Below are 124,156 nucleotides of genomic sequence, written 5' to 3' on the forward strand. Positions count from 1 at the left end.
TTTTAAAAAAAATTATCATTTTAAACTTATTTTGTATTGAATGATTCTTTAAATTTCACAATGTTCCACCATTTTCAAAAGTTCCGCAGACATGGTTTCAAAGAGTCTCATAATAATCCTGGGTTTTGTTGTCTCTACGCTTATATAGAGCCGTCAATGTGCATTTATTGTTGTTTCTAGTGGCTTCAAGTTCTTTTGATTTTTTTTTTAATGGCTGCACCCATGGCATATGGAAGTTCCCGGATTGAATCTGGGCCTCAGCTGCGACCTACGTAGCTTCAGCAGCACCTTTAAGCCACTGCACCAGATCAGCGATCGAACCCTCACCTCCACAGCAACCTGAGTCTCTGCAGCCAGGTTCTTCACTCACTGTGCTACAGCAGGAACTTAAATAGCTTTAACTTCTGATAGAAGTGTCCCCTCTGGCCCCATAGAGTCTGGCCGCAGACCCAGGTTACAAAAGGAGTTCCTTCTGCCCCATCTGTTTGGAGTAGGACATAAGCCTACTTCTTCTCAGCTTGCTCCCCGTCTCAGTAAGAGGCTGGGTTAATCATAGTGCGATTAATACTAAATAATAATCACTACTCACTGAGCCCTCTGCTCTGCTAGGCATACCACAAGAGCTTCCACATGGGATCTGCTTTATCCACCAACAATCGTGTAAGGTAACTTTTATCATTACCATCGATTTATAGATGGGGAAACTGAGGCATAGAGAGGTTAAGCATCTCGGAAATCAAGACCACACAGCCCAAATGGTTTGGGCTCCTGGCCTCATGCTCTTCTGCCCCAGGAGGCTTTGCCTTGGCTGGATGAGGTCGTTGGAGTCCTGGACTCACACTCCTGGGGCCCATGCACCACATTTAAAGAGCCAAACCTTTGGGGCTGAGGGTGCGGCATTCTTCCAAGTATTCAAGGTGTGCTGTGACCCTGGCTGTCAGCCTCCCTTTGGGCCTTGCGCCCTGTGTTCATTGCCTCATTTAGCCTTGACCATCTTTAGGGTGAAGTAGCACTCATTCCTTTTGCAGATAAAGATGAGGGGGGTTCAGAGAGGTTCCATAACGTGGACTAGGTCACAGGTAAGGGAAGGACTGGGAGTTGAGTCCATGATGATCCTTTTACTAGACCTGCCTCCTCTGGGCTTTAAGCAGGGAGTTAAGTGGCGCCCACAGACTTTCAGGATGCATGGTAGCCACTGGCTTCAGTGGCCCAGGAAGAATTTGGCAGGTGCTGTTTGTAGCTCATGGAGCGGAGAAGAGACTTTTCCCAGGGATGGCAGAGGAGCAGCCTGTCGACGGGGTACTGGTCCTGCCACCAGTCTCCTCCTTAGGCGGCAGCCTTTCCTGGCCACACCCAGCTGCCTGTCCCTTCTCCCCAGCGGACACTTCTCTCCCCTCGAAAGACCTGAACTGCCTCCCCCCTCGAGGTCCCCAGAGCCCTTCCTCACTCTTCCCAGCACAATCGGGTCTGTCCTGCTCAGAAGGGCGCGGAGGCATATGTCTGCGCCCTCCCTGCGCCTGGCGCAAGACTTGAAGAGCAAGGGCTTTGCCTCCTGTAACTCAGTCCCTCCTCTGTCGCCTGCGGGGGCTCAGGACGAATCTGTAGAATTCCTGACTCTTGCTCTTCCGCTTCTATTGAACACTGTCGCCGGCTCCTGCTCGGGTGGGGCCCGCTTAATCACAGTGATGGATTCCTGGTGGAGCGCGAAGAGGTGCGCTGTCAGAGGTCGCCCTGCCCTTTGAATTCATCCACAGCGCCTTCCACTCGCGCTTCGGGCCTCACGGAGGGAGAGGCTGAGGTGCAAAGAGCCTGGCGCGGGTCTGCAGGTTTGCCCGGCGTGCCGCCGCCGCCGCCGCCCTTTCCACCCGCGTGCGCGCCTGGGCCGAGAGGGAAGGCGCGATCCTAACTTCTGCCGGAGCAGGTGGGAGGGAAGAGACGGGAGGTATTCCATTGGCTGTCTGGGAAGTGAACTGCACCTTCCCCTCACTTGCGGAGGATCAACTTTTCCCACCCCTCTCGGCTGGGCACTCATAATCCGGGGTCGCAGCCAGGATCTGGGAGCCTGGTGGTCCCAGTTCAAAGGAAGCGAGGCCTGGAGGGCGGAGGACGTCCCTAGACGCTGAGGAAAGTGCTTCACAGGACCCTGAGTCCGCCCGACGGGAGCCCCGTCGAGCAGCCCGGGACACAGGGTTGAGGGTCCTCGGGAGTGCGCCCCGGCTCCGGCGGCCTCGCAAGCGTGGTCCGCGCCGGGCCGCCAAGGGTTAAGCGCAGGTCCCGCTGCGCGGTGGCAGATCCACCGCCCGGCCCGGGACGCCTGAGCGCTGGCCACCAGTGGCCGCGCGGAGCCGCGGGCGCGATGCGGCGCTGGAATGAGGAAGCGCGGCGGGGAGGGGAGGGCTGGGGCGCGCTGCGCGCGGGGGTGGCGGCGGCGCGCCCTGCGGGCCCGGCGCGGGGGAGCGGGCTGCAGCCGGCAGCGGCGCCAGCAGGTACGGCCCGCGCCCGCCGCCGTCCCGGGGGCCCGCGGGGGCCGGGGTCCAGCCCCGCGTGGCGGCAAAGTTTGTGCGCGCGGCCCCGGAGTTGCGGTCGGGACGCCGCGGCGCGAGCGGGCGACCGGCGGCGGGGGCGGCGCGCCTCGCTCTCCGTCCCTCTCCAAGCCCCGCTCCGAGTCCCCGCCCGGCCCCAGTCCCTCTCCAAGCCCCGCGCTGGTCCCGCCAGGCGCTGGGAGCGGCGAGCCCGCCGAGGGCTGGAGCGTGTGCGCCGGGCGACGCGGCGGCGGAGCAGGTGGCGCCGGGACCCGCGTGGCGCGCAGCCCCAAACTTTGCGCAGCGCGGGCGGCGGGCGCGCGCTCGGGTCCCCGGCGCTCGGGGCGGGCGGCCGCAGGTGGCGGAGCGCTGGCCGCGGGGGCGCGGCGCGGGGACCCAGGTGCGCGGCCCGTGGGCGGCGCTGTGCGCGCGGGACGGCCGCCGGCTGCGAGTGCGAAAGCGCCGGCTGGGCGCAGCGGGCGGGGGGTGGGGAGCGCGGCGGAGAAATGGGGAACAATGCGAGTGAGCAACTTCAGGAAGTCATTGTGAAAGAAAGCTGGGAAGAGCTGGGCGGCCGAGTTAGCCGGGCGCTCTAACAAGTGCCTGCGCGGCCCGCGCCCAGGGCGGCCACTGCGGCGAAGGTCCCTGGGTCCCGGCGGAGCGCAGCCGAGCCCGGGCCGGACGCTTGGCCGCGGCAAGGCGGCCGACCGGCGAGCCAGGCTCAGAGGGTGTTCTTCGCGCCCGAGGATCAATCTTGGACCCCCCCCCCCCAAAGTGCGAGGCACAAATCCACGTGAGTGTTTTCAAATTGAATTTCCATCGGAAAACTTGGATTCAAAGAAAGAGAAGGGGAAAGAAAGCAAAAGACGGGACGGTCCAATTTGTAACTCCTGATTTCGCTCGGATCAGCCTCTCCTTTCTGGGGACAGAGATAGCATGGACTTGCCAAAGCCTGGGCCACGTCGCGCTGTGCCCACAGGTGCAGGACCAGGCCGGCCGCGGGGCACTTGAGCTGTCCGGCTGCCTCTGTGCAGAGGACGTTGTAGCTGTTGGCCCTGTTTAAATCGATATGCGCTTATATAGTGAGATCACGGAAGTCAGCCTTTGTAAAGTCATTCATACAGAGCTGGCTTGTCTTACTTTTGACGTGATAGCGTTTTGCTTATACTGGAAAATAATTAGATCGAGTCCGAACTTGCTTTCTGCAAAATAGGAATTATCCCGGTTTGAGAAGTTGGTAGGACTTTTGCTGACCGCAGTTTTGGCTCTCAGGTTACGAAACCCCTCTGTGAAAAGGAGTGAGGTTACTTGCGACTGTATTTGAAATGTGTTTGAAAATTGGTCAAGGGTCTTTGGTGCTTCCTGAGAACTCTCGTGGAGGTGTGATTGTTTTTTCGTCTCTCGTATGGAGGCGCCACGACGTGTGGCATCTGGGGAGCAGAAAGGTTCCCCGCGCGCCCGGGGTCTCATCAGGCAGAGCTTTCACATGCAGTTTCCATTCTCTCTGGACTGCAGCCCTGGGAAGTGAATTTCAAAGCCATGTGCCTCCCTGAGCTCCACATTCAAAATTCCCCACCTTAATCCCCCACCGCATATGCCAGCTTTGAGGTACCTTGTTTTAAAATCCGGAAAGGGGTTTAAATTGATACTGAAGAAGAATCTCCTTACCAGTTAGATCAACTTATATTCAAAGTGAAAAAAAAAAAAAAAGCAAGTGGAAAATATTTAATATACATAATATTTAAACTTTGGTGGAAATTTAAATGATTTTAAGGATGGGTTCGCTTTGGTTATGAGTTAGGGGAAGAGTGAAACCTGCAGGAAACGGTCTGAGCCTCTTGAATTCATTTCTTTGTCTGAAGATGTTAGTTGAGTGAGGTTCTTTGGACTGATTTTATGTGGGATTTTTTATGTAACAGTTCAAGTATTATTCTTATTAGGTGTGTTGGAACTGTTTCCGTGACAAATTAGAATATTTGAGATGTGGCTTACTATTTAAACTGTCACAAATATCTCTGACAGGAAGGTCACTTGCTTTTAGCCTGGAATATACAAAATATGTTACCAATAATCTGTAGGCACAGATACAAATAATGATGTCACATGTCAAAAAATCCTGTATAATTTGGGATTGATGGTATGTCTCTGGTTTCAAAACTTACCGTGAACATATGTGTTTATACCTCTTTTACAGTGAAAAAAAAAACAGTGGCTTCCTGGTCTCAAAGTCCGCTAAAGCTTAAGACCAGAAACGTGTGACTGAGTTAGATGGTCTGGTTTTCTTCCCTCCTGTTTCAGGAAGAGAGTTGAAGGCAGTTTTAGAAACTCCTTTGGGTGTCTTTAATTCATCAGTATTTTAATTAAAATGCTACATCTTGGAAAACTACGCAGCATCGTAGCAATAATAGCACCTAATCATGATCTCAGGGAATGAGCCCACAGGTCTGTAAATAACAGTGTGTGTGTGTGTGTGTGTGTGTGTGTGTGTGTGTGTATGTGACGTTCGGGTCTTTTGAGAAGTTTGAGTTCTCCTGAGAGAAGGTACCCGTGGTGTCCTGCAGCCATTTCCCCCGTTAAGAATGAGCATCGCAGCCGATTTCCTGGCCAAGAGGCCTGCCTCCCGTCGTGCTGGGAGCCACGGCTCCTTCCTCATGGGAGACGGAGAATGGTGGGTCATTGGTGGGGAGGTCTTCCTCCCCTTGGCTTTTGCGTTTGGTGCGTTTCCCGCTTGGCCAGTGGAGTAGGTCCCGTCAGCACAGGTGTCAGACGTCTGGGGTTCGAAGGATCCTGATGTGTCTACGCAGTCTTCTACATGCCACGCCGCAACACGCTGCCACCCCACCCACACGCCGGTTCTGTGGACCCTTCAAGGTTACGTGTGTATTAATAGAGGCAGGAAAGAAGGGCGTTCTGTGGTGACCATGTGCACGCATGCAGGCACGACACACTCCGAGCACATGCAGTGTGAGGAGAGACGCGGGGGGCGGGGGGGGGGGGATTATCATCAGACACACCCCTGACCTGGGTAAGGAAGCCTCGCCTTTGGGGGTGGGTGGGTGGGTTGGCTTTTGACCTTTTACTCAAACAAGACAGATTTTCCCACTTGGAATGGTGAGTTTAAGCATAAATGATATTAGTACTTTCGGGGTCTGCCTAGGGCGCTTGCAGTTACCCCAGAATTCATCAGGGGAGCAGTGTTTAGTGGCATTTGTGTTTTCTCTTCCCTCCTCTCATCTTTGTAAGTATGGAGTAATGTCACCATGAAGTAAGTAGGGCTTCTCTTGCCTCCTGTGAATGGAGAGGCATGTCCTGGCTCCAGTTCGCAGCCCTTGCTCTTGCCACACGCATTTCTGGGCACTGGGACCCTTGCTTGCCGCTGTGAGACGCTGCCCTCCTGCCCTGATGGTTACCTGGTCCTTGTCTGGTTCAGTGCATTTGTATGTGTAGATGCCTGTGGATCACGGGCCATTTCATGGGAGAAAACGTGAGATGTACAAGCAGCGAGCGCCCCATCCTTGGAGGCTGATGAGGGGGGACCCGCAGACCGGTGTGCACCTCAGGACAGGTCCCCCTGCTTTGGCTCAGGACAGGCACTGGCACACAAGTGATCTCAACCTCGGGCAGACTGCTTCGGATCATAGGCATGACACACACACGCACACACACACACACACACTTGAAGTCCAGACCAGGGGGAGCTGGGAATGAGGTTCAGCAGGGCCGAGGGCACCCCCGACCCCCAGACCCCAGGCCAGGCAGTCGTACTGGCTTCCTAGGAGCCCCGGGCCTGCGGGTGTTCCTTGCAGCTGCCTCCATGGCGCCACAGCACTGGTTGTCTCTGCATCTCCTGCGACGTGTGGTCCCATCCTTCCATTTTCGCTGTCGCTGCTTTGCTTAGCTCGTGTTTGACAGCGTTGTGGAACCTTTGGTGCTATTCTAATAAATATTTTTAGAGTGAAATGCTGCCTTGTTACAAGGGAAACATAGCCACCGAAAGAAGCTCTGCAGAAAGTTCCAGAGTGGAGAGGAGGGCAGGGCCCCCCTGCTTTGGTGGGGCTGGTGGGGGTCGGGGCTCACCCCTGAGAAGGGCCTGCCCAGGAGGCAGCCGAGGCCTCGGCGACAAGAAATGGCCTGATCCTTCCTTCCAGGTGGTTCCCTTGCCTTCTCCTCTCACCGCCTCTAGCAGGGGGTGGATGCCTTAGGGCCTCTGTGACCCGCCTGGGGACAAGCTGTGGGATGAGCTGTGAAAAATGGTGACCACCCAAAGCCCGAGGCCCGGGACCGCTTGTCTTCCCTGTCACAGGCCTGGCCCCATGTCCCTCCTCCCGAGGCCGCTGTTTCTGCCTTTGGGGACCTCCAGGGGCCTCTCCCCCGCCACGTCCTCCTAATCTCTGAACCCATTTCGCTGAGGACAGGAAGCGCCCGCTCCCTTCCTGCCCCTGGTGTCCTGAGAGAAAACTCTCTTCCCTCCTTTTTTGCATATTTGGCAAATGGTCCCACCTTCCTCTCCGCCCCAGTGGAGTGCGAGGGCGCTGGCGAGGGCGGCAGCAGGGCCCCTTCCAGGTGGCTGAGTCCCAGGACTGTGCAGCCCAGGGTCCGAAGGCCCCAGGCCTCAGAGGTAGGATTTGATGGGAAGGGCCCACGGGTGTCCAGGGGCCTCACGCTCCGGGGGAGGGCGGTGCCACCGGTTGTTTTGCGGGGCTTGTATAGACGGAAGGCTGCCGGTGGGTCCTCTCCTCCCTCCCCGGGGGGGCCTGCACCCCGACGGCCCCTGCCCGGCGCCCCTCCCGCCGACTGTCTTGGGTGATGGAGAGCCTCATTACCGTCCCTTTGCTCTGCCTGCTTTCGGGGTCCCCTGCTCCACGCCCTGATGGCTCGTGGCGCAGGGCCACGGCCTAACGAATTGCTGAAAATGGTCCCTAATTAGGGGAAAAGCGCCGTCTTCACGGTTTCTCATCCTGCTGTGCAATGATTCATTCGTCTTCAGCAATCAGCTCACTGCTGAAGGAAATCGGACTCTCTTCCTGCCATCTTCGCGCCAAAAGTTAGCTCTCATGGCCGGGCCGAGGGGGCCGAGCTTCTGGGCGGGAGGCGAGCAGGTGCAGCGGGAAGGGGTCCCGGCTCTGGTCTTTGGTCCCTTCCTGTTCCTTCCTCGCCCTCCGGCTCTGTCTCTGCCTCCATCTCTCGGCCTCTTCCTCTGTTCTGTCTTGCACGTGTGGGGTTCTGGCCGAGACGCTTCTGAAACAGCTCAGAGCCGCGTGGAGAATTGGTAAATGACCTGACGCTGCCCGGCCTAGACTTTTATGCTCTGTTTTGGAGTTCACATGCAAACATTGGCACTCTCGGGCTTTTTTCTGGTAGTTTGAAACTGTCTAAAATTGAACGGTGTGGCTTGGATGGGTGTCCTTTTCTAAAGCTAGGGGTTCCACCATGAATACTGATGCATCGGTTGGGGTCCACTGCTGTTGTTCCATCGGATTCTCTCTGGCAAACTTGGAGCAAGGGACACAGCTCGGGAGGCAGCGCCTTAGACTGAGTGGGAAGAAATGCTTAATTTAGAATCTTCAGGAGAAATGAAAATGAGGAATCGATCTTGATAAGCTGACTTCTCAGAGGCACTCTGAAATGTCCTCCAGTGCTTTTAATGGAAACTAGAAAGAGCCAGGGACCCCCCGATGCGAGCCCCACTTTTAGCCTGAAAAAGTGATCTTTTTTTTCCTCCTCCTTCGTGCGGAGTTGTGTGCAGGGCAGCAAATTAAAGTGATATTCAAAGAGATCCAGACTGAAAACACATTGATAAATTGTGCATCCTGCTTCATTAAATTAGAATCATACTGCTAATTATCTCAGGTTGTTAGAGATAAGGCAATTAATTACCATTTTAAAAATGGTTTGGAAATTTCTAGCGCATTTCTGCGTGTGTTTTCTCGCCTCTGTCTGGAGTTGTACATGTTTAACCTGAATTTCAAGCATCTTCGGTTTAATTTAGAGCAGACAGGCTTTTGTAAAAGAAATGTAATTTGCCGAGGAAGAGAAACAGAGTAAAACACTGAAAATAAGTCACCTGCTGTTATGTAAGGGCTGCAGAAAAACCTGACTGTAGCATTTCAAATGTTTTCCTGTATTTTGCTCCCCGATGGACCCGAGCCTTTTCTGTTCAATTATAAATAAAGATGTGCGGATTTGGGGAGGCCTGCAAAGGAGGAAGTTGTAAGATTCTGCTGACAACACCCACCCGCCCCCACCCCCTGGATGTGCCCGGGGACGTCGTGGGGTAGAGGTTGTGGACTGCAGAATGGGTACCAAGAAGTCCTGGTTCGGCCCGATGCCCACTAGGACATCATCTCCACATGGGCTTTGTTATACATTTCTTCCACGTTTGAAGCTGGTTTTTTAGAAACCGGGTTTTGAGCTCTGCCAAGAGAAAGATGAGATTATAAATGATCAGGGGTAATTTCCCTGAAGTTTTATGTAATTTCTACTTTGGGGAGGGTAGTCGATGACCTCCAAGAGTGTGTAATTTGTTTCTTCTAGTTTACTGATAATCGAATGTTCTGTGAACTTCCTTTCCTATTTGAATGTGGGTCATATCAGAAAGTTTTGAACGTTTGCAGGCGTTCAAAATTATAAAAATTTGCTGCAGGTTTGTTTCATCGCTGTGATCAATGATACTCAAGCCTCAAAGGTGTTAAGACAGGCACATTTTCACTGCCTAGCTTGGAAAATAATGATGTCTGCAATTGCCTTCAGTTTCCTTCTCACCCCCTACTCTGACCTTCACCCCACAGCAGTGGTGGCTTCAACAGTTATTGTGCTTCTCTGGTGTTGGACTTTGGGCTCCGGGATCCTCTGAGGTTGGGTTACAGGACAGCTGCGTGCTTTGACCATCACAGAATGAAGTGGAAATCGAGAACTTTTCTCACTAATTTGGTCCAGCTAAGGAGCCCATGTGGAGTGTGGCGTTGTCTTCTTTTTCTGTGATTATTGCATTGGCTGCCCGAGGCAAATCATTGCGACCAAGTCGTAGATGCATTTATCCTCCCTTTGCCTTTCTCAGACACGCTTAACTTGACTTTGGCTGAACTGTTTGAGGTTGGGGTGCACCGGGTCAATTCCCAAAGTCCTGAAGCTACTAAGAAATGGAGCTATGGTTTTGGAATTTCCTGATTTTGGAATTTACATTCTGTTGTCCCCTGAACCTAGCTGTGAAACGTGAACAGAGATGATTTTTTAAAATAATTTGTATGAGAATTTAATGCATTAAAATTCATCCTTGTTGAGAAATGGGGCTGTTGTGAGCAGAACTGAGCTCAGGATGTAAGTTCTTCGGGGAGAACGTCCCATTAGCCTAGAAACCACGTGGCCTTAACGTGGACAGCCAGCCTCTCTGAAGCCAGGACAGAAGAGATATTTGGGTATCAGGGAATCCTGTGCTGCTCTAGCACACATTTCTCTCTCTGTTTGCATCTAGAGTTGTAGTTCTTGTCTCCCCACCAGGTAGGCAGGAGAGATTTTTCTAAATAAAACAACAACGGGAAGTTCCTGCCTTGGCCCAGTGGGTTAAGAATCTGACTACAGCATCTCAGGTCGACGCGGAGGCGAGGGGACAATCCCCAGCCAGGCACAGTAGCTTAAAGGATCCAATATTGTGGCAGCTGTGGTGTAGGTTGCAGCTGTGGCTCGGGTTCAATCCCTGACCCAGGAACTTCCATACGCTGCCAGTGTGGCCAAAAAAAAAAAAAAAAAAAAGTGCAGTCCCTGGGATGTGTCCTCAGTGGAAAAGTCAACAGTAGTTTTTCAGTTCTTGTTGGTAAGTTGATATGTATGTGTTGTAAACACTGGGTATGTCTGCGAGAATTAGCATAATTTTAATTTCTTGGGTCTAAATACCGTATAGCTTTTAAAAGAAGTGCAGGGGACCTTTTAGAAACCTCAGTATGCCAGGCACACTCTTTGGAGTGTTATGGTTTTACAAGTGTATTCTTCCATGTACTGTTTTAATTTTGACTTATTACATGTCCACATAAAACGATGCTGGCGTGGTGAGATAACGTCACGGCTAAGAAAGCAAGAAGAGATACTGAGTTCTTTATGACATCTTGCCCTGCTGAGGAAAAAAGTAAATAAAAAACCTGAGTTCATATGGGAATTTTGTATTCATCTTTTTTTTTTAATGAAAAAAATCTTGGAAAATAAAGGGGAGACAAAAAGGATTTCTGGGCTCCTCTGTCTCTTCACTTCATACTGATAAAAGGTCAGCACTTTGGGGAGTCGCTGCGGGGCAGTTTCTACATTTTTTAAAAAGATGGAGGTGTTGCTTCTGTCGCCCAATTGCTGGCCATGCATGAAGGCTTCTGAATTCGGGAAGAGGGTAGAAGAAATTGATTCTAAACTTAGATTTTTTTTTTTTTTTTTTTTTACTGAAGTGGTGAAGTGTAAAAGGCCATTTATGTTTGAGGAAGCGACTTAGGAAGTGGCCTGTGATGATGGCCAGAATCAGGAAAAGTCCTATAAAGGCGTATGTAAATTCTGAATGTGTCTGCCAGTCCCAGGGTTGCCGAATAAACGGCAGTTCCTGTTAGTAGTTTGCCAGCCAGCGGCCGGCAGGGCAGGAGGCTTTTCCAAAGCGCCCACAGGAGCCGGTACAGACACGTGGTGGGTGTGCAAGAGGGGACCTTCCTGGGCCACGTGCAGTCCGGCCCCGGACCCCCTGTGAGAGCCCAGGCAGCTCTCTGCAGCTCCGTTCTCTCTCGTAGTTTCTCACTGCCAGTGTCTCATCTCTTTTTTCCTGCCTCACTTCGAGACAGGTGGCTCCGTCATGGCTTTTAAAAGCAGTCTCTTGGTTCTTTTCCTTTGCTGTGACATACCTCCCCACTAAGAAGGTTTTCAGACAGCAGGGTTTTGAGCTGCATTTTGAAAAGCCTTCCTCAGTTCCCCCTGACCCTTCCTCTTTTGCATATCAGTTCCTGCCCCTAGGGAAAAAAAAAATGTGGGGGCAGAATTGCACATCTGAGCTAATTTGCCCTCAAAAAGTAGGTTCACAGGAGAACAAACCGCCGGAGGGGGAGTTCTCTGAGGCTCAGTTAAATGGGGGGGGTGTGAATGGTTCAGTTAAATCATGGGGGGGGGGTGGAAGCCAAATTGGATTCCCTGACATCCTGTTTAAAGCTTGTTTTTCATTGTAATTTGCACCCGCAATAACCTCTGTGGAATAATCGTGAAAATGTACAGATTGGCAGCTAATTTGTGAAAAATGAAAAGAATCAGAAATGAAACGAGTGCTCTGAAGTTTGGCTGTTCTCCTGTCCTGTTTTGTCAAGGTGTTATAGGAAAACCTGTGTGGGTCCCCCAGCCCAACACAAAGACCTTGAATATTGCCTTCTCTTTCTCTTTGGAATATTTCCTTTTTGAAGATACAGTGTCATTCACAGTGATACGGAGATTTGCAACAATAAAATCTACCGGTCTGCAGATGAAAAGACTTGCTCGAGGCAGGAATAATGGCTTTGGTTAAAGAGGCCTGTGACCCAAGGCATTTTACATAGATAAGACGCTGGGCCCGAGTTCCCCTTCAAAATAAGTGTCATTGAGTGTATTAGGAAATAACCCCACACTAACTCCAGGGCAGCCTCGCTCGTCAGGGAGGAAAATCATCAATAGCATCCACGTGACCCCAAACCAGAATTTTCCTGTATTGTAGAGGTTTTGTGGTGAAATTTGCCTTAATGACAGAGTATTACAAAGGACATGCTTATTTTCTACTAAGATGCAGGTAACGCCCATTCCTTGTCCATTTATACATTTAAAATTTGGGGCCGGGCAGTCATGGGCTCAGATCTCAGCTCTGCTGTCTGCTCAGATGTGCAGTGTGGTTTAACGGTAAGGATTAAAGGTGCACATTTAGCAAAGGGGGATTGGACCCTGTGCCAGGCGCCGAGGGAAAGCAGTGGGCAAGCTGGACCCTGTTCACGCCTGCGGGCCGTAGCCATTCGATGCCAGGCGCATCGCGGTTGCTTCGAGAAAGCGAACTACCGCCAGTATCCTTTCCTTTGCCCTCTTTTTCTGGCGCAGGGAAGGCACTCAAGACAACCGTGAAACACTCCTGGACAGAACTTTATCTCTGTGGTATCAGGGAGGGGAAAGGCATTTGTTTAAAAAAAGATAGTGTGCTGCTGTTGAAACCTCAGGGAACGAACTTTTAGAAGAACTGTGTGCTCCCACCGAATGGGCTGATTGTGAGCCATCGTGTGCTGTTCCCGAATTCTCTAATCACCATTAAATTGGGGGGGAAAATACTCAAGTGTGGTGCCTGCTGAGCATGTGGCTCTCTTCCTGTTGGCTTCGTTCTTCCAGACTCACCTTTTGGGGTGAAGGGAAAGCCCTCAGGTGCTGGGAGGGAAGCTTTGCATCCTAGAGCGGACGGGTGCAGAGCAGGGTCTGAAGACCCCCGCCCCAGCCCTTCCCACCCAACAGCGGCCCTCGCCCCGCTGTTCTGATCACTGCAGGGAAGGACTGGGGACCCTGGCCCTGGACACGTGGGTGCCTGGACTCCCGCCAGGACTCCTGTCTGTCTGCTTCCCCCCAGGGACAGCCAGGTTCCGGCCCTTGTGGGTGTGGGAGGAGGAAAGGAAGGCGAGGCCAGGCTTCCAGAAGGTCCCACTGTCCCCGAGGAAGCTCCAGGTCTCCCGGCCTGGCCAGGGGGAAGCGGGTGCTGTGGGCCTGCTTTGGTCTTGGGCTTGATCCGTCATCTCCCCTGTTCTCTAAGCTCATGCGGGGGCCGACTCCAGAGAGCGAGAGGGGACCAGAGGGCGCTGGGGAGGAAGAGACGGGGCCCGGCCCCGGGGGCGCGTTCAGAGCAGGAGCCATCGACAGCAGCCTCTGTCGGCTGGCACTTTATCTCTGCATCTCTCTCCCTCGTGCAAGATTCAGGACGGCTCGCTCCGGAGAGACAATAAAAAGCACTCATGTCTGTAAGCGCTGCCCAGTGGCAGTTGTTTACTGCTGGTGCTGTGTTTTCTGCCATTCTTATGTTGGCACTGGCTTAACATTATTTGGGTTTCCCAGGCAGAGCAGAAAATTGCAGTGTTTCTCTGAACCCGTCATCCCTCCGGTGTCTCCCTGTGCAGGCCTGCGGCTCTTCGCTCTGGTTTAGGGGAAGGTTTGGGAGAGGAGGTTGTTAATTCACTTTGGTGATGAACTTCCACTGACTGCAAACGCCTTTATCCAGAAATCAGATCAACCCTGAATCTCATTTTCCTTTTGAACCTGGGAGTTGCTTCATGCGGGAGGAGAGGGCTCAGCAAGCATAGTTTAACTACCATACATAAAACAGAGAACCAGCAGGGACCCACTGCAGAGCACAGGAAACTCTACGCAATTTCTTTTTTCCCCCCTTTTTAGGGCCACACCCGCAGCATATGGAGGTTCCCAGGCTAGGGGTCGAATTGGAGCTGCAGGTGCCAGCCTACACCACAGCCACAGCAATGCCATATCTGAGCCACATCTGCAGCCTCTACCACAGCCATGGCAACCCCAGATCCTTAACCCACTGAGTGGGGCCAGGGGTCGAACCCACATCCTTGTGGATACTAGTCAGATTCTTAACCTGCTGAGCCACAACGGGAACTCCCTCGACTCACTATCTTACAATAACCTGTAAGGGAAAAGAATCCGAGAAAAAATGTCTGCATGTGCATAACTGAATCGCTTTGCTGTACCCTGAAACTAACACAACATCGAAAATCGACCATACTTAAGTTTAAAATTAAAAAAAAAAAAAAAAGAAAAAGAAGAAGTACAGGAGTTCCCACTGTGACTCAATGGGTTGGGTGGCATCTCTGCAGCACCTGGACGCAGGTTCAATCCCTGGCTCGGCACAGTGGGTTAAAGGATCCAGAATTGCCATAGCTGAGGTGTAGGTCACAAGGGCAGTTCAGATCTGACCCCTGGCCCAGAACTCCATATGCCAGTGGGGTGGCCAAAAAAAAAAAAAGTGTTGCCCTACTCCCAGGGATGGGACTATTTCACTGTCTCCTTCAGGACCCTTCAGGGCCACCCCCCTGGGAGCCTGGGCCTGGAGGGAATAGAATTTCCTTAGACAGCTTTCTGTTGTCGGATGGCTCCTTTGGTCTCTGCCTGACAGCAAAGTCACTTTTACAAAAAAGTCACAACTTTTTAGTCCCAAGAGATGCAAATTTAGCGTTTGGGGAAGTACGAGGGAGCTTGTCAGGCTACACCCTCCACCGTGTGAGGTCAGGCAAGACGGCCCACGGAATCACACGGCCCTGGGCTGTGCCCCAGTTGGGACAACTAGTGTTGTTTCAGTATGGTGGTGACAACTAGTGTTAGTCCAAGCCGGGGGCCCCCCTAAGCCCAGCCCCAGTGACGGCCCTGGCCCTGGGCCCACGCCTTGGGGGTCCGTGTAGGGTTGTCGAGGGTGTGTCTGAAAGTCTTAGTGAGGCTGGTTACCTAGCAAAGTTCCATGTGGGTGTTACAGACATTGAGTGACTATGGAAATGGGCCTGTGACACAGATACTGCTCACCGTGGCCAATTTCTGAACTTACCCACTGTCCAGAGCGCAGGTGCATGCAGAGGCAGGTGGCTCCAGGAAAGAGCCCTCACCCTGCTCCCTGGGGACACCCAGGCACAGGCGCCTGCATTTTCGAGATGAGTGCCCAGAGTCGAGGCTTTCCTGCCCAGAGAGCCTGGCCTGGGCCTCAGCCATTGGCTGAGCATTGCTGGGCTGCTTTGGGACCTGCTTTCTCATCTCCCGGCCAGGACGGACGGATGCAGGAAGGGGAGCTCGGTGTGGATAGATGTTGCCCCGACAGTAAACCCAGAGGGTGCGTGGTGGCCAGCTGGAAGGGGGCCCCCGGCTTTGCTCAAGTGGGGATCCGCCAGCGGGGTCGGAGGAAAGACTTTTGCTTTTTAATTGGAAATTACTTGAACATACCGTAGGGGCATTGACGAAATCAGTCCCTGCCCCTGAGTAGGCCTAGTCCTTAGAACAACAGTGTTATTGCATAATTGTCACGTAAAAGATAGGTGTCGTATTAAATGGAAAAAAAAAGTATTTTTCAACAGTTTATTTGGGATATGTTTAGTGTCCTGTTTTTCTGAAAAATTCCACGTGTGCATACACCGAGACACACACACAGAAATACCGTGGTAGAGGCCTAAGCAGCAGAAATTACAGGTATTAAACTGCCTCTGTTAAAAAAAAAGTTATAGCAAATGTATCACCTGCATAACAAAAAAAATTCAAAGTCAGCAGAGTAAAAATCGGGGGCTAGGTATTTGTGGCAGCCAGATTGAGTCTCCTGTCCGTCTCATCCGTCAGCACGGGGACAGGCCAGGAACGGTTTGTGATGCGCCACCGTAAAGTACGGTATTTGTCTTCAGTAAACTGGATCCCCCTGCCGAGGGCGGGGTGAGGACCAAGGTTTTTCTCGTTTGAGTCTGTCTCGTTTCTTTAAAATTGTTTTGACAGTTTCAGGGGAATCATCGAGGTTTTTTGCTTTATTTATTTTTATTTTTTTGCCTTTTTTACTGAAAGGATGTGAGATTTTGGACATATTGCTTCTTGGTGACACGGTGCTGGTTTTGTGTTTGCTTCTGGGCTTGGCGTGTCTGGCTTTGGCGGGTTTGTGCCGCCCCCCCCCCCGCCCCCCCAGTCTTGGGGCTGAAACACAGGTGGGCTCTGGGGCCTTTTTCCCTTCTGGGGTCACGGGTTATACCCCCTAAGGCACACACTTGCGTTGGAAATGGTTGTCACAACTCAGATGGGCACAGTGGCTTTCGGAAATAGGTGCAGACCCTTCCCCAGCCAGAAAAAAGTGCAGGTCGTTAGGTCTTCATGACCAGCACAGACGTGACGGAAACTGAAAGTCGGAATCCCAGACGCGCCACGCCGTGGCTGGTACCTGCACACCCAGACCTGGCCTCTGTCCGCGCCGTGCTTTCAGCCTCACGGCAGACGCTAAGGCCCATCATTGTCCAAGCAGCTGCTGAAAACAGGTCGGCAAGCTCAGACCCACACACCTGCGCCAGAGAGGCAGAGGTGGTCCCCCCTGAAAGAGGTGACCTGATTCGACTGAGCAGACAGGCCGGTGTGCAGGTTGAAGGTGGCTCTTCTGAAAGGTGTCCAGCATAAATGAGCAGGCTTGGTTGAGGTCGCCTTCGGCTGGGCCCCAGATTTCTCATCCACAGAGCTGCCAGATGTCACCTGCCAGGGCACCTGTGACCCGTGAGGTGCCGACCGGGCCCCTGAGTGCTGGGGGCAGCCCAGCCCTCCCTCCTGCCCCGGTGATGGTGGCGGCCGGCCTGCAGCAGGCACAGCGGTCCCCATCGCCAACCGAGAGAAGCTCTCCCAGGCTGGTTTCTGTCTTTACCCTGTGATCCGAGGGGCCAGCCGTCTGTCAGCAGAACGGGAAGGTCGGAGCACCCTCGGGCCTGGTTTTGCTGCCGCCCTGGGCTTTCCTCCTTCCTGTGTCAGAGCCTGGCGGAGTCAGAGGCAAGGGCCCTGAAAGAGTTGGGGACAAAGCCAGCAGTGCGCGTGGCCCATCTGCCAGGCTGGAGGTGTATTCATTATTGATGGAGGGAGCGTGGTGGCTGCTCAGATATGCAGCCCTGCCTGGGTAAATGAGACATTCTTCAGCAAATTGCTTCGTTTTTTGATTGCTGATTGTACGCGTGTCACCAAGCTGACTCAAGGTTCATCGATGCATGCTCAGTAAATTAGAAAGAACATAACTATGGATCAGCCAAGAGAATGAATTCTGTGCCTACAATGACCCAGGGCCATTTAATTTTCTGCTTAATTTTGTTGCAGTCAGTTTGCATTTTGGGTTATTATGCAGTAGGAAATTAACAATAAATAACAAATTTGGTCCTCCTGTGCTTGTAATGATATTTTTATAAATCTTTGTAATGCTGTTTTTCAAAGGATCAAGGTCTGTGCCAGTCTGATACTCGAGCAAGTGTGGGAGAGGAAAATGCATCATTCTTGGTAGACGGCCTTGTTGTTAAGTAGCACGGGTCTTCTTTATCGCTCTTTCTCCCTCTCCGATCTCATGAGTAATTTGCCTTAAACTAAAATCCCTTCCTCTCTTTCTCAGATAACCTGAGGACAATGGACGCTGATGAGAGTCAAGACGTGTCCCAAGTTTCAGGTGAGAGCCTGTGCGTGGAAGGGGAGGTCAGAGAGAGGGCGCCGCCGGTACCCTGGACTCAAAGCCAAGGTGCTGGCCGGCCGCGGGGGAGGCAGAGGGCAGGCCGGCCGGAGGAGAGGCCCGGGTGCTTGTGGGTATCAGGCTTCCCCTTCTCCTCTCACCTCTCGCTTTCCCAGTGTGACACCCTGGCTAGAGAAACCTCCGAGGGAAAATTAGGCTTCCTGTTCCGTCTGAGAGCCAGTTGGAAAGCATGCAGTTGCTGGTGCTACTCCTGGGGAGGAAAAAGGACCCATTGCTCTGTCTTGGCCTCCAACCAGACACCAGTGAGGGTGCAGGAGAGAGAGAGAGAAAGAGGGAGGAGAGGGGAGGAGGCGGGTGGAGGTAGAAGAGCAGAAAGGACTTGGAGAAGAGCTGGGGGCACAATTCAGAATGCTGGTTAAGTGTGGAGACAGAGCTGCTCCCCTGGACCAGGTGGATTTCAAGTCCCGTTGGATGTGGCTGTTCCCCTCAGTCACCGGAGACCCGGGGCATGGCCGCTCCTAGTGGGAGATGAGGCCCAAAGCCGATTCCACTGGCCCATTGGATGATGCCCAGGAGGGCAGACCCGCAGCCAGGCTAGTAGAGCCTGGGCAGCTCAGTGGGCAGAGGCGCAGGAAGCCCACCACCCTGCTGGCCCCAACCCCGGGGTCCGGTTGTTACTGAACCCTGCCTCTGGGTCTCGGTCAGTCCAGTCTGCGATGGAAAGCAGAGCGGAGCCTGCGCTGCGGCCCTGCCTGTGGCTGCTCCCGGGGAACGTGCAGGAGAGGGACTCGGGGTTCCTCGGCCTGGAGACGGACCACCTGCTGCAGGAAGTAGCCCTGGACGTGCTCTCACCGGGGCACAGGGAGGTTCAGCCGTGCTCGCTGCAGCACTGGCGCCCAGGCTGGAAGACACTTCGTCCGTCCCTGCGCCCGTTCACTCAGCTCTTGGCAGTCTGACTCTAGCCGTACAGAAAGACACATCCAAGGTGCACGAGAAGGTGCAAACCGCATGTTTCCTGAGGAGGTGCGCAAAGCAGAATTCTTGCTTTTTATACTGATTTTTATTGTTTCCATTATAGCTGGTTTACAGTGTTCTGTCCACTTTCCACGTACAGCAAGGGGACCCAGTCACATACGTGTACAGGTTCTTTGTTCGCACGTGATCATGCTCCTTCATAAGTGACTCGACCTAGTCCCCAGTGCCACATAGCAGGGTCCCTTTGCTTATCCATTCCAAAGGCAAGAGTCTGCGTCTATGAACCCCAAGCGCCCCGTCCATCCCACTCCCTCCCCCTCCCCCTTGGCAACCACAAGTCTGTTCTCCAAGCGCATGAGTTTCTTTTCTGTGGAAAGGTTCATTTGTGCAAAGCAGAATCCTTATTCTTTTTTTTTTTTTTTTTTTGGCTACACGTGGAAGTTCCAGGCCAGGGATTGAACCTATGCCTTAGCAGCAACCAGAGCCATAGCAGTAACACCACCAGGTCCTGAACCCATTGAGCCACCAGGGAATTCCCATGGATCTTGTTTGTTACAATAAAAACAAATCACACACACACTTTCCACATGGCTGTGTGTAGGTTTAAGGAAATTCTGGATCAGTACTTACCGTGTGCCCCCGCCGTCCCCGCTTCCAGGAAGACTGGGGTGGGGGCAGGGGTGGGTGTGGTAGAGGAGGGGAGGCAGACTTTGGTTTTCGTCTTCTGCCTTTCAGCATTATTTGGATGTATTCCCCTTAAGTAATCCTTCTTCTTTTTTTAATTATTATAGTTGATTTACAATGCTGTGCCAGTTTCTGCTGTACAGCAAAGTGACTCAGTCACACCTGTGGACACATTCTTTTCTTATGTTCTTTTCTATCATATTCTGTCTCAAGAGACTGGACAGAGTCCCCTGTGCTGTACAGCAGGACCCCGTTGCTCATCCATTCTAAATGTCAGAGTTTGCATCTCCTGACACCGAACTCCCCGTCCGTCCATCCCCCTCCCGCCCCCTCCTGCTTGGCATACTTTGTCTCCTAAACAGAAGTATCCACAACAACAGTAAAACTATTTAAGAAAAACAAAAGAATGCTGGCTCTTTGCAGCCTCTCCTTGGGCTTGGCTGGGACCTGGTCGTGCTGGTGGGGCCCGAGGAGAGGCGGAGTCCAGCTCCATTCCCTAGGATGACAGACGGTGGCTGGACGTGATGAGAGGGTCAGAGACACGGGGTGTTAAAAACGCCCGAGGCACAGAGAGACCCTTTCTTTCATTGTTTCTGCTCTTCTGCCTTCCCCTTGCTGCTTTCTTCCTGGGAAGCTTCTCCATCGGCTTCTGACATGATGCCCTGAAGGGGAGACTCCTCTGATCAGTGCAGACGCTGCCCGTTCCAAACGCAAAGCCAAAACCGGAGCCTAGGCCCACAGCTCTAGAATGTTCTGTAGGAAGAGCAGGTCAATATTCCGATCGCCTAGGTTGGTAACAAACATACCAAAAGCCTCGTTTCTTGTCCTAATTTTCTTGCCCTTAGCGTTATGCTCAACACTCAATCCGTCTGGGCAGTGGCTGTTTGCAGAGAAGGGTGTCAGGGCTGGGGGCCTTAGGATGCAAGACTGCCTGAGAAAGACAACTTCAGTGTGAAAAGACTCAAGATTTGGTCTGAAATTTGGTTTTGTGTGCTCCTAGCAAGAGAAGGGTACCTCGAGTGCTTTGCACGAATTCTTTGGTTTGGTTCAACTTGGAGTGTTCTCAGTAGTGCTCAGAGCACCTGAGGACTTTCTTCTGAAGGATTTGAAGACTTCTTTGTTGTTGTTTGTTTGTTTAATGGCCTCACCCACAGCCCGTGGAAGTTCCCAGGCCAGGGATTGAATCTGAGCTGAAACTTCTGCAACACGAGATCCTTTAACCCGTGCCTCTGTAGGGACCCGAGCCACTTCAGTCGGATTCTTAACCCACTGTGCCATGGTGGGAACTCCAGAGAATTCTTTTTCTGCTTCTTGCAGCTTCTGTAAATCATGTCCCTTTTCCTTTTTCGTCTCTAAATCGGAGGGAAGGGGCAGTTGTGGAATAACGATGCACGTCTAGTCAAGCAGAAGTTGACATGTTTTTTTATAAGGGCCACACTTGCGGCATATGGAGCTTCCCAGGCTAAGGGTCGCATCGGAGTGACAGCTGCCGGCCTACACCACAGCTCACGGCAACGCCAGATCCTTAACCCACTGAGCAAGGCCTGGGGTTGAACCCGCAACCTCATGGTTGCTCATCGGATTCATTTCTGCTGTGCCATGTGACAGGAACTCCGAAGTTGACCTTCTTGATGTGAGGTCTGAGGACGAGGCTCTGAATGATCCCTTTGCCCATAAAATTATTCCTTGTTATGTTCTGTTCCCAGAGAAGAAAAATAGGGTTTTTCCCCCCTAAGTGGAGCCTTATAAGGTTGCCGCTATCATAGGTTAAAAAATGTTACACAAAATTCCTTTGTTCCAGTGGGTTAAGGACCCAGCATTGTCACTGCTGTGGCTTGGTGGCTGCTGTGGCGCAGGTTCGATCCCTGGCCTGGGAACTTGTGCATGCCTGGGTGAGGCCAAAAAAAAACAAAAAAAATGCTTCTGTATCAGCAGTTATATAAGGGCTCACCTAATATATGTGACATACTCACTGGAAAAAACAGAAATCATTAATGTCTGAGTTTTTTTCCAACAACCTGTTTCTTTCTTCCCTGGGGTGTCCTCCGTGAGGACGGAGCCCTGGTTTACTGCGGATAATAGACACTCAGGAGCTCTTTCCCCCCTTGCCTCCACTTGTGTTGGGAAGAGCTGCTGAGCAGGCTTCGAGGAGAGTCTGTCTAAAGCAAGCCATCCTTCCCTTTAGAGCACAGCTTCATTCTTTCGGTAAGTTCTCTCTCTCTCTCTCTCTTTCTTCTTCTTTGAAACGCTTTCCAAACAACTGGTTATGTGTGTGCACAGGTTTTATTTAGGTTTCCCAGGGAAGAGTCAACCCGTGGGGAGAGGGGATGGTGAGACCTGTAGCAGCATCTCCCCTCTGCCTCCAACTCTGGGACGGCAGTTTTCCTTGCCTCCTGGACCACTCTCGTGCCCTCTGCAAACAGGGAACCAGGGGCCGTTGAGCTTATGGGATGCTCAGGCTCTGAGGGCCCTAAGGCTCCTTGGATGCTTCCTCACTGGGAATATGTCACGTTTGTTGGAGCAGGGAAGCCAGAAATGGGCCCTGTAGACAGACATCGCCTGCCTGGGGCAGCGAGGCCCGTCTGTGCTGAGGCATCAGGGCAGATGTTAATCCCAGCAAGTCGCGTGGACTGAGTGTGTGGAATTCACCAAACAGCACACTCAGCGTTTTTCTCGTTTCAACTTACAAGACCCCAGGGAAGAAGCTCTAGGAACGTCCTCCGCTGGCAGGAAGCAGAGACTCGGAAAGTTTCAATAATTGATCCGAGGTCCCAAGGGAACCGGACAGGCGTTGGGTACAGGCTTCCCACCATCCTGTAGCGCGACAGTCAGTGTTTTTCATTCACCCCCAGGAATTCTGCTCACCTGGGCAATTGCTTGTGGTAAAAACTCATGCAGTGGCAAGACGGGAATCGCAGAACTGTTTGAGAAATTATTTGCTTGCTGTTGATAAGCTGATTAAACAATTTTCCCATCTGTTTGGCCCCAAACACTGGTCGTAGGTAATGCTTTAGTTGAAATGTGGGCAGTAGATAAATTATACATAAATCAGTAAGCAGTTGTTTATTTTCCTAAAGACATGAAATTACATTGATCGCACCTCTTAAATTCTTCCATTTAAATACCTGATTCCTTGCTGTCTCCAGTTCTCTGTGACATTCTGCTTGCACTTGGGGAAGTAAGGACTCTTGGTGCTGCCACACCTTGGCTTTCCATAATACAGTGTCTATAACACACTTAATAAATTGTGTAATACATAATATGTCAATATAACATAGCAGTATATTACTGAAATAATACAGTAGTTTCAGTTTACAAACTAAGACCAAAATAAGACCATAGAAAATAAGACCATAAGCGTACTTAGCCTTTTCCCGTCCACACGTATCATTGCTGTTTTATCCTCACAACCCCGTGCCCCGAGCCAGAATCGTGCTCTTTAGCCTCACTTTCCCCTTGAGAAAAGGGACTTATTCCACGTTCCCCCTCATCTTACTTGGCCAAGTCAGAGCTAACGTCCAGTCACCATGTGCTGTGATCGGACATGTGCTGACTTGACTGAATAGCTTTATTTTTGTGTCTCTTCTCGTCTTCCTATGGTTCTTGTGTTTTAAGTGGCTGGCGGGGTTAATTTGTCTAAAATCAACACCTAAGACGAGGGTCGCTGCTCATGAAGGTTTCGACCAAGCGCTAAGGTGTCGCTGGCAGCAATATCCAGCAGAGACAGAATCCCAGGGCCGCTGAGGACAAAGGCTCCCGCCAGTGATTCGTGTCTCAGCAGCCACTGCCCAGACTTGGGGGCTTTTAGGCAAATCAGATGATCTCTTAAAAACCACCGCTGAGCAGAGGCGAGGCCGAGTGACAGCGGGGCGCCTGGCGGGCGAGTGGCCATGTCTTGCCCGCTCTCCTCCCGCCCTGACTCTGTCTCAGAAGCCACTGTGCACGTCGAGCCTGCTGTTTTAGCCTCCCTCTGCACGGGGGGTGCCTACGGATCGATCCGACCCGGGGCGTTAGAATCACGGCCCACACCTCCTGCATTATTCCTGGTCCCCTCACGCAGGACACAGGGAAAGCACTGCGATGCCACGTGAGGGCTGGCATTCGGCTCAGCGCCCGAGACCAAGCAGGCGGAAGCACGTCTGGTGCCTCAACGAGTTGTCGTTGCTCTTGTTCCTGAGAAACAGATCGACTCAATTTTCTTTGAATTCTATTGAAGTGTCTTCTCTACAGCAGAGTGACTCAGTTAGACACATGCATACATTCTTTTTCGTTTTCGTTTCCATGATGGTTTATCACAGGATCCTGGATAGAGGTCCCTGTGCTGCACAGCAGGCTCTTGTTGTCCATCCATCCTACGGACAGTAGTTTGTCTGCTCACCCCAAACTCCCGGTCCTTCCTCCACCACTTCCTCCTCCTTAAGTCTGATCAGCTCAATTTTTACAAAGGTGGTTTGGAGGCATTTTCCCACGAATTGAGCAGAGCAGAGAAACAGCACCCCTTCACCAGGCAGGTCCTGATTCCCTGTGACCCCCTTGATTCCACGTGCCCAGGTATCTAACTCCATCCCCCAGTTCTCCAAAGTTCTCACCGGGAAGCCCAGAATGAGCAAAAAACACATAAATAGAGTTAAGTTTCTCGACCTCCTGCTTCCACCCCATAGGAATGACAGCTGGTTAATCAAAAAGCGGCTTGTGCACACCTCACACTCTGCACCCTTAAACACTGGGTCAGATCGTTAGGCCAGGGGCCCCATGGTCAGTAGGGGCTCCTCGGGGTCCTCAGGGAAGAGAGGGGCCCGGGTCTCTCATCTCCCCGCCTCCCCGCCAGGCACTGTCTCACTCTACATAGAAGCCCGGCTTCAGGTGCTGAAGTCCTTTGCGAGAACAAGAGATTTTCATGTGAAGCGAAACAAGTTGGACAAAACTATCGTAAGACACCGCTTATACATGGAATCTAAAAAAGTGATACAAATGAACGTGTTTCAAAACAGAAAGAGACTCACAGCCTTCGCAAACAAACTTACGGTCACCAAAGCGGCCACGTGAGGGAGGGGTAAATTAGGAGTTTGGGGTTAACATGTACACACGCCTATAAATAAAACAGATAAACAGGAGTTCCCGCTGGGGCGGGGTTAAGGATCCAGATGCAGCGGCTTGGGTCTCTGTGGAGGTGTGGGTTCAATCCCCACCTGGCGCAGTGGGTCAAAGGATCCCGCGTTGCTGCAGCGCCGGTGTAGGTCACAGCTGCAGCTCAGATTCAATTCCTGGCCTGGAACTTCCGTACGCCATGGGTGTGGCCGTAAAAACAGAAAAAGCTAAGCAGCAAGTTATACATCTGTATCTGCATCGCTTTGCTGGACATCTGAAACTAACATGTTAAATCAACTATACTTCAATAATTTTTAAAAGTTATTCTTAGCAAAAAAGAGAAAAGAGCCTCTGACCCCCTCCCTGAGGGCCTCGAAGTGGGAGTCCGTTACTCTAGGAAATCCTAAGGAAGAGAGTCGTCAGGTGGTTTTCATGCTTCCTGCTGCTCCTATTCCGGGCTCTTCCCCATTTATGAAATAGGTGAAGAGCAGCCCTGAGACCTCAGCCACTTTTAAAGCCTCCTCTTTAGGGTGTTGAAAACCCTAAGTGACGTAAGACACATCCAGTGCAGCACAACGCTTGAGTCACTTTCTCTCTGGCTTTGGTTTTCCCCTGGGAAATTCTTATAATCCTGCCCCATCTTTGTTCATCCTGTACTGGCTCCCCAGAAATACCCAATAATGCTCTTTCTGAAAATCTGCCACCTGGGATGATCACAGGTCAGCTGGAGCATTAAAGGGTCACGTCTGTCTCCCAGAGAACACAGTGCTCTTCCCCAAAGCATCAGCTGGTACCTTGCAGCTTCTGTTTTCATTATTCCCAGAAGGGTCCTCTCCTCTGCTGAGGATGCGTGCACTGGTCCTGCCTGTTCTCTGATGGGTTGTGTGGCTCTTGCAGGTGGTTGATTCAGCCCAACAAGAACATGTCACACTCTGCCTCACCTCGTCCAGGCACACTCCCCTCACCATCTGACACTGTCCTGAGGGTCTGGCTTTCTGGGTGGACATGCCCAGCTGCTGGCCCATGCCAGCCCATCACTTTCCCACTCACCTTCCATCTTCATCTCAGCTGTCTCCCCAGCAGCGCACATGGCATCCAGGGCAGGGGCGGGGCAGGGGATGGGGGTCACCAGCCATTTCCTTGCCTGTGGTTTATGCCTCTTAACTCAATTTTAGGTCCCACCTACATGAGAAGATACAGGGGTTTCAGTTTCAAAGGAACAGGAGCATTTTCTACCCATCCTGGCTTCCCAGGGTTGAATTCCTGGAAGTGGCCGTGAGCTGCCCGATCCTGGAGCTTCTGGTGAAGTTTATCATAATTCAGTCAGAATAGACAGGGCGTCCTGGGGAAGCCTGGTTCACTTGGTCAATGTTGCTTTGTAAATGAGAAGCAAGTTTGGGAGTTGTGTGGATTCTGTGGTATTTTCTTATTTCAAGAATTGGTGTATATATGACTGGGTCACTGTATAGTATATACTGTTCAGCAGAAATTGACACAACACTGTAAATTAATGATACACTAAAAAGCAAAAGCCAAAAACAAACAAACAAAAAAAACCAAAACAAAACCCAAGAATTCCTGGTGACAGGCTTTCTGTGCAGATGAGGACGGAATTATGTTCCTGGGAGGCATGGCATTGCCTGCTCTTCCTCCTTCCAAGCTTGCTGACCCCACCACAGTATCCACATTGGGCATCTGGCAGCAATATTCCCTGGCTCTTGAAAAGAGAGGCAACGGACTCAGAATGCGTGGCTCTGACCAGGTTGCCCAAACAAGTGACCTTCAAAACAAACTCACATGAGGGTGGTGAGCAGACTTGTAAGGGGGTGAAGAGAAACCAGACTTATAGGTAGGCTATTCAGCCGAACACACGCAGAGCCTTAAAAACGTGGATGCTTCTGACCCAGATGTAGAACTTGCAAGGGTGATGCCATTGTGCTCATTAGGAACGCGGGCAAAGGCTGGCTCTTAGCAGGTTCACCACAGAGTTGTTTTATCATTAAAAAAAAAAAAAATGGAGTTCCCATCGTGGCTCAGTGGTGAACGAATCCGACTAAGAACCATGAGGTTGCGGGTTCGATCCCTGGCCTTGCTCAGTGGGTTAAGGATCCGGCGTTGCCGTGAGCTGTGGTGTATGTCACAGACGCGGCTTAGATCCAGCGTGGCTGTGGCTCTGGTGTAGGCCGGGGGCTACAGCTCTGATTTGACCCCAGCCTGGGATTCTCCATGTGCTGCAGAAGTGGCCCTAGAAATGGCAAAAAGACCAGAAAAAAAAAAGATTGAACACAGTCTAAGTTCAAAAGTACAAAAAGGATTTAAGTAAATCCTAGTTGCCTTTGCAAAGGAATATGACACAGTCATTGGGAATAAAGTTGTGGAAATGGAGTCACTGGTCGTGAGAATGTCTAAAGACTAGAGTTGATTTCAATGAAGGAACTATGTCACCGCATCTTACACAGAATATGTGAATATCCATGGATGCGCGCACGCGCACACACACCCCCCGCTCGCCGCAGCTTTGGCCGTGTGACCTCTACAGAGGTCACTGCAGGTGGTTTAGGTGTTGTTTGTGTCTGTGCTCTCCCATTTTGGGGTGCGGAAGTGATGGTCTTATAGAAAAGGGGGGCCGGCTCTCACCCCAACAGGGAATGCGAACTCATCCCAGTCACTCAGGCTAAGCCAAGGTGAGGCCCAGGCCACCCTGCCCCCGGCCCGTCCTCGTGACCGCCACGTCCCCAGACTCCCAAGCTCCCCCTTGTCTCCCCAGGGAAGGAGAGCCCTCCCGTGAGCGACACCGCGGACGATGGCGATGAGCCCATGCCGGTGCCCGAAGACCTGTCCACCACGTCTGGAGGACAGCAGAACTGCAAGGGCGAGAGAGGAGCCGGTGAGTGCCCCCCCCCGCCCCCCCCAACCCCCCGCTTTGTGTGCAGCCCCATGCCCTCCCGGCCTGCGGGGCCGTGGTCTCTGCAGCCCTTCCGTCTGTGGTTTCCCCTCAGCCCCCAAGTTAAGGAAACAAGAAATGCAGGAGGGGGACCCAGCTCCGTGTGGCCGGGAACCCCGCATGGGGAGCGAAGGGGCAGCGTCCATCAGCACCCCCACCCCAAGGAGAGCACAGGGCTGGCACCACCTCCTGTCCTCAGTGCATGGCAGGAATCTCCCGTTTTATGGATGGCAGTGGGTGAAAAATATCCATTTTATGTGTTCTGGCCATCGGGCTATTCATTTTCATAGCTTTTGTTCAGACGGAGCCCAATCTGGCAATTTTAGGTGAACCCTCTCATCGCTTTTTTTTTTTTTTTTTTCATTCTTTTTGGCCACCTTGTGGCATATGGAGTTCCCGGGCCAGGGGTCAGATCTGAACCACAGTTGCGACCTACGCCTCAGCTGTGGCGGTGCTGGATCCTTTAACCCACTGAGCTGGGCTGGGGATCAAACCTGTGTGCCCGTGCTCAGAGATGCCACCCATCCCACTGTGCCACAGTGGGGCCTCCTCACGGCTATTTCTTTCACTGTCTAGTTGAACTCGAAATAGAAAAGTTGATAAATAGAACTTTTTTCATGTTAAAGTACATCTAAATAATCTCAGTGAGCAGACATTTACACACCTTTGGCATGGAAGAGTGCCTGAAAGGGCCTGCAATCCCTGCCCAGGTAGCCTGCCCAGGCTGCCGTTCAGGTTTAGAGAGCTTCTTCCGTCCTCTATGTTAGGAGAAAATTGAGGCCCAGAGAAGTCTGTGGATTAGCCAAGGTCACATGGCAGAGTCAGAAGGGGACTCAAGTTCTGGCTCAAAGCTTTTGCTCCATTGTGCCCTAGCTCATGAGTCAGCGGTCCCTTGGAATACCTGTTTTCTTTTTCCTGTTTTAAAGTAAAGGCTCTGAGCTTGAGCCACTTCTTTGCCCAGAGGAGTGTCGTGAAGGGCACACAGGTAGAACCGAGGTAGGACCGGTCTTGGGTGGAGCCAAGGAGGGCACGTGGGTGAAGCTCCTGGGTCCTGAGCGCCGCCAGGTATCTTCCTGCCAGACATGCTCTCGGGCAACTAAGAAACCAATTTTGTGTGTGTTCATGGGTCTTAGAAATCAGGCAGACCTTGCAGGTTAGGGTTCTTGGGTTTCTTTTTCATGTAGCTGTGCAGGTAGCTGTGCAAACCGGCCAGGGTAGCAGCTGCAGCCCGTGGAAGGGAGAAGCCCAGAAGACAAGTGCTTTCTGAGCCCCTTTTCTACGGGGCGGGGGGCAGGTGGGGAAAGACGCTGCCTTTGTGCCTTCTCCTCTGTGTTCTGCACACCTGCGTTCCCCAGGCTGAGACCCCAGAGGGCATCTGCTTCACCGTCTTCCCTTTAGTGCAGGAGGTCCTGGCCTGTCAGACGCCCGCTGAACTGCGGCAGAGTTTCCTTTCGAGACACACTTACATCAATTAAAAAGTCAAATTGAAATCAAAACATTAAGACGGCGATGGGGTGCATTCACGGTAAAGATGTGCAGAGGTGGCCTGTGAAAAGCTCCCGGTGGGGTTACCCCGCCTGGTCTGATTTGCTTCGTCCCTAAAGCAAGCAGTGAGATAGGTACATTGTCACACATCACCAAGAAGAGCCTCCTGTGTCCCCTGGGCCTCAGGGACCCAAAGCCAGAGAAGTTAGGTGGATGTAAAATGAGCCGAGAGCCCAGACACCAGAGGTTGGACGCTGGGCTGGTTATGGAGAAACGGGGGAGCCCCCTCCCCCCACACCCCCACAGCTGCACTGTGCAGCCTGCCATCCTTTCGAAAAATGGAAACTGGGCTGATTCCTGGGGAGGGAACAGTGCACTTGGGGGAGGTAAAGCAGCCGGTGTTACAGATGCCTTCGCGGTCTCAGCATGTCGCCCCGTAGGACCTGAGAGGGAGGAGGTCATCCAGCCACTGGTCCCCAGGCTGCGTTCTGGCGCTAGATGGGCTGGGGCGGGGGTGGGGAGTCTGTGATCACCTGTGGGCTCCTCCCAGGGGTTCCTCGCCCTGTGGTGTGATTCTCATTCACATGAAGTTTCTAAAAACTGAGTTTCAGAGTCATCCACCTCAAAACACCCCAGAAGCCTCTTCTCTTGGCTTGGAAATAGCGTTTGTCATAGCCACGTGGACAGGCAGGGAACATGGTGCTGAAACAGGGCAGCAGTTGACCAAGGAGTGCTGGGGGGTCACTGCAAGGAAATTGCAAAGGACAGAAGCACAGAGGACAGGGCGGGGGGAGTCCAGGGCAGGGGTGGAAGTGGGGGCATTGAGGAGACCGGTTAACAAGGCAGAGGACCCCGGAGGACCACAGAGTGAAGCCAGCAAGAAGGAACGCAGTTACTCTTCGCGCAGGGACCCTGAGCTTTAGAAACCATCCTTCCTGGGTTTTGCAGGAAATGGGCCGGCTTGAGAATGCGGGGATGGGTTGTTTATTAAAGGAATGCGTCACAAGTAGCTCTAAACCAGTGAGGAGGTCACTAGCACTAGGAGACAGTTTGAAATGACAGAGGGTTGAGTAGAAGAACGAAAAGGAAACGCGCTTGAAACTGTATTTCGTCAGCTCCCCGGGAAGAAGGCAGAAGAGCAGAAGGAGGCTGGGCCAGGAGACAGACAACAGGAAGCAGGAGCCCCTCCCTGCAGACGAGCCACCAGCCTCAGAGGACAAGCAGGGAGGGGTGGGGAGGGCGGAGGCTGCCCGGGGCGACGCGCCTGGGAGACAGAAGGGCCGCGTCCAGCCCCCCAGGCCAGACACTGTCCTCATCTCAAAGTGGCCACAGCGCCGAGCACAGCTCATAGAAGGGTTTCCAGGGTTCACTGAAAAAATGCAGAGTTCCCTGGTGGTGCAGTGGGTTAAGGACCTGGCATTTTCACTGCCACTGCACTGGTCGCTGCTGTGGCGTGGGTTCGGTCCTTGGCCAGGAAACTTCCACATGCTTTGGGTGTGGCTAAAAAAACCCTCAAACATGCTTTGCTGAGGACAGAATAACAAAGACATAAAGTAAAAAAAGACAGTAAACATCAGAAAAAGGATTTTTTTTTGGGGGCTTTTTTTTAAGGGCCGCACCCACAGCATGTGGAGGTTTCCAGGCTAGGGGTCAAATCGGAGCTGTAGCCTCTGGCCTACACCACAGCCACAGCAACGCCAGATCCTTAGCCCACGGAGTGAGGCCAGGGATTGAACCCGCGTCCTCATGGATGCGAGTCGGGTTGTTAACCACTGAGCCACGATGGAAACTCCTCTTTTAAAGTTTTTTGAGCTGAGTGAAGGAGCCTGTGGTAACTTCCTGAGAGAGGAGAAGAGTGGGGAAGACGTGCAGCCCTGGGGATGGATGAGGGATGTGTTGATTTCTAAGCATGGGAGCCATAGAACAAGCGACCTGAAAACAGAGCCAAGGAGAGCAGGGAGGAGTCCGTCAGAAGAGGACAAGGCCACCAGGGAGATAAAGACCTGCCGGACCCAAGTTCAAGTCAGGGGTGCTTGCCGTCCCGGTGGGAATCTCGAGGAAGGGGGCGAGGCTGGAAGGCGGGGAGTATTCGGTGCCGACAGACCCCTGGGTGTCTGTTGTGGGAGAGCTGAGGAATGCTTCTGAGAAGCCCTGAGCCACTGTCACCAGCCCGATGACTCTAATCTCAACCAGGAGAACAAACCGGGGGCGGGGGGGGGTCCTTGTTGGGAAGTGGTGGAAATCTGCCCTTCACGATGGGGAGGTCATATCTTACTGATGGCAGGTCATTCCCAGAATGAGCAAAGTGTCCTTTTGCACCGCAAGGGCCCCCCCCCCATATGGGAGGAACTCCTGGAGGACTGCGTGGAGATGTGGTTCTCCTGGATTAAAACAAGATACAGGTAAAAAGGTGTCGGAGGAATGAGGCCAGACCAAGCCACGGCCCTTGTTGGGCTCCGTTTTCATCCAGGTCTGAACTCGAGGAAGCAAGGATCTGAAGTGCAGCGTGAAGGGTTCAAGTTAGACACAGGAAGGAACGTCCCAACCCTGGGGGACTGCGTCACCAGGACAGTCGTTTAATGAGATGATGGCTTGTTCTTCTGAAGTGGTGTCTTTAAAAATGAGAGGCATCTCACCTCTCTGAAGTGGTTGTGTGTGAAACTGCTTAGAGCAGAGGGCGTCCTCGGTGACCTCGGAGGGCAACCCCAGATGTTCTCAGCGAGCCATGGCAGGTGCGCTAGAGAAGGGGAAAATGGGCCGGGAGGTGTGCCGACAGCTGTTGATGGGGGCCCACTGAAGTGTCCCACGCAGGAATCTTGTCGGGAGTGGCATCTAATGGAGCAGATAAGCATTGTGGATAAAGCCGTGGAAAATGTAGGTTACCTCTATTCAATCGCCCTTCTGTCTCGTTCTTCCTCAGAGCATGAAGTGTTGCCCACTGCTGCCTCGCTGTCCCTTGGTGTGTGTGGGTTTTCCTGCCCTAAAATTGAGCACGGGTCTTCCAGTTCTGGACGCCAAGAGTGAGCCCACAGGCCTGCAGGGGAGGGGCTGGGCTGGGGGGCAGGCTGGGCCCAGACCCAAGTCAGGCTGAGGATGACACAGGGGGCCCCTCCCCCTCTGACCTTGCGTGCCTGTGGCTGGCGGGGAGGGAGGCTTGGTGGGCTGGAGCAAAGGACAGAGAGAGGCCGGAGAACCGGCTGGCCCCCTGAGCGAGATGCCAGGCAAGTTAGGCCTTGGAATCAGGGGACGGCCCTGCGGCAGGAGCGTCACGGTGCCAAGGGACTGACAGAGAAAGAGCAGTTGTAGGAGCACGGAGGAGGGGGGCGAATCAGTGGAGGGCCAGAGGCTTGAGACCGGCCTGGGGTGGAATGAGGCTTGGCCACTTAGACAAATGCGGGTGACCTTGTGGTCACTGCAGCGCAGAGGGAGCTGTGAGTGTTGGGTGCCGTGAGCATGGGTCCATGACTTAGTTTATATGCACCCGGTCGCCTTCTAGAATGTGCTTCCCTTGCCTGCTTGCTTGGGTGCCCCACCCCAGAGGAGGAAGGTGACAGCCATCATTCCACTGGCACTTGGTGTAGGACTCAATGCCTGCAAGTCACCTCCCCCAGCGAGGCGTTCAGAGCGGGCTGCTCTCCAGAACCGGCATTCTCTCGCACTCTCTCCCTTTTTAAAAAATCTTATTGAAAAAAATGTCATTTATTGAAGTCTAGTTGATTTAGAGTGTTGTGCCAGTTTCTGCTGCACAGCATAGTGACCCAGCCATGCCAGAGCTGGCGTTCCTGAAGCTGGATGAGCTCCCTCTGGGGCCTTCCCTCTGAGGGGCTCCACCAGGGTTTGGTTCACCCTGGCAAAAAAAGGAAAGAAAACGGAAGTAGAAAAAAATCTGGATTTCTTCCCCCTCTCCCATCCCCCAGCCCCATCCTTGGAATCCAGGAAAATGACTACGTGTCTAAACACTTAAGTTTTTGTTTGGGGTCCATTCACTTGAAATAAAAATTCCTTGACTTAGTCGTGAGGATGAAGGCTGGAGTTTGAGTTTTCAAAGGATTCAGATATTTTTAATGGGTGATTCTGGTGCCAGAGCTCACTTTTGCTTTAAAGTTCTGAGCCAGACCCCGAGCAAGTACCACCGTGGGGTCGAGGGTGGTCACGCCCCCCGCGGCCCGGGAGGGGCAGGTGCTGGGGAGAGTCTGTCACGATGGAAACAGGGGGCTTTGGTCTCATTGGAGTCGGGGCGGGGGGAGAGCCTTTGAGGACGGATGCCGCGCCCGCTTACCTAATCAGCAGTTAGAGGAAGTTGTCTTTATCTGTGGGCTGCATCTCCTCTGAACCGATAAACCCCTTTCGAGCTCGGGAGAACCATTATCTCGCAGCATCTGAACACTGGCTGCAGCTGAGCTCAGGCTGTGCTCTGTGGCAGGAGCTGGCAGAGGGAACCGTCTGTGGAGCTGCATCCCCGTGCTGGGCGCCTGGCTTTCCAGTTTTCTTCTGAAGAACAACTGAAAGCATACCATTTAGACTCATGTGCACGTCTCATTTGGGGCCTGTCTCCTCTGCAGATGGAAGCAGTTGGGGGCGGGGGCGGGGGGGGGGGCGCACTTTAAGTATTCTGTCCTGGAGTTCCCGTTGTGGCTCATCGGGTTAAGAACCTGACCAGTATCCATGAGGATGCAGGTTCCATGCCTGGCCTTGCTCAGTGGGTTAAGGATCCAGCGTTGCCACGAGCTGTGGGGTAGGCCACAGTTGTGGTTCAGAGCCTGCGTTGCTGTGGCTGTGGCATAGGCTGGCACCTGCAGCTCTGATTGGACCCCTAGCCTAAGAACTTCCATATGCCATGGATGCGGCCTCAAAAAGAAAAAACAAAAAAAGATTCTGTCCTATTTGTCTTGCAAATCGCTGCCTCACCCTTGGGGTGCCCTGGGAAGGCAGCAGACCCTGTCACTGGTGGTGTAGCCAAACCCAGGGTATGCTAGTGGGAGATGCTCATTGTCCTGAATTTCCCAAAACATGAGACAGGGCCATTAAAAAAAAAATTAAAAAAAAAAAGATTTTGCCTCCCTTCTAAGTCTTTCGGGTTCCGAGAAGGGGGACGATGACATTGCAGATGGGAAAGCAAATGTTGACTTTTCCGTCACGTCTCTTTTGTCGGCCAGCGCAGACCAGCTGGAGACCATGGCCTTTGCGGGACAGTGTTGGTGCCCTGAGTTACAACAAGTGACTGTGCAGCCCTGGGTCCATCCTGCACGAGGCCCCAGGATAGACGGTGGGAATCGGGCACCAAGCTTAGGACCAGGCAGAGGCTTAGGAACATTTTTTGGAGAAAACTGAAGCGGGTGTGTATGTGTGTGTGTGTGTGTGTGTCCTGGGGGAGCCATTGACTCAAGGCCACACGGGCCCTTGGAGGAGCATGGCTGTGCCGGGACCCACGGGGTGAGGGAGCCACCTGCCCTCTTTGTGTGCAGGTGCAGCGTGAGCCCCGAGGGCAGCCACGCAGCCTAGGTGTTGGCATCAGCTCCACCTGGAGTACTCCCTGCAAGACACTCTGAGGGCCTGGAGTCTAGGGACCCAGCGAGAGTCAGGCACAGCAGAGGCCACTCTGGGGAACTCGAAGGATGTGGGACAGTGAGGGAGAAAGGCCTGTTCCCAGCCAGGCTGCGGAGTGCGGGAGGCTTGGGGACAGGGAGCCTTAGAGAGCTGATGTTCGAGCAGGGGCACGGAAGGTGAGTCGCATTTTGGCCTTCAGAAACGGGTGCTGGGTGGGCAGAGGGGAAGGGGGGGTCACCGTCACAGTAGAGGCCCCTCGGCCTGTCTGGGGTGAGCCGTGGTTTGTGGAGGGGAGCCCTCAAATGACGTGGGCCTGAGCCAGGAGGCCGAGGCCGGTGGAGGTGGGGGGGGGGGGGGCGGGTGCTGGCAGTGGCCACAGTGTGTCCCCATGGTGAGTGACGTGACAAGAGTGATTCTCTTAAACAAAATGGGCAGGGGACACAGACTTGGGGGTGACTGGAAGCCTGTTAGCAGTTCATAGCCAAGGAACCATCTGGAAGTCAGGACGTGTAGGAGGTGGCCAGAGCTGGTCCAGCTGTGCTGGGAGCTCAGCGCGAGGGATGAGGAGCCCCGGGGCCCTGGGCACAGAGGGGTGCGGTGGTCTGGGAGAGAAAGCCAGGGTGGGGGCAGAGAACGAGTGGTGTGAGTCAGGTGGCGTTTCTAGAAAGTCTTCATGGCACAGACGTCAGAGGGCTGATGAGCTCCCAGAGGCGGCTGGGCAGGCCGGGCGGCCCAGGGCAGCGAGCAAAAGATCGGAGGGCCGTGCTGCGGACTTGGACTTTAGGGCCAAAGGGAGAGCCCTGAGCAGGCCGAGGGGGCAGCCGGCGAGGATGCCCGGAGGGCCCTGTGTCAGAGGAGGGTCCTTCAGGAGAGAAAGAAGTAAAATGCCACAGCCCAGGCCAGGAGGAAACGGGGGCGCAGAGGAGGCAGGACCAGCCTTCGGGGCGCCGGGCTGGGGCTCTGCTTTTCTTGCCTGGACCCTGTCGCCTGTGCCCTCCGGCATCCAGTCTCCATGCGGGAGTCCCAGTGAGAGGGCCTTGCTGAGCTAACCTGGCAGCCCCCTACCCCCACCCCCAGCAGCTCCCTGCAGGGCAGGCCTGTCTGCCCTGCGGGAAAGGGCACCCCTGGGCTTTGCTCACTGCACCCCAGCTTCGGGGAGGCGTCCAGGACATGGGGACCTAGTGAATGGGTGGCCAGTGGCCCTGCTTTGTCAGGCAAAAGCGCTGGCAGGACAGTGGAGAGAGGTTTGAAGTGGAGGGGAGGGAATTTAAGGCCACATCTGCATTCAGGCTGAGACTGCCCCTCCCATGGGAGGGTTTAGCCACCCCCCACACACACCTCCACCGTGTCCCCCACACCCCTCACCCCCCTCCCCGGCTCCTCTTGACACCTCAACACGTTTCCCAGCCGAGAACACGTATCTCCACTCGGTCAGGCACCCACCCACGCAGGCTTCACACCGCAGGCCGCACTTGGGGCTGATGGCTCAAGACTTTGTAATAGACTCAGTAGTGTCCCAGACCTGGAAGTATGAATTTTGGAAAAAAAGGGAATAATCCGTAGAAAAAACGGGGCCAGGAGAGTTTGGAACCCTCCGAGCTGAGCCTGGCGTTCCCAGCCCGCTTCCAGGTTTCACTTCCTGTCTCCAAGGGATCATGTGAACTAGGAGAAGCCGCTTATTTTGACCAAGAGAAACCAAAGCCCCTTTACCTCCATCTTCTTCTGAAAACGTAAATGCAGGAGCCCGTTGTGCCCACTTGGTGTGCTGAGGGCAGCAGAGTTAGATTTTTAGCTGTCAGCATAGGGAGATAAACAGCATTTTCTGTTCTAGGGTTTGGGTCCCCATTTTGTCTGCTTCGCCCCATCTGGGTTGAAAGCCTCGATACTGCTGTGTATACACCAACCAACCGACATTTCGTTAACTTTCCTTCTACAAGGGTTTCAGAAAGAAATGGAAAAAAAAAAAAAAAGAGAGAGAGAGAGAGAGAGAAAGAAAAAAAAAGGTTTTGAGCTGTGGTTGCCAGTTGCCACCTGTCCTTCTGTCTGGTTAGGACATTGCTGATTTGGGAAGTGTAAATATAACCCAGAAAAAAAAGCTTCCCCTCCTCTTATGCAAAAGTAGAAAGGTTTAAGCAGAGCCGAGCCCTAACCATTGCCCTGTGAAGTTTCCACAGCACCAGTTCGAGGAGATGACAACCCTTGCTTGGTAGAGCCAGGCCCTACCCAGGAAGCTGCCTCCTTGGTTCCCACAGCCCTGGGGTGGGGGCTGAGGCTGGGCTACTGTCACCGCCAGATAAGCCAGCGCCTTGCAAGGTCTCAGCAGGAACTATAGTTCACACGTTACTGCAGAGCTGCTCAAAACTGCAAACCCTTTGGCTGTTAGGATTTGGGGGATGGGAAACTCACAGAGAATTCAGAATGCATTCGGGTTGCAGGGCTGGAGCCCAAGCTGCCGGGCTCTTGTTTAGCGGATGGTAGCCTGGAGCCTAGTGTGGTTGGAAGAATTTACACCAGAAATGGACAAATGCTACAAATGAGGACTTTTTTTCTTTTTTTTTTTTTTTTGAGAGCTGGTTTACCTGCATATGGGGGCTTAAATATGGTTTTAAGGTCTTGACAGCTCCTATGGAAAGCAGGAAGTAGTTTGCTGGAGGTTGTGTGGAGCAGGTGTGTGCGTGTGTGTTTTATGGAGAGGGTGTTAGGAAAGAGTCAGCCAGCCAGTTGGGGAGACCAGGGTGGGGGCAGGAGGGGTAAACGAAGCTCGCCCAATGTGAGTGGATTCCAAGTGATGCTTTGCTGTAGATGTCCCCAAACCAGAAATGTCAGACCAATTGGATTTTCTGTATTCATACGTAGAACGCGGCTTTAGCGCTTTAGTTTTGTCACTGGGGGACTGAAAGATTCTGTCATATTTATGAGCTGTCATTATTATCATTATTATCATTATTGCTGTTTTGGTTTGAAGAACTTTAAATGCAAACCGAGACTTGTCTGCATTACATCAATACGTTGCTGAATTCAAATGATTTTTCTGGGAAAGCCCTGGCTTCATGCTGTCCTTCCAAACATGAGATTGGATTGGTCTTCTCGAAAGTATTTTTGCGCTGAGGTCCTTGGATTCGCTGCAGCCCTGAGATGTGGGTGCGGATCTGGGAGGTGACCTCCCTGGTGGTCCCTAAGTACATGGTGGCCTCACTGGGACCCTGTGCCAGCAAGGGCTCAGCAGAGTGTGCGTGGCAGGGGTGAGCGCTCGGGAGGCTCCCGGTGCTGAAGGCAGAGAGGCTCTTGCCAGCTTTCCTGCTCGGAGTGCCACCACTGGCCACCGCTGGATTAACTGGGGAGTCTCGGGTGCCCTACTTTCAGGCTGCGAGGATCTTTGAGCAGGTCTAGGGCCTGTCTCTGCCAGGCCGCCTGCCAGGAGAGCTTTTCCCCTGCAGGGGATGTGGCTGCAGGCTGTTGATTTCCACTGAAAGCACCCGGGCTCGATTCTGGTGAAGCCGCGTGAACATCCGGTGTCCTCCCCGCCCAGCGGGCGGCTGTGATGAGCGGCAGGTCTCCAAGCCTGGGCCTCGCCGTGCTTCCAGAGCGCGCGGCAAAGGGGGCCCCTCTCCTTTCCAGGATGGACTGTCATACGGGTGGTGAAATCCTGCTGAAAGGCGAAAAGGACTTTTGTTACAGCTCTATGGGCAATTCTGGGATTGTTTATATTACTATTCATGGAAAATCTGGCAGCAGTTTGCCACATTCCCAGTATCTCCACCTTTGTCAGTTAAACACGTAACAGCAAAAATACAGCTTCGCCAGTGCGCCCCCCCCCCCCCCCCCCCGCTTCTGACGGCCTCTGTTCTCCCATCATGTTACATGGTGACAGTTACCTATTATCCGGTACAGACACCCCTTAGTCCATCTCAGCATCACCCTTCAAGCGGTCTTTGGTGAAATTCGTGTTCAGTAGACAGTGCTGAAGTGGTTTTGAGTCAAGCGGTTTTCATCCTGGGACGAGAAGAGTTATTTTGTCATTACAAATACTGCCCTTACTCACGATTTTTTTTTCTTTAAGAAGTACTGTTATTACTAACATGTGGGCTCAGTACTGATTTTTATATTTGACGCTGCAGGGGTTAAAAATTATCTTAAAGTTTCTATTTGTTCATTTGTTTGGCCCATTTCAGTAACTGTTTTTTTTTTTTTAATTACTGGTGGCGTGTCTCCTAAAAATGCATCCTTAAAATCAGCCTGCCCTGTGCACGCACACACCACGTGCACGCTCCCTGCCAGGTGGGTGAGGGGGTCTTTCCAGCCAGGTCCTACGCAGGCAGCTGGGCTCCATACCAACTGAGGCACGGTGACCTTGAACTGTCCTGGGTGGGGAGAGGTCTCCTGGATGAATGACAACCAGCATTTCGTATTTACGCAAGGGGGGAATGACCTGTTTGAGCAGCACTAACCACAGGCTAGCGTAGCCTCACGGATGTCATTCCCAGATTCCTAGCAGTCCCCTTAAAAAAGAAAACTGACCCGGATGGAGTGAATTTTTATACGTGTTATTTAATTCAGTACACTCGAGATTTTGCTATTTAAACATGCTCTTGATGTAGACAATCATTAATGAGTATTTTACTTTTTTTTTTTTTGCTGTTGAGGCTTTGAAACCCAGCGTGTATTTGATGCTTTACCGCACACCTCACTTTGGAGTTCTCACCTTTCAAGCGCTTGGAAGCAGTCTCTGTTGAGGGGCAACCTACTGGATGGGGCAGATCTGGGCTTCTGTAGAGGAAGGTGTCGTTGTATCATAGATAACCATTCAAAAACGAATCCTTGCTGAAATTTAGCCCCAAACTAGTTATTAATCAGCGTCCCTGAAGCAGTCTTTCCATCAGTTTTACCTACAAAACAATTTTCTCGGTTGTCGTCACAAAGGAATTTGGAATTTTGCGTCTTCGTTCTTCTGGTGAGGACCACATTTGATTTAGAGCAAATCTAGGTCCAGTTTAGTGTTGTTACATCATCTGGATTTCTTTCCTGTAGCTCTGTTTCAACCACAGGTCTTGCGGATATGTGATAAGTACAAAGTGTCACGAATAAAGCAAAAAGTAAACATGTGAAAACAAAGTTGTTCGCCGAAGCAGAGCAGTTGAATTCAATGCAGAAATCTGGGAGTTCTAGTTTTAGTTTTCACCCATCTGGTTTATTCTTATGCACTCCCTAGGGTAATTTTGGGGGGTGGGAAGTCCCTTTGAACTTTCTGAAGCCAGGCAATTGGTTTATAGACACACCCGACCACAAGAGTGCCACCGAACTAATCTCCCAAAACGGGCACCAGCATGGCTATGACACTATTTACAAAAATCGTGGAGAATGAAGCTTCTTGGTAACTTCCTGAAAGCCGCTGCTGCAGCCTGATGAGGCAGTGGAGCAGAGGTGGTAAAGGAGAGGCTTCAAAAAAAAAAAAAATTGTAATGCAAGAAAGGGAAGCAGCCAGCCACCCGTACTGCAGCCTGAGAAAACCAGCCTGGGGCTTCAGCTCAGCACCCGTGTCGTGGTGCCACGCGTGGGTCAGCCCGGCCCTGGCCAGGAGGAGCTGCGTGCAAGCCATACCCCAGCCTTCCTGTGCAGGGACGCCTCTGGCTAGTAAGTGCACTCTTGCATTTCAGGAGACAGTGCGTGCTTGTGTGGCTGCTAGAGGTCCCGCACATGCCACCATCCAGAGAGCCACAGGCTCAGCGCTGTGGCTTTGATTGTGCTGTTACTGTCTGTTGGTTTTTATTCTTTCTTTCCTGTCTCTTTCTTTTTTCCATCTCTCTCTCTCTTCTTTCCTTCTTTCTTCTTTCCTTCCCTCTTCCCTTTTCTCCTTTTTTCTCTTTTTTCTTTCCTTCCTTCTTTCCTTCTTTCTTTCTCTTTTCTTTCTCTCATCCATCTTTCCTTTCTTCATTTTCTTTTTTCTTTCCTTCTTTCTTCTTCTTTCCTTTCTCTTTTCCTTTTTTCTATTGTTCTTTTGCTTTCTTTCTTTTTCTCTCTTTATTCCTTCTATCTTTTCTTTTTCTTTCTTTCCTTCTTTCTCCTTTCTTTCCTTTCATCTTTTTTCTCTCTCTCTTTCTTTTCCTCTCCCCCCCTCCCCGTTCCTTCCTTCTTTTCCTCCCTCCCCCCTCCTTTCCTGCCTGTGTTTCTTCCTTGCTTTCTTGTAATATTGATCTTGGAAACAGTTTCATCAACGTCCTCTAACTTGGATCCAAGGAAAAAGAACACACTCTCCCCAGAGACCCCAAGGAAAGGCCGCCCCGGTTCCCTCTGCAGTCTTGAAAACTGAAAAGAAAGCCAAAAGCTCATTGACATGTTCTGGAAACCCGTATTGTTTTGGAAGGGCAGCCAGTGAATCAGCCCAAGCTGCTGGACCCCACCCGGCCTCAGGAGCCACAGCGTGTGAGAACCGGCTGCGCAGGGTTAAATGGCCATCAGGGACCCACAGGGACCTTGCGCCACACCTCTGGCAGGTCTGCGGCTAAATGGCCAGCCCAGGTTCTTCGTGGTGCCAGCGGGATGCAGGGGGCAAGCTGGAGGTGGGGCTGAGCCGGCTCTGGAGGATCAATTCATGAAACAGATGCTTGTTAAATACCCTCTCTGTCCCAGGCACCTGCTAGGCATAGAGGCTACCGGGAGAGAAGACAGGCGGCTCAGAGAATTAACCTGCTGTGGGGAGAGTGGGAGGTGAAGCTGAACAGTGAGAGAAAATAGAGAAATAAAATATGGAATAAACTGCCCTCTTGTCCCCCGACAGTGCTGCCTGGTTATAAACGTCCGCTCCGTCGTAATGAAAGTATTTAGCTTGATGCGTTGACATCCAGAGCGGCTCTTATCGGTGATGCTGACTGTGATAGGACCACTTTCCCCCAGTGAAAAGGTGAACAGGGCTCTGTCTGCACGTGAATGAGTCCAGGAACGTTTAGAAAAGCTTCTGATGCTGACGATGTCCTCCACCCTGGTACCCTCGGGGCCAGCCATGCACACAGCTGGTTTGATCTGTGCTCTGTCGCCCTGTGGGTTGGATTCCCAGGCCCGTAAAGCATTGCAGACAGAGGCCCCTGCACAGTCATAAGCCCGGGGCTTGGCTTCCTTCACACGGGTGGAAGGCCAGCCGGCCTGAACACCTCATGAGACCAACCTCATGCTTGAGGTTTAGAGAGACACTGGTTATGAGAAAAGTCTTGGATGAATCCACTTCTATCCCGAGCCATCCTCGAAGCCGCCCGCCGTAGCAGTCCTTGCTCTTAAGTGTGGGCGCCCTCTGGTCACTGGGGACAGCAGGCCAGGCCATCTGAACAGCCCCTTCTCCTGGCCGACAGGTCCTGGGTCCCTGGGAGTGTGAGGAGGTAACAGGATCGTACATTCTCCTACATCCCTCCATTCTCACTGTCCCCGGGGACGTGTGCCCAAGTCTCCTGAAACCCGACACTGGAGGACCTCGCTGGACCTCAGGACACAGGCGATGGAGAAGGCCCAGTCTCTGCTGGTGCCGAACCCCACTTTGTGCAGACGGCTGCTGCCCCAGGGGGCGAGGGGAGACTGTAGGCCAACCCAGTTGCATGAGATGGACTGCTGTTAGTTTGTAAACACGTGGGTATCGCACATCTTTGGTGCTTTTGAACTTGAATGTTCTGGTTCTGAAGGTCAGGAGCCGCAGGGGACGAGAGCCTCCCTCCCTCGGGTGCAGACTCCTGGGCGTATACATGGTCGGGTCAGATGTGTGCGTCCTGCCAGCTAAGGGTGTCAGGTCAGCGTCTCAGGAATGGCTCCCCTCTCTCGCACCTGTGCCCTTGGTGTTTGGAGCCTCGTGTCCTGTCGGGCTCCGGGTTTCATTTCAGCCAGTTAGGGTCCTTTGGGAAGGACGGTGTGCCCCACCTAAGTACAGAGGCTGCCTCCCTTGACAGGCTCGATTCCACGGCAGCGACCTTGTGAGATGCCCGCTGAAAACATAGCCATTTTATATATAAAAAAATTTCAGGTAATCTGGGTTTTTGGTTTTTTGCTTTTTAGGGCCGCATCTGCAGCATATGGAAATTCCCAGGCTACGGGTCAAATCAGAGCTACAGCTGCCAGCCTACGCCACAGACACTGCAATGCCGCGTCTGTGACCTGTACCACAGCTCACGGCAAGGCGGGGTCCTTAACCCACTGAGCGAGGCCAGGGATAGAACCCGAATCCTCACGGATACTAGTTGGGCTTGTTACCGCTTCCTGGGCTACTAAGGTCTCCAATTGGTCTGACCCCTGACCCCTGACGGCTTTAGGGTTCCTGGCCCTCCAGTCAGCACATGCTGGTGTAAAAGGAAGCACGTCTTGGTAGCTTCACAGCAAACCGGGCTTAAGGTCAAAGTCTTGCTTTTAAATGTAAGTTTCTGCAAATTTAAAAGGAGCAAAGCTCACGCCATGCATCAAACAGAAGCAGAAAAATAAGCCATTGTTTTCACTGGAACGCGAGCTCCATCCTCCTTTATTCCAGGCAAAGCGTGTCTTGCAAAGAGCTGTGTCTATCAGGTTTTAATTGAGTTTAAATTGTGCTGTTGTCAATGGCAACGTTATCTTGAAACGAATGGCCCGTTCCTTCGATCCAGAATTTCCATAGCTCAGTTGCAACGTCTGGTGTTGTGTCACGCAATTTCGCAAATGCTTCAAGGGCAGGTGGTACCTTGTAGAGATGGAGAGGTTTCTTAGAAAGTCTGAGCAGAAGGGGAATCAGGTGGAAAGGGTGCTTTACACCTCGAGGTGTGCGGGTGGTCCTTCTCACGAGGTTCCTGTAGCCACCATGGTCTGGCTGCTGTGAGCGGTTCCCGTTTCCATTTTCCTGACGCTCTGGGTCAGGAAGGCTCGCGTTCTAAGGTGCACAGAGAAACGGGGCAGCTTTGAGGGAAGTGGGGGTGCTTTATTAATCATCGAAGGATGAAGTATGTCCTTGGCTTCATTTCAGAAGAATAAAGAAAATCCCAGGATTTTCCTCTGAGATGCCAGAGGCACTTTCAAGAGAATTCCCCTCTCAGAGAGACAGATCTGTTGATGCGCATTCGTCAGCCTTCCAAACAAAGAGAGTGGGAAAGTCATTCCTTGAGTTTGTCTGAAAAATTTAAGCCTTTGACGCCTGCAGCTGCTGCCTCTGGACGTGACATGCCCGGCTTTCCAGAGTCCTTGGAAAGAGCACGTGATTCTCACAGGACACAGAAAAAGAAGAGGAAACATTTCTGATGAGTGATTTCAGGAGATGCCTCCAAAGGGGCCATTAGCAGACATTCTTACCTCCAAAAAAAAAAAAGCGGGATGGGTACATGGAGAAGCAGTTATTTTTGGCTCTTTTTTTGAGGTTAGACACCTCTGCAAGGTGCTGCTTCCTCATCACTCTGGCACCAAGGTCAGCACAAGACGGCGGTGACTCTGAAGCCACAGGTGGCAGTGGAGCAGCTACAGAGGCTCCGCCCATGTGTGGGAGGAGCCTGGTGCCATGTTGACTCGGGAATGAGCAGAGGAGCCTGTGCCAGGTGTGACCGAAGACAGCAGCCTTTCTGAAAGTAGACAAGGGACAAAGCAAAGCAAACACACCTTGAGATAGTCCCAAGCGATTTCAGAAAGTCAACTGTTATTTACGCGCAATAGGATCCACCCAGTTAATGCACCAGAATCATGCCCCTGACTAACATGTGTAGGTTGGAGGGAGACAGAGTGGGCAGGTAACGGGGACAAGTGACAGGTAGCTGTCGCCCTCCCTGTTTTATGGAAGAGAGAGTTCCCAGCATGTGCCCGGACCCTAACACTGTTCTAGAATGGCAGGTGGGGCCTGGGGCCATCCTGGGTAGGTGGTTGGTTGTACAATTAATGAGGTTAATTAACCGATCTTTTAATCACACGACCCACGTGAACCCAAGGTTTCTGATTTTAAATCTTTCATTCTTTTGACTCTTCGTGTTCCCATGTTTATTTTAAGTCTGTGAGTTTATGAACTTTGTCACCATTCGAAACACTGTCCATTCAAAATGCCATTGGACCGTCCAGTCCTGTATTTTCGGGGGAATTAGGAAGCTGGGAGGAACATGTGGTCCTGGTCGCTGGGGTCCAGCCAGCATCTTTGTGCAGCATTTGTTGAGCACAGAGCGAAGAGGAAGGAGGATGGGAAAGGCGTGGCCAGCCTTGCTGAGGGGTAGAACCCGCCGGAGGCTGGAGCGGTAACCAGCTTTGCTGGGAGGGGTTGGGCTCTTTAGAAGACTTGACTATATTCCGTCCCCTCACGAATGGGTAGAACTCTAAGACATTGATGGGAGAGGGGCTTGGGTCAGAGGATGGAACCGTGGGCCAAGGATGCATCCCTGCAGTCCTGGGGTCTGTGTGGGCCGAGGGGGGTCCTGGCCTGACCTCAGAAGAGGCTTTGTGGGAACATGTTCGCTAGGTGGCCACAGCTGAGGGGTGATGGCAGACAGGCTCAGGGGCCTGAGGTCACTGGCATAGCTTACAGCCCCTCGCAAAAGATGGCAGGTTTGAATCGCCGGTTCTGTGGCCTCTCATCAAGAACCCCGTAGCCTGGATCACTGCAAACATGCCTTCATCCTTACATGTGAAGTCGTGTTGTGGGAGCTGTGAGAAGTGAGTTCGGGGGAGATGGGGACCCTCCATGCCAAGTCTGAGTTTGGAGCTGAGACAGCGTGGCTTATTTATCTTAGAGAGTCATCCCCAAAAGCTGTAGGTTTGAAAAGACAACCTTAGGGAGGAGAAGCCATGTGGGGAACAGATGAAGTGGTCTCCAGGTCAACGGAGATGCTGGATGCAGAGCCTGCTGCGTGCAGCAGCATGAGGGCTGGTCCCGGGTGTGGCTCCCCATAGTAACCACGTGGCTTCGAGATGGCTGTCCCCCCCCCCCCTCCCCCGAGTGCCCCGTGCCACTGCCCTGGGCTCGTGAGGGCGTGGTGGGAAATCCTGGGACACGTGGAGCCCCTCCAGGGGTCCCGGCCATCAGAGCCATTCTGTCTCTCCAGAAGGCAGTACAGACCACCCCTGTACCACCCCTGTGGCCGCCTCGTGGGTTCCCCTGTGCAGATGCCAGTTTGACTCCCAGGGCCCGCAAGGGAGTTGGATGAACTGAGCAGGTGAAAGCGGTAGTTTCCAAGCCCATTGCTCCCCCAGGCCCCGGACCTTCCCCAACCTGAAGGGAGCAGGTGCTGCCACTAGAGAGACGCCCCCTGGGCAGGATTAGGAGGCAGACGGAGAAGCAGGCTGCCCAGAGTGTCAGCCCCTGGTGGACTCTGACGCCGGGCTCACATGTCGCACAGAGAATCGCCTGGGTCTTAACCGTTAAGAGTGTGTCACTGAGGTGTAAAAATATTTAGGCTGTTAGATTTCCCATCATTTTCTGTGCTTTCATTTCCTCTCATTTGCATTGGTTACTCATAAATGGAGATCTTTGGTGTGATTTGTACAACCGCCCTGTGTGTCAGTCTGGGAAGAGAAATCTGGGGACCCGCCGAGCCGTGGGTATCCCCTTTTCCCTGAGTGCCAGCTGCCAGTGGTCAGCTCAAAGCGGGGTCACAGTGGGCCCAGCCTGAGCCACTGACCATCAGCAAATGGAGAATAGGGACTTCTGGTTTAGCCACTTCCAGGCTGAAGACCTGCCTGGAAACGTTCTAGCTGTGCTTTCTAGCAGGCAGGGCTGGTGGTGTAACGCAATGAACTCCAGTCATTTCATCAGTTTGTATGTGACCCCTCTGAACAAAGCCAGCTAATTCTAAACTTTATAAATTCTGGAGTTCCCATCATGGCTTAGTGGTTAACGAATCTGACTAGAAGCCATGAGGTTGCAGGTTCGGTTCCTGGCCTTGCTCAGTGGGTTAAGGATCCGGCGTTGCCGTGAGCTGTGGTGTAGGTTGCAGACGTGGCTCGGATCCTGAGTTGCTGTGGCTCTGGTGTAAGCCAGCAGCTACAGCTCTGATTCAATCCCTATCCTGGGAACCTCCATATGCTGCGGGAGCGGCTCTAGAAAAAAGGCAAAAAGACAAATAATAACTTTATAAATTCTGATCTGAGCCCTTTAAACTACTCCCCATGTCACAGTTGTCCATTTGTTACTTCCTTTTTTTTATTGCCTATGATCAGAAAATAAATACTCAATAAATACTATATTTATTGAGTATTTAAATAAATAGCTGCTCACAGTTTTATGGTCTGGGAAGGATGGATTTAACCATATTCTGTTAGTTGGGTTGTTTTTTGGTTTTTGGTTTTTGGTTTTGGTTTTAAGAAGTCATTTAACGTGATGAGAAATCATATGTCCTAATAACCTTGATGCATTAAGTTTTGCATGATTTCACCTTAAGGTTGAAACACATTTCATTTCATCATTTCCCAGAAGGGGCACTGAATTCACCCATTTCCTGTTTTTAATCTCAGAATGTTCTGTATTTCCTCCATATCTACTTTCCCGGCAGCAGGACCCTGGAAGCAAGAGACAACAATTGCAGATGTTTGCTCTTTGCATAGTTGCAGTCGAATGTCTGAGATCTTTGCACAGAATCGGTTACCTGAGGAGAATTCACTGGCCTCGTTGCATTCAGAGAGCTGGTCAGGAAGCCCCCAGGATGCTGGGCCTGCTACCAGGTCTGACCCTCAGGGGCACAATTCAGGGTCCATGGGCCACCTCAGCCAGCATCTCACTGGTGTAGCATTTGCAGGAGAGGGAGCCATGCTTCAGGACTAAGTGTCCTGCTCCGTTTTACTTTCCGTGTGGTTTAACCCTGCTGGATACGGAAGCTTTCTAGCACCTGCCAGACCCCCTGAGATCCTTTTAAGAATCTCTTGGAGATGCTCTAACCTTTTCTTCTCAAATCCAGCTTGCTGGTGCACAGCAGCTCCAGTAGGAAGGAAGCCCTGGTGCACACGCTTTGCAAACCGTGAGCCCGCTCAGCAGGAGGTTCCTGTTATCAGTGCGTCCATTTGCCGGGTCATTCATCCCTTCCTCCAGCAAACGTTTCTTAGGCCTGGGGCATCGTCGAGGTGCAGATGCCAGAAGCGTCTCCTCCTCGGTGGCCCAGCAGCTCCCTAGTTTTTGTCTGCCCCGAAAGTCCTGAACGTCGCTCAGAAACAGCCCTGGTGTGTACGGAGCACGTCGCTGTGCCCTAAACGACCCTGGCTTTGCATCCTCTTATCTGGTTGTCCGTCTCTTCCTCTACTTTCTAATTTGCAATTTCTAATCTGCTGGCTCTTCAGATAAGAAGGAAGCATTTCATCATGTTCTTGGCTGCCTGAGAGGTGGACGGACACCCCGGGCGAGGGGCAGCGCATCCTTGACTTCAGCCCGTGAACTTCAGTGGAGGGGCTTCTGTACTTCTCTATTATTGGTTGTTCCCGAGGTCAGTTTTACTTTCTTTCTCATTCTTGACCTGTCGCTGCGGGTTGTCGTCGCTGCTGCACCACGTCTGAGTAAGGGCAGTGTCATCAGGGTGAGGTCACCTAAGGATGCTCTTCAGTCCCCCACGTTCATGTTTTTAAGTTTTTCAGTCTCTTTGATCTTTGTTCAGGTCCCTCCAACCTACGTTTCCGCTGTGCTTCTTTCTTTCACATAAACCTGAAGGCTCCAGTTCAAAAGGAAAGGCTTGTAACAATTCTTTATCTAGGGGGCAGATACATTGTCTTATCTCTTTATTCGCAGTTTTATTTTACTTGACTCTCAATCCTGACAGATCTTGGAAAAATGGACAACCTAAATATGAAGGTTTTACCCTTTTGCGGTGGGTAAAACTTTCTGTGTGTTCCATGCGGTGTGTATTTTTCCATCTTATATATTTTTAGACATTTTAAATACTTGGCTTTCTGAAAATAAAATGCTGCTTCCCAAGTCTCTCTGTCTTGCTTCGATGCAGAATCTCATCACAAGAGAGAAGCTGGGAGAGCCGAGCCCGGAGGGCTGCAGCAGGGGTCTGTGGTGGTGCCACATCCTGGGACATGCCTGGGGTGGTCGGTCCCCTTCCCCGCCATCTCAGGGAGGTTGCAGTTCCACTTTTCCCAACTCCCAGGGCCCTGGACAGAGAGAGGAACCTGCCTTTCTTTCCCCTCAACTCTGCCGGCCACGGCTCTGCCAGAACTGCTACCCAAGCCTTCAGACCCTTGACCGCTACCTCCCCTCCCCACGACGGGCCTGACGCCTGGCCACGTGCCCACCCCACGTGCGTCAGCTGCTCCTTCCTTTTCCAGCAGCCGGTCAGCCTTTGAAGTTGAGGCTGGATTCCTGCAGCATTTGCCCTGATCCTTGTGGGGGGCGGAGGGGGAGAAAAGCTGCTGTCTTCTTTGGCATCTCCCCTCCAGCCCCAATACTGGGGGCTCTCTGGGGTCACCAGATGTAGTGACTGACCCTGGGAGCCAGTCTTCTGGTGGGGACACTGAGGCCACCGTGTGGGAGCCTCCATGTGACACTGAGTCTCCCCATCCCCAGAGGCTGCGGGAGCCTGGTTGCCCGGGGGAGCCCAGCGGCTGCAGCTCTGGTCTGTGATCAGCCAGTGAGTCTCTAAGTCTGCTCCGTTCATTGGAAAGTTTCAATAACAGCCCTCTTCCACGTTTCTCTGGGTTCCTCTGTGACAAGAGGGAGATGGGTGCCCGCCAGGGGCCCAGCCCGTCCCAGAGCCAGGATGCAGGAACCGTACCAGTGAGAAGGGAGCCCAAGGAGGCGGAATTCCTCGGCTGGGGTCAGCTGGACCCACGCTGGTCAGTGGATTCTGTCCGTGTCTGTAGCTCAGGCCTTAAGACACCAGCGGTGTCTGGTGCACGCAAGGTGCGTCTTGATCAATGCTCCCTTGTTTGGAAGAGACCAGTGGTTCTCCCAGCCGGGTTCCCTCCAGCGCAGCCAGACGTGAGTGCTGTGAGCAGACAGTTCATTTAAAAGATGTCCCTGCTGAAGGGGAGGGAGGGGCAAGGGACAAGCAGGAGGAGGGAAAAGAACCAGGGCGCGGGAGGGGCTGGGGCTCCGCGCCGCTGGCCGAGGGCCGCCCGGGCGCGGGGGAGCCTCGGTTTCTGAGATGAGAAACAGCTGCCAAAACCCAAGTGAGAACAAGGTCACAGACATTGAGGGGATCCACGCCTTTAGAGACCCTCAAGCACGTCCGCTTTTTGTCCTGGAATCAGAGAGGACTTTGCTTCAAGGCTGCACCTGTGGCAGGTGGGAGTTCTAGGGATGGGGTCGAACTGGAGCTGCAGCTGCAGGCCTACACCACAGCCACAGCCACAGCCACGCTGGATGCGGGCTGCCTCTTCGACCCACACTGCAGCTTGCAGCAATGGTGGATCCTTAACCTGCTGAGCGAGGCCAAGGATCGAACCTGCATCCTCGTGGACACCGTGTCTGGTTCTTAACCCGCTGAGCCACAGCAGGAGCTCCTCAAAAGGACTTTAAAAGGAAATGGTGCCCTTGGTGACGGGGTAGGGGCGGGGGGGCACGCTCAGCGGTGCAGCATTGGCGCTTCAGGTGTTCAGTGGGTGCTTGTCAGTACGAAGGCGAGCGCTCAGTGTCCGGCTTTTACACGGCATGCTCGGACCGCCTCAGGAGCAGGAAGATGGGTGCACAGAATCATCTCGAATATTCGCCCAAGAGGTCCCTGGGGTGGGGTCCTGGGCTGTCTGCTGGAGACAGAGGCAGGGGATCTTGCCCCTCCCTTTCCCACTATCTGCCCCCTTGCGTCTCAGGGGAAAGGCTGAACCTTGGAGAATCCCTCTGTCCCAAATAGAGACTCACATGACATAGAAACTCCTCCAGGGTCACGGCAGCCGTGGGCAGTGACAAAGAGGCGAGGGTGTGAGGCATGGCTCAGCACGACCGACCCCCAGCTGGGTGGCTGGACAGCCGGACAGGAGGGTGGCCCACAGGACAGCGCCCTCCTGATCCCCCTGCACCCCAGGCAGCCCGGGCAGGGGGCTGCGATGCGCATGGGCTGAAGGTTCGCCACTCGGGACACAGTGTCCCTTGTTGGAGATCTGTGGCCATTCGGCGTGTGTGCTTTTGCAGAGAGGAGCTTGAAAGGACCCGTCCTGGGAGCGTGCTGCTCAGATGCTGCTCCAGAGATAACCAGCAGTTTCCATACAAACAGACAGCGTTCTTGGAGAGGGAGGCGGGCAGAGGGCACCTGCATTTGAAGACCTGCGCCGGGGAGGCAGCTTTCCGTCCGAGTCGGAGGCCGGAGGGCGGTCCCCGGAGCCCGTCACCCCTTGGTCCGGAGCTGTGGAGACGCTAGATAAGGAGTTTTTCTAAGCACCTCCAAGCTCCTCCGGTGGGGATGTTTGGACGCCGAGTCCGGGCCGGGTTATCTCCACCAGCAGAGCGTGCCACCAGCGGGTTCCTTTCCACCTGCTTGCTCGTTCGTCCCTCGATCTCATGCTTTCCCCTCTCTGCCTGTTCTGCGTTTTCGAACGGTGCTTAGAGGTCCCACAGCGCCGCCCGAGCAGACCGCCGCCTTCGGTCCCTCTGGGTCCGCTTTGAGGTCTCTGCTCTAAAGTTAGCGCCGTTGTTATGATTCAAGGAAATTCCGCATGTTTTCACGCTGGCTTTTTACATACAGGGGAAGAATCACGGGTGGTTTCGTAGACTCACTGGGAGTTTCTGGGTCTCAGACCCTTCAGGGCAGATGTGCCCGCGCCCTCGGCCTGCATCCTCCCGCCCCGGGTGCCGGGCGGGCCTGTGACTCTCTCTCCAGGGCTAAGAACTAGGAGAGTGTTCTCTTGACAGGTTTGACTTAGTGCACAAAAGGGTGTGAGTGTCTGTGAGCGTGTGAGCATGTGTGTGTGTGAGCACGTGCGTCTGTGCCTGTGTGTGACTGTGTCTGAGTGTGTGTGAGTATATGCATGTATGGGGGTGTGTATGTGTGTGTGTGGGGGGGTGTGTTTTGTGGATCCATGTGTATGTATGTGTCTGTGTATGTCTGTGTGTACGTATACGTGTGTATGTGTATGAGTCTGTTCATGTATGTGTATGGGTGTGTGTCTGGATATTTGGGTCTGGGTGTGTGTGAGTGTGTGTCTGTGTAGGTATGCGAGTGTGTTGTGTGTGTGTTCATGTGAGTTTGGGGGTTTTGTGTGGCTGTATGTGTGTTTGGGGATGTGTATCTATGTGTTTGGGGGTTATGTCCACGCGTATCTATGTGTGTTTGGGGGTGTGCTTGTGTATGTTTGGCGGTATATGTGTGTCTGTGTGTGTGTGTGTGTGTATGTTTAGGGGGTGTGTCTGTGTGTGTGTGTGTGTGTTTGAAGGTGTCTCTGTGTGTTTGGGGGCGTCTGTGTGCATGTGTCTGTGTGTATTTGGGGGTGTGTCTCTTTGTATGTCTGTGTGTGTGTGTTTTGGGGGGTGTCTGTGTGTGTGTGTCTGTATCTGTGGGGGGGCTATGTGTGTGTCTGTGTATCTGTGTGTGTGTGTTTGGGGTGAGTCTGGGGGGGGCTATGTGTCTGTGTGTCTGTGTTTGGCATGTGTCTATGTGTGTGTGTGTGTGTGTTTGGGGTGTGTGTGTGTGTGTTTGGGGTATGTCTGTGTGTGTATGTCTGTGTCTTTGTGTTTGGGGTGTGTGTGTGTGTTTGGAGTGTGTCTCTGTGTGTGTGTGTGTGGGCCGTGTGTCTGTGTGTGTATGTGGGCCGTGTGTCTGTGTGTTTGGTGTGTGTGAGGGTGTGTGTGTGTGTGTGTGTGTGTGTGTGTGTTTGGGCTGTGTCTCCATGTGTATGTGGGCCATGTGTCTGTGTGTGTTTGGGGGGGGGTAGGGTAGGGGTGTGTGTGTGTGTTTGGGGTGTGTCTCTGTGTGTGTGTATGTGGGCCGTGTGTCTGTGTGTGTATGTGGGCCGTGTGTCTGTGTGTTTGGTGTGTGTGAGGGTGTGTGTGTGTGTGTGTGTGTGTGTGTGTTTGGGCTGTGTCTCCATGTGTATGTGGGCCATGTGTCTGTGTGTGTTTGGGGGGGGTAGGAGTGTGTGAGGGTGTGTGTGTGTGTGTGTGTGTGTGTTTGGGCTGTGTCTCCATGTGTATGTGGGCCATGTGTCTGTGTGTGTTTGGTGGGGGGGGTAGGGGTGTGTGTTTGGGGTGTGTGTGTGTCTGTGTGTCTGTGGGGGGGGGGGGTGAGGGCGCACACTGCTGGCCGCCCCACCTGCCATTCCTGGCCCTGGCTTCCCCACTGTCACTTCTCCACACATCTCTGGGTTTCGGTTGGGCCGCTGTCCCCGGGCTTCCTCTTTCCCTGATTCCTATATTTCATTATTCGCCCTTGTTCCTCTTCGAGGGCTTTTACAATACAGGCAGGAGGATGTGGAAACTCAGTTAAAATACGACACACAGCTCAGTGTCACAACCCTGCCGTCGGGCCTGCCTCTGGAGGCCAGGCCGCGCGGCGGGTCCCGGGGGCAAGGGCAGAAGCGCTGGGGCGGCGCGGATGCTCATCGTCTGCAGCTGGGGGGGCCCCGGCCAGCACCGGCCCAGGCTGAGGCCGTGGCTGCCTTTCTGCTGCGGGAGCCTGCTGACCCTCCGCCCCCGGCCCCCACTGGCTCCCAGCTTCCCTGTCTCCACCCGGGGCCCCCGAGCAGGGACCTCCACGACTCCCTGTGGCCCTGGAGCCTCCTTGCAGCTCTTGGAAGCCTCTAGAACCCGGGCCCATCCCTCTCTCTGACCACCCGCCACGCATGCGCCCACGTGTCCCTGGGAATCCGTCTCCCTGCCGCTCGTCCTGCACACCGTCCTCGGGAGGCCCAGCTCCGCTCCCTCCCCCTCCGGCTCCCACGGGGACCCCCTGTGCTGGCCCTGGGCAGGGGCTCCCCCGCCCTCCTGAGACCGCACCCCCTCCCTCGGGCTTTGCACCCACACCCTCAAGGCCCCAAGCGCAGAGCCGAGGCTCACCCAGGGCCCAGTGCACAGACACGGTCACTGCTCGCCCCGGGGGTTTGAGGCCGGGTCCACCTGCCAAGACCCCCAGGAGGAGGCTTCAGCAGCTCCCAGCGTGTTAGCCCTCTGGCCTCTGGCCTGTGTTTTACTCAGCTTTCCCACCAGATGGGCGTCTGCGGAGGCCAACGGGCGGACCCGGCTGAGCCATGCAAAGTGCACGTCTGGGGGGAGAGCGGGGGTCCAGAGCCGACCCCTCCCCATCCAGCGGGTGACCTTGGGCAGGTCGGGCGGCCCCTGTCTGAGCCCTGTGTGTCTCTCTTTAAAGTGTCCCACAGAGAGGGGAGGGACGGTTGGGACCCGGCAGCCTTGCCCTGGATGGGGCGTGCCTGGTGTGGCTTTTGGGTTTTCAGTGGGAAGAACGCATGACCCAGATGGGTCCTTTTCACGTTTCTCAGTAAACAGTGTTGAATCACAAAGCCGGGACAGGGGACAGAGGGGAGGAGGAACCTTCCTTATTTCCAAGAACTGTTGCCTAAGGGAAGGACAGGGCTCTTTCTGGACCCAGCTCCTAGGAAACAGATGAGATCTACTAGGAAAACTGACGTTTCGGGTTCTTCCCAAGAGACATGAGATGGTGACCAAGTGCCAGGAACCTGGCCTGCTGAGTGATGAGGGGTCCCCGAGCGGGCTGCGGGCGTCTGTGCCCCTCACCTCCAAGGGTCTGGAGCCTCAGGCTGGTGTCCCATCTGAGGAGACCCAGGCCCAAGGCTGGGTGACTCTCTCTCGGGGCCAGAGCATCTCAGAGGCAGAGGGAGGCCAGGCAGGACTTCCTTTTCCAAACCCACCTCCAGGCCCTGGACCGGTGCTCAGAGTAACGTTCCAGATCTTTCTGTGAAGGCTGATGGGCTAACACACCTGGGGTTTGTAGGGTCAGGAAATCATGAGGGGGGAGGCCGGGGGGAGAGAAGAAAGGAAGGGGACAACTTCGAAGAGCTCCTAAAGCGAAGACCTCGAAAAGGCAGGGTATTCACGCTTACTTGACCCAGCTTCCTGAAGAGCTTATACCAGATGCTCTCTGACACACACACACGGGTGTGTAGACACACACACCCACACTCGCACACATGCCCGTGGGCTCTCGTGCACAGGCCAGGCGCCCCGCATCCCCTGAGTGTCAGTCCTGGCCGCCCTCGCGGCCCCAGCCCTGTCCCCCGGCAGATGCCCACGTGGTTACAGACCCGAGGTGGCTCCTACTTTCTGCCCCTTCCTCTCATATCCGGTCCCCCTGCCCCCTCCCCCCAGCCCAGCTCCTGCCCACCCGCAGGCTTGGGGTGGAGGGCGGGAGGGGTGGGAGAAGCAGGGTGAAGCCTTGTGTCCACCCTGGGCCGTCGGAGGGCGTGTCCCCCAGGAGTCAGCCCGGGAGCCTCCCCTTGAGGATGCGCAGTGGCTCTGCGCTCGCTCCAGCCTCTTCCAGGCCCTCCTGCTCCCTGCTGAGTCACCTCTTGCCTGGGATTCTGGCGGGACCCCTCGGAGCTTCTGGAAGGGCGGGGCGGCGGGGCCGCGCCCTGTGTGTCCCGAGGGAGATTGCTTTATCTCTGGCTGTCCTGAAGTGGGGCCGGCTCCTGGGATCTGTGGGGCTTGACGTGGTGCCAGGTGTGGGGACAGGACGAATGGCCTGGGGGGAGTCTCGAGGTCCCAGGGGAGCCCCCTTTGCCTCCCCGCCCCCTTTTCCATGGGGAGCAGCCTGCCTTGCCTCCTCCAGGTGTCACGGGTGCACAGGGCCACCATGCCTGCTGGAGAGCCAGGCACAACCCGCAGAGCCTCTGCTTTGGCCTCTGCTGCGTTGTACGCGGCTCGCCGGCAGCCTCCGTGCTCAGTAAGTTGCTCAGTTAAGTGTCCCGCAGAAAAACCGCATCTGAGACCTGCATCCAGTCATGTGAGCTAGAGCAGGACCCTGGAGTGGATACCTCTTGCCTGCCCTGATGTGCCCCAGCCCTTCCTCTCCTGGGGATGGGTGCCCCAGGGCCTGGCCACCTCCTGTCCCTGCGGGGCCTCGACATTGAAAGGTGGTGTCCCCCCTGCCCCCCACCCCGCCCTTGAGCCCATCAGCAGCATCCACACCCCTGTGGCCTGAGCAGGCTTCGCCTCCCTTCCTGGCCTGTCCCATGAGCATCCATGTCCCCCACTGGAGTGAGATTTGCAAAAATCAAGTTCGGGTCCCTTGCATCCAGCCCCCCGCTCTGCTCCCCCGCTCCCAGCCCGAGGCAGCCTGTGCAGCTTCTCACCACCAATCCCACTGCCTCAGCTTCCCTTAACTCCAATTTGTCACCTGAAAACGTCTTTCCCTCTTTCTTTTTAAAGCCTGAACTCAGCTCTCTCACTCTGTTATTTTTCCATGTTCTCCTTTTCATGGTTTTCTTTAGATTATAGGAGTTGGAGGTGAATTTTAGAAATTTTAAGTTGATATTTCTGTATACGTGCTATCTTTCAATAGGCAAATATTATTTTTACCCTCCCCCGCAAAAAGTAACTTTTTCTTTAAAAAAAAGGAAATGCAAGAAGGACATAATATTCAGAAAATATCCTTAAATCTATTTTTTTTTTCCTTTGTGGCTGCCCCATGGCATATGGAGTTCCTGCGCCAGGGGTGATCTGAGCTATAGTTGCGACCTAAGCCTCGGCTGTGGCAACATGGGATCTTTAACCCGTTGTGCCAGGCCGGGGATCAAACCTGCGTCCCAGAGCTCCCAAAATGCCTCCAGTCCCATTGCACCACAGTGGGAGCTCCCCTCCAGCTATTCTTTAACCTGTTGACTGTTCCACCCCACACTGCAGCGAGCCTAAGGGGACAGGGCAGAGCGTGGGCTTCCAGACAAGCCGTAGATATAGGATTGTCACGTCTCACCTGTTTGCTCAGTTGTTCTCGTCAGAGAAGATGTCCCTCCTTGTCCACAGCTCCCTTTGTAAATTACAGGTTTGGGAGTTCCCGTCATGGCACAGCAGAAATGAATCCGACTAGGAACCATGAGGTTGCGGGTTCGATCCCCGGCCTCGCTCAGTGGGTTAAGGATCCTGCGTTGCCATCAGCTGTGGTGTAGATCGCAGATGCAGCTCAGATCTGATGTTGCTGTGGCTGTGGTGGAGGCCGGCAGCTGTAGCTCTGATTGGACCCTGAGCCTGGGAACCTCCATATGCCTCGGTTGCAGTCCTAAAAAGCAAAAAACAGAAAAATAAATAAATAAAAATAAATAAATTACAGGCTTGTCAATCACAGCTTTTCTGTGCTATTTAGTTCACTGTGAACAAATTGCAGTAATGAAATATAAACAAAAATAGGGCTGGTCCCTAGCTGTGCTGCACAGAGACAGGGTCAGAGCTGGTTTATTCCTGCAGTTATTTGATCAGGCTGCTGTTTAGTTCTGGTGTCTGCTCTAGACAGCAGATCTAACAGCTGTCACTTGAAGGAAAAGCAAAGTGGGCTTTGGTCGTTTTGTCACTTTCCACTAGAAACACCAAAACTGTCCCCGGACCTGGCAGTCAGCCGACACCATCGGGGTAGGCAAAGGACTTGAAAAGGTCACCTCAACCCCCGGTCCCCAGCAGCCACCCCTCCTTCCCAGAGGTAATGAAGCTCCAGGCTCAGGGACTGCTGGGACAGGAGGGGACAGAAGCAGCAGTAGCAGTAGCAGTAGCAGTAAAGTACAGCATCCTATGGAAAACTGGCCAGCCCGCTTTCCCCGTTCCTAACGCCACCTAGATGCTCCCAGTTCCTTGAGAGCCACACTCAGACACGACAACAGGTGTCTTCTGCCCCTGACTCCACACCCGCCTTCAATGTATCTGCGTTTCGGAAGACATTCGGGGCTGATGCTTGTCTCTCCAAGTAGTTGCAAGGAGGGTCAGCGACCCTGTGACAAGCCCCGTCTCGTTCTAGGTCTTGTGCAGGAGAAGAGGAAGCGGGGAGAAGGGAACAGAATACCTGTGGGCTCTCACCTTTGCACAGAACCCAGCTCCACATGCACCGAGTTCCAGAGCTGGGCTCTGGCATGGAGCCGGAGGGGGAGAGGGGGTTGGTCTCTGAGTGGGCGTCCCAGGGATGGGGGCGCTGTGGAGAGCAGTGGACGTTGCTGGCAGAGCAGGTGGAGGAGGCGACAAGGCTGGGGGGAGGGTGGCCCTGACATTTCCTCAGGACACAGATCTGCTGGGACTGAGGACAGGTGCGTGCTGGCTACTATAGGGCATTTGCCAGCGAGGCACTGGGGCCGGTTTTTGTTCCTTGTATTTGTCTTTAAGGTTCATCTGTTTGGTCATCTGAGGAGTGTTCCCAGCTGGGAGAGGCATTGACACTGCTGACCAGTCCTGGAGGGATTTGGTCCAGGACTCTGGGGTTTCATCTCATCCAAACAGTGCAGGCTGGTGGGAACTCCGAATGTAGATGTGGCCTGAGGAAGGCAGCCTGGAGGACGAGGGTCTCAGGGCGATGGGCTGAGGGTGGACTGGGGGGACCCGCAAGCAGGGTCCGGGGAAGCAGGAAGCCCGGGCAGGCTGTGGGACCGGTGGGGCAGGCCCGCCTGGCGACCTCACAGATGTGTTGGAAGGGATGCGATTGGAAAACCGAGAGAGAAGGAGCTCAGAGAGGAGCAGGCTGCAGACGGCCGGGGGTGGGTGAGACCCGCGTGCGTTAGAGTCTGTGGGGGCCAGACGAGAGGGGCTGCCGGGGCTCAGGGTGGGAGAAGGGGAGCTGGGCAGGGAGGCGCCCGGACCCGGGTCTGGGCTCCCTCTTGTCTATGTCTGGAGGGACGTCCCCTCCCGCCACGAGCAGACGAGGCCAGCATCCTCCCCAGCGGAAGGCGGAGTTCCCCACCGCAGAGGGTGGTCGGAGGACACATATCCACCCCGAAGACGCACAGGGGACCGTGAGGACGTAGCCACCTCTCTCGAGGAGCAGGCCTTCCGGCCCTGGGGACCCGGGTCCCCTCCTCTGCCTTCTCCTCTGGCCACACGGGGACCCTCCCCCTAGGGCGGTGCCCAAGCGAGGAGGCCATTCCCTGAAATGCTCCATCCACACGCATTGCAGAGGGCCCTGCAAACCGTGCTCACCCAGGTTAATGCGAGACTAGTGATCTGGCCGTGACCCACAGGCTGGTACGATTTAAGGAATAAATACACTGTATGAAAGTCACAGGACAGCACACTGACAAATTCTCCTTGATACGAAGCTGATTCTGTCCGCACCAAGCTCGTCAGTGTCTTTCTGTGACTTGAAGGTGGACAGACTTGGTCTCTCTCGCTTTGAAAATCCCAGTTTCAGGCGTTCCCGTCGTGGCGCAACGGAAGCAGATCTGACGAGTATCCAGGAGGATGTGGGTTCGATCCCTGGCCTCCATCAGTGGGTCTGGGATCCTGTGTTGCTGTGGCTGTGGTGCAGGCCGGCAGCTGTAGCTCCGACTCAACCCCTAGCCTGGGAGCTTCCATATGCCGCTAGTGCAGCCCTAAAAAGCAAAAAAAAAAAAAAAAAAAAAAGGAAAATCCCAGTTCCATCTCTCCTGAAGGTAAGGGCAGCGTGAGCGGTTAAAGGTTCACTTCTTTGTATTTGCACAACTAAAGGCAAAAAAACTGTAGAGTGTAGTTTCTGAGCCTTTTCCCAGAATGGTCCTCAGTTTGCAGCCTGAATAGAATTCAGAATCGGAAGCATTCACAGCATTTTATACCAAATGTTCGTGACAGCCTGGGGAGTAAGAATTGCTACCACATGAGCTCTCGGTTTGCTCCGGAGAACAAGAGTGTGTTTCATAACATTTAAGAAACTTAGCGAGGTTCATTAAACTTGTTTCTAGCCACACCCTTTTTGCCTCTTTTTTGGCCGCACGCATGGTATATGGAAATGCCCGGGTCAGGGATCAAATCCAAGCTGCAGCTGCAGCAATGCCAAATCCTTAACCCATGGTGCCACAGCGGGAACTCCCATCTGCACCCTTTTGTGAAATAGGAGCCTGAAATGTAAAGAAATGAGGACGATGGGGTTCCCGTCGTGGTGCAGTGGTTAATGAATCCGACTATGAACCATGAGGTTGCGTGTTCAATCCGTGGCCTTGCTCAGTGAGTTAAGGATCCGGCGTTGCCATGAGCTGTGGTGTAGGTTGCAGATGCAGCTCGGATCCCGGGTTGCTGTGGCTGTGGTGTAGGCCAGCGGCTACAGCTCCGATTGGACACCTATCCTGGGAACCTCCATGTGCCGCAGGAGCAGCCCTAGAAAAGGCAAAAAGACAAAAAAAAGAAAAAAGAAAAAGAAAAAGAAAGAAAGATATGAGGACGAGGCTGAGAGCTGGGGGGGGAGGCACGGGTACCATCCCCCCCCCCCCCCGCCCCCTGTGAAGCTCTAGACAAGCCAGAGGGTCTGCTTTGCCAGGGGCCCAGGGGGCAGGACGGCCACACGCGGAGGGCAGCCCAGAGGCACACTTTACAGAGCGCCCTCAGTGGTCATTTGGTCGTGCAAATGCACCGTAACTCCCCTGCATGGTGAGTGTGCTGTGTGCTCCCACACCCGAGGGCATATGTGGGTGCAGCTGCAGCAACTTTCAGGCTCCCCAGCATCATAAGGGAGAAAAGAACCCACATTTCCCAAAGGCCCTTCCTGTGGGGGAGAGTGTGTGCTTGGAACACTGACTCTACCAGGTTAATTAGATACGCTTTCAGAGACGACCCGCCCTGACCACCAAGGAGGCAAACTCCTGGGCTTCCTCGGGATCTCAGCCTCCTCCTTGGTGAATTAGCAACAGTTTCTGCCTTGTAGGACCGTGGTGGGGACTGAAGCAGTTTATGGAAAGAGCTTGTCTGTCCCTGGTGTTTGCAAGGCTCCGGGTGAATGCCCTGCCCGAAACCTGGGCCAGGCCGGAGGAAAGGGGGATGGGCCGGGCCGGGCAGGATGGCTGAGGACTTGTGCTCCTCCCATTGGGCACTGTTGGGCACCATTATCCCAGAGAGGAGCCGGCTCTTCTTTCCTGAACTCAGAAGTTGGTACCTGCAGCAGCAGGTACCTAAGCAAGAGTGAATTCTATCATTCAGCTTTTTCCTCCGGGGAAGTGCAACAGCTTTACAGCTACTGTGGTTTTGTTTCCTAAACTTCTCGCGATTTGGAGGGAATCAGATCTTTGGGACAACAGCTTTAAATTTCATTTGAATTATACCGAGCGAAAAACTGGCTCTCCTGCAAAAAATGATTAACATCCATTATCGAATGATGTGCTGTCCTGTTATTTGTAGTAAACGGTCAGGGGTGGAGCAGAAAGCGTTCTGAGCCAATTCTGCATTTTAAGGCTTGTGCTCTGATCGCCCCGGGGGAAGTGTTGCTTTTCTCCTGTGGAGGCAGCTTGTAGATGCATATGCCGTTCAGCTCTCATCCCTCAGCTCCTTGGCTCACCAGCCCAGTGAGCAGAAGTCCTCCTTGCCACTTTCATCACCAACATCCTTGCAGGTGGCCTGAAGCCGAAGGGGCACCAGGAGGCAGACTTTCAAATCAGGTCATGCTCAAGCCACACACCAGTGTTCTTAGCAGGATTTCAGGGAATCGGGGCGGTTATGTCATTTGATCAGAGAATTTCATATTTTGCCATGTATCACACGGGGCGGGGGGGGGACTATGAGATTCAGATGATCCGGGAACAGAATGAGTAGAGGAAGACCGAGGGTTGTCAGGAAATAGTGAAGGTGGTGACTTCAAGAAAGACCCTGGGAGTTCCCGTGTGGCTCAGCAGGTGAAGAACCTGACTAGGATCCATGAGGATACGGGATCGATCCCTGGCCTCGCTCAGTGGGTTAAGGATCCTGCGTTGCCGTGAGCTGTGGTGTAGCTTGCAGATGTGGCTCGGATCTGGTGTCACCGTGGCTGCAAGTTTAGGCCAGCAGCTACAGCTCCAATTCAACCCCTATCCCAACAGCTTCCACGTGCCTCAGGTACGGCCCTAAAAAGGAAAAAAGAAAAGAGAAATAGCTTTGGAAGTATCTCCCAAACTGTTTCCCCATCTTCCCAATATTTTAATAAGTTTTTCATGGGGAAGATTAAGGGAGGTGTGCAGTCAGATAAGTTTGGAAAACTCTGGTTGAAGCAAGGTCCAATAGGTCTGTTTCCTGTAGGAAACTCTGCTGATTCAGAAGTTCATGCAGCATGTTTCATTTAGCCGCTGTGCTGTGTATATAACATAACTCAGATATCACGGGGGTTTCACTGCCGTGGAGAAAACTCTGTGTGTGTGTGTGTGTGTGTGTGTGTGTGTGTGTACGCACGTCCGTGTGCAATATCTGTTAAGTGTCAAGACACAGGCGCACGCTGGAGAGCTCTGACCTATAAAACAGAACGCAAGGGTGGAGGTCTGAGGTGGTGGTAGCACCTAAGGGCAGCGGATAAGGAATACTCAGACACTGGTAGCTTGCTTTGAGTGGGGAAAACACGCATCTTTCCTCTTTTTTTAATTGGGGCCGCATCTGCGGCGTACGGAAGTTCCCAGGCTAGGGGTTAAATCAGAACCACAGCTGCTGGCCTACGCCACAGCCACAGTGACACTGGATCCGAGCCACATCTGCAACCTACGCCAGAGCTCATGGCAACGCCTGATTCTTAACCTACTGAGCAGGGCCAGGGATTGAAGCCACGTCCTCATGGATACTAGTTGAGTTCATTACTGCTGAGCCACAGTGGGAACTCCTCATCTTTCCCAGCTCACTGTGTTGCATGAACATTTTATCATGCTTATGAAAACTTGCTAAGAAAAAGAGAAGTGAAGAGCCTTTGCTATGCAGTCAGCCCATCGAGAGTCCCTTTCTTCGTGAAGATGACGTACTGTTCCGGAGAAGCTCAGCTGTGATGCTGAGACCTTGGGCTTGTCTGTATCAACCCTGCAGAAGGGTTTCTCACAGTTCCAGAAGGTTCTAGGTTGCAGCCACTAAGACATTCAGCACACGAGAGGTTGCTCTACAGCGTCTGTGTGACTTAATGCCGTGAGCTCAGACCTCTGGGAGGTCAGGTCCTGTTTCCTCTCACTTGTCTGTCAGAAGGGCAGCTTAGTAGCTAAATAGTGGTTTTGAGTAACATTCCTTTCTTTTTTAAATAAAATAATGCTTTCTTTTAAACGCTTCCTCTCTCTCGGATGGTGTTACAGCCCAGCTTTCCTTTTGCCTTCTTTATTACAGTTGCTTATGGGGCTGACGGCTTTAGGGATTTTCATGCAATAATTCCCAGTTCTTTCTCCCGTAAGTATACACTTTGCTTTTAGAAACTGGTAACGTGTATTCATTTCATATTCGGTTTCCATGGTGTAAATATTGTGAACGCATGCTTTTTTTCATCACCTTCCTTCCTACTTGAAAAAATGAGATAAATATCAACATGCCGTTTATTAAACATCTGCCATCAGGGACATCGTGAGCTGCGCACGCCAGGTTTAGTTATTGAAAGACAGGTGTGCTATGGAGAGGTCCTTTTGTGTTAGCAGTTGAGTAATAGAAAGGGTAGAAGTAACAAAAGTATCAACAGAATTGTTACTTTTCTGCTGCTGTTCAACAGTTTTGTTTGTAATGTGAGGGTATCTCCTTTGGGTTGAGTATGGTGATAACGGCCAGACTTTCTGTCACCATTAAATAACCCAAGATATTTTAAAGGTGCTTTTTATAGTTTTGCGGGACAGAGAAATATACACACTTTCCTTCTGTTGCTCTGAAGTATTAATTTCAGAAGCGAGAGGCAAAAAATCCCAGAGCTTCAGGGTTCTTGGTCTGTGGTCCCTGCTGCCTGAGCAGAGTAACTGCTTTTGCAGGACCTGAGCTGTCAAACCAAAAGCAGATGTTAATTTCATTTTTCTTTTTTAGGTATTGAGAGATGATGAATGATAAATACTTTGGGGCAACATCCTTGAAGGGGTATTTTAAGGAGCAGAAAGTGCTTTTTAAAAATGTACAGAGAACTGAGGGTTTAAAGTGAGGCAAGCTGGCTAGGACTTCAGTCTCTATAGAGCCTGTATTAGTAAAATGTCTAATATTATGCACTCTCTAATATCGTAACAATCGTTAACACAGGCTCTAATCTCAGAGGTGTCGGGGGCAGTTAAATATAGGTTCCCGACATCCTGGCTATCAAAAACTCTTTGGCATCTAAAGGCTTTATCAACCTAAGTACACCCCTTTGTTCATAACCCACACTGACTGCCTTCCCAGTATATAAAGTTCAGAGACCATTCTCTTACTGAGGTTTCTTTGCCTTAACTTTAGAACGACAGTTTGATATTTATTTCTGTGAGATCTGTGTGCACGTGTGTATATTTCGGTGTGTCCATGCATGTATATATGTGTATGGGTGCTTGTGTGCTTATGTAAAACACAGAGGTACTAAGACAGAGAAATAAGATTAATTTTGAGATGGACAGTCATGTTGTTGAAGTGCTAAAAAGGCACAGGTGCTTAAGAGTAAGATACTGCATTCTAAGATGGGTTTCCATTACATCTGAGGAAGGTGTAGGCTGAGGCATATTGTCATGTTGGAGCAGACCCTTTGGTGAAGAACCTCAGTGTGTAAAAAACGCTGCCTCTGAAGACATGCAATCCTTGGAGATGGTGAGATAGGCGACATATGTTGCAGTGTACTGCCTGTCTATTTATTCAGTTGGTTCACCAGGTATTAGTATCTCTTTCTCTCTTCCTTCCCCAGCCCCACCCACATACCCAAACTGTAAGGAAATGGTTCTTGATGAGAAAACCACCCAAACAGCAACCCAACTGTTCTGGGACAACATCACCACCTAGTGGTCATTTGGAGAAATGTCCCCCTCACGTGTCTTTTTTTTTTCCCTTCTTGAAAATTAAAAACAAATGGTTTGACCCTCTCTACCTCATTTTGTGTCCCTCGTTACCTGAGGAAAATGTAAATATGTTTATAACTCATTCTTTTTTTCATACTCTTCCTCTTTTCTCTCTCCCTGGTTTCATTTCGTTTAAGACCTAAAACATCAAATAAGGATAAATGTATTTCTAATCATGCCTCTTTGCAAGAAAAAAAAACACTGCATCTTGATATATTGTTATTATAAATAGTATCAGTAACCTTAAAAAAAACTGCATCTTGATATATTGTTATTATAAATAGTATCAGTAACCTTAAAAAAAACTGCATCTTGATATATTGTTATTATAAATAGTATCAGTAACCTTAAAAATGCTGAAATGTTTTCCTAAGTGCTTTAGAGGCAGCACAGAAATTTTTACGTGTCTTACGTATTCATCCAAAGGTTTCGTTTAATTACCTTCATTCAAGACATCCCTCAAATATCTTTATTCCATTTGATTTTTACCAGCTAGTCGCCATTTGCAGGGATACTCTGTCTTTTGTTTTTTCACTTAAAGTGTTGAGCATTTTGAGTGGACACGGCCTGAACTGAGAGTGACAGTCAGGGGCTCTCACGGGCGATTGTAAAGACACATTCTGAACGGGAAAGAGTGAAGGGGACACAGCACGACGCTGCAGAGGCAGGACCGCCGCCTTTGCATTAAACCGTTTTAATCATTCGTGGGGCCCTACGATGCTTGGCAGCAGACCCTTGGCCTCTGGGCCCCAGTGACCCGAGGTCCCCGGATTCTGGCCACATTAAACTTGTCGGCGTGTTGGAGTTCGGGGGCCTGGGGTCACACTCTTAGGACCGTCCTGTTTCTCACAACACAGAAGGCCTCTGAAATGTCTGACAGCGAGACTTTCATTGCCGTTCCAAAGTTTAAGTTGTGTCTGGAAAGGAAAGTGGCTTCTGGCTCAGGGTCTGAGGATTCCGCCTCCGGAGCAAAGCCACACTTATTAAATAAAGCCGTTGGGGTCCTGTCCAGTCGCTCCCGTGGTTGGTAGAATTGCTGCCGGGCTAGGCCTGAGCCAGAGTGTCCAGGGCCATGACCACAGGCCAAAGTCTCCAGCTCCTGTTCTGTATTGAATCGGTTCCACTCAGCACCTCACTGAGTTGGACAGTTTTCTACGTGGCGGGGGTGGAGTTACAGAGTATTTATGAGTTGATCCCTGTGTGCAGGGGGCGTGTCCCATCACAGAAACAGTACCGCGGACAAGCCGTCCGGGGCCCAAGGAAGTGGAGCCGCTGGATGGTGTGGGAGTTCCCGGGGGGCATGGCCTCAGAGGCAGCATCCGTGGGGGGGACCAGAGCACAGTGAACGCAAGTTAGGGGAGACCCGCTGTTCCCTGGACGTGGTTACCGGGCGGGTCTGGAGGACGAAAGGCGCTGGTCGCTGGCTTCAGGGAACACCCGTCCTCCGTTCCCGGTCTCCTTTTCAGCTGGTGCCGCCAGCTGCCCGGGGTGTGGAATTCAGAATCCCGGCCCCATCACTCAGCCCCGAGAGCCCTCCTGTGCAAGTGCCTACAAGGGACAGGAACAGGCCCGCCCCGCAAGCGCCCAGCCCTTTGGCTCCTAGAGTGGCAGCCTGCCAGCCACACCTACCCTGGGCTGTGTCCAGGCATTGCCCCCTGACCTCGGGCTGTGCTGAGGCTTCCCAGGGCCGGGGTGCCCCACGGAGGGACCTCTGACCCCCCCACCCTGTCACCTCTCCTCGTGCTTCCCTCCCTCAGGAGTTCTGTGGGGCAGGGGGCATCTCTACACGTCCAGTCCCTCGACGACCCCTGGGAATTGGCCTCAGCGCCCTCTGCCTGCCTTCTGACCCTCTCCAGGCTGTGCTCGCCCGTTGAAAGGAGGCGTCTGGCCTGGCCAGTGGTGGGGGGCGGGGGCTCTGGATGCCAGTCAAGGCAGCCCCCCAGAGGCAGCTTCTGCTTCCCTCCCCAGGTCCCGGCACTCCTCAGGCTCAACCTCAGCAACACCTAAACCCCCAAAGCAATTTTCTCACTGGCAAGTGAGGCCAGGCCCCCCGCCCCCACCCCGACCGAGCTCGCATTTCTAACAGATGTGGACTTAGCGGTCCTTCCCTGTGCTACCCGCCAGGGTTCAACCTGAGATCTGGTCTGTGTTTGCCGTCCATTAAGACGGTTCTCGCAGTGGATCTGCGTCTCTTTCCCTTTTGGACGTTTTACTGAAGTCGAGTTGACTCACAAGCTTACGATCCTTTCTCCCGCACGGCCGTGACCCAGTTTGACACGCCCACGCATCCCTCCGTGTGGACTCGGTTCCCACCTGTGTCATCACAGGGCGCAGTGTGCAGAGGTCCCTGTCGTTCCCCAGACCCCAGGTCGCGTAGTTAACCTATGCCCCGACTCGCATCCTCTAGAGAAATAACACGCACACTGCACGCCCTCCCGCCCAACCTCCGCGGGTGGTCAGCATCCCTCCGCTGCTTCGGGCAGCACCATGGTGCCCGGGCCACAGAGGCGAGACCCTTCCCCCCCTGCACTGGGAAACAGTCCCCCACATGCTTGAGTCTGCTGCCCCCAGCTCATGGGTCACGACCGTTGTCACCTCCACCCCCGGCCCCACCGCCGCCACAGCCCTTTCCCATGGCCACCAGGCCTCAAGTCCACCCCCAGGGCTGGCGGCTCCCTGCTCTGAGTCACCTGCCCCTGCCGGCTGGCCCCCGGTCTCAATGCACTTGGTGTTCGCTTAGACGGAGTCCTCTCCAGGTCCCGTTCTACGGCCCCTGACCTCATCCCTGTGACCCGGGGCCCACCGTCTGGGGGTCTGCCTGCTTTTCTCCCCACAGACGGGCACATCACTAGGTCCTGGATTTTATTCTCTGAGCTTTGCCGCTCCAGGCACTGACGCATCTTCCTAAAATCATACCGGGACCCACAGTGCTCGAGGATAACTGACAGTAAAAACCCTCGGGCTTCTTCAGCCTCCTGGTTTTTCAGTTCTGTGAATGCAGTTGGCAGAGAAAGTGTCCGGGACACAGTGATGGCCAGGTCCTGCCTTCGAGACCCGCTCATCAAATGGGGGCCTCTGTGGCCTCGGTCCCAGGCCTTCCCCTCTGCTGTCCTCATCCCCTTGGCACCTGGCGCCCTGCCTCCTCTGCCAGCAGCGCAGGGCATCACGCATGTCCCAGCGTCAGAAACCCAAAGAAACCCAAAGGGCCCCGAAGGTGCCCTGCCTGTCTGCTCGTCCCCAGGAAGGGCCCAGCCTTCAGCGGCACCACAAGCCTGGCTGTCGTCGTCCTGCAGAACGGGTGGGAGTTTCCAGCAGGCGTTCGTAGGGTCTCTACGGAGGTGTGTTTGGAGAAGGCCAGAGGCAGTTGTGTTGAACTGGTGGCCTCTAGATTTATGATGCGGAGCCGAGAGGAGGAGGCCCGGGCTTGTTCATCCCTGTGGTTTCCTTCCTCCAGACACGGGAGCCTTGGCCCGAGCCCTGAGCTGCGCGCCCCCCGTGTCCCAGCTCCAGTCTCTGGGGAAGCTGCCACACCAACAGTCATTTGCCCCCCTGCGCTCCGGGCAGCCCCAGTCTCATGTTTGCTCTTTGGTTTTTCTCTCTGTTTTGGCCACACCTGTGGCATATGGAAGTTCCTGGGCCAGGTTTTGAACCTGCGCCGTAGCAGCGATCGAAGCCATAGCCGTGACAAGGGCAGATCCCTAACCTGCTGAGCCACCAAGGAACTTCCCACAGACTCATTTTAAAAAAAGATGAGATGGGTGATTATCCGTAATCCCAGGTCGCGGGGCACAGTGGTCTTTGAGCCTTCTTGTGCGGAACCCGGCGAGCAGCGAGGCCCTGGCAAGTGAGCCTCTGCCCAGAAACCTAAAGGGCACAGATCTGAGAACTTGATTCCCAGGAGTTCAGGGTCCCAACTGCCCAACCACCCTCCTCTTCCCCCCGCGTCTCCTGACCTCACTGTGTCAGGAGGAATGTCTCTGGCAGAGGTCGGGGGGGGGGGGGGGGCGGGACTATGATGCAGGATGCTGCGAGACCTGCTCTCAGAATCTTGCAGGGAGTGCACCCGGAGAGCTCTTCCTGGGTTCTAAGACAACCGTTTGATGCCGGGACAATGGAAAGAGCTGGCCCCTCGTTTCTAGTCTCAAAGTGGACAGTGAGGGCAGTGGCTAATTCGTTCCGTCCACTTATCTGACCACAAGTCTTCCCTCCAAGGAGCTGACAAGCAATCCTTGGCAATGTAGCTTTAGGAATGTGGGTGCTCGAGCCGGGCTTCGCGGTTCATACCTCCCAGCTGTGTGACCTCAGGCAAGTTGTACAGCTTCTCTGTGCCTGAGCTGCTTTCACTGTAAACTAGGATGACAGTGCAGTAATATTTAAGGGCATGGCTCTGGACGCCTGCTCTCACTTGCCAGGCCAGTCTCTGCTCTCAGCTCACTTTGCATCTTTCCCTATTAAATCCTCTCAAAGCCCCTGTCGGGCCTGTGCTGACAGTTCCCGGTTTTACAGATGAGGACACCGAGGTGCAGAGAAGCAATAGGAGTCTCCCGGGATCTCAGCGCTGTGAAGAGTGCAGCTGAGATTCCACACCAGGAGGGTTGACCTCAGAGTCTGGGCTCTGGCCTTCACATCCCTGGGAAAGTGTTGAGTCAGAGGAACTGGGAACAGCGCTGCCCAGACCTGAGGGGTCACGGGACTCTCCTGGAGGCAGGTGTCAGCACCCAGGGCAGGGCCACCCCCAGAGTTTCTAGCTCAGCGGGTCTGCAGTGGACCCAGGAGTCTGCTGTTGTAACTAGTCCTCAGGAGATGCTGGTCCTGCCGGTCCAGGGAGCACACACCTGGATTCAGAGCGTTGATCAGAGATTTTGCGGCCGTGGCGACTCTCGCGCTCATTGGTTATTTGACCGGGCAAAGTTTACCTACTTGCTCTTATTAATCTATGGCGACTGGGATGGAAACGATGGCTTTCAGGGTAACTGTAGCTTCTCCCGGTCCTGACAGTGTCAGATCCAGCATCCAGCATCAGTCAGCATTGCAGAAGAATGTGAACAAAATGTCTATTTGCTTCCCAAGAAAAGTATGTAACTGACAGAAATAACTACCCTATAACCGTGACTCAGCAGCACGGAGTGGACAGTGGTTCCTCTCCTGGAGCCCTTCACCCGCACGCGTCCCTGACTCTTCCTGAAAAGCCAGCCCAGACCTCTTAACAGCCCCTGGACAAAACCTCCCTTCACCCCCTGGAAGAAACCTCAGCCATCAGGGCTCTCTTAGAACGCAGGCTTTATTACCATTGCAAATATAAAGGGTTGAGAGTGAGCAGGTACCAAAGAAACAGACAGACAGGACTCTTTGTGGAATCAGTGGTCAGAAATCTGAGCACCTGCTTGCCGGGTTTTGTCCCCACCTTTATTAAGACACAGAAGAAGGGCAGATCACTAGTGCACAGCCTTCGGCTCAGGCGGACTTTGTCAGGCTTGATAAGGGGACTTTGCCACAACCGGGTCCCACACCTGGGTGAGGAATACTCACCTTCTGCTGTGAGGGGTTCGTCTCGCTCACGGGGTGTCGGACTCGGCCCAGCTCAGTCCAGAGGGGCCACAAGGCTGGCCCTGTGGACCCAGTGACAAACCCTGCTTAGAGGTCCCCCCCGCCCCATGCTAAAGTGAGAATTTATAAGTAGCTCTCCCGTGCATTTGCACCGTCCACTATTTGGACCTACCGGGAGGGCAAGCAGGAGTCCCAAGCCCGTGATGCTCGCTGTCCCGTGTCACGGCCCCCTGTGGGCCAATCGGTCCTGAGCTCGGGCTGCATTCCCTGGTACCAGCTGCTGAGGACCTCTGCTTAGAAGCAGTCCGCTCCCACCGGGTTGTCTTTGCTGCTGTGCTGTGCTGTGCTGTTGCTGTTGTTGTTGTTTTCAATGACACTGAGCGGCCCCTGTGTTGTATTGTCTCTTTCAGCCGGTAATGTTAAAGTAGAGACTCAGAGTGATGAAGAGAATGGGCGTGCCTGTGAAATGAATGGGGAAGAGTGTGCGGAGGATTTGCGGATGCTCGATGCCTCCGGAGAGAAAATGAATGGCTCCCACAGTGCCCAAGGCAGCAAAGCTTTGTCAGGAGCTGGAGGCATTCGACTTCCTAACGGCAAACTAAAGTGTGATGTCTGTGGGATAATTTGCATCGGCCCCAATGTGCTCATGGTCCACAAGAGAAGCCACACTGGTAAGGCCTGACGTAGTTCCTCCTTTGGTGGCCTGGAAAGGCCGTCGGGGTGTCGCAAAGGGCTCTGCCCCTCCCGCCGAGTGTCCTGAGGGAGGCAGGCGCAGCCTCCTTGTTCTCCACCAACACTGGGAAGCACCACACCCCTTCACCCTACAAGTCAAGGCCATTAGACAGCAAGGGAAGGGAACTGCCTCCTCTGCTCGATCTCTCAAGGGCCCAGGGTTGCACCTGCTGAGTAGTGGCTGTGGGGCTCCTAGGTGCCAACGAGGTCACCCTTGAGAAAATGGGGCAAAACAAACCAAAAAGAGATTGATCCGCTGCAGTCTACTCCTCACCTTTCCCACCGAAAAACCAGGAGTAAAATCGGCCTGTGGTGGGTATTTCAAACCTACAGGGCTTGATTTTTAGAAATGTCAGTTGCCTAATGGAACAGCCGCCAAGTTGAGTCTTGCAGAAAGTGCTCAGTTTTCAGATGGCTTATCCTCCAGCGGGTGAGACTCCCGCCGAGGTGGTTTGGTTGCCACTGGTTTTCCTCTCAAATTTCTAGAGCATTTAGTCCCCAAACCCCTGCCCTAGTGGAGGGTGTGCTGGAGGCGTTGGAAAGAGGAGAACACAGTATCCTGTGTCCAGAAATGAAGCAGTGGGGGCAGTGCTGTGTCTGAAGGCTGGGCCCAAGCTGCTGACACGTCCTCACCTTGGGGGCAGGAGCAGCCGGGGCTCGGTTCTGCCCTCTGCCCGGCCCCCCGTGCGCAGTTGTGCTGATGGGCTGCTCACGTGCTCCCTCCCCAGAACTGTCAAGTCGCCTGGAACGGCCCTGGGGAATAGGGAACCCTCGAGACACAACATCGTGCCTGCAGGGCAGGCGTAGGTGTCTTTGAGTGGAGCGGAATTTTGACTCTTCCGTGGTCGAGGTGGGCAGGACACAGTAAATGTGTCAACTCTGGGGTCACTGAAGGCTTGGACCTCAGACACCCCCTGAGCCTCAGCTGCCTGGGGGGGCATCGCAGATCACCGTAAAGCCAGTGTCCCTGCCGCCACAAGAGGGGAAAACCGAGCGGATAAAAGGGGGGACTTGGGAAGTAGAGCCATTTGGTGCCGTGTCTCAGGGAGGCGAGGAGGAAGATGCGGCCTCGGGTGGTTCTCCCGTGGGGCCGAACGCATATTCGAGGGTCCAAGATGAAGCGGGGACGCAGGACACTCGTTAAGCAGAAAAGCCGGGCGGTCAGGAAAGGCAGGGCTTTGTGGGCTGTCCTTTTTCTGTTTGAATCGGGCGGTTCCCAAAATGATGTCTTCTCTTTTCTCTATCGGACATCGGGAAAACCGTAAAATAGGTTTTATTTTCAATCAACATCCATTTTCCACAAAAACTTCACCTCTGCAATCCAGCAGCCTTTGCTTTTCCTAGTGTCCCCCTGAATCCTCCAGTTTTTTGGCGAAATAGCCTCGTCCCGTTGAGCCCTTGAGTGCAGCTCGCGTGAGACTCGTCAGGTCCCCCTTTGTCATGAGATGGAAATGAAAGTGAAGGCAGGACCCGAGTTAATTCACCCCTGATGAAGGAATGGCCCTCACAGATGAACCGCTGTCCTGCTAATTGAGGTAAAGCCTGACCCTACAGTGAGAATTCTCCTCAATAAATATTGGATAAATGAATGAAATTCTGGCATGCTAAATATAATGCCTGCCTGCCCTGATAAAAAGAATAATTGCATTTAATGAATCAACCTGCCAATATAGACATGCAGAGCCAACCAGCTCTTTGCTGCCCACACCCCCCCACCACCAGCAGCAGAGTTCGCGCCAAGGACGTGCCAGTGGGCTGGGCCTCCACTCAAAGAACAGGTGGATTCCGGAAAAAGGGACATACAGACCATCCGTTTCAGAGTTCCTGCCTTGACTTTGATTTTTCTAAAAACCTGAAGCAAGGAACTCCGGGGTTGCCTTCATAATGCTATTCCTTTTGCATACATATGGTCGTAGGCCGACAGAAATACATTGGCCGATATCAAATTATTCAAATTTGAGTAGGAAGATTTCCATTTTCCTGGGATCTGAGTGGATGTGCTAGAAACGCATGGCTTGCTAATCCCGGACCCCGTCCTGAGTTCTCTAAGTTTAACCCCTTGGGGGATCCTGTGAAAACGCAGGCTGATTCAGACCCCAGAGGATGCTGGGTACCATGGAGCATCTGAGTATCCGGGTGGAGACAGCGCCAGCTCAGAGGGCTCTTCATCAGGGCCCCTGGCTTCCCCCTGCTTTGTCCCCAGAAGGCAGGACTGGCACCTGCCATGGCCAAGTGAGCTGGCGCCCCAAGGGCACTGCTTCTGTGGGGGCCGGTGCCGCCCTGGTCTCAGTGGTCCGTTGGTACCACCATTTCACTTTCCCAGTTTTGCGGCTCAGTTCATTTTTTTAAAACGCGAGTGTCATAGCAGCACTGTCCTGCCAGCATCTCAGAGCTCACGGGAGCACGAGGGGAGTTAGGAAAGGAGGGCAGGATGCGGGGGAAAGCCCGCCGTGCAGAGATGCAGCATCCTGACTCTCCGAGGTGGGATTTTTCACAGGCAACATCCAGAAGTGTGTCTGAGTTACGGTTGTTCTGTAGGGCCGTGTCCTCTGGGTGCCATCTGGAAGGTGGAGAGCCAGGGGTGGAAGGTGCCAAGGGCCCAAGGGAAGCTTTGCAATTCACTGTATTTTTAAATTCACTCAGAAATGTTAGGATGTGGGTGCCCACCGAGACCTTCTTTTTCGCCCAATTTACTCAGTGGAAGGAGCTCAGACATTCTTCACAGAGAGTCCCTGAAATGGCAGACCCAGAAAATCATTGCAGTTAAAGACTAAATTCTGGGAGTTCCCTGGTGGTGCAACAGGTTAAGGATCTGGTACTATCTGTAGGGCGGCTCGGGTCCCTGCTGAGGCACAGGTTCAATCCCTGGCCTGGAAACTTCCATATGCCTCAGGTATGGCTGAAAAAGAAAGGAAAAAAAAACAACCCTAAATTCTGAATTAGTGATATAAAGTCCTCATTCCAGTTAACTCGCAGGGAACACGGCCTTGGAGAAACTCGCTCTAACTTGGCTGCAGTAAGCTGTGGTCGTGTAGGAGGCAGCAGTAGGTACCGGCCCCCAGAAAGACAGGGTACAGGGCTGGGCTGGGCTCTGCTCGGCTCTGGGGCCATGACCCCTTCCCTGCTGACCCCTCCGGGGGGACCTACCTGGAGCTGAGGCCTGTGTTGTCACCTCAGGGACACCCTGCGAGAGTCCCCACGCCCTGTCTTAGGCGTTCTCGCCAGCCGGCAGAGGCAGTCAGAAACAGAGATTCCAGCAGGATACAGACGCAGCGGGAGCCGTTGACTCGAATTAGGAGCCAGAGTTGCCCTGTCTTTCCCTCCTGCCGTGTTCTGTGAAAGGGCCCCATGGCTGTAGGGCTCTGTCCTTTCCAGCTCTGTGGGTGGCGTCCTGTATAGACACGGCTGGCTGGCAAGGCCCTCCTGGGGGTCCCCTCCAGCCTTTCAGGCTCCCGGAGAAGCCAGGCTCCCAGCACCTTGTCAGCGTGGGGGGGCACATCACCTCATGCGAGGGTCACCAAGATCCAAGACGCCTGCTCACAGGAGTGGCCCCTGCTGTATCATAAGCATTCTCACGGCACGGGGCTCCCCACTTTGCAGACACGCAGCCTTGGGGTCCACCCTGCCGAGCAAGTGGGTGGAGGCTTCCGCTGCTGGGCCCCTGGCTCCTCTTTCTCCTTCTGTCCACTTGGAGTTAAACACCCTGTCCGCACGTGTGTGTGTGTGAAGGCACGCAGGTGTCTCTAGTGGGTGAGGAACCGGCTCTATCGGGCGCTCCTCCCTGCTGCCCGGCCACCAGCCCTCCTAACGTCCTCATCCAGTTTGGGCTACATCGTGACGCAGAGATTTTAGGCCGTCCCCAGCCCTCTCCCACCTGCTGGACTTCCTCTGCTCAGCCAAGCTCAGTCCAGGCAGAGACGTGGCAAATGCTGAGTGTTTCCTAGTTAGAGTCAGGATCCACATGAGCTAGGGTTGAGTGTCCCTGTGAGCTGCAAGTTTCCCAGCCGCCCACCCGTCCTGCCCACTTAAAAGTAAAAATGATGGTGATCATGAAATCCAGACGCTAGCGAGTGTAGACCTTTGCATTTAATCTGCTCTTGATTTTTCTAGGACCAACTAACGCTTCTGCTCAGTTGCGCGAGTGCTGCCGCACTCACCAAAATCGTGTGACTCAATTAGGAAAATTGTTAAACATACACTTTGGCACAGTCTTCTTTCCTAAGAAACCGTTGTTGCATGGTCTTTCAACCCCAGATACTGTGGTCCTGCAGAGAGCTCTGTGTCTTAAAAAAAGGGGGGGTGGGATTTGTTTTCAAAAGAGCTTTCATGTTTGCTTAAACACAGCAACAAAGGTGTCGCTCTTTTAAGTGAGAGCTAAATGAAATGTTTACCGATTTTAGCGTCTGAGACCTAGGACAAGTCCTAAGCATGCTTCTTGTTTATCCCCTTGTCGGATCCAGAGCTGGGGGACATGAGGTGACACACAGCAGAGGGGCCAGTGCGGTTGGGCTTTTTTTTTTTTTTTTTTTGGTCACCCTCCCAGTGGTCTCAGCCCTGAGGGAAGCCCTCAGAAGCTTTGCATCTCTTAGAGGCTTTGTCCTGTGCAGCCAGCTGTCTTGTAGGCCTATAGCCCCATACTCGCTTCAAGGTTGCAGGGCTTCAAGGGAAGCAAGGAGGCAGAACCCTCAGGGCAGCGCAGACCTGAAGGCAGCCCCGCTGGGAGATCCAGGACTTTTCTTTGGACGATGCCAAAAGCTCCCCTCCAGTTTCTCACCTTCTCATTGTATTCAGTCTTTTTCCCCCTCTCACCCTCTCTGTCTGTCTCTTTCCTGATTTGCCTGCATAGGGACAGACAGGTAATGGAGAAGAAATTGAAAGGGAAAATACAGGGAAAATGTAAATGAAAAGAAGTTATTATAACTGTTATAATGAAGTGCCTTTCATTTAAATATAAGAATGTAACGCTGAAATGAACTTGTGATCCTGAAATGCATTTTTAATGAGTTTCCTTTTTATTTTGCTGCTTCAGTGGCATATTTTAAAGACCCTTTGAAAAAAGCCACATTAAAAACCCCACCAAATGCCACAACACGCAGAATTGGATATTGGTTTATTCCAAAACTGCTGATCAGGAAGAGTGGCTTCTTCATCACAAAATGTTGCAGTCACTTTATTTAAATGAGTTTGAATTTGCATTGTGATGTGCCATTCTGATTTAGGGGAAAAAAATTAGATTTTCAGATCAAATTGACCCAACCAGTGAAGCATTAAGGAGCTGGCAGGTTTCGTCTGAAAGGCTCGTGTTCTATCAAACCTGCAGCCGGTGGCCGTCACCGGGCCCGTGGGAAACAACTTCCTGGGCGCGTCCCCTCTCCCCGCGCTGAGTGCCTTCTCCCCCCTCGTCCCCAGGAGAGCGGCCTTTCCAGTGCAGCCAGTGCGGGGCCTCCTTCACGCAGAAGGGCAACCTGCTCCGGCACATCAAGCTCCACTCGGGGGAGAAGCCCTTCAAGTGCCACCTCTGCAACTACGCGTGTCGCCGGCGGGACGCCCTCACCGGCCACCTGAGGACGCACTCGGGTAGGTCTTCTGGGCGCAGGCTGGGCCGGGAGCGCGGAGGCCGCCTGGTCCCGGGACACGGCCCCCGCTGGCAATAGCGGGCCCCCTGTGTCCCCAACGCCCCGTGTGCTCGGAGTTCCCGACAGAGGAAATGGGCGAGCACATCACGCACACTCACACCCACCCACCCACACACACACACACACACACACACACACACACAGTCTCATCTCAGGCAGAGTTTTCAAAAGAGGCCTCCTCACGCCCTGGCGTCAGGTAAGTGGCTTTTTCTCGTAAAGGATGTTGCCAGCTGTACTTCTACTGAGTGTGCTGCGAGCGCCCCAACTTGCCAAATACATTTCTTTTTTTTTTTTTTTTAATCATTGGAGTAGAGTTGAGGCACAGTGTCCTGTTAGTTTCAGGTGTACAGCAAAGGGGTTCGGTTCTACGCACACCCGTTCTTTTTCAGATTCTTTTCCCATGTAGGTCGTTACGGATATCCTGCAACATAAAAACATAACAATCAAGGACCTAATGTGACCAAATACAGTCTTGTCTTTTCTTTTTTGGCCACGCCCTCAGCACGTGAGATCTCCCAGGCCAGGGATGGAACCTGCATTGCGGCAGTGACCTGAGCTGCCGCAGTGACGGTGTCCAAATCTGAACCCTGTGCCACAGCGGAACCCCCCCCAGTGCATTTCTTGATGTTAAAAGTTAAGGCACCCTGACTGCTGCTCCATGCAGAGTGTTTCAGGCGCCATCAAGGGGATGGTTTTTTTGTCCTGATTGCTATCCGCCCGTTACCTGGGGCACGCCCAAGCGTGACTGTCACACCAGAGGCCAGCTGAGGCCTCTGTTGCAGAAGCCAGTTTGAGGCTGTTCCCAGATTTTAGCAAATGCACCTGAAAAATCAGAGCCTCAGCAAGATCCTAGAGAATTGGAAGCAAACGTCCAGGCGGGAGCACAGACCCACCTCTGGTTAGAGTAGATCTTCTGCCTCTGGAGAAGCTTCCTCGGCATTTCACAGCCACGTGATCTCACAGGTCAGAGGACAGTGTGGGGACCGTGTGCTATGCCCTGCATGCCACCCCCCCCCCCAGGGACACTGTGGGAGGGCATGAGGCTTTGGGCCAGCTGCTCCCGATGCCCCGGGGCAGTCCCCGGGGATGCCCAAAAGGGATGCCCAGTCCCTGGGGAAGGCTCCCCTGGGCCTGGCCCGTCTTCCCCAACCCAGACGTGACGAGTGTAGTTGATGCTGGGGCTTGAGGAACCACTTCCTCATCACCTGCTGAACAAGCACCTGAGTGGGGGGAGACAGATCAAGGCCCCCAGGTGTGATGCAGGAATCCCAGGGGATGGTGGGAGCGTGGGAAAGGGACTGGCGGTCTTAGAAGGAGACGCGAGGGACACTTCTAGCAGAAGCAGCGGCTGGAGTCCACGCCAAAAGATGACCCTCGGGAAAGTTCCAGGTGGCTATGTAGTTGTGTAGGTGACCCTGGGCAGGGGAGTGTTCGGGGCACGTGGCCCTCCTCCTGTGGGCGGACCTTGCAGGGGTCGCAGGGTCAGTGGGTGGAGGTCCCAGCAGCTCCGGTTCTCGGATGCTCGGCCAGCCATGCCCCCTCATTCGGCCCTCCTTCCTGGCCGTCTGTGTGGAGGAAGCTCCCCAAACACTCTTAGAAAACCGAGGTGGTCGGGCACGCTTCTTAAAATCTTCCGAGAAAGGAGCCGCACAAAGCGAGGGGTCGCTCCTCCCTTGAGGCAGATGAGCAGGGTGACCGTGGGGCCAGGCACTGCTGAAGGCTGGGGACAGTCCCCAGAGCAGGACGATGACATCGTGACACTGACCATGTTCCCATGTGCACGTGTGGACAGGAAGGAGACTGTGCGTTGGCCCCTGCAGGTGAAGCTCTCAGGGAAGTAAGTGACAAACAGGGTTCAGGTAGGCTTGAGAGGTGACAGTCACATCGTCTGCGTGCAGGGCCTCCCGGGAGGGCCAGGACAAGGAGATGGTTGATACGGAGTCAAGCAGACCTCCTCGCAGTTGGCAGTCATACCGCGGCAGAGCCAGTAGGCTGCACAACCTCCTCTTTGGAAGAAAACCCAAAGCCTCAGTCTGAGCGTGACACCAGCCGTGTCGCCGCCCTCCCCCGGCTGCTCTGCTCTGCTCTGCACCAGAGAGCGGTTCTGCTCATCAGTCCCTCAAGCTTTAAAGCGAGGCTGCTCTCTTCTTTTGCCTGTGGTGAAGCCAGAAACGTCCAGGGCAGTGTTTGAGGTCGTTCTGGCTCCACGCCTGCTCCGAGGATGGCTCTGGACTTGGAGTCGCTGTGTTCAACCGTGGTAGACTTCAGATAGCTTGCTGCTCTCAGGGACCCACTGAGGAGCAAGGAGCTGTTACTGCAGCGAGAAAACCATCCGGGGTCCAGGGCTGCCGGTGACCTGCCATCGGAAGGGGCCACCAGCACGGCTCCTAGTTAGGTTCCGCAGGACGACCTCTCTAGAATGAAAGGAAGCCTTTGTCTGCAACCCCAGATGTGGTTGTGTTCGGCTCCATTGTGTAGCAGCCACTCCCCCACGCCCTAAAAACCGTGATCCACCTGTTAGCTTTCCCTGGCACGTGTGGTAGCCTGAAATTCCAGCTGTAGAATTTGTCCCCTACAGATAGCAGGAGGGGCCGGGGTAGTCTGGAAGGACAGGGAAGAGTGCCCCTTCCTTCTTTGCTTTCTTTGGAAGTTGCAAACGTAGTTGGAGACTGTCTTTCCTGAGCAATGCGTCAAGATATACATTGGTTCAGTTACTGACGGTGAACTTCTAATGTTCCACAGTTAAAATCAGTCATAGACTCAGGAAAAAAAAATGGTACTCAGACACCAAGCCATATGTACAGGAGTTTGCTAAAATTTGCTCAAGTTACAGCTTTTTCAGGAAAGGACATTGAGTGAGTTATCCATATTCTGCTGGTTTCTAAAGCCCTACTCAATAAATGTACAATGCTAGGCCACATTGTCTATTTCAGTATGGTTCCTCTGACGTTAGGGAAACAACACTTTCTCCAGTTAAAGAAGGATCCCTTTCTCCTGCTGTACGTGCTCCGGAGGCCAGTTCTCGTTCTTCGTCTTAGTCTTCTTACTTCACGGTTTCTGTTCACCTAAGGAAGTGATTCAGCCAATACGAGCGTGGGTTAAACCGTTTCACCAAACATTCCTATGCGGATGGCACTGATTTTGACACGATCCGCTCAAATAGTGCTAGAGTTCAACACATGAGAAGGAAGTGAGAGAAGAGTCTGGCTTATCGGATGGACATTTGCATCACATAAGTAGTGAAGCTCCCTTATCCATTTCCTCACCTAAAATCCTGTCTGGTAAAGTCTTTAAATGTAGGCACGATGTGAATTTGTGTTAGTCTTTTTTCCCTAAAATAGTACTCCGTGAAATTCAGGAAGAACGAAACTCTGTATAGTAGCCACAAGCCATGTGTGGTATGTAGATATTAATTTTAATGAGTTAAAATTAAGCAAAGTTCAAACTTCGGTTTTTAGTGACATGAGCCATACTTTGCTTAGTAGCCATGCATGGCTGGTGGCCACGCAACTGGACAGTGTGGGTGGAAAACACTTCCACTGTCACCCTAAATTCTGGTCGACAAGGCTGTTCTAGAAGCCAGGGCATCCGAAAAGTCTTGGGGGAGAAAACAGAGCTTTTCCAAGGTAGCACAGAAAATACACTTTGGACACAAAATGCTCGTTTCATTAAAGCGTATTTATCCACAGTGGTTTCTTAGAGACCTCATATTACTAGCTTAGCGCCGTTTAGGGGCTGAATTCGCTCTGGTGGCGTTAGATCTGACACCAGTGCCGAGCCAGACCTGGCCAGCGGGGTAGGCATGACCAAGTGTCCGAGTCTGGAGTGAATCTGTACATCGCCCAGCCAGCACAGCCTCTCCTCGCGTCTCTGCCCGGCTGTCTGGCCTCTGTGTGGTCACCCGCAGGGGGCATGTCTTCTCCAGTTACGGGACAGGCTTCATGATTTAACTGAGTGAGCCCTGCAGGGGACACTTTAAATTGAAACCAAGGTCTCAGGAGTTCTGGGTACAATCAGCACCCCCCGCCCCTCCCCAGAGCACTAACATTTTTAAATCGGTCTTTTTGGCTGAGTCCGTGATGCTTTTAGCTCTCAAGAGCGGAGTTGGGGTGTTTTTTTGGGGGGGGATTTTCTTGGTTTTGGGGGTTTTTTTGGTTTTTTTTTTTTTTTTTGGACTTTTTGGTAAGAATTGTGTTGCATGCATATGCCCCTGACACATCAGGCCGCTATTTAATCGGGGTCTTGAACTCCATTGTGTCTCTGCAGTTGGTAAGCCTCACAAATGTGGATATTGTGGCCGGAGCTATAAACAGCGCAGCTCTTTAGAGGAACATAAAGAGCGCTGCCACAACTACTTGCAAAGCATGGGCCTCCCAGGCACGCTGTACCCAGGTAAGCGCTGAGGGCACACAGGCGGCCTGGCCTGGCTCCCCTCCCCGTCCCAGCTCACGGGGGGCGCAGCTGGGAGCAGAGCAGGCCCAGGCCCGGAGCCGCCCCAGGGATGGAGGGACGGCTTCTGGCCCCTGGAATCGCACAGTCTCCCTAGGATCGGACTGCGCGTCCCAGTGTTTGAATCCCCACCTCACCAGAGAGCACAGGACCTTGACGTCCTCGCTCTGGCATCTGGGGAGGCTTCTCACGCAGCTGGACCCTTAAAAGTTGGAGGGTTTTTGTCCTCTGGGTTTTGGTTTTTTTGTTGTTTTTGTTTTTGTTTTTTAACCTGGAGCAGCACTGGCTTCTTTGGGCTTAGTCCTCAAGATAAGACGTGAAGTCGTGTTTGACAAAACGGTTTTTTTCATGAAGTGGATCACATCGGCGCTCGTGGGCCATGTTTTCTTTCATGGGTGTCGGCGTCTGCCAGGAACAGGAGTGTGGGGTGATGGGGGACCCTGACGGTCGCCTGGCAGCCGCCGCAGCATTCAGGGGAAGGTGGCTTTTTTCTCACGTGCCCTGATGCTCCGCTGTGTATTGCATCTCAGGAGAGCCTCTGGCTCGGATCTCAGATAATGTGACAGGAGAGAGGGTGCAGATGGAGGCTGAACCTGCTCGGAGGGGCAGCAGTGTTCTAACTTCCTAAGACACGAGGAATTTACGAACAGATCCCCTCAAGCGAAAGCTCTTTCAAAACACTGTTCATTCAGCACGAGCGCTGGAAAAAAATCGTCCTTGGATGGAAGGGTAGAAGCTAAATGAATAGAGCTGACCGAGCCTGGTTTGGCTTCCTGACTATTAAAGATGCCTCATAAAGGAAAATCCAGCAGGGAACTCTCAGATGATTATTTTCTAATTTTAAATTTTGCATTACTTTGTCATCGTGATAGAATACCCGCAACATAAACCTTCCCATCCCGACCGGTTTTAAGTACTTCCGGGCTCTTAAGCACATTCAGGAGCGCTCGGGGTGGAGTCCCGCTGTGGCGCAGCGGGAATGGCAGCCTCTCTGAGCAGGCGGGTCGCAGATTCCGTCCCCGCCCTGCACAGGGGGCTAAGGAGCCCACGTGGCCTCAGCTGTGGCGTAGGTCACGACTGCAACTCAGATCTGATCCCTGGCCCGGGAGCCCCATGCACCATGGCATCGAGGGCACCGTGTTACACGCGGGATGCTGGGGCCCCGGTGCATCCCCCCCACTGCTCTGCTGTAGGCCGGGGGCCAGGGGGATGGGGGCCGACAGTTGATTTTTCTGGGCCTTCATCTTCTCTCCTGTAAAATGGATGCATTCCATTAAACTTCCTTCAGCTCCCTGCCAAGTCTAAGGTCTATTTCCACAGCAGAAAGGTGCTGAGCATCCGTGGCAGAGAGGAAACTACGTATTAAAATAACGATAATAATTAACGCTTATCATTGAGTGGCCAGACCCCCGGGGGGCCATTAAGGGATGAGCAGATGACTCTTCACTTCAAATAAAATGTAAACCCTCAGATATTATGTTTTTCCATCAAAAATAAATTAACGGGTCTTGGAAGTGAGTGCTTTGGGTGAAGGTTTAAGTAGGCCGTTTATCTGCTCAGCAAATAGTTACTGAGGACTTAGTGTCTGCCAAGCCAGGCCGCACTGAAGGAGTTATGTGGTTGGACTATACACCACCGAACTGGAACTGGGACCACAGAATGCAACAGGGTTCGCTGGTTTCTCCCCAGTTTTCATCACCAAGCAAACGAGCCTCGATGGCCGGTGGGCGAAGCCGCGGTGGCTTCACGGGGACCTGGATCCGAGCTTCCTTTGCAGTCAGTTTCTAAATGGGACCCAGGGCCCAGCTCTTAAGAGGGAGTGATGCCTCCTGCCTGGCCAGCCTGGCAGAGAGGCCCCGAGAGGCGCACAGGAGCAGCGGCCAGACGGGACCGCGGTGAAGTGGACTCCGCCCTGCAGGCGGCCTGGGTCCAGATGCGACCACGTCAGGACACATCAGATGGGACCCACCGTCAGGGCCCCTTCAGTCCCAAGATGCGTGTTCCCACGCCACACAATGGCTTTCTGTCCTGTCCTCGGGTGACGAGCTGGCTTCTCACAGGCAGTTAGTTCTGGTCAAGGAGCCGGGAAAGGCCGTTAACGGAAGTCCTGCAGGACTAGCCCTGGGCATTTCTCATCGCCTGCCCCTCCCAGGCCCCCGGACCAGCCCCCACGCACCACGCGCAGCCACTCGGGCAGGCTGGGTCCTCCACCCCGCTTCGGCCAGGGGCGATTCTTTTGGTTCAGGTACAGCCAAAGCCTAGCTTATGAGACGTAGCAAAGATTTAATTTTTCTGAATATAATTTTATTTAGGAAAAGGCTCTTCGGTCATGTGTTATAACTTCCTAATGTCTTGAAGGAAACCTAAGTTTCTCTTGAGCCTCGGGTGCGCAAATGGTGTTCCATGCTTAGAAATGCACCAGAGGGCAGAGGAGCCAGCGGGCCAGGAGCTTTGGGCTTATGGTCCCCCGTGGTGGCTCTGAGGGTCCCCGGAGACCCTGTGGCCTGGCAGTGAGGAAACGCAGCTTGAGTCCTGCAGGGACCCCGGGAGAGCCACAGGGCCCACCTTTGCTGAGAAGGGAGGACACGTAGGAAATCTTCTTAGGTCAGAAATATGATTGGTGAAATTTGAATTGCATGGATTTTATTTTATATAAAATATAAAATATAAAATATTTAATATTTTATAATATAATATAAAATATAATATAAAATATAATATATAAAATATAAAATGTGGGCTGTTATGTTTGCCCTTTTAATAAGAAACCCACATTTCCAGGGCTAGAAATGCACACTTACCAGCAATGATAACCAATTCGAGATAGATTTTTAAGTGGCATTCATCATGAAGCCGTAAAAACATTAAAATGCTTAGACATCATTTTAGCAGGTCATGCGGAGGTCTTGATGAGGAAGCCAGAAAAGCATCCTGAGGCAAGAAGACATGGGAGAGAGGGCCAGGGAGACGGCCGGACCCCGCACCTGTGTCCTCTGGGACCAGGAATGGTCCTGACTTGAAATTGGTTTGTCGGTCTTTGTAGAATATTATAAACTGTATCTGGAAAAGTAAATGAGGGAATTAGCACTTTTTTTTTTTAATGGCCACACCTGTGGCACATGGAGGTTCCCAGGCTAGGTATCAAACCAGAGCTACAGCTGCCGGCCTGCACCACAGCCACAGCAACGCCAGATCTGAGACACATCTGTGACCTACACCACAGCTCACAGCAACCCTGGATCCATAACCCACTGAGCAAGGGCAGGGATCGAACCCACATCCTCGTGGACACTATGTTGGGTTCTTGGAAACTCTGGAATTGGCACTTTTTTAACAGGAATGTCTAATGCTGTATTAAAACATAGCTGGAATCTAGATCTCCTTGAAGAATAGACAAATGAATGATAGAAAGGGATAAGCCTTCCGAAGATACTGTGATAAATCGGTGTGCTCTGTCTGAGAAAGAAGGAAGCACAGCACAGTGGCATTTATTTATTTATTTATTGAGGCCTCACCCATGACATGGAGAAGCTCCCAGCCCAGGGATGGAACCTTCGTCCCAGTGGGGACAACACTGCATTCTTACCCCACTGAGCCCCCAGGGAACTCCCAGGAAGGTGGGATTTAAACGGACTCGTCAGAGTCGGTGTTGCAAGAATTGATTAGCCATTTGGGAGATAGTCGGTTTGCATTTTTAGCTTCTTAAACTTTAGGATAAATTGCAAGGAGATGAAAGAGTTATGTTTCCAGAAATCCAACCGTAAAAACTAGAACAGAGATGCCAGACACAGAGCTGTGTCCTCCACTACGCAGAGACAGGGGCGAGACGGCAGAGCACCGGAGGGCTAGAAAGACGCCCTAGGTGGGCGTTCGCCTCCACAGCTTCTCGATTTCCTGTGAGCGGTGTCCCTTGAGTTTCGGGTGCTCTGGGTTCAGAATCTGGGACCTTTGAGGTCTTGCCCCATGTTGCCAGGATTGGCTGCAGCATCTCTGCGGCCGCGTTTCTCCTGCATCCCTCTTCGCTGTGCCACTCCGAGTCGGACCCTTAGGTCAGAGTTCTCTGATTCTCGAGAGGCTGCGTCAGGATTGACTGAGTTAGCAGACGGCAGAGGATTTGCATGGTTCAGAGGACTCGCTGCAAGGACACAGTCACTGACTCTTCGGCCAGCCTCGGGTGACAGTGGTGGTGCTTGTCCCCCGGGTCTCAGTGCATGATGCAGGTGTCATCAGCAGGTGGCCCCGGTCAGCCTCCAGCTGGCTGGCAGGGGTGCTGGGAAGGCGAGACGTCCTCCCGGTAAGGGTCCTGGCTCTTGGTGCTTTGAGCAAATGTCAGATTTACCACTGGACAGGACTGAATCCCTTCACCGTAAGCGTTTCTAAACTGGCCTCTCTAACTGTCTTTGACTTTAGTCATTAAAGAAGAAACGAATCACAGTGAGATGGCAGAAGACCTGTGCAAGATGGGGTCAGAGCGATCCCTCGTGCTGGACAGACTAGCAAGTAACGTCGCCAAACGTAAGAGCTCTATGCCTCAGAAATTTGTTGGTAAGAGTTAAACGTTTGCTGTCTCTTAAAACAACAACTCCGCGGGCGCTTTAGGGTCAGGCGGTAATTAGCGGAGGGCAGGAGAAAGACAAAAATCCCTCGGGTTTTAAAAAGCAAACATTGGTAAGCCTATTTCTTGAAGATCTCGGGATGTTTGTCCAATAGGCTTCTTAAAAATTACAAATCTTTTCCCGGGAGCTGTTCTTGGACGTGGTTTTGCTGTGTCCTGGGCGCCCCGGGACCTCCGCCCGGGGATGCCGCGTGTCCACCTGGGGGGCCGGTCAGGGAGCACAGCGGGGGCTCTCCAGCAGCCTCTCTGAGCTTCAGCTCATTTTCACAAGAAGCTCACACTACTCCACATGGGCTCCTGTGAGGGCGGAAAGGGCAGACGCACAGGGCGCCTGGCCCACGAAGCACCCGGGTCAGAGGAGGCACAGCCGCTGTGGCTGTTCTCCTCACTGGCTCTACCTGCAGCAGGTGCCCCCCTCTGAGGGCTTGTCCGCCAGTCTAGGCGACACAGACACAGCAGTAACATCATCCAGGCCAGACACTGCAAGTGCAGGAGAGGTGGGAGGGCAGAAGGGACCCAGCCTAAGGGTGTGGGTTCACAGCCATGCCTTAACCCTGTCACCTTGGGAGGAGGGTCATGTTTGGGGAAGAGGATCATGGGAGGGGGGGTCATGTCCAGGGAAGAGAACCATGGGGGGAGGGTCATGTTTGGAGAAGAGGATCATGGGAGGTGGGTCATGTCCAGGGAAGAGGCTCATGGGAGGGGGGGTCATGTCCAGGGAAGAGGCTCATGGGAGGGGGGGTCATGTCCAGGGAAGAGGCTCATGGGAGGGGGGGTCATGTCCAGGGAAGAGGCTCATGGGAGGGGGGTCATGTCCAGGGAAGAGGCTCATGGGAGGGGGGGTCATGTCCAGGGAAGAGGCTCATGGGAGGGGGGTCATGTCCAGGGAAGAGGCTCATGGGAGGGGGGCCATGTCCAGGGAAGAGGCTCAGTAAAATCTTCATGAAGCTGACAGTGACCTTGACAGAGGAGGAGGATTTCAGCACATTGTTGACAGAGGAAGAATGGAGGAGGGTTCCAGGCAGATAAGAATGTAGAGAAGTGGTGATGCTGGTTGGGGGCTAGAGGAGGACGTGCAGGAGAAGCAGGGAGTGTCCTGGGCTGGCTCACGGACCCTCGGGGAAGCCACAGCGATGAAGGCCGGTACGCTCTGGGCACAGGGGTGAGCTTTGAGTGCCGAGGTGAGAAATTAGCCTTAGGGTTTGGCGCAAGAAACCATTGGCATATTTCTGACGGGACCAACATCTTGGAAAATCGAGACCTCAAGTGCCCGAAATTGACCGGAATCAGGAAAGCAGCAGGGCCGTGGAGAGACGTCGTCCCTGGGGCGAGGTGGGCTCGGGAGAAGTGAGGGCATGGTGGGACCAGGACGGCGGCGTGGAGACGGGCAAAGGGGCTCACGAGAGGCTGTGCGTTCTGATAGGCGTTTCCCCACGAGTTTGGGGATTGGCGGTTTATTTCTACAATAGCGCCTCTTCCTGCCCCCAAATGCCCCCCTTACCCTCATGTGGACTGGATGGGGTTTTCATCAACCCCACTGCTACCTTGCCGCGACTTCTCCATCTCCAGAACAAAGAAGGAGGGCATCTCCGAGGTCCCCCGGAACCTCTAGAAGCAGAGTCTGTCTTTTCCGTCAATTCAGAGGGCACGCGTAGGAACGCCGCTGTCACGGTCCGAGCGCCCAGTCCGATGGATTTGCAGGGTTGTGATTTCTGCTGTACGGCCCAGAGAGTCAGGTGTCCGTGTACATACGTGCTCTCTTTCCGAGGCTCGTTCAGATTCTCTTCCCACGTAGATGATCCCGGCACACTGGGGAGAGATCCCTGTGCTGCCCAGCAGGTCCCTTTGACCAGCCATCCCACACTCCTCTGTGTGCAGATGCCTATCCAAACCCCTATGTTTAAGTTTATATTTAAGTAGATTCAAAGCTCAGACCCAGCCCTTACTACTCTACTTATTTTGAGTAATGTCTTAATTGACTGGACTTTACATACAAGCGACTCTTTTCCAGAAGCTTCTCGAGGTGTTCTGTTTCCACGATGGTTTCGTGTCGGAGGAGCTCTGTCTGCCACCTTTCTTCTTGAGTGTGTGATGGTGGTGGTTCTTCTTTCCCCTGAGCCCTTTTCAGATTTCGCCGTCACGCCGAAAGGCAAGATTTCCATTTTTGTCTCTGGATGCCCGAAGAGTTTTTCCTATAACCTAAAACTTGAATACCCTAACCGGGACATATCTTGGTTTTCTGTGTTCTGAATAAAAATGTCATGACATTTAGATCTGGGGGTTCCCTTTTTTTTCCCCTTTTATTTCTTAGAAATTCTCTGTTTTTATATCTTTTGTTCCATCTTTTGTGATCTCTGGTCAGCCTCACTGGTTGTCCTTATGTCGGATGGTTTGTCTTCAATATCTGTTAGCGTTTCTCTCAGTTTATTTTTTTGTCTTTTTCACATTTATTCACTCTCATTATTTCTTGGGTTTTTCCTCTGTATCAGTAATTCCTTGTTTAGTGGTTATGTTCTGTTACTTGCTGCTTCTCATCCACGTATTAATTCTATAATAATACTGTTTGGACCTCACTTTGTTTCCTGAGATCCAGAATCTTCTTTTTCATCTTACTCTGTTGACTTAGCATGCTGTGTTTCAGCATTTCCTTAAAGAATCCATAAGCAATTATGAGACATTTCTCCTCTTCCTTGCATTAAGCTTTCTCCTCGAATGAGCTTATTCATCTGTTGTGCTGCTCTTCTTCCCTCGCCTTGCTAGAAAATATTTTCACCATAATCATAACGTTTTCTTTTCCTCTTGCTTATTCTGCCGGGGCTGACAGAGCTTAATTGAAGTCTGGACATTCTTCCCATTGTAGCTGAGACTTTTTTTTTTTCCTCTCTCTCTCCCTGGAGGAGCTAATGACGTTTCTCAGTCCTGAAAGAACTCCACGGGCGGGGGTGAGGAGTCCAGGTGAGGCACGGAGTCTCTCTGTTGGACATCTTCCTCTCTCCCTTGTTCTGTGATTGGGATAAATGCCCTCAACCAGTTACCAGGGTACCTAGTTGAGGCGTGTTCTCCTGGTGAGGGGTGGGGGGGGGGTACTCTGAGCTCTTTCCTCCAGGGACACAGCACGAGGACTTAGCTCCTGTCTCTGTCTAGAGAGCTGGTCTCACATGTCCCGGATCACCTGGTCTCAGCAGCAGAGGTTTCAACTGCTTTTTGACCAGAAGTGGAAAAAGGCATCTATTTGACTTGATTCTCTGTGGATTTGAGGATGCCAGGGAAAAGGCTGAGGATTTTGTTGCTTCATACTAAGGTTTTTAACGCGAGAGCAGCAGCCAAGCTTTGCCATGTATCTCAGGTCAGAATTTTCTTTCCCTGGTCCTTGATTTCTTTCTTTACAAATACGTGTTTCATTAGGATTTGTACTTTTCCTTAGCTTATTGCCAAAGTGAATGTTGTGGGATTTTTCTCCCTTTGTGAAATACTGGGGGGTGGGGGCAGATTCTGTGGGTGGCTTCAATATGCCATGTGAATCTGAAATATATGTTGTTTTTTCCCTTTCACTGTTGATTCCCAGTGTTAAAAGTAACTGATTTCAGTGGGCTCTTGGGGAGCCACAGAAGCATGGCTTTGGGAGAAACGGGGTAATTAGGTGGGGAAGCAGGACTCCTGCGTGGGATTATGGGTGGGACTGCGGATCACAGCCACCCCCTCCTCACCCTCCCGGGCTCGGTGGAGACAGAAAATGAAGTGCCTGCCAGAAGGGACTCATTCTCTCCAGGGGGTTCGTGTGACAAGACACTTAGCACCTTCACCCGAAAACAAGAAAAAGTACATGATTTCTATAACGCTATTCAATTCGCCTTCTCACCTCTACTGGAGAGAAACACCACTTCTAAGAACCCGCCCCAGCCCAGCTTGCAGAGAGAGATACCCCATTCTGTTGAGTGTCTGCAGAGGGCGTGGCTGGCCACTGCCAAGTTTCCTTGTGTCACCTAAGGGTCACAGTGTACAGTCATCAGGCCAATGTCCCTCCTGACCACCAGTACATGCTAATGATAGGAAGCTGGGCCATTTGTAGGATAAACAGCCCTTACGAAACAGAAGCGAGACCTCCTGTTGCTTCACAGAATGATGGGGGCCTGTTCCTGGACAGTTGGCAATGCTCACAGAGTTTTTAAGGATTACCAGTAAGTCTAGGAACCGTGGAGCAGTTTTCCCTTCTGTTGCCAGGAATTGGTGGCAGCAGAAGGATAAGATGTCAGATGTCAGCATGCAAAGCGTGGGGATCCCCGCCGTCGCCCCCCTCACCAGCCACCGCCAGCCACAGCCCGGGCTCGGGGGGCAGCTGGAAGCCACTCCTTATCTCTGCCCTCCACGACCCGTCCTCCCTCCTTCAAACCCTTCCGTCTTCTTTCAGACACGGTCTCTGCTGGGCCTCCCCTGCCCACCCATCTGCCCAGGGCTGTCCCCCACCTTCACCCGTCCCTCCAAAGCTCCAGGCTCCCTCTCTTCTCAGTGTCCTCGTGCAGCTCCTCGTGTGGGACAGAGAACGCCACTGTCCCCACAGCAAGCCCTCCTTTCCCTTCCTAGCAGCTCTCGGCTCAGGATGCACCGCTGCCTGATGGTGCAGTAACGTCTGGGCTCGGGATGGGGCCGCGGTTACTTGCACCCCTGTCTCCTGTGTGGTCCAGGCTCTGCCTTTGACTCATTCACTGGCCACCCCTGAAAGTAAGCGAGTCACTGGCCCTGGCCCTGAGGCAGACCGTTCATTAATGAATGAGCTAAGGAGCCGTGGTTTCCTGCTGAGCGGAGAACCACTCCGTAGAAAAGGTGTCTCTGCAAGGAAATTCATTTTATTTCCTTACGAATGTTCATACTCGAAAGCTAATGCCAAGAAGACAACTTCTTTCTCTAATTTCCCCTTCTGGCAGACAGCAGCTTGCCTTCTCCTACAAACCGTGGTATTAGATCTTAAGTTTCTTGAGGCCAGACGCTCTGATGAGTCCTCAACAGCAGCTCCTCCAGCATCATTCACGTTCACGAGAACAGGGAAGTGTCACTTCGGGCTCCCTCGGTTTGCTCCCAACTTCCCACCACGTGTCTCTGCAGCACGCGGACCCAGTGCCGCTAAGGACGGAAGGCGAGCGTGGAGTTTGAGGCAGAGGAGGCGGTGGAAGCTGCCAGCTCGGGTGATGCCTTTGTGCTCACACGAGTCACACGAGTCCGAGACAGCTTGGTGTCGTGGATGAGACTGGCATCATTTCACGATAAAAAACAGAACATTTTCATATTTTTTTTCTCTTTATGACCACATCTGAGGCATTTGGAAGTTCCCAGGCTAGGGGTCGAATCAGAGCCACAGCCCAGGCAACACTGGATCTTTAACCCACTGAATGAAGCCAGGGATCGAACCCACCTCCTCACAGAGACTAGGTCGGGCTCTTAACCCACTGAGCCACAGTGGGAACTCTGATTTTCATATTGTTGACTAAGCTTTCTTCTAGAGCATTAAAGTCATGAATTTAAAGTGGATGACCTAATTTTATTTTAAATAAGTATAGGGCACGTTACTGTGAGTAATCACTTACGTATGTAATGTATTTTAAAAAGCATGATACACTAGCCAGTTATCGCCCATTGCCGAAGACACTCACTGGAGAACACATCATTTACCTACTCATCTTAAATTCAGTGTAAAAATGTCCACCCTCCGTAGTGAAAGACACAAGTCTTGGTTTAATCCACTTGAACATGCTGATTACACTGGCAGCCAAGCTGGTTTACATGCGACTCCGGGAAGCCCCGCCTGTGCTCCCCAGGCAGATAGGCCAGGCTTCCTCTCTGTTGGAGATTGGGTGCCCCCCCCCCCCTCGCCCCCCCCCCCCCCCCCCCCCGCTGGTGGAGATTTCAGCTGTCGCTGCTGGGCACAGGGGTCGATCTGGACCGCTCTGACTGTCCCCTGCTTCCCACAGGGGACAAGTGCCTGTCGGACATGCCCTACGACAGCAGCGCCAGCTACGAGAAGGAGAACGAGATGATGCAGACGCACGTGATGGACCAGGCCATCAACAATGCCATCAGCTACCTGGGCGCCGAGTCCCTGCGCCCCCTGGTGCAGACGCCGCCGGGCAGCTCCGAGGTGGTCCCGGTGCTCAGCCCCCTGTACCAGCTGCACAAGCCCCACGCCGAGGGCCCCGCGCGCGCCAACCCCTCAGCCCAGGACAGCGCCGTGGAGAACCTGCTGCTGCTCTCCAAGGCCAAGTCCGTGTCCTCCGAGCGGGAGGCGTCGCCCAGCAACAGCTGCCAAGACTCGACGGACACCGAGAGCAACGCTGAGGAGCAGCGCGGCGGCCTCATCTACCTGACCAACCACATCACCCCCCACGCCCGCAACGGGCTGTCCATCAAGGAGGAGCACGCGGCCTACGACGTGCTGCGCGCCGCCTCCGAGGGCCCCGCGGACGCCCTGCGCGTGATCGGCGCGGGCGGGGAGCCGCTGAGGGTGTACAAGTGCGAACACTGCCGCGTGCTCTTCCTGGACCACGTCATGTACACCATCCACATGGGCTGCCACGGCTTCCGCCATCCCTTCCAGTGCAACATGTGCGGCTACCACAGCCAGGACCGCTACGAGTTCTCGTCCCACATCACGCGCGGGGAGCACCGCTTCCACATGACCTAAGGGCCCCTGCGGCCCGCACGCCCCGTCCCCTCGAGAGGAGCACGCGGGGCCCGCTCCCCCGCCGCCGCCGCCGCCGCTGCCGGGCCCGGACCAGACCGCTGTGCTTCTCTCCCCTTTGCTTTGGAAAACAAAGAGGTTTCATGGCTTAGCTGCAGGGCTCCCCCCAGAGCCCCAGAAGTGCTCTCTCGCTAGACGTGTTGGTAGCTTGCTAGCTGAAGTCCCCGCCCCTGTGGCTGCCTGTCCTCCGGACAATGGCCATTTTCAGAGAGTTTCCTAGAAACAGGCCAGAGCCTAGGAAGAAGGGGGCAGGTTCCTGGGCCCAGCGTGGGATCCACGCAGCAGGCCGGGTGCCCGCTGCCCAGCCCCTGAGCTGTGGCCGGAGCCACCCTGCCGGGGAGATGCCCCACAGCAGGGCCGCGGGAACTGCAGCATCCCGCCGGCCGACAGGCTGTAGTTAGAGGGAAGATGCTGCAAGTCAGATCCTGCCGGGGTTATCCCACTGTTGGGGAAAAGTGACCAGTGACCGTGGAGCAGAGCGAGGGACGGGAGAGCCTTGAGACTCGCCCTCGAATATTTCCAAATTTCCGAGGCGTTGCTCGGCCACGGCCAAGCCTTCCGGGGCCTGATGTCAAGTGGAACAAATGCCATGTCCCCTGGGGGGGTGCCCGGAGAACGCTGTTCTCTGCTCTCTCACCCCCAGACCTTTAATGGCCCCCAGAGTCTGTCACTACATCTTTAATCCCAGTTCTGGAATTTAGACCTTAATTCAGAATTCGAATGATAAAATTCCTCACACCAAACACTCTTCTAAACGCCACACTCGTTTCTTTGGTTACCTTTCCCCTGCCACCAGCTTCAGCCCTGCAACGACAAGCCTGTCCCGCCCAGAAGGCCGGCCCGACACCTCAGTTCAAGTGTGTCTGTAGCCGCAGCCTTGCCAGTTTTCTTGTCAGCCCTCCCTGCCCTCTGTGTCTCAGTCTCACTTTCAGACTCTCCTAAAGGAAGGCCTCAGAGTGACTGCTCTTTCTCAGGTCAAGGAAGCAGAGGCCAGAGGGAGCCCCGCAGGTGCTGCTCGCCCCGGGCACCTCGACTTTCTTTTTTTCTTTTCTTTTTACTTTTTCTGTCTTTTGAGGCCCACACCCTTGGCATCTGGAAGTTCCCAGGTTAGGGGTCTAATCGGAGCTGCCACCTACACCACAGCTCACGGCAATGCCGGATCCTTTAACCCCCTGAGCGAGGCCAGGGGTCAGACCTGCATCCCCATGGATACTAGTCAGATTCTTAACCTGCTGAGCCACAACGGGAACTCCCAGGGCACCTCAACTTTCAAACCATCTGAAACTGTCCCGTGTAAGGGCGAAGGAGCGCTGTCTGGCTTCGTAGGCAGGACGTGTGCCCTCACACCTGTTCATCTCAGCCTCCTAGAAGGAAGACAGGCCAGGTTCAAGTGTTTATGGGGTTGGTCTTCACCACCAGTGTGCAGAGGGAGCACATGAAGAAACGGGGGACCAACTGTGCACAAAGCACCTCTGCATTTCCTCTCAGTCCAGGGCTCTTGACTTTGGGGGCTGGATAGTTTGCAGGGGATTCCCGCCACCCCTGGCGCATCATCAGGGTCAGAGTCGCATCCCTGGTCCCTACCCAGTAGATGCCGGGCGGACCACCAGTTAACTAAATATGTCCTCTGGGGAGCAGAATTGTCCCTCCTAGAGAACCAAGCTGCTCTAAGTGAGTCCCAGACCAGTCGAGGGTCTGGAAGCCTCCCCAGAGAAAGGCCCTGCAAGAACGTTCCCCGACGGCAGTCTGGAGCCTGACTCATGTTCCTTTGGAGGCTTTATCAGTTCTCTAAATGAGTCACTCCCCTCCTGTCTTCAGAAACGTACCTTCTCAGGCGCCTCTGGGTTTTGTTGAAAGGAGGGCATCCCATCCTCTCTGGCTGACCGAACGGCAGGACATTGAGCCTGGACCTAGACAGAGTTGGGCTAACTTGGGCACTGGGAGAAGGAGCTGGCGCCTGAACAGGTTCCAGGTGAGAGACTTCGGAGATTTCCAGTCTGCGGGCCATTTTCAGCTGCCCTCTGCTTTCCCGTCCGTCCCACAGAGTCCACTCGTTGAAAGGAGTTCTTTCTCCCCATGGCTTCAAACAAAGCTTGGCCCCCCCCACTGTAAATAGCGCCCGCGGGAGTTGCCGTCTCCAGGGCCTTCCCCTCCCGCCCTCTGCTTTTTAGAGCCGATCTGTTGATCTCCGCGGCCTCTGTCGTGGTTTTCTATTGTAACACCACTTTTCTCTGAAATAATTGTATTTAATGTCAGGTTTCATATCATGTCAACGAGTAATTAAATTATGTTGGAAAAGTGGTCACTCTGTACCCAAAGCTGTTAGCGTTTTCCTTCTAGCTGGTAAAAGTAGGGTTTTGCATGACCTTCCGCACATCTGTTCTGTGGTTTGTTCTCTTGTTTGACGGGGTGAGCATGTGTCTTGAGGAGTGCTGTCTAGGCTTCACGCACTCTCGTGTTTAAACTAAATATACACCAAAGGAGGGGCCCTCGTAGCAGACAGGTCTTGATCACAAGGAGAAACCCCTGGTTGGCATTCCTGCCCCCACCCCACCCGGCGTCACCCAGCTTCTCTCCGTGCCCAACGCCTGGACCCCTCCTTACCCAGGTCCTGCTGTACCTCGTACCTTAGAGTGTGGGCTTGTCCCAGTAGAAGAGTCACTAAAGAGAATCGTATTGTCACCAAAGGGCTGTCCCAGCATCCATCCCTTCAGAAACCAGCACATTCCACCTGCAATTCAGAACCAACCACAGAAAGAAATCTCAGAATCTTCACGGAGAAAGACTTGTTAGGGAGATGTGAATTTGTTTGTTTTGTTTTTGTTTTTGTTTTCTATTTCGGGGCTTCTTTTCTTGGTTTGCTTTGATTGCCTTGTGGCTCTTCTAGTGTCCTCTTCTTGCCAAAACCCAAGCGCGATGGAGTGGACTTCTGGAGACAAGTCACGATGCAAATGCAGTTCTCACGCCTGCACACTCTCAGCTCCAGCAATAACGAAGGGTCACGCCACGTGAAACCCAGATCTCCCTCCTTCAGCTCAGTGGGGGTTTATTTTCCTTATTTTAAAATGAACCAAAACTAGACGTATTTAAGGCATATAGACATCAGAAAAAAAAAAAAAAAGCGCATATGCTGTTGGTGCAATAGCATTCACTGTGAACACGTGAAACCAGATATTAACAGGCAGTCTTGCTTCCAGGACTTTCTAATACACTTTTTTATGATGTCGTGTGTGGTGACCATTCGGGTCCAGTGTGTCTGTATCTGACGCAGCTTTAGGTGTTTGGCGGCCGTCCTGGCGGATCCCTGTACAGGGTTGTAAACGGGAACGTGCAGTTCTCTTCCCGCTCTGCCTCTACGACGATGTTAAATTATTTCTGTTTCGCTGTGAACAGGGGGTTGGGTGGCCCCTGCAGAAAAAGAGTATTCTTTTGTACACATTTTGAAATGCTTCTGTAGTGATAGAAAAAATAAATGCAACGAACCCTCTGCCTGCCCCATGCCGTGAAGCCCATGCTAGCCTCTGGGAAGGCCCTGCAAAGGGGCCACCTGCGGAAGACGCCCCCTGGGTCAGAGAAGGCAGAGGCGGGCTTGGTGCTGGCTGCAAGCTGGAGTCGCCTGTGACTGTGTGCAGATGACACTGTGGCCAGCATGGCTGTTCACTGCAGCACACGGACCCCCTCCTGTCCCAGCGGTGGATTTGAGGTCGTGGGAAACAAGACACACCGCCCTGAGTGGCAGGCGGATGGCTGAGGCCGTGACAAGCACAGTGCCCCCGCCGCCCCGCGGCATTCTCGCTGCAAGGCTGCACAGTTAGGCCGGGTGCCCTCAGCTCTGCCACGGGCCCGCCCGGCTGCAGCACACTGGGGGCTGCAGACCCTCTGGGGGAGAGCCAGACACCCTGTGGGTTCAGATCTGGTGGCTAAGCTGAGGCGGGCACGTGCATGGGGCGGCGTTGACCCAGATGGGGCGCAACTGTAACCCCATCCACAGACTGCACTGTGTTCCACATTCCACATCCAGCCCTGGCATCAGGGCCCCTGCAGAAGTGCCACTGGCTGAGGCAGTGCCCTTCAAGGAGGTTTTTGGCCACCTCCCTGGGTGACCGCAGTGAACGAGCATGTGGCTTCAAGAGCTGTGACGACACCCCCGTGAACAGGTCCGTCTGTCTCACAGCTATGCCCTGTCACTGCTCGGTGACCATAGGTGCGGAAAATCAGGAACATGTCCACTAGCTTAGAAATGGTCTGGCTCTAAGGGCGACAGGGACTTCGCGGGTGGGGCTTTGACCGTGAGGGAGAGGAACGTGTTCATGAGCCTCTTCCGAAGCTTCCCAAGTGCGCGGGGAAGGGCCCGAGGAAATCACCTGCCCGCCCCATCTCTGCCGCCTCCCGCTCCCACCCTCGAGCCCGTCGGGGCTGGACTCCGGGACTCAGCAGCGACTAGGCTGAGGTTCCAAATCCCCACTGCAGGAGCCACGGGTAGGAAGACAGACTTAATTTCTTGCTTTTCACTACCTTTTGTTTTATTTAAGCTGCCATAAGGATGCTTATCCTGGAGTCTCCTGGTGGTGCAGCGGGTTAAGGATCTGGCATTGTCAGAGCAGCAGCAGCTCAGGTGCAGGCTTGATCCCAGGACCAGGAACATAAGAATGCCATGGGTGCAGCCCCCCAAAAAGGATTATTCTCAACATGCCTTTTTTTAATTTTTTTATTTTTATAGCCACCCTTGTGGCATATGGACGTTCCCAGGCTAGAGATCAAATTGGAGCTGCAGCTGAGGCCTACACCACAGCCACAGCAACATGGGATCTGGGCCATGCCTGCAACCTACACCACAGCTCATGGCAACGCCGGATCTTTAACCCACTAAGCAAGGCCAGGGATTGAACCTGCTTCCTCACCGATACTATGTTGGGTTCTTAACCCACTGAGCCACAGTGGGAACTCCCTCAGCGTGTCTTTTTTAAGCTATAAATCTTCCTTTGGTCCCCTGCAAACTCTTACTGAGGCAAAGGTGCATCTATTCAGTGGGCCCAAACCAATGGGCCCCACTCTGGGGAGGCTGGCCTGGAGGATATCCCCTTCTTAGGGTGACACTGAGGACAGATCATTCACACCCACCCCTAGGAGGGGGTGGAGTCAAGAAAGGCCTGCCTGGTCGGCCCAGGAGGACTGTACCTGATCCCACGTGCATGCAGCAAGGTGAGAAAAGCCGGAGGTCTAGAAGAAGCTGAGTGGAGAAGGTGAGGCGTGGGCCCAGCTTGAATGCCCTGACACTGTTCCCAGCACACCTGGAACAGCCCCTGTGCAGGGCAGCTCCATTTCCAAGTTGCCCCTGGGGCAGCCCAGAGGTTTCCTGCGTGCATTTTATCACCAACCCCCACCAAAAAGACAGCTGCTCTTCTGTAGTTCATTTCTAGCCCTGATGAGTGGTGTGAATTTATTTATTTATTTATTTGTTGTTGTTGTTGTTGTTGTTGTTGCTATTTCTTGGGCCGCTCCCGCGGCATATGGAGGTTCCCAGGCTAGGGGTTGAATCGGAGCTGGAGCCACCGGCCTACGCCAGAGCCACAGCAACGCGGGATCCGAGCCGCGTCTGCAACCTACACCACAGCTCATGGCAACGCCGGATCGTTAACCCACTGAGCAAGGGCAGGGACCGAACCCGCAACCTCATGGTTCCTAGTCGGATTCATTCACCACTGCACCACGACGGGAACTCCGAGTGGTGTGAATTTAAAATCCATGCAATATATATATTTGTTTTTACATGCAGGTTCCCAGGCTGGGGGGGTCACCTTGGAGCTGTAGCTACCAGCCTCCACCACAGCCACAGCACTGCAGGATCCGAGCCGTGTCTGCAACCTACACCACAGTTCATGGCAACGCCAGATCCTTAACCCACTGAGCAAGGCCAGGGATGGAACCTACGTCATGGATGCTAATCAGATTCGTTAACTGCTGAGCCACAGCAGGAACTCCTAAAGCCATGCTATCTTTTAAATATTAGTGCGAAATCTGGGGATCTAAACATCAGAATTGGGGGCTTAGAGAGCAGATATTTCTGATTCCATTACCAATTAATTCATCACATTTCCTATCAAAACATCTTGGGCGTTTTGTGATTCGTTGGTGAAATTTTGCACTCTCACTAAAAGCACGTCGATTCTCCTTCTCTTTTTTTCTTTTCTGGCCGCTCTGCAGCATGTGGAGTTCCTGGGCCAGGGATCAGGTCTGAGCCACAGTTTCAACCCAAGCCGCAGCTGCAGTGACACCTGATCCTCAAACCCACTGAGCTGGGCCCGGGGTAGAACCTGCATCCTGGCACTGCAGAGACTCGCCAGTCCCACTGGGCCACAGCAGGAAACTCCAAGAGCATGTGGGTATTCTCCAGGAAAGGAGTCCCTTGGCTGTTTCCCAAAGTCTTGATTTTGGGTGTAGCCTCTCAACACCAAACACAGCAGGGCCCCGAATGGCTGTCCCAGAGCCACGTCATCAGAACAAGACTTTTCTCTGCTTCAGCTGCTGCTGGGTGGAGCCCAGGGCTGCTCTGCCTGCAAGCATCCCTGTACCTGCCTTTCCCCAGGCCCAGCCCCCACTACCTCTGATGCAGGAGGAGGGATTCCCTTGGCTCCTAGACCAGCAATTTTGCCTCACAGCCTGGTCCTCCCATGGGCCCCGCCCACCAGTAACCCAAAGTCCCGGCCTCCAGCTCAAGGCTGCCTCCAAACTCCCTCACCCACGCCCCTTCCCCAGGCACCAGTGCTTGCAGCTCTAGGGCCTGGTTCACAAGCGCGGCTCAAGCATCTCCTGGCTGGTTCTTCAGAATGCAGTTCTGGAGACCTGTCTGCCTGGACCGCCCCCTGCAGGTGTGGAACCAGCTCCCCAAATCCAGATAAGCCGTCTCCCACTCACCCTCTCCCCCTCAAGGCAGGTACCAGGCTTCTCCCTCTCCCGCAGCCCAGCCCCGCACCCCCCTTTTCTAATAGAAGAAAAATGAATAACGGCTCTCTCTCTTCCCTTCTTAGCTTGAAACAACTCAGATATAGACAAGAGAGTCAGAGCCTCGGAAACCCAGATCCTACCTGTGCTGCCCTTAGAGCCCAAGTGAGAAGACACAGCCTCCGCGCGCGGCCACAGGGGGCTGCCACCCTAGGCCAGCTCGCTCTGTGGGATGCAGGCAGGTTTTACACTCAGACCGCCCCTGAAAAGGCTGCACCCTCGCCCTGCTAGAAAGGGGAGGGGACCAAGCCACATCCTGCAAGCAGCAGAGCCCATGAAAGCAAGAGAAAGCACAGCTCAGTTCCTACAGCCAGAGGGTGTGAGACAGTAGCAAGGCAGGTGAAGGGGGGGCCTCTTGGGACAGAGAAGAGAGTGAGGTATTGAGAGTCAGGGGGGGCAGGGACAGGAGGACCAGGAGTGGTCCTGCAGGAGAGACGAGGCTTTCACCTGCACAGCAGCGCGGCTGAAATTGGAGGACGTTGAGATGAGAGGGCAGCAGAGACGGGGAGGCGCGAATCTGCACGGGAACGCGATCGCCAGGAGCTGGGGCTTTGCTCCCGCCCTCATCGTCATTCGCATCAGCGTTCACGGCCAAGGCAAATGGAGGTTCCAGGGCCGGAGAGCAAGCCTGAGCCTCTGCAGCCCCGAGCTGTTGCAGTCAGGTTCTAAACCCACTGCCTCACAGCAGTGGGTTTTTTGACTCCTGGGAACCTGCCGTCTGCCTCTACACGGCCTGCATCACCCTGCAGCCCCGTGACACCCCCTGAAAGGAGCTCGGGGTGGGGGCCAGGAGGGAGGCCCTCTGTGCTCTGGGAAAAGCGGCGGGACAGCTCTTCAGACAGGAATTTTTAGGAGATTTTATGAGCGCGACTCCTGCATCTCCTCACATCTAGAGAAGCACTCAAATTCTTCGTGGGGACACCTGCTCCTTGGGAGTAGCAGTGACCATCACGAGACTGGCAGCGACCTTCGGTAGCGTGTGTGTGTGTGTGTGTGTGTGTGTGGGCAGATGCCTGCACCTTCACCGCAATCACATCCACGCTGACCCCCCCCCCTGCGCCCCCGCCTCTCAGGAGGGGTGTCTCAGAGCTCTCTGAATGCTGCCTCCTGGGCGACAGGCCTCATTTCGCCCCACAGAAAACTTAACATTCAACTTTTAAATTGTGCATGTTTTTAAGTTGACACTGCCATATCCTCCGTGTCACAAAGATTCCCTGGCACGTAGTAGGTGCTTTTGCTACAATCTGAATGTTTGTGTCCCCTCCAAAAGTCGTATATGGAAATCCGACCCCCCAATCCTGCCCCCCCATCCCCCCGCTCTGCGGTGGGGGCAGAGGAGAGCGGGGGACTCCGGAGAGACGTTGGCAGAGAAGAACCGGGGAACTTGGCACACCTCGGGCCCTGCCCCCTGCTGGGACCTGAGGTCTCAGAAATGCCATGTTCTGGGCTGTGTTTTCCTAAAAGGAGGAAGGTAAAAACCTCAGTGTGAAGTCCCCTCTCTTTTTCCGCTTTGTGGCAAGGCCAAGGACAGAAACAGGGCCAAATCCCTGAGCCATATCTCCTGCGGCCACCCTCTCCTGGGGCCGAGGACGCCCGGGGTGGGGCCCCACAGCCCCTCAACTCTAGCAGCCCGGCCCCCTCCTGCCTGGCAGTGGGTGCTGCCCCGGCCGAGCCAGTGGGCGGGGCGAAGCAGATGCAGCCACCACTGGGGGCCCTGTGCACAACTGGGAACCAGCCGCCTGGGAAAGGAATTTGCATAATAAGGATCATTTGGTACCCAAGCTGTCCCCTGAAGTGAACTGCATGGATCTCTGTACAGTTAACAAATTTCACTTCTTCTTTCCCATGTTTTGTCAAACCAACTAGATGTGACGTCTGAGTGTGTGAATTGTCCAAAGATGTTTTGTTTCTCCCTCCACGAGTCAGACCTCCTCTCTCTGCTCGGCCCCGTCCTGGGCCCTCTGCCCAGATGGTCCCTGGCATCCGTGGACAGCCCTGCAGTGCCTCCTCCCCTGCCCAGAACCTCACTCCTCGCTCTCCCTGGGAGGGGCCACGTGGTGGCTTCCAGACTGCCCAGAGCTGGGCCTGCCCCCTGCCCCTGCCCCTGGGCGGCAGCACCACCCCCGCCCCAGCCTCTGACTGCTGCTCCCACACCTGCAGCAGCTTCCTCGTCACCATCATCCCTCCCGCTTCCTGTGGGTGAGGGCGGCCCAAGGCCCCACAGCAAGGGGGGGTCTGTGGTTTCAGGCCTCAGTATGATTCCCCTTTCAGGCCCTCCTCCCTTCTGGGCACTGCCCTTCACAGAACCCTCATGGCTCCCTCTGCCCACGCCCAGACCCCACCCCCTCAAACATCACAATTCTTTATGTTGCCTTTATATCATCCTGCAGGAAAACAAGTGTATGTGTATGTCCACAGCTATAAACATACAATAGGAACAGGTATGAGCCCAGGGGCCTGTCGCCATCACTGTGGGCCTGGGGGGTGGGGGGGCGGCAGGAAGCCTGATCCGGGGTTCAAGTCCACATCCTCCAGAGTGGCACGCAGCCTCATCAAGACCCGACCGCCAGCCCATCTCTCTCGGCTCCTTCCAACCTCCAGGGCAGCCTGACTCCCAAGCTCCCACACATGGCTGGAATGCTCCCCAAGCCTCGCCACCTGCTAAACTTCAACAGAGGCATGCCACAAGGCCGAACTCTTGCCCCCAGCTAATTTTGGGGGCTTTCTCAAGGTCAGATCTCTGGGTTCCTGGCATCGTTTCAGTCGGTGTCAGGGCCCTTGCGGTGCTCTGTCAACGCCTGCCTCCTCCATCGGATTGGGAGGCAGACACCTTGCTCGGCCGTTCCCGAATCTCCGGGAATGTGACTCTCCAGGGACTCTCTTCCCCTGCTCCCTGGGGTCTGGGAAGGGCCGGCGTCATCTCTCCAGAGAAAGGCAGGAGGCCATGGGACACAAGCCCCAGGCTCCCGGGGTCTCCAGGAGGTCCTCTCCCGTGTGTCCTGGCGTCCCGGCTCTGGCAGGAGGGTCCCATCCAGGGGACAGGCTGAGCAGTCCTGGGGGGAGGTTGCTGACCAGGAGCAGGAAGGCTGGGAGGCAGGTCAGACAGACTCCCCCAGACTCAGTGCCTCTTGGCCGACTCACGAGAGACAGAGGTGGGGAGAGAAGAAGCAGACAGGCTGCCACACAAAACAATTAAAACCAGAGAAGGCGGTGAGAGAGTGGAGGTGGATGGTAATAAACAGAGCAAGACACCGGATCCGACTGTGCCAATCCTCAGGATAGACAGCATTGGTCTCACGCCCCAGGTGACACACAGACTGTCTGAGCAGACCCGCACACAGGACCCAACTACACCCTGTCCCCGAGGAAGCCGTGTTCACTCTAAAGACGTGTGGACGGAAGCGATGGCTGGAAAAGATGCACCCTGCTCACGGCGGCCAGAAGAAAGCAGGGCAGCTCTGTTAGGCTCAGACACGAGGGACCTCAGAGCCAGGGCAGGTATCAGGGGTAAGGAGGGGTGTTTCCTGGAGTCAGTTCTCTGGGAAAACAGAACACGTCTTAATTATACGCAGCTAACAACAGAGCACCCAAATACGTGATAAAACCACAAGGAGAGACGGGGGAGGCTGTTATCCCGGCTGGAGACTTCAATCCTCCCTGCCAGAAACGGGCAGGTCCAGAGGGGACTGCAAGACAGGAGAGGGTATGTGGGTGAAGAAAGATGGCAAGAAAATTCGAGCACTCGGGTCCAGAGCCTAGAACCTGGGCCACGTGTTCGGGGAGGGCCATGACCTGAGCTGGGCCCGTGTCCAGGGAGGGCTTTCGGGGCCTGCGGTCTCTGTGGTGCTGAAAGGAGTGGTGCCCACGAGGGAGTCCAGCAGGAAGGGGGCATCTGCTTGGAGCCAGGGGAGGGCCTTCTCAGCATCCCTGCTAAGCGGGGGCTTGGGGAAGGGAGCCCCCATCTGGACCTGGAGCTGCCAGGCTGTCAGGGAACCACTTGGGCCTTTGGAGGAAGTGCTGGGATCATAAAGCCTGATTTCAGGTAGTGAAACTAAGGCCCGGGAAACAGAGTGATTGGTCAAGGCCAAAGAGAGTCACCCTTGAGCCACATCTGCTAAAGCCCCTTAAGCACAGGACGCAGTCCCTGAACGAATGTTCCCGCAGGTCAGGCTCCTAGGAAGAGAGAAAACCACGGCAGGACCGGACCGTGCGGACGGCAATCCTGCGACAAAGCTGTCCTCACCCCGCATCCCAGAGACAACCTGAGAGAGGCTTAGAGGGTCATGACCTGGCCCGGGGACCCTGACCGCATGGGAACTGTCACCACACGATGGGACCAAGGGGCAGTTCAGATCACTGGTGACAACAGAACCGTTTTAAGCGGCCAAAAAGGAAAATAGTTAACCATTCCTTACGCTTGGTCACTGGCAAGGGCCACGCACAACCAGCCCCACGCAGGCTGTGCTGAGCAATTAGACACGCAGCAACCAAAAAGACACCCGTTACAGAAGTAAAGAGCAATCCTGCGTCCTGCCTGTTTGCTGCGAACAACAGGGCATCCCTTTCCGTGCCTGCAAGCATGGAAAATGCCAGAACAGAGCATTTGCTTCATGCGCCAAAAAGAGGTTCTGCACCAAACGCTGCCATTCCAGGCAGCGACCGCCAGCCCCGTGCAGCTACATCTAAGCTTAACGTCGTCAAACTCAATCGGTGAGGGCGGTCCGTCCCTCAGTTTCCAGAACCACACGCTAAGTGCCCCAGAAGCCACATGGCTGTGGCTGCCCTACTGGATGGCAGCTACAGAGGCTTTCCCACCGCCAGGTCCGCTGTGTCCCTGGCGCTGACCAGCCAGCCCCTCGGGGCTGGGAACAGGGGACTGTCCCTCACGCATTAACTCTGTTCTCAAGAAAATTGAGCTCCCAGCCTGTTCCAGAGGAAGCTTGCCCCAGGGTACTACATCCTGAAGGCTGCCTTCAATATTCAAATCATGCTGCAACTTTCACTTCTGCTTGGGGGGCCAGGCCTTTCGTTCCACCAGCAGGGAAATCGCGTTTGCCTGAGCGGCCATGTGCTCTCAACAAAGCAGGCTCCCGGGGCTTCAAGGTGTCCTGGAGTTGGGACTGCTCTCTTCCAATGCCCCTGGCATCTCCCGAACCTTCACGCCATTTCTCCCGCGTCAGTGGGACCCTGGCCAGGTCCTCCTGTGACCCCAGGTCCCCTCTTGGCAGCAGCAACCTGCAAAACAGAAACCGCGCAGAGCAGCCATGGGAGGGTGGGATTTCCAGCAAATAGGGAAGGACTCGTCACGCCCTGCTGGTAGATTCTTGCAGGATCATCCTCCTCTCGGGAGAAAAAGAGGAAAAAAAGGCAAATCACTTTCCTCTTGCTTCTGCTTCTCCTAAAGAAACTGCTTGCCTCATTTCCTTTGCAGTTAGAGAAATGTTCCTTATGAAAGCTATTTCCACACACATCCACACAGTGTGGGTCCAGGGCTCCAGGAGGGATCTGCCTGCCAGGATTGCCTCTGGCCAGCCCCTCCCCTCCCCCCCCCCCCAGTCCCTGGATGGAGTCTGGCTGTCCTTGCACCTCTCTACTGGGAGACCAGTGCCAGCTCAAAGCTGCAGGCTCTTCAGTCAATGGACTGTGCTCATGTCCACTGGACCTCGGGGCTGGGTGCAATGCGGCTCTGAAAGTTTCCACCCAAGAACTGGGGACCTCCCACCGAGTCCCATGACCGCATCAGCCAACAGCAGCCTCCCAAAGGTCCAGGCCTGCTGCAAAGTCAGGACCGAGGACAATCAGCCTCCGGGGCACAAAGTCAAGGCAGCGCTCTAGCCCCAGCCTCGGTGTGCGCCGGGGAGAGCGGGGACCCACAGGTTAACACCTCACTCTGCCCAGCCTCCTCTGGAAGAGCAGAGGCTGGAATGGCTCATTCTGAGAACAGAGGGGAGGATTCGAGAGGATTCCTGATGGGAGTCCCCACGTGTGCTCAGGCTCTGTGCCCCAGACCAGCCATTACCTCTGGCAGGGGAGGAAATGGGACAGCACAGAGGCTGGAAGGAGCGGGCCCTGCCTCCCCCGCACCTCCACCACTTGGCCCAGGCAAGACCAGGTCCCTGAGAAGGGATTCAAGGCATGTTCTGTGTAGACAGAAGCCAGCATCATGAAGCAAATCAGCTGGAAATCTCCCAGCGAGATTACAGGCCAGAGCATTTAAAAAATCCAATTAATTTAGCATGAAATCAAAAGTGAAGAAACTCAAAATTGAGATTGGTAGCATATTCACTGAACAGTCTCTGAGTTGGAATTCCTTAAAATATTATCAAAATTCAAAGGGACAGACGCACCTCCAGGGCCCGCCAGGCTGCCCAGGGAAAGCGGGAGGCGCGCGCCCCCTAGCGGTGAAGGCAGATGGCGCAGCCGCCAACCACCTGCTTCAAGCCCCTGAGGGCGGGGGCGGGGGGTGAACCCCGTCTGCAGGCCGAGCCCAGCTCCCCCACTGAGACAGGGACAAACACAGCCCCGGAGCAGTGAAGACTGACCAGACCACTTAGCAAGTTAAGGGTGGAATTAGGCTTGGAACCAGGTAAGGGTGTTCTCTGAGTATCGGTTGGCTTGTATTTTGATTTTCAACATCCCTAAAACCTGTGATTTGGCTGTCATGTCTCATGAGGTCAATTCTTGCGTCAACTGTTAACACCAAGAGCAGGAACTTCCCCACCCAGAGAGGGGTCCTCACCTGGCCCAGACTTCTTCTGACCTCATGGATGCTCCTATTGGACTCCTCCTGGGCGCCAGTGGCTATAGGTCCAATTCGACTCCTAGTCTGGGAACCTCCATGTGCCACAGGAGCCCTAAAATGACCAAAAAAAAATTTTTTTAATCTAAAATCATGGAAGATAGTATGAGAAAAATAATGTATATATGTGTATGACTGGGTCACTATGCTGTCCAGCAGAAATTGACACAACACTGTAAATCAACTAAGCTCCAATAAAAATAAAGTGTAATAATGTAAAAACCTATCAAAAATAAAATTCACTAAAATTACAGAAGATCCATTTCCAGGACAGTTACCTTCTATCTCAATACAGCTTTTCTCTGAGGAATTCCCTTGTAGCCCAGTGGATTAAGAATCTGGCGTTTTCACGCAGCAGCTTGGGTTGCTGCTGTGCCACAGGTTAAATTCCTGGGTTGGGAACGTCCACATGCCATGCATACAGCCAAACAACAAAACCCACAACTTTTCTTGAGATATTCCCAATCTCACACCCCATTCGTCACATCTGGGCTGCTGTAGTGGAGAACGACATGGGCACAGGAAATGATGTAAGGAGCCCTATGCAGTCATCACTTAGCATCACCTAGCATCACCTCGTACCATGTCCTCTGTTGCTTCTTAAGCCACGAATGTGCGGCACAGGGAGGAGGCCTTGGGGCACGGCAGGCTCTCGGCCCAGGGAACGTGGGGACATTTCCCATTCTCCACTGACTTGGGGCTGGAGAAATTAAACTGGGGGGGCAGGTGTCTCTGCCTGATGCACACAGAAGCCAGACCTATGGCAGCAGCTTTTGAGAAAAGAAAGAACGTTGCGTCAAGGTCACCTGGCAAGAAGACAAAGCTCAGATCTGACCTCGCCTGGGGTTCCGTCAGACTTGGATGAGTCGGGAGGAGGGGGGTTTGCCTGAGCGCTGGCGGGACAGGTTTCCAGGGCAGGGCTTTGGAAGAGGGCGTGAGGGCTGGCGGAGGGGCCTCTGCACCTGCTCTCCTGGACAGTGGACCCTCTGTCTCTCCGGAAGGGCTCTGGTGTTCAGGTTCCCGTTGCATCTGGGTCCTTTGGTCCAGGGCAGGGAGAAACATCACTTCTGGCTATTGTTTGAGGTCAAAATATTCCCCTCTGAGCATGCTCTGCCTGCGTGGCTTGTGGGTTTTGTTCTGTTGCCTCTGAAAAACAACTCAGTACCTTGTTAGAAACCAGATAAGGTCAGTTTGGGGCCAGCTCTGCAGTCATGTAGTTAAGGTTGTCACCTCCCATTTCTCCTAATCCCACAGAATTCTCTGCAGTTCTTAGAAGCGTTTTCGCAGTCTTGTCCTCTACAACGGGACGATGGCAGGAGGCTGGTTGAGTAAAGCCTGGTATATCCATTCAGGGCAATGCTGTGCCCCCCTGAAGAGATGGTAGGAATGGAGATTTTCACTGGCAGTGTATCGCTAGGTTTTAATGATAGCTGTGTCTGCAGTACACTTCTAGCTGTATAAAAATGTATTATACTGTGTGTGTGTCAGGGAGAGAAGGACTAACGGATTCCGTGTTGTGCAGCTGTGTGTGTTTGGTTGCCCTTTACCATCTTGTACTTTTCAAATTTTCTTCAGTGGGCACATATTACAGTAATTAAGCGTGTTATATGCATTAAAATGTTTCTACAAATAAAGATTGCTCTAATGGTCAGAAGTGGGAGAATCTGTGACAGAAATTCCAGCTGGGAATTTATCCCAGGGATCCACACAGAAAACTTTAATTCTAGACTCAAGATGTTTGCAAAGGGAAATTTTCTGAGTGGGAGTTGTTTCTTTATTTTATTTTTGCCTTTTTAGGGTCGCACCCAAGGCATACGGAGGTTCCCAGGCTAGGGGTCTCATCGGAGCTGTAGCCACCAGCCTACACCAGAGCCACAGCAATGCTGGATCCTTAACCTACTGAGTGAGGCAAGGGATCGTACCCACAACCTCATGGTTCCTAGCCGGATTCATTTTCACTGCGCCATGACGGAAACTTTAAAAGCTTTGGAGTTCCCATCGTAGCTCAGCGGTAACGAACCTGACTAGCATCCATGAGGATTTGATCCCTGGCCTTGCTCAGTGGGTCAGGGATCCGCAGTTGCCACAGCAGTGGTGTTTAAGTCATAGATGTGGCTCGGATCCCATGTTGCTGTGGCTGTGGTGTAGGCTGGCAGCTGCAGCTCAGATTTGACCCCTAGCCTGGCAACCTCCATATGCTGCAGGTGCAGCCCTAAAAAAATAAATTAAATAAGTAAATAAAAATAAAAAGACATTTAAAGCTTCTTGTATATCCAAATATTAATCAGAGAGCTTCAATTAATGCTTGAAGAAAAAATACAGAGGACAAGGGGGGAAAGGAAGGGAAAGTGGAAGGAAGCCAATAAAAATGTTTGCATGGAGAGTAAGCACGCCTCTGCTACTTGCAAACGTGCATTTCTTGTTTACTCCTGCGATTCTAAAATGGGAAATATTATCCTTATGGAAAATAAAACAGAAACCACGGAGAAGAAAGGAGCACCTATTCTTAAATCTTAAAGTACCTAATCTTTAGGTACTTAAATCTTAGTACCTAAAATTTGAGATTCTTCAGTTTTATGCTTGAAATAGCCAATTTCCGTTGTTTTACTGCTATACATACTTTCATGGTTTCCTTAGGAAATGTGCTGGTTTTCTTTCATGCGAAATTCAGCTTTGTTCGTTTAATATATTTTCTCCTGTTTCAGGTTAATACCTAAACTTAGACTAATTTTCCTTAAGCAGGTAACCCTGTCTCATTTTATCAGGGAACTTGTTTCCCTGTTCTAAAAAATGTCCTATTTTTTTTCTAAGTTATAAAGTGTGTACTACATTTTTACCTAAATTAGCAAATGTAATTCAATAAAGGAAATACTGTACGGAAGTCCTCATTTCTCAGGCTAAATATCTGAATTGATTCCTCATCTTGGGTAGACTTTTAGGAGAGCCTCAAGTCCTAAAAGCTCCCTTTGACCTTCAGGCCCGCTTCTTAATCCATCTGTTCTGTGGGCTGCAGGAAAGACAAGCTTTGCTCATTCCTTAGGCACACTGCTCAGTAAACCAAGAGTTACCAGCTGAAGGCATCGTAGCCTTTGGAGGGTGCGCAAGCAGCGCTCATCACTGGCTGCCCTCTTGTCTGGCAGTGATGGCAGACAGACTGAGCGCTCTGTCCAATTCCTGAACCTATTTTTTGCTGAGTGAACATACTGACCCTTAAGAGTCCAAGGAGACTCACTTGATCAAAAGAGGATTTGTGACCTCCATTCAGAGGTGAGCCTCAGTAACATCTGACACACAAAAGGCACACAGCAGACTGTGCAGGGGGATCCAAAGAGTTAGAAAGAGCCTCTGGAAGTAACTATACGCAGGAATAAGTTTTTCCAAAGTACTAAAGTGGTTTAGGAAAAACAGTTTTTGACTGGATACCGTGCATTTTCCACTCTAATTTAGACCGGTGGAGGGGAATAAATAATGAAATACTAACATTTATTTTGCATCTACTAAGCTTATCCATTAAAATAGATTTATCTGCACCATTTCCCTTAAATTGCAATCATGCCCTAGTTCTGCAGCAATTTTCTTTTTCTTTTTTGTGAAATTAGGTCTTCAGAAGCTTATCATACATTTGGCTTGCAAGTGTTCCACGGGGTCAGGAGCATGTGTACAGCCATGCCTCTTCCTCCAGATGTGAGGGCCCACTATTATCTGCACCCCAAACTCTGATGAAATAGAATTTCTCCACTTCTTTAGTCACTGATGGAATGCTATGCACATATGTTGCTTGCTCAAAGACTCCTCTGTAATCTGGTTTTCTGAGCATTCCGTTTCTTAAAATGCAGATGAAATCTGTATTTGTCAAGCAGCTCCTTTTTAAAGCAAATTTTGATAGTTTTGCTCAATTTGGAGTTGGATGAGTGACTATTTTGCTATGGATTCTGATTCTGAGAGTTTACTTCTAAATACAATCTTATGCTTGTGCAAAACGTTCACCCTACTTTTTAAAGATGTATTTTCTCCATGGCCATCATCCCCTCAGCCTCGTTTTCCATATGCAATTATGAGTACTGTTTTCTAAAATGAACTCAGAATGTGGATCTTCAGTTCACCCACCGCCTCTTCCTAAGTAACAAAATTTATGGCTTCTCTCATTTAAAAAAACAAAACAAAACAAAACAAAAAACTAAGTATTCACCAAAGCCACGTTCAATACCTTAAAAATACTACTTCATTGAGTCTTAACAAAATTAAGAAAAGAGTGCATTATTGTTGTCAAATATGGAAATTCCCACCTCTTCCCACTCCTGGTCTAGAGAGGGAAGCCCCCTTAATTGTTACTGTGTGTGCCCTTCTGGAGCTTTTTCGTATTCCTTCGCTTACACACAGACGTTAATTATTGTGGAACCTGCTCTTTCCAATGAACAACGAAGCCTGGCACTCTCTCCTCATCAGTGTGTACACAGGCACCTACACGATTCTTTTTGTTATTACGACAGCATAGTGCCCTGGGCGCGCGCACACACACACACACACACACACTTTCTTTTTCTCCTGCCATCTTCCTTCATGTTCTACCCCATCTACTTCTTCTTCTTCTTCTTTTTTTGTCTTTTTGCCATTTCTTGGGCCACTCCCACAGCATATGGAGGTTCCCAGGCTAGGAGTCAAGGGTCAAATTAGAGCTGTAGCCACCAGCCACAGCCACAGCAACAAGGGATCCGAGCTGCGTCTGTGACATACACCACAGTTCACGGCAACGCCGGATCCTTAACCCACTGAGCAAGGCCAGGGATCAAACCCACAACCTCATGGTTCCTAGTTGGATTCGTTAACCACTGTACCACAACGGGAACTCCTTTTTTTTTTTTTTTGCTTTTTTAGGGCCGCACCCACAGCATATGGAGGTTCCCAGGCTCTGGATTGAATCAGAGCTGCAGCTGCTGGCCTACACCACAGCCACAACAGTGCAGGATCCGAGCCATGTCTGCAAACCTACACCACAGCTCACAGAAACACCAGATCTTTAACCCACTGAGCAAGGCCAGGGATTGAACCTGTGTCCTCATGGATGCTGGTCAGATTCGTTAACCACTGAGCCACAAGTACTTGCTTCTTAAAAACCACTGCTAAGACCCCATGGGATGACTTAGTGCTTCTCCATTGATGGGTGTTTGGGCTTTTTCATTTATTAAAACATCTCAGTGAACATTTATGTAGTGTGGATGCCTGGAAGTGGAGGATTTGGGGGAGGTACCACCAGACTGCCTTCCAGGAAGGCACGTTCTCCCCCAAGAAGGGGAGCAATGCCCTACTCTCCAAATCTTTACCAGGACTGGACACGCTCGACCTTTTCACATGTTTGTGAGTGCTTTAATAACTTTTAGTTAATGTTTTCCTTGAGCTCCACGCATAAAGACCACAGGTGGTGTAAAAGCAGTCAACGTTCGTCATCACAGAACATGTTTCCACACCAGGTTTATTGCCTTTGACCCTGAGCCCCTCTCACTGGGACTCGGGCTGCTCGTGTGGCCGTCAGCACTTCCGCTTGCATGCCTCTGCTTGCCTTTCCTGTCTTATTTTCTCAAGATAACATCATCCGGAGTTCCTGTCGTGGTGCAGTGGTTAACGAATCCGACTAGGAACCATAAGGTTGCAGGTTCGGTCCCTGCCCTTGCTCAGTGGGTTGACCATCCGGCGTTGCCGTGAGCTGTGGTGTAGGTCGCAGACACGGCTCGGATCCCACACTGCTGTGGCTCTGGCGTAGGCCAGTGGCTACAGCTCCGATTGGACCCCTAGCCTGGGAACCTCCATATGCCGAAGGAGCGGCCCAAGAAATAGCAAAGACAAAAAAAAAAAAAGATAACATCATCCAACTCTGCCTTTTCTGTCTGTGAGTGCATTTCTATTTTGTAAATAAGTTCATTTGTATTGTTCTTTTAAAGATTCCACATATAAGTGATATCTTATGTTTGCCTTTCTCTAACTTACTTAATATGATAATCTCTAGGTCTTCCATGTGGCTGCAAATGGTATTATTTCACTCCTTTTTTACAGCTGAGTAATATTCCATTGTGTACGTGTACCACATCTTCTTAATCCACTCCTCTGTCAGTGGATATTCAGGTTGTTTCCATGCCTTGGCTATTGTAAATAGTGCTGCAGTGAACAATGGGGTGTATCTTTTTAACTTAGTTTTTGTCTCTTCTAGAGAACACACCCAGGAATAGACTTGCAGAATCGCATGCTAACTCTTAGTTTTTTAAGGAACCTCCTTACTGTCCTCCAGAGTGGCTTCACCAATTTACATTCCCACCAACAGTGGAGGAGGGTTCCCTTCACTCCACACCCTCTCCAGCATCAGTTACTTGTAGCATTTTGATGATGGACATTTTGGCCAGTGGCATGAGCTGGTACCTCATTGTGGTTTTGGTTCACATTTCTCTAATGATTAGCAATGATGAGCATTTTCTCAAGTGCCTGTTGGCCACCTGAGTACCTTCCTTGGAGAAATGTCTATTTAGATCTCTGCCCATTTTGATGGAGTTGGTTTTTTGATATTGAGCTGTATGAGTATTTGGAAATTAACTCACATTATTTGCAAGTATTTTCTCCCATTTCTGTAGGCTGTCTTCATTTTATGGTTTCCTTGGCTGTACAAAAGCTTGCAGTTTGATTAGGTGCCATTTGTTTACTTCTGCCTTTATTCTATTGCCTTGGGAGCCCAACCTAGGAAAATATTGATTTATGTCAGAAACTTTGTTTTCTTCGAGGAGTTTTAGGGTGTCATGAGTTATATTTAAGTCTTTGAGCCACTTCAAGTTTATTTTCGCGTATGGTGTGGGCACGTGCTCTAAGGTCACTGCTTTACATGCAGCGGTCCAACTTTCTCAGCACTTTCTTTTCTCCACTGTGTGTTTTTGCCTCTTTTGTCGAAGAGTAAGTGGCCGCAGAGTGTGGGTTTATTTCTGGGCTCTCTACTCTTTCACTGACCCGTATGTCTGCTTTTGTACCGGTACCACGCTGGGCATCACAGTAGAATCAAGGAGACTAAGCTAGAACAGACAACCCCATGAGACGGTTGAAAGGAAAATGATCATTCAAAGCAATGAAGGCGGAATCAAGGCAGATGGATGAGGAGGCGCAGTTACGGGGCAGGCAGGCTCTTTAAACCTGTATTGTACCATGTACTTCCTACCTGCCAACGAGACAGGTACAGGCTGGTCTCAGTTAGCAACTGAAAGGGAGAACTCAGGTGGTCTCCAGTCACAGCTGGTAAGTGACAGAACCAGCAACGAACACGCCTGCTGGGCCCCGAAGTCATGTCCTTTACAGGGATCCCACCTTATCAATTTCTCAATGCAGAGGCTACTTGATAAATATTTTGGAATTGAGGAAAAGAATTAGAATTTCAAAAGAATGGTAGAGAATTTTACCCAAGATGTTTATTTTTATTTGTTTATTTATTTGCTTTTTAGGGCTGCACCCATAGCATATGGAGGTTCCCAGGCTAGGGGTTGAATCGGAGCTACAGCTGCCGGCCCACATCACAGCCACAGCAAAGCTGGCTCCTTAACCAATTGAGTGAGGCCAGGGATTGAACCTGTGTCCTCATAGATGCTAGTCAGATTCGTTTCCACTGAGCCTTGACAGGAACTCCTGTTTATGTTTCTTTAAAAGATCACCAAGGCGTTTAACTTAAGTTTTACAACAAACAAAAGGTAAACCTAAAGACCTGCCCTAAATGCCCTCTTAGCAGGGGCTAAACTGCAGGCCATCCATACCATGGAGCCCAGAGGCTCCTATAAGGGAAGATGTTGCAGCAGGACCTCGACACGGGAAACGACGGTGACACTCTTTAGAGAACTGCAGGCTGCAACAGAGAAGGCACAGCACAAGCCCACTCCTATTAAACATCTGGAAGACTGGAGTTCCCATGTGACTCAGAGGGAACGAATCCAACTAGGATCCATAAAGACGCAGGTTCAAGCCCTGGCCTCGCTCAGTGGGTTAAGGATCCGGCGTTGATCCGGCGTTGCTGGGGCTGTGGTGTAGGCCGGCAGCTGCAGCTCCGACTAGACCCCTAACCTGGGAACTTCCATGTGCTGTGGGTGAGGCCCTAAAAAAAAAAAAAGAAAAGAAAAGAAAAAATCTGGAAGCCTGAAGCCTGAAACTGAAATGGTAAGAGTACGTTCCTCAAAGCGATTTTTATTGTCTTCTTTTTGCTCATCTCTATTTTCTAGTATTTCTATAGAGAAGATGCATCAGTTAAGAAAACAAAATAGTCCATTAGAAAAATCTGAAAACATTTATTTTTGAAAGAGGCTGTGAAGTAGTGTCATGCTAATTTTAAATATCACCCACGCCCTGGAAAAACAACGTCTTCAGCTTTAAGTTCTGTGGCTCTGCCTGTGATAAGAGATTACACCTTTGCTATTTCTGAACATGTTACTGGTAAGGGAAGAAAACTGTAAGAGATTAGAGACGAGAATCAAGTAAAAAATGGCACTTTCACACTAGCTTCGGTTGAGATCATAGATCTATGAAACGACAGTAAGCCACAGTCAGTTTCAAGTGTAAACCATTAGACCAGCAAACACTAGGACGTATGCGAACCACAAAAGAAACACTTTCTTCAATAAGAGATGCATATAAACCAGATATATCCTCATATACAAATCACAGGTTTTTTAAAGGTTCAATTTGAACTCCGTAGTCATCACAGCATATATCCTAAAAAGAAAGACCTCTTAGCAACAAAAAACAAAAAACAGCTCCCTCATTTTATATGAATAGGCATACACATCAGGATGAAAACAGAGCCGATATTAACACAGGCTAAGTCAATCAATTGTAAAATGGAAGCTACTATTATTCTATTTTATCTGAGGGTCAGAATTCAGAACATATATGCAATGTACAATTAATAAATTCCCAGTTTCCTGGGCCAAAAAAACTGGAAAGACTGGACGACAAAGACGCCATCTCTTAATGTCAAGTGTCCTGCTTACTTCCCACACCCGAACGTCCTGTTCCAGTTTTCATAAAGCTGTAAATCTTCTGGAGACACACTTGGTCGCACAGTCCTAAACGCATTTTCAAAGTCACTGAAAGCTATCGGTCGAACCTGATCCGGTGTTATGGTGGCAATGTCTGCAGCCTGTAAGCTGCGGATAGGGCCAAGCGACGCCTCCCTGCACAGCTGCGTCATGTCGGCGCCCGAGAACCCATCTGAGCGCCCCACGACCAGGTCGATTTCCTCCTCACTGAGGCAGCACTGCTCCCTGGACATCAGATTAACCACTATCTGCTTCCTGGCTGACGCTTCTGGGAGGGGAATGTAAAGCCTCTTCACCAACCTTCTCCGGGCAGCCTCGTCAATCTCCTGTGGCCGGTTGGTCGCTCCCACCACGAGGATACGATCTTCCGAAGATGTGGCTGCTCCATCCAGCTGAACCAGAAATTCAGTTTTTATCCTTCTAGAAGATTCGTGCTCCCCATCTCCCCGCTGAGATAATAGGGAATCAATTTCATCAATAAATATCACAGCCGGCTGCTGACACCTCGCAACAGCAAACAAGGCTCGGACCATTTTCTCCCCCTCGCCCACCCACTTGGAGGTCAGCGAGGAAGCAGAGATACTAAAGAACGTCGCCCCAGACTGACTGGCGATGCACTTGCCGATCAGAGTCTTCCCAGTCCCGGGAGGACCGAAGAGCAGAATCCCCTTAGGGGGTCCCCGCAAGCCGGTGAAGATGTCTGGCCGCAGCATGGGCCACACGACTATCTCCTTTATTGTGGCTTTGGCAAATTCTACGCCTGCAATATCTTCCCAACGTACTGGAGGTCCGTGGTCCATGATCTCATTCATAATAAGTTCAATCATTTTGGGCTCCAAGCTCCTCAGACGCTCATCCACGGGGCATGCTGGCTCTGCGGGTCCTGCACCGGAAGTCTTACACTGCATCCCCCCACCCTCATCTCCCCCGTCCTGCTTGGGTACAGGGGGCACAAACTTCCCAAATATTCCTCGGGATCTACCAGCTCCCAGAGACTTTTTCACAGCACCATACAAAGGCCCTGGCGCACGCTGGGGCTGCTGGGCCTTCTTCTGCTGATCTACCCATAATTGCTCTCTGGCAGTTCTAAAGGCAGGCAGGCTGCCCTCCTCCCTTTGGCCACTATCTTCTGTTTTACTAGAAGCCTTACTCGGCACTGGGGTGGAAAGCACATCAGTGGTGCCGTAACTGAACAAGGCTTTCCTTTCCCGTGGATTTTCACAGCCGGAAGGAAAACAAGACAGGTCAGAGGAGAATACATTTAGTCCTATGTTGGCTTTCGGAGCGTTAACACTTTCCTTTCTGACATTTCCAAATAAGGGCTTGGCATGGGATTTCGCAGTGGCTGATGTACCAAAAGGTGCCAAGACAGGACACGTGGTGGTGGGGTTAGCCCCCAAGGGTGGCTGGGCATTCCGAGGGCACGTCATAGGACTGCCCTCAGGGACGTCCTGCTTTCCACCTGTCCCACAGGCCGAGTTTGTTAATGGGTCACTCTCCTCAGAAGTCCCCCAGAAACTACACTTAGGAAGGTCGCTGACAACGGTCTCTTTATGGATGACTACGGAGGCAGCGGCAGGTGCCAACAGAGAGTCTCTGGATTTTCTGCCCGCCTCCATCATCTCCTGCACGCTCCTCATTTTGAAAACATTATTTATTGACAACCCAGACCTCCACTTGTCACTGTCAGTTTGCTGAGACCTTGCTAGAGTTAAAATGTCTTCTGCATAGTTATTCAAGCCAGTTTCAACATTGTCAGAATCAATAACTGCGGAATACTTCTCTGCATACTTTTTGAACAGTTTGGCAGCACAGACCTGGGAGATCTCGGCGTTTGCCCATGCATACTGAATACGGAGGACCTGCGCTCTGAAGGCATCTGCCTTCTGTCCTGGTGTACACGTGCCAGATGTAACTGCAAAGTGATGCTTCTGCCACTCACTCAGGTGTGCAGACCTGGAGCTGGAGGCCTGCATTTTGCAGGTTCTATACCAAATGACAAAGATGAAAAAGAATCAGTATCAAGAAAAAAACAAAGACAAAATACCTTAATCGTACTTTTTAAATCTCTGCTCATCTGAAGGAAGGGACACTGGGCTTTTTACTTAAAAAGGAAATTTATAAAGAAAGGCCTCCTATAGGGGGAACATCTAATCAACCTCAGCTTTCAAGCATTCAGGATATAAAAGAATAGATGTGACTTAAAAATGCTCTGCTAGGGGTTAAACTGTTTCAGTTACATAAACAATTTTCCCTGTGAATACGGAAAATACTCGTAAGGTTTAAATGGAAAGGACCGAAAATTAATCAGCAAAAAGGCAGGCAATATGGAATAACGGGACTACAGACAAAAAAGCAAAACAAACCAAGCCAAGTCCAGGGTTTGGGTCTGGTCGCTAAGAAAAATCAGACGAAGGATCCCATGCAAGCCTCTTACTATCGACGGGCCTTCGGTTCTATCTGTAAAATGGGAGACACCACTGTGAGAATCAAGTCAAATGACGAATATGGAAACACTTGAAAATTACTCTTGCTATGCCTACTGCACAAGTGTAACAGGCTGAGAGCGTTTCAGAAGCTCAGCTCAAGTCCCAGCAAAGGTGCCTGAATCCGCACACAGGCAGGCACTTCACCTACCAGAGGGTCCTGATGCTGCCACCAAAGGCCACAGCAACCTAGGTCATCACTACGCGCTACCACACCAAGGGTTCTGCAGGCTCCGCAAGTGAACACCTAAGGCCGGACGCCCCAGAACCTCTCCCGTTCCCACGTTCCCACGAAGCCCCTGCGAGCGCGCCCGGCCGCCGGACGGACTCCCGTCCACTCGGACACAGCCGCCGCAGGCCCCGCCATCCCCGCGCTCTCTGGCTGCCGGAGGCAGGACGGCACGACCCGGACAGGCCCTCGCCTGGCCCTTCCCCTCCGGGTGCGGGCGGCCACCGGCCTCAGGCCCCGGCACGAACTCGCGCGGGCTCTCCCCGCGGGAGCCTCCAGGAGCGCGCGCCGCCCGCGCCCCTCTCCGCGGCCCACCCCCCCCCCGCTCCAGAGGCAGCTCGGGTCCCGACGACGCTGGGGACGTGCCCGCCGCGAGAGCCCACCCCGGGCCGCCGCCCGGGAAACCGCTCACGCTCCTCGGCCCCACGCCCCCCGCGCCCCGCCCCGCTCCGGCCGCCCTGAGTCCCTCCGCGCCGCCTGGACCTGTAGCGGCCGAAAAGCGCGCCCGACAGTGTGCGCCTGCGCACTGCAGCTACGGCGCAGACGGCACCGTGCGTGCGTGCGTACGTGCGAGGGCGGGGCGGGGGCGCGCGCGGCGGGGCGGGGGCGCGCGCGGCGGGGCGGGGGCGCGCGCGGCGGGGCGGGGGCGCGCGCGGCGGGGCGGGGGCGCGCGCGGCGGGGCGGGGGCGCGCGCGGCTCTCCTGGGAGCGGAGCCCCAACCCCGTCCCCGCGGCTCTGAGGCCGAAGGCCCCTCCTGACACGTGGGCATTGTCTCCTGCCCTGCGCTCCTTGGGGACAAGCACCTAGGATACGAGCAAGCGCCCCTTTATGCCCGTGGACTGTGTCCCAGAACAGGATAGCCCCAGCAACCCACGTGGTAGCTAACGGTGGAGGCTGGCAATTCCAGGTCTGATGATATGACCCGAGGGCGTCAGGAAGGAGCATCTTCCCACCTTCTTCCTCCCCTGTTCCAAGGGAGCCCCCAAGGAAAACAGGTCACATAACCCTCTTTATTTTTAGGGAGCCCCCACAATCCAAGGAAACAACTCACATAACCCTATTTCTTTGTATTTATTTATTTATTTATTTATTATTATTATTATTATTATTATTTGTCTTTTTGTTTTTTCTAGGGCCACACCTGAGGCATATGAAGGTTTGCAGGCCAATCGGAGCTGTAGCTGCCGGCCTACGACGCCACAGCCACAGCAACACAGGATGCCAGCCGGGTCCGACCTACACCACAGCTCATGGCAATACCAGATCCTTAACCGGCTAGGGAAGGCCAGGGATCGAGCCTGCGCCCTCAAGGTTCCCAGTCGGATTCCTTAACCACTGAGCCATGATGGGAACTCCTCACATAACCCTATTTAAAGCAAGAAGGGGCCAAATGGGGGAGAACTGTCCATACTTCTGTCTCAGAAAAAGGAAGAAGCCATTTCTCAGAAAGCCCCAGTGGCCTTCCTCTTGGTCCTGCGGCTATCGTTTCCCAGAGAGTGAGTGTCCGGGACAGAGGATGGATAAGATGACTGTCCAGGAGAAACTAAGAGCACATGACGTTGAAATTCAAGACCTGAAGAAGCGTGAGGCAAAACATTTTTAAGACCCTTCTTTTATGATTTTTTTTTTAATGGGCACAAAATAATGAAAAGGATTAGACAATGCCTTTTTAAAAATAAAGGGTTACAAGGCAAAGAGCTCATAATTCATCTCTTGGCTTAGATAAAAGATTCTTATTGTTCATTCTTTACTGTTTAGTTATTATAACTACCCAGAATAAAAAAAAAAAGAAAAGAAAATGAAAATGGAGTTCCCATCATGACTCAGCAGAAACGAATCTGACTAGGAACCATGAGGTTGCAGGTTAAATCCCTGGCCTCGCTCAGTGGGTTAAGTATCTGGCCTCGCTGTGGCTGTGGTGTAGGCCGGCAGCTGTACCTTCGATTAGACCCCTAGCCTGGGAACCTCCATGTGCTGTGGGTGAGTCCCTAAAAGCACAAAAAAAAAAAAAATTAAATAACAAATATATATAAAAAAAGAAAATGAAAATGAAAACCGTTATCTCAAGACCAACTCAGTAATATGTTTACTAGTTGTTTTTTTACTTATACATTTTGAACTTACCATATAAATACTATGTGGGTAACTAGCAATTTGGGGTGAATGTCATCACCAAAATTTTAGTGATAGCATTCTGGAGAATTCATATAAACCACGGCCTTAGCCTCATGTGAATATTGTCAAATACCGAAGTTCATTTATGGTTGCCAAGGTTAAAGTATTTCCAAGTGACACCAAGATGGTCACTTTACTTTTGTGCGTTTGATGCCAAAGCGTTTTCCAATCCAGCAGTTTTCTCTTTCTGCACAGCTGGCCAAAATCGCACTCAGTTCTGTACCCTCTCTGAACTTCAGCCTCCTCCTCAGCTATAAAACAGGAAACTAAACTTCTCTAACTCAGCTGATATTGTAAGCTTTATGATTAACCTGAGATCTAATACTTAAATGATCAAAGCAGTAGCTGGCATATTGCAGACGTACAGCAGGAGCCACGATGCTCTGTTATGTGCATTGCTACTGTTCATGCCATTTAGGGGATTCAAACCCTTAAGCCAGAGGAAGATTTTTTCTTCTTTTACAAATGAAATACCTCAGAATGCTGTCCTAATACTTCAGCATAATTTGTAAACGTGCTTGAGCTACGCAGGCCTTAGCATTTCCTTCTGAGACCATAGACTGTGATTTTTTTTTTTCTTTTCCCTCTCGGGTAAAATATTTTGAACCTGCAAAGGAAGAGGTTTTCATGTACAGCAAACAGAGTGCCAGTTCTTGGTGTGAGGGATTCTGGGAGCAGGCTTCTCATTTCCATATTCATGAATATTATAAACATGGTCTCAAATAAATGCCAGTGCACACTTCAGTGATCTCATTTGTTTTTGAGCAGAGGGAGAATATGGCCCCAAATTATGTGCATCTCCGTCTGCCAGGAGAGTTACTCTAACTTTAAAAGAGGTGTGTTTGTGGGTCCAGGGAAGTGAATGGGGTCGAGGAAATGGGGAAAAGACAGGACAAGAGTCTGTTCCTTCTTGGTGGATTCCTACATGTGGCTGGATTCTGACTGATGTCCTGCCTTTCAGCTCCCTAACTCAGTGTTTAGCAAGAAGACAGGATGGAGGACCAAGCATCAAGGGGATGGGTCCCTGCCCCCAGTGGAGAAGTAGGGATGCGTGGACCTGGGGTGGAGGAAATGCACAGTTCCAGTAAAGGAGTCTCCCTGGCTGCAATGGATGAACGGTAAGGGCTATGAAAAGGCTGCGTGGCATTGCCATCCGAAACAGAGCTGGTGAGCAGGGACACGGGGCCTTCCCTGAGTGCAGCAGGCACAGCGGGGAAGGGACTCTGCTTCGGTTGCTTTTCCACCAGAGTCTCGCCAACAACCGGAGCCGGCATTTCCTGTGCTTCCAGTTTGATACCGTATGTTGTGGGTTGAATCGCACCCTCAAATGTACGTCCGTGTCCTGACCCCTGGGATCTGTGATGGTCACATCTTACTTGGCTGTAGGGTCTTTGCAGCTGTAGTGCAGCTAAAATGAGTTCAGTCATTGGGAGTAGGCGGACCCTAACCCAACATGACTGGCACTTTTATAAGGCAGAAGAAAAGACAGCGAGAAGACAAGCGTGGAAAGACAGAGGCAGATAGAGCAGTTAGGCAGCCACCAGCCAAGGGCCATCTGGGGCTGGCCTGGAGGGGGCAGAGGGACCTCCCTGGAGGCTTTGGAGGGAGCCTGGCCTGGCCGACATCTTCACTTCGGGACCCTGGCCTCCAGAATGCTGAGACAGGAAATGTCTCTTCCTTTCAGCAGCCCTGGGAAAGGAACACACCGTGTTCTTACGGCAGGGGGGGTGGAGGCAGCTTTCCAGAGTTCCCATCCCCTCGTCTGCTACTCAGCAGGCCCCTCCAAGGGTTGCTGTCAGGGGTTGGATGGGGGGAAGACAAATGACCTTGACACGTTGACATCGGAAGCCTGGCCCCCAGGAAGCACTGCCCAAGTGTGAGCATGGTTGTTTGGGCCAGGCCAGCCCTTTGCTGGACACAGGTTGGCCAGGTGACAGCTTGTCACTGAAAAATACCCCATATGCTGTTGGTGGTATTTCCAGCCTGTAGTTTAGCCAAGCTCCTGTATTTTCACTGACTGTGGGAATCTCAGAGATAGACGAGTGCTTCCAGGTCACCACTTTTCAGCCCCTGGAGGAGTTTCCTCACGGTTTCTTGACCATCGATTGTCCTATACCGCAGTGAACACCCACGGCGGTGGGGACTTTGCTGCCCGCTGAGAAAACGCCTTCTACTTGCTGGTTTTCAAGTTCTACTTCACGTGGAAGGAAAGTCTGTCTCCCTGTGTGACTCGTTCTTTGGAGGCACGAAGACTTTGAGAGCGAGTGGAAGGTCTGAAGGCAGCTACCGGGGAGGCCACTCGGCGTCCTTCCGTTTTAACCCTCCTCTGGGACGGGGCTCCTCTCTGAGCCCCGGGGGGTGGCTCCTACAGCAGCGGGGTCTGGCTCGGATGTCAGCCTCCCGCACGCTTTGGCCTCGCGGGGTTTCCCGCACGTGAGCCCACCCTGTTCCTTCCTTTCTCCCTCCTTTCCTCACCCCTCCGTTTTGCTGGGTGGAGTCTACACTCAAGTTTCTCCAAAGCGCTGGTTCCAAACTGATCCAGGTCTCGCAAGCAACTTATTCTGGTGGCGCTTTCTTAGTAATTTTTTCTATTATGTTTGGGTGATGGCAGGAGACAGAGATAAAAGAAGAAATGTATTTCAATATCAAATGCAACAAAAAAACCAAACATGTTCTAATTTGGGGAAATTACATGATTCAGAAAAGCGATAAAAGAGCATTTAAATCAAAAAGCCATCAGGCAATTGCCGTGCCTCTCCTCAAATCCAGCTTTCTGAAGAAAAGATCAGCAGGATTTGTTGCTAATTTGCAGCGTGTGTTGGATTCTCAGGTTAAGGGGCACAGGTGTGAGGCTGATGGATGCTGGGAACCCACTTCCTCCACCCACTGACATGCTGCCTCTCCTTTTTCATCCGAGTTTTTTTACTGATTCCTCTTGTGACTGGCGTGGAGGTGGCTGGCATGAGATTCTCTGGTTTCAGGAAGTTTTGCTCTTTCCTGCGTTTTAGGGAAGAGGGTATGTGATCCCGGGAGATATCACAGGTCTGATAAAAAGAACTACGTATTTGGCCCCTGGTTCCTAAATCCCTGGGAATCTATGGATAACAGGAATCTCTTTTGTTCTAAGGAGGCTACTCTTGCCAGGTCCCTAGACAGAGTAAGAATGGAGACGGTCACCATGGTGACAGGGCTGGACCATTCAGCCCCATCCCACCCTTGACCTCCAAGGACGGGAAGGGGCCAGAGGCTGAGCTAATCCCAATGGCCAAGGATTTAATCCATCACTAATGTAACAGAACCTCCGTAGAAGCCCCCAGTCGAGGGGTTTGGACCACTTCCAGGTGGGTGAACACATGAGACTGCACGGGGAACGATGCTCTTGGTGGGGGGTGGAGGGAGGGTTCGCTCCCCTTCCCCATCCCTGCCTCAGGCACCTCTTCTGTGTGGCTGTTCCTGAGCTGCATCCTTCACAATAAACTGGTAAGTATAAGTAAGGTGATTCCTGAGTCCTATGAGCTGTTCTAGCTTGTCACTGATCCTGTCGAAGGGGTGATGGGAGCCCCCAGTTTCTAGTGGGTAAGTCAGGAGTGCAGGAGCCCCAGGACCTGTGGCTGGCACCTGAGCTGGAGGTGTCTTATGGGACCAAGCCCTTCACCTGCGGGCTTCGATACTAACTCAGGCAGGTGGTGCCAGACAGCTGGAGAAGTCAGGTTGGAAAAGACCCCGGGGTTTTGGCGCCAGAAGGGAAAACCCTTTCATTTGGTGTCAGAAGTTTCATAAGTAAAACCAGTCTTCTTGGTATCAAGCTGTGCATTGTGTCCAGATCTCTCTGGGATCCTCCCAGCACTACCGGGAGGTACCCACTATCGGGAAGGACCCTCTCGTTCCAGCGCCAGTGGTGGGGTCTGCCCACGACCTCACAGCTCGATGTGAATAGAGAGTTCTATGAAGATGCTACACAGACGGGTTAGGCTGCATCACCCAGACCTTTAAAAACTTCTCCCCATTGTCGGGTCAGGATCAGGGTCCAAGACCCTACCCACGGGGACTGAATGTCCTCACAGCCAATTATCCTAAGAAACGGCTCATCCTGGAGACAGCGTGTTTGGCAGCAGGGCTGAGGGGGTGAGGGGGCGATTTCCAGACTGTCACAGTCCTGTCCTCACTCGGACAAGTCACTGAACCTCTTCATGGCTTAGTTTTCTCATCTGTGAACGGGGAACAATCGTTGAGAATTTAAAAATAAGCATTAAGGTGACATTTTAAGGTTTTTATAACAGCACCCGGCACAGAGCAAACGCCAAGAGCGTGTGTGTTAAATAAACTGGGAGAGAGCGAATCATGCCCTTTGGCAGCAACACGGATGCAACTGGAGCCCCTCGTCCGGAGTGAAATAAGTCAGAAGGAAAGACACCACATGACACCACTTATATCTGGGGTCTCATCGACGGCACAGAGGGACCTATCTGCCGAAAAGAAACACACTCACGGACCAGGAGAACAGACTTGCGGTTGCCAAGGGGGACGGGGAGGGAGCGGGCTGGACGGGGAGTCTGGGTTAG

The 124,156-nt window shown here is 52.8% G+C and overlaps 2 protein-coding genes and 1 long non-coding RNA gene across 21 annotated transcripts; 1 reads left to right on the forward strand and 2 right to left on the reverse strand.

Moving 5' to 3' along the window:
* The first annotated feature begins 2,439 nt into the window (after positions 1–2,439).
* IKZF1 (IKAROS family zinc finger 1) lies at positions 2,440–95,340 on the forward strand. Of its 17 annotated transcripts, XM_047752717.1 has the most exons (10): positions 3,001–3,315; positions 17,469–17,531; positions 17,641–17,694; positions 27,230–27,349; positions 62,484–62,543; positions 70,102–70,362; positions 75,833–76,000; positions 80,326–80,451; positions 84,919–85,053; positions 91,087–95,340. In XM_047752717.1, the coding sequence occupies exons 3-10, from the start codon at positions 17,655–17,657 to the stop codon at positions 91,794–91,796; spliced, it is 1,620 nt and encodes a 539-aa protein (XP_047608673.1). In that variant the 5' UTR covers positions 3,001–3,315; positions 17,469–17,531; positions 17,641–17,654; the 3' UTR covers positions 91,797–95,340. The 17 variants fall into 17 exon arrangements, with proteins under 17 accessions (XP_047608674.1, XP_047608688.1, XP_047608679.1 ...); XM_047752718.1 differs by lacking the exons at positions 3,001–3,315; positions 17,469–17,531 and adding an exon at positions 2,440–2,486; XM_047752720.1 differs by lacking the exon at positions 17,469–17,531 and having other exon boundaries at positions 2,999–3,315; positions 84,919–85,023.
* LOC125111001 (uncharacterized) lies at positions 94,982–99,203 on the reverse strand. Its single transcript, XR_007130799.1, has 2 exons — positions 98,939–99,203; positions 94,982–95,261 (listed from the first exon to the last, which is right to left on the reverse strand). It is a non-coding gene; the product is annotated as an uncharacterized LOC125111001 (long non-coding RNA).
* A 14,727-nt stretch (positions 99,204–113,930) lies between these two features.
* Positions 113,931–117,943, reverse strand: FIGNL1 (fidgetin like 1). Of its 3 annotated transcripts, none has more exons than XM_047753573.1 (3): positions 117,903–117,943; positions 117,071–117,164; positions 113,931–116,690 (listed from the first exon to the last, which is right to left on the reverse strand). In XM_047753573.1, exon 3 carries the CDS (start codon positions 116,678–116,680, stop codon positions 114,653–114,655), a length of 2,028 nt encoding a protein of 675 aa, XP_047609529.1. In that variant the 5' UTR covers positions 116,681–116,690; positions 117,071–117,164; positions 117,903–117,943; the 3' UTR covers positions 113,931–114,652. The 3 variants fall into 3 exon arrangements, with proteins under 3 accessions (XP_047609529.1, XP_047609530.1, XP_047609532.1); XM_047753574.1 differs by lacking the exon at positions 117,903–117,943 and adding an exon at positions 117,342–117,733; XM_047753576.1 differs by lacking the exon at positions 117,071–117,164 and having other exon boundaries at positions 117,903–117,938.
* Positions 117,944–124,156: the final 6,213 nt, after the last annotated feature.

The sequence above is a fragment of the Phacochoerus africanus genome, chromosome 11 (assembly GCF_016906955.1).
Source record: "Phacochoerus africanus isolate WHEZ1 chromosome 11, ROS_Pafr_v1, whole genome shotgun sequence".
NCBI lineage: Eukaryota > Metazoa > Chordata > Mammalia > Artiodactyla > Suidae > Phacochoerus > Phacochoerus africanus.

What these genes read in the sequence shown, in the direction of transcription:
- IKZF1 (XM_047752718.1), top strand. Translation starts at nt 17,655, where the DNA reads ATGGACGCTGATGAGAGTCAAGACGTGTCCCAAGTTTCAG. An exon ending in CCACAAGAGAAGCCACACTG is followed by an intron (nt 70,363 to 75,832) that starts GTAAGGCCTGAC and finishes CCTCGTCCCCAG; the next exon opens with GAGAGCGGCCTTTCCAGTGC. An exon ending in CCCAGGCACGCTGTACCCAG is followed by an intron (nt 80,452 to 84,918) that starts GTAAGCGCTGAG and finishes CTTTGACTTTAG; the next exon opens with TCATTAAAGAAGAAACGAAT.
- FIGNL1 (XM_047753573.1), bottom strand. Translation starts at nt 116,680, where the DNA reads ATGCAGGCCTCCAGCTCCAGGTCTGCACACCTGAGTGAGTGGCAGAAG.